We start from the raw sequence: 119,402 nt of genomic DNA, 5'->3' as shown, positions 1-119,402 counted from the left end.
ACATAGTGTTCATCTGTATTAATAAGAAGGTCGGCAGAGTTCAGGGTACAAATACCAGTAGGTGTGCTTGCGTGGGGATGTAGAGTTTCTCTTTTGATGGCTTTTATTTTCTTAGTAAATTTAGAAGTACGGTCATTGACGAGAGGGAGGATGGGAAGGAGGTATTGGCTATTGGGGAAGAGAAAAAATATGAAGCAGAAGAGCATAAAAGCAAAGGGACTACAAAATATAACTGACTGTCTTAAGGATCCACTTGGGGTAATGAATTTAAGTGAGACAAGATAGCATGACGATGTGTTTTTACCCTATCATGTTCATCTGCCTGGTATAGGTAGGGAAAAGGAAAGAGTCTAATTTAAGCCATGGTTGTGGTTTTGCCAAGCAAATATAGAAAGGGTCAAGGGAAGTGAGGGTTCATGCAAGGGAATGATAATGATTGACCACAGACTTTAAACCAAGGAGGAAGGTACTTGAATTGTTGAGGGAAGTGAGGGTGAATGAAAGGTAAATAGGCTCTGTGGATTATCGTTCTGAGTGGGAACCAGTAGATCGTTATAATCACATTACTAGAAGAAGTGATCTGGAAAGAGGGAGGACATTGAAATATTTGAAATTGCATTTGACCTTATTCATAATGCATTTTCCACTTGGAATCCTTCCCTGATTCTGCAAGTCCAAGCCTTGGTCAAGCCCTTAGACTATGAAACCATGAAATTTTCCCTGATTCTCCCAAGCTAAAAGAAATCCTGCCTTTCTTGGTACATCTATAGGATTGCCTACTAAACCTGACTTATAGAAAATTTCTATCTTCTGTGTATTCTTAGTTACCCCAAAAGCCTCTAGGTAACTTAATGTTTCATTCTGGTCTCCTACATACCTAAGCCCACAGTCAAGCACATAAAATAATAATTATGTCATAATGATCATCTGATAAATGGGTGCTCTGGGACCAAATCTCCTTCACGATGAAGTCATGTATGATAAAGAAAAGGATGTCTTAAATGGCAGCAGTAATGGTGACAATGTTCCCTCTTAACTATACTTTTATTTTCTGTGTTGGAGAAAAGTCCTCAATGTACAGTCTTTATTTGTAAATTACTGAGACAATCAGAGCTGGGTTTTGGAAAAATTATGGTCTGTGAAGTCAGTCCTTTGTTACCTCCCTCTCTGTTCGTGGCATGAAGAGCCTTCTCCTCAGTGCTCTTGTGTATCCTGTTTGTTCACTCTCCAGGTCTCTGCCCCAAAGGGAAAAATCTGATACTTTCACTGATGTCAGATTAAAAAATGCCTGGCCTTCGGAAAATGTGTTACCTTAAACAGGAAAATGAATTTTAAATACTTAAATCTGTGGAATTCTGCCCACTTTCAAAATGCTTTAAGAATTCAGTAAGTAGACTAAGGAGGTCCTCTGGATCAGGGAGCCCAGGAGTACAAGCATTCAGTATTTACTGAGGAGGCCCTCGAAGAAGGCAGGCATCGCTTTTTCCTTTAGATTAGCAGAGGCGTGAGTGAATAAAGAAGAAGGAAAGGGATGTTTGGCTACTTTTTCCCTTTCTTGGGATTATTCTGCTTTTCTGGAGGGAATAAAGACTGTTTTCCCTCTGGCTACTGAAGTCTTTCCTTGGTAGTGATAGGGAGCAGATGAGAAACAGATGGCATCATCAAAACCACGGAGTTGGCCCTTCTAGTTTTCAGGTCCAGCTGACCAGTATCAGGGATTCCTCTAATTGTCAATCCTCTCTACCTTGCTCAGCACCGACTGGGTCTTCTCTTCTTAAATCCTAATTTGAACTTGCTCCCTCTATCCTAGAACATCTACATATATAATTCATGGATGGTGTTTTCTATTCAATTTAACTTTTGTCCTAAAACATTTTTTCAGATGTTCTTATTTTCATACATCTTCTACTTATATATCTGATTATAAAGTTCATGATAAAACGTATATTACTGGAGAATTATATATCCTTATGAGTAATAAAGCAATTACTGTAAACATATTGCACTTAACTATGTCTTAGTATGTCTATACCTATGCATATACCTTATGTGATAGCTGCATATTTCTCTAAGGAAATACCTAATAATATATTGATAAGTAAAGAGTTCTTTGTTTCAAGGTAGGTTAATGTTTAAAATTCATTTTCTTGTTAAGGGAGAGAAATTACAATATTTAATCACAGTATTTGAGTTTCTTTAGGTATTAAGACTTTTGCAATGATCAATAGAGTACAGATAAATATATATCACTGGCATATTTGGTTTTTAATCCTGGGGCTTTTAGTTCCTGCCTCTGCTGTTTGCCTAGGGTGGCAAGAAGGCATGGTCTGTGTTTGGTGTGAGCTGGACTTGATTCAAGATAGAAGAGGTCACAGAAATGACACTAAACTGACTTGAGATGGATTTCATTTGGGGCATGCTATGATATTTACTTTTGCCCTGTCATCACTAACTTTACCACACCTAGCCCATGATGAAAGACGGTGGTATGTGTGGGTATAAAAACTCCAGTTACAGGAACCCTTGCAGATCTGATTCTCCACCATGACTGTTCTTCATTTCTAGGTCCCAAATCACCACCATGAAGTTGATATTTTTGTATTTGGTTGTGGTACTTTGCATCTTCTGCAAAGGTAAGGGACTAATTTAAAGAATCCTTCCATACCTTGATAGATCCATGCATATATTTGTTTAAATGTTTAGTGTTCTGTATTTCAAATATTTTTCCTCCTGGGAAATCTTTCCTACACCAAGAGTAGGATAATAAGTAAGAAAATTGGATTTGCATTTTATTAGGTATTATTTCAGCTTTTACAAACCTGTCTTAAGGCAATATGTATATCTGTATCTATATGCTTAGAAATATTAGTGAACAGGTTTTTGATGACTCTATCTTGAACTTGCATCTACCTTAAGACTAAAGACCCACACTGGTAATTTCAGTTTTCACAAATCATAAAGTTTCACCAATTAAAAGGCTGGTTCATCATCAAAAGAAAATTTTGTAGGGAGAATATTTCTTAAACAACTTTCATGGACATTTTAGAAAGTCAATTAATTAATTTCTAGAATTAATTGAAAGATAAGATCATTAATGAATTTTAATTAAAAATTGAGCAAAATGAAAAAAATCTTTAGAAACAAATGTATTTCTTGCCCTTTAGGTTTGTTTCTGAAAAGGATAGGAAAACAATAATATCCAAACATAAGGAGAAAGGTGTGCAAAAGACAGGAAATTCATAGTATATCTAAACTTAAAATCTATTTTCTAAATTCGGAAGTAGGAAACATTTTGCTTCTCTGTGAGAAACCAGAATAAAGAGGACTACAATTATTTGTTTTGATTAAGAGAAAACATTCCTATCCTTAATCCAGCTACCTGGGGAATTGATAGGCCATTAGAAAATGATTATTTCAAGTAATGGTGACTTTTGTAATCTTATACAGCACTTTGCTGTAATCTTTGCTTCTATTTTATATAAATATAAATATTCTTTGCCTATACTTTGCATAAATGTATTTCTTATGTCTTAAGTAACAGTTCACAAAACTCATTTCAAAGCATTTATTAAATGATATATCACAACAAAATGTGTTTGTATTTGCTAAAGTATGCTAAATTCCCCAGAGAACTGAAGAATATTTCTAAAGTAAATTCCTAGATATCCATGATAATTCTGGTAAATGATTACAAATATTTCAATAGGATTTCCATAGGCTGGTTACTTACTGACAAAATTCAGGTATTTTATGTATTTACTTATAAGTTCATAGTCAGAAGTAAGGAATATACCTGGAAAACTGCTCTTTGCAGAAATTCCAAGTGCCTTAGTTGAAATGAATTTTTATTGCTCTTAGTCAATAAGATTTATGATCCAAACAGATTCCCTTCATTTTCAGTAGGTTACAGGATGGTAAAGAATTGATGACTGGAAGTTACAGAAGACAGATATTTAAAGGGCATACATAGAATCAGTCAGAAGAAATATTTGTATTGTTTAATCAACTGTAAATGTATAGAAAGAAAGAAAACTAATAAATAGTTCCCTGGCTAAGTGGAAAAAAGCTTCAGTGATACAAGAGGTAGATTTGGCACAAAATGGATATACAAAATCAGTTCTTATTTTATTCCCAGGCTATTTTATCCTCTCAGTAGAGTAAAATCTATACAATTGTCTTTTTTCCCTTTTTTGTCTAATTCCTTGCTTATGAACACATTAGCCAGAAAATGTTTAGGGAAAATAAAGTCAAGAGAAATATAGATCAGAAAATAAACTTCACATTGGCAGCTGTAAAAGCTTTGAAAAAGGTATAGGTATAAATAGTATAAATAGTATGAAAAAGGTATGAAGTATTGGTTAATATTAATTTGTGAGTCTAATTTATTTGGCTACATATATTCCCAAGAGTACATTGATGTTAAAAACTTTAAGTATGTTGATAGGTAAATGTATTACTTATATATATATGAATAAGATTTATTAAATAAGAAAGCTCCAAAATAATAAATTAACATTGAAATAACATAATGATTATATATAAAAAGTAGATTGCTTATAATGAATTTAAAAGAAGAATGGAAACAACAGAATTAATCTCATTCTCTTAAAAAATATGCTATAGAGAAGTATAAAATGATCTAACTGTTTTCACTTTTTTTTTATTTTTATAGATGGGGAAGCCCTATTTTATAGGCTAAACTCAGGTCAGTATCTTTCAGAAATTAATCTTCACTTTGATTATAACAAGGTGTATTCTGAGCCCACTTTTGGAACACAGAAATTTTTTCTACCTATATTGAGATATAATTGACATAAGTTTAAAATATACAATGTGATGGATGATTCAGTATGCATATATATTTAAAATGACTACCACAGTAAAGTTAGTTGACACCTCAATCACCTCACACAATTATTTTGTGTGTGTGTCTGTGTGTATGTGGTGAGAACAATGTAAGATCTACTCTCATAGCAACTTTTAAGTACCTGATACAAAATGGTTAACTGTAGTCACCATGCTGTACATTTGATCCCCCAAACTTATTCATCTTATAATTGGAAGTTTGTACTTTTGATCAAGCTCTTCCCATTTCTCCCATCTTCAATCTCCTGGACACCACCATTCTACTCTCTCTTTTTATGAATTAAATGTTTTTAGATTCCACATAAAAGGGAAATCGTATAGTATTTGTCTTTCTCTGACTTACTTCACTTAGCCTAATTGTTACCAAGTCCAAGCTCATACTGCTCGCTGCACAATAGGCCAGAAATTGAGAGATGAGTTGTTGGGGTAAGGAATAGAAACTTTATTCAGAAAGCCAGAAGACCAAGATGGTGGACTCATGCCCCAGAATACCATCTTGCCTGAGTTAGGATTCAGGCTTCTTTTATACTAAAAGGGGAAGGAGTAAAGTCAAACATTTCCTGGTTCCCATCAGCCTCCGGAGGGGATGTGTTAATTTCTTCCTCCCTGAAGTCATTCACAGGTGGGCCTGTTCAGGATGTTTCTGATGAGCTAAACAAGGATATTTTAGCTTAGTGCTCATTACCTGGGAGGCAGGGTTCCCAGAGACAGGCCATTATGTATAATTTAAGTTTATAGGCAACATCCCTTTAGTGATAAACTTGTAATAGAATACAAAATGTTCTTCCCTATTACATAATGCCCTTAAGATCCATCCATGTTGCCACAAATAGTAGGATTTTCTTTTTTATGGCTGAATAGTATTCCACTGTGCATGAGATATAGATATATACATATATCTATATCTCACACTTTCTTTAGCCATTCATCTGTTGATGGCCACTTAGGTGGTTTCCATGTCTTGGCTATTGTGAATAGTGCTGCAATGAATATGGGAGTGAAGATATCTCTTTGAGATAGTGATTTTATTTCCTTTGGATCTATACTCAAGAGTGGAATTGGTAGGTCATATGGTAGTTCTATTTTTAATCTTTTGAGGAACCTCCATACTGTTTTTCATAATAGCTGTACCAATTTACATTCCCACCAACATGGAATACAGAAAATTGATGTATTCAGTTTTTATACATACTTGATTTTGTGAATGAATTACCAGGATTCCTCACTCATTTATCGCACATGATTGTAAACTACTCAAGGGTAGGATTTTTGATCTATGGCTGCAATGACACTCAGTATATGTTTGTTTTGAATTAATAAAATAATTCAGGATCATTGATAAATGATTTGTTCTACATACAAAAATTTTCTATATGAAGGTAACCAAATCCTCTGCAAGGTAAACTTTCTGAAATGAACCACAGATGGCCTATCTTCAGACCCAGGGAGACATGGGACTTCTGAACACAGTTTAACCTTATTTTGAGGACGTAAAAATAAATACCAATTATATTATATACCATTCAATGATGCTCTTGGGATTTGCTGATATGCGTGTGACAGTTGGACCCTACTCTAGAGATAGTTTCTGAGTTTCTATGTTTCTTCTTAATTTGCCTTTCTTTCTCCTCACTTATGTTGAATATCTAGCTTTATATCTTTATAGGGTCGTATGTCTGCTTTTAGCACTCAGTTCCAATTCTTACTTACTGTCTTCAGTCTAGTGTGATGAGAACACCTTTGATCCCAGCTCATTAGCCTCATGTATGTTGTAAGGGTATGCACTCTGTGTGAGACCCCAAGGAATTTTTCCTGAAGGGAAAAGTTCATGCATGTGTTTTGTGACATCTTTATTTATTGCAAGGGGGTTTGGGGATGACTCCTGATTGCAACCTACATTTCAGATAGCTAGAATTTTCCAGGTATTTAACCTATATGGGGAATGTTATTGTATAATTTTTCTTTAGAGACAATATTAAGTGTCCCCAAACCCTGTATGTAAACCATTTCTTCTTATCTTTTGGCTAAATGTGTGTGTGTGTGTGTGTGTGTGTGTGTGTGTATAACTATGCACAATTTAGTTTTGGCAATGATTTATCAGACCACATAGGAAGCCCTTTGTCTTTTAACCAGCTCTATTTGCTGTGTGTTTTAATTTGCACCTATATCTCTCAGATAGATTTGCTGACCATAGTCTTGGATTTCCCAGAAGAGCTCCAATTTCTAAAACTTTATCTTAGTATCAGATCATATGCTTTAACTTTTTATTTGAATGATATAGTCAGTTTGTATTTAGGAAATTTGTGAATTTTAGAACATAGAGAAACACTAAAAAAGAAAAGAAACCTGCAATCCACTAAGTCCCAAAATAAAAATGTTACCCAAAATGATGTTTTTGAGGTTTCTTGAATCTATAATTGGCTGGTAAATTTATACAAAATTCTATTGCCATTGCTAAGTATTTTATTTCACATAGTTATTGAGAAAATTCTTTTGGAGACCAATGCTTTGATGTATTTGATAAAGATATTTTTATATCTCTAAATCTTACTTAATATGTGTGCTTGCATGTAAATCATGCCATTTGTTGTAAAGTACTCATTCTTATTGTGTGTTTTTGACTCTGCTATACTTACTATAGCTTGACAATCTTGCAAATTTACATGCTATTTATTTAAATATGAAGAAAATTCACCTTGATTCATAATAATAGCAATCCTGGAATCATCTGTAAGTTGTCTATACATGAATTTTGGTATCCAGATGTAAAATAGAAATTGTAGCCATTTAATTCACATTAATTAATTTTAGTTTATACAGTACTTTTGTCACATGAAAAACTCTTTTAACTAAATCTACATTTCACCAACAGAATAATAATTTATGCTTTGAAGCACCTTTTCAAGTCATCTAAGAATTATATTTTGCTGTGTTCTAATTCGTACATCTAGACTGACTCTATAAACTGGCAGGAGCATTGGTGCAGCCATTCTCCTTTATGGGGCTGGTCTGGAGGGGTATTAAGATACCATGGTCAATGGATAATTACTATATTCATGCCTGAGCATTGACTCAGTTAGCAGATGTATATGGGAACACCTCTCAAGACAAGAACTGGCTGCAATCAAGATTCACTTTCTATTGGCAAATCTATTAAAAAATCTATCAATGACAGCAGTTCTCCCTTTTTTTATTCAGATGATAAAACAGCTTAAAGCAAATCAGTTAAATTACTTTGTTTTCTTTTCTTATGCTATTTATGCTAAATAGCAATAGAGTGGCAGTGCTTTTCTTTGGAGACAGGACATTTAGTCCATGGAAAATCATTAAAACATCTAAAATGAAATATTCCTTATTAATACAAACGAACATACCATAGTGTGTTTTAACATAATCTGGGCCAGCCATTTAATATTTAATCAGCATTTATGAAGGTGGTGATCTTTGAAATAGGAAAGTGCTCTGGTTATGTGCTTTTTAAAAATTTCTTAAACCTATGAGAAAAATGTGAATGTAGATTTAAAGTTTTACTTTCCTATATTTTTATTGACAGATCATGCTTTTATTTTGTATTCTGTGATTAATTCCTTACAGATTTATTTTAATTAAAATTGATCTTAGTTCCAATAGTTTTACTACAGATTTCTTTGAGCAACTGAATAGCTATGATTATTACTCATTATTTTGGTACAGCTGGAAACTAGGCCGCTATTACCCATTATTTGTTTTCCGCCTCCACCAAATGAAAAATAAGCCACAGAAAATGAACACTACTTTTATGGAATTTTTCTTAAACCTAACGATAGGATTTTTGTCAATATCAATATAGATTCAATTTGATTCTGGTGTAATGTACACAGCAATCAAATAGCCCAAGATTACTTTTATATATTTTTTCGATCTCTCTTTCTACAACCTTAATACAATAAAATGTAATTGGCAAATACTTCCTTTGAGGTAAAACACAAACTGAAAATAAGCAGCAGGTCCGCTGTCTCACAAAGGAGTCACTTCCTCATAACTACAAACAGGACTCATTAAGTTCTGTCACAATGGCATAGCAAGAGCTTCTCTACTTCCTCATTCAGGAAGTTAGAATGAGGCAAGGGGACACTTGGAATTCCATAGCTCTCTGAAAATCCTCTGAAATTATGAGCAATTGGATTTATTCCTTTGTCACTCAGGGAACCTTCCAGGTCTCATTGAGGAGGGACCTGAGGGTCTCTAAAACTAGAGCTGCATTGGATGAATAAAAATGCCAAGCAAGGAAGCCTCAACCAACCACCCAACCAGCCAACATAAAATTGGACAAGCTCCAGAGCTATGTTAATCCCACAACCTTCATTCCTAAAAGGGACAAAGTCTCACATATTTGAGAAAAGGATCCATAGGCCACTGTAGTACTTTATACTTTTGATATTCATCAATTTTAGACAACATAACTCATTTATCACCATTACTTTTAAAATCCCCCCTTCCACACAGCTCACTCATATTCTCCTCTCTGATCTGGCAATTTTTCTCCATAGGGTGGGGGCGGAGGAGCAGAATTATGTCTATTTCTTTATTCTATTCCATTCTAAGATCCAAAGTATAAAGTAACTCTTCCAAAAATTTGTGCAAAATGTATGCAAAAAATGTATGCAAAGTATGACTTTACTCTGAAATAAGTAAATGTATTTTACCTACCTTTGAGCTATGAAGTATATGAACATATTTTATTTATCTCTAAGAATTGTATAAGCAATCTGTCTTTAAGCAAGGTGAAAGCCGTGTACCTCTTGCTTAAGAGAAAAGGGTTTCTTGGCAGATTTTACCACCTGATCTTGGGCAAGTTATTCAACCTTTTTAAAATATCAGTTTTCTCATTTACAAGTGAGGATTAATAATAGTACCTACCTCATAGGAGAACCGTGAGAGTTAAAGAGATAAGGCAAGTAAGATACTTTTACACACCTAAGATGTGGTATACAACTGGCCATTACTACTGGTGACCCCAGCGGCAATATTTATATATTGAACAAGTTTTATATAGTAAAATGTGAGAATGATAAAATAGTTAGTAGAAACAAATATGGCACACTGGCTAAGATACCAGGCTATTCATTTCAACAACAGAATGAAGAAATAAATTCAGAAGAAATGTTGGTCTAACAAAATGAAGGATCTAATATATCTGTGAGGTTAAACTCAGGAGAGATATGATGGATATAGTGAATACTTATCATGAATTAAATAAGTGAAATAAAATGAATCTGCATGAGTTTGATGTGACAAGCTTGGTGAAGAAAATGAAATATATTAAAAGATATGTGGCTTTTGACGGTTGACTATTTATGTGCCAGACACTGTGAGAGGTGTTTTCATCTCATTTAATTCTTTTACTTAATTAATAAATATATTATGAAGTAGATATTGTTTTATCCTCATTTATTATGTACTCTCAGTTTAATAGATAAGGAAACTTTGTTTCAGAAGTATTAAATAATTTATCCAAGGACAGGTCAAGGGCACAACCTGGGGCAAGAATAAAAATGAATGTCTACATAGCATATGCATAAATAAAAAGAAAAACATCTAATTAAAATGTGTTTTTTCTTCCACCTTGACAAAAATATATTTGTGACAACCTGGAAGGCCTGATTCCAATGCAGAATTTTCAGATCACTGGAATTCAACCCAAGAATGGGAGGCAGTACCCATGCCAATGTTCCTGTCCCATTGCTCTTTCCATCCCTTGCTTTGTCACACACATAGAGGGATACCCTAACCTGCATGTCTCAGTTCCATCTACTTTTCCTATAAACAGCCACCTCCTGGCCATCCCTGCAGGCCTAAGGCTTCTCATCCCTGTGATGTGGTCTAACCTTGGAAAGACTGTCTTGAGAAAGATGGTAACATGCTTGGGACTACAGGGCCCTAGGGCCTTAGTATGATCTACAATGGAGGAGGGAAGATGGCCCTGGCTCTGGGTTAGCATATCCACCTGACCCCATGTCTGTATTCTTTGCCCTCTAAGGAGGACCATGACTCAAGGAAGGCCAGAGTGAAACTTGTGTGGCTTACAGTAGGAACCCCTCTTGTCTGAGTTTAAGGGAGGTTCTATCAAAGGCCATTCTGATTGCAAGTTTGGAAGTTCAGATGAGTCTGACTCAAAAGCTCATATATTTCCCACTACTGAATATGGCCTTATTTCTTTCTGCTTTGCCATCAAACTAAGATATTTAGATTTCAAGGTGCAGTTATAAAAGTACATGGCAGTGAAGAAAGACAGTGAGAGAGAGAGGATAAAAGAGGAAAGGAGAAGAATGTGTAGTGCAGTAAGGCAGGTAGAGGGCAAGCTGAGACAAAGAAAAAAGCTCTATATGGAGAAGAGTTGTAAATGTAATAGTGGTTTGAGGATTACTTAATAACATAATAATACAAATTGGCTGTAATTTAAGCAGCACTTGAATTCCTCCTAAACCAAACACTAATAAGTAAATATTATAATTTCATGATGTCTTAAATATTGGGAACCTCTTCATCCAACTACGTAGTAGACTAACTCATTACTATTCTCAAAATCATTAATATTTTATTTCTGTATATTGTTTGCTATAGAAAAATAATTTTGCTCTAAACATGGAAAATGGCTAAGAAGTGCAAGAGTAGTTGTTGAGGAAAGGTAATTTAAAACAAAATCTCCTGTCACCACAGAAAACCTCTCCACAAAAGTAGAAGAGAAGGAAAACAGTTTTATTACTGAATAAGCATTAAACCAGAATGTGATGCACATCACAGGCAATCTGACGGAGAGATTGCAAGGATAGAAAGAAATCTCACCCTTTTATAGAGCCAGGCAGATAGAACTCACTACATACCTATCCTCAAGATGAATAATAACTAGTCCTCAAGTAAGAGCACTTGACATCACCAATTGTCACACATGGTTTGTCCTAAATTTGCTTGGTAGTCGGGGTAGCCACCTGTGTTTGCTAATTGCCTTTATAAGAAAAAATATACTTTCTTGTATCTTTAAAATCATAAAAGAGGTAGGTTTGTGTTTGGATACAGACACCATCTGAAGTTATGTTCATATCACCTAGGACATAGGGGAACTCTCTCCCTTGATGACAACATTTCAAAAAGATGGTCACCAGTCCCTCGAAGAAACATTCTTGGGTTGCTTATATAACCTTTAAAAAGATTTATAAACATTTTAAAGAGGTAGACAAAGAACTCACAAGTTTTCTAAAGTAAATGATCTAAAAAAGAGGAGAGTCTCTCTTCCCTTATTGTCAACAGAGAGAATTGTCTCTTATTTTTATTTGTATTGGCTCTTACATAGTCTTCAAGTTTTGCTTACAAATCACACATTTTATTTTATTGTCTAGTTAGTGACCAAAATGCATATCTTCCACAAATTTACAAGAATATCATAGTTATTAAGGCCTAATTCTAAAGTACTTTAATTTTATCATAGAGATTTAAAAAAACATAAATGGTATGACAGAAAGCACAAAATAACTCATGTAATTCAGTGTATATTACCTTAACAATAGGTCTTTGTTGATGAATGCATTTATTAAATAAATATTAATTGAGTGTCCTTTATGGTTCAGGCACATTTCAAGACATCTGGAATACCCCAGTGAATAAAACAGGCAAAAATCTTGAGTTTATAGAGCTTAAAATCTGGAAGAAGGAGACAGTTCATAAACAATAAACATTATAAGTAGCAAACATGGTATACTACAAGGTGACAATTTCTATGGAATAAGAGTAATATAATGATAATTGGGAGGATTAAAATGGGGGTTGCAACTTTACACTGTCAGAGTATGCCTCACTGAGATGACATTTAAGCTAAGACTTGGAGATGAGTAAATGTTAATTTACGAGTAAATGTTTTCATCTTTTTTCTTTGCAGAAATATGGAAAAGAGAATCAGGTGTGTTATTTTAATTTTATCAGCTGTTACTAAGCCAAAGACAGTGTGGATCCAACATGGTAGAATATTTTGATGAAAGGAGGTTGAACAATGGAACTTGGAGCTTAGTGATAGACAAGGAAGCAGATGGGGAGGTTTCTGCCCTGTCCATGAGAGGAAGAATTTCTACTACACATCAATTAAATCTTCACAACTCTATTCATCTCTTTCTTGAAGTCTTAGAACTATAACAAAAAGATATGGACATGGTGATTAAGTCAATAAAGGGTGCATGTTGTTCCAAGTGCCACCAGAATAAAGGCACTTACACAAAATAAAATATGGCTTTTTATAGTGTCACAATCCAATAACCCTTTATAGTGCTAGCAATACTGTTTTCAAATACAATCTTCTGTTATTCGCATTAGGTCCTTTTTTGCTCAGTAGTTTGTCCTTTTGTGACTCAAACAGGAGAAAGAAATCTCTTGTTGGTTCACTACTTAACACTGGATTTAGTGCTCAAGGAGAAGCTGAAGACAGGTCAAGAGAACCTCAGGATGCTAATAGTTTAGAGTTAAAAGACACCCCAGCAGGTACTGTTGGAGAAAAATACTGACCTAGAAGTGCTTTTTTTCATTTGGGATAAACTGATAATCTTTGTTTTATTTGCAGCACATGGCCTTAATAGTAATAGTGAAAAACTAAAGGCACTAATTCCAGTGCCAATGAGAGTGATGAATTCTGTTTTAAGAGAATTTTGGCAAAGCAGTTTACATTAAATTAAATTCTTCCTGATAATTTGTATTTTCTTATGCTATCTTTCTTACTATTATTGTGATGATCAATCATTTTTATAATTATAAAGTAATAATTTAAAATGCTTCCTGGACCCAGTTTTAGTGCAGAATCTCTCATGTTTCTGTCAGCAATCACAATCCGTTTTCTATGCCAAGATTCTCTCTTGAAATTGCATACTCAGTTTGCCAAGTAATATTATAAAGTAGGGTTTTTAGACAGTTTGTGGCCTTTAATTTTGTTTTGTTTGGAAAAAAATTTTAATTTTCATTAGGTGAGGCATGTCCTCTCTGATTCAACATGCTTCTACCTATTGGCTGATTCAAACTTTTCCTTTACTTGCCTGGTCCCTGAAGTTTCTGTATTTTGTACCTCTGCAAAAGTCGGAAAGAAGGAGATCCAGTGAAGAAAATAACTTCAATATTTTATATTAAAATTTAATATTTGAGTCCAGGTGGTGATAACTGAAAAGGGAGAAACAGTTTTAGGTGTAGGGATATGGTTGAAATCTCTTCAGGAAAGACACAAAGGTTTCCTATCTGTTCAGTCATCTGTTTTGGGATTGACAAGCTCAGTATGACTAATAAGTTAACACAGATATTTGCTCTTGTTTGCAACACTGAGGTGTGAATGGTTTGCTCATATTCTATAGGATATATTGAAACTTTATCTTAAATGAACCTAGTGCTTCACTTTTCTTATGGAATTCTCTCAAACTTCATGGTAAATTGGTTGCCATGCACACCCCTAGTTACACTGTGTGGAATCATATATGGAAAGATATGCGTAAGGGAGGGGACGATACTTTCAAAACTATAATGAAGGCCTAGTTCAAGCAATGTGTATAGATTAATTTCTTGTATAATATGAATGAATGCAACTGTTCTCTGATAATGATTATTTTTTGTATGGTAGAGAAAACCAATTTAGCAAGCGGTCTTGCCAACAGTGTCTCTGGTGGTACAGAACTTGCAGCACTGCTTCAAATAAAAATAAAATGGTTGGGGTCCGTCTGGCCAAAATGGATTTGCTGTGAATTCAGTAAATGGATTAGCCAGCTCTAATTCTGCTGCTAGTGAAACAAGTATTCTAAGTTGTTTCTTAGTTTCTGCTTTTGACAGAAAAAGCAATCAATTAGCAAAGGAGGAACTGATGGTTATTTTTTGACCAATACAGATTTAGTGTTGGAGGGACTCATGGGAAAGATTTTTAAACTATGTTTGATTCTTAAAGGATCTGTGTTATCTTCAACAGAAATCAATTTAAACATTTTAGTGAAGAGGCAAGTAGATTGAATGCCTTTATGAAGGGGCTTGGACCTGGAATGAAGAGATCCGGTTTCTATCCATTCTTTCCCACTAACCTTCTGTGGACTTTGGTAAAGCCACTTAAACTCTCTTGTTCCCAAGTTTTGTCATAAGAAACAGAAACTTTTTGGTCTCATGTTTCTGTATGACTTTGACTTTTTAAGTTCTATTACTCATATTTGAACTAGTTGTCTTGAAAAGGAATGCCAGAATGTTTGAAACTGTCAGATGTGTATATCTATGGTCAAGAATTAGGAGGTGATAAGCAAAACAAAAGTGCTAAAATTTGTTTTAGTGATTTTTATTTCAAAATGGTTTGCAATATTGTTTTATATTATATTTTCAATAAACAAAAAAGGTGTGGATAAATAGCTTTTTATATTTGGAAATTAAAGTCAGTGACAGAAGTGAGGGTCAATAAAGTACAGTAAATATAGGCATTTTTTGTGTCAGAGCAATTTATCTTAAAAGACGTGGAAATTGGTGGAAACAGGAAGAAGAGCAAGGAGTTTGTTCTCCCTGGGCTTTGGCTTTGGCTCTCACTTCAGAGGCTCAGGAATTCTGATCTAGACGCTATTAAGAAAAAGCACAAATGATTTACATCCTTTGTTTATTGCTCCTGATTACAGTTTAAGTTTCCATTTAATTTTCCATTTGTCTTTTGATTTTGGACTTAATGGTAAAAAGACAGGTTAATTTGGATTTGGCCTTGGTAATTCTGGCTCATGCGGAGTTGGTGTCAGTGGTCTTGAAAATAAAAGGCTTTGGTAAAAATAAAACAGGGAGCATTGGAAAATCAAGTTCCAGTGATCTAAGTATTACTCTTTAGGTTTTGTGCATGAAAAGTATTGACTCATAAGTTGTACCTAAATATTCCCTGGTGACAACCTTTTTTAATTTCAGCAGACAGCTGAACATAGGCACCAACATAGGCAGAGGGGCTGGATTTAGTAGCAGTGCCTCTGGAAATCTAGCATTTGGTTTGGGGACATCTGGTCAAAAGGGATTGGAAGTCAGTAGAGCTGATTGGAGTGAAATTAGCAGTAGAGGATCTGCTGGGGGTGAATCCATAGGTTTTAGACGCCTGTAGCTTAGTTATTCCAACTAAGATTCATTCCAGAAAAATTTTAAATTAATTAAATTAACTAATTAGTTAAAATACTTCTCTTTACATTTAACAACAAACTAATTAGTTAAAAAAGATTAATTTTTAATAACATCTTGATTTTTTCATCAGTTGGAACAGGGTGTTTTGGCTGGGAACTTGGAGCTAGAAGGGGCGATGCTGCATTTGGTTTTAGAGCTTCTGGTTTGAGTTCATATGGTGACAGAGGCTTTAGTAGCAGAACAGTTGAAGGAAATTGAGTGATTAGATCTGAAGGATCCATTTCCAATGATCTAGGTATTGATATCTCATTTTTGTGTATACAAACTTCTGAATCATAGAATGTTTTCAGTAGGCTCTGTGATGATCATTTTATATTCTTCAGGTGACACCAGTCTGAGAATTGGGAATACCTTTGTTGGTGATAGCTCTGGAAATTTGGAATCCAATTTAGGGGCTTTTGGTCAACAGGGATTTGGAATCAATGAACTTGGAGGGGATAGAATGAGTGGCAGTGCATCTGTTGGGGCTGGATTTAAAGGCCTTGGATCTGATGTCAGTAGCTCAGGTATTCCAATAAAGACTCATTCTGGCAAATTTTAAGTTAATTAAATTAAGTAGTGGAAACACTTTTCTCTAAATAACATTTCACAACAAACTAATTATTAAAGATTGAATTTTAATAACATCTTGATTTTTTTTCATCAGTTGGAACGGGGTCTTTGGTTGGGAACTTGGAGCAGGGAAGGGCAATGCTGCATTTGGTTTTGGAGCTTCAGGTTCGAGTTCATTTGGTGACGGTGACTTTAGTAGCAAAACAGTTGAAGGAAATTGAATGATTAGATCTGAAGGATCCATTTCCAATGATCTAGGTATTGATATCTCATATTTGTGCATACAAATTTCTGAATCATAAAATATTTTCAATATACTCTGTGACAGTCATTTTATATTCTGCAGATGATACCAATTTGAGAAATGGTAATACCTTTGTTGGTGATAGCTCTGGAAACTTAGAATCCAATTTAGGGGCTTTTGGTTAACAGGGATTTGGAATCAATGAACTTGGAGGGGATAGAATGAGTGGCAGTACATCTGTTGGGGATAGACACAAAGACTTTTGCTCTGATGCCAGTAGTTCAGATATCCTCTCAGTCTCTGTTCCTAAGGAACAGAGACATTAATGTCTCTTGATATTAGACATCTTGAGATTGAACATCTCAGTTCATCTAGATTAATAGTTTTAATAATTCCAGTTTCTGTGAATGCAGAATCCTTTATTCAGTTGACATCTTGAAATGGTACCTAGGTTTCCCAAATGTAAAACAATTCAAAGTGGGAGTAAGTTTGGTTGAAACTGAAATAACAGACTTGGAACCCTGTCTACACAACACTTTTCTCTTTCCCTGAACAAGTTTTAAGGCAATTTATCTGGAATAAAGTAATTTGGTGTCAGTTCATTTAGTAGCGAGGCTTACAATTTTGTTACTCCAGCAGGTTGTTGAGTTGATAATGTTTTTTTTCTTATACAGCTTCACGTGGTTCTAAGTCTGCTAGCATTACCATTGTTGAACTTGGATCTATGGTTTATACATCAGATCTAAAAATATTTTTTTCATATTTTACCAGATAAAATTATATGCATAAACAGCCTAATCATTTTGTATTAAATAGGTGTCACAAGCTCATCTGACTACAGTACTTCTGGACCACTCAGCACTCCAGGTAGTTTGATTTTTAATGTTCAGTGTTTATAATGTATATGTAAGATATTCTGTTGATTATTGATTTGCTAGGACTTGATATTATTATGTGTTTCTCATGTAGCATTGAACATCTAAGTGCTTCTCCTCTTCCAGTACTAAAATTTAGATGACCAATTGGATATTTGAAACAATTTTTGAATAAGAAAGATTAAATTATATCTTTATAGAACCTAAACAAAACAATGCAACTTCCCCTTTATCATTTTAGATATAGTATTTAAAGAATGATTTTATAAATAAATTAAGAATTTAATCTATTATCACTCAACCTGGGCAAAGAAAAGTGGCCTCAAGATATACATAAATGGCATTGTGAAAAATATTTTAAAATTCTATCAAAATGTTCACTTTTTAAAATTGTTGTTACTATTCTATTCTGCTTGCTTTTAAACCTTGCTCTAAGATTTCATGTGTTTACTTGGTTACATAAAAGGGTCAGTCCATTGGAAATAAATGATAATGGGAAACAAAGTTTCAAGGTTATGAATTTTTCCCTTTGATCAGGAGAACTGATTATTTTTATATATAGATGATTGAGTTATTAGTATTATACAGTAGACTGATTTAATAAAATCTATCTTGGGCCTGTTTGGGTAGTATTTCCCAATAAATTAGGCTACAAATATTCTATTTTTGAAGTTGAAAATATAGTTCTGTAAGGGATGCAGCATATGTTATTAATTGTACATGACCCAAAATGAATAAACTGTTAATGATTTCTGAACATATTGTGGCTGATTGCTACAAGAAAAAATATGGGCTTCAGAGATAATCATACATATGTCTTTGGCAAATCATAGCTGTCACAAAATCAAATTATATATGTAGGATTAAAAAAAAACCCATTGATGGCCTTCAATACCAACTTTTAAATTCCCATGTAAAGACCAAATATCCTGTATATTTAAAGTCAATATATATTTGAAATTTAAGTAATCTATGCATTGTGTTGAATAGGAAAAGGAACCCATATTCCAGAAGCAACCCCCAAATACTCAGAAACAAACACAACTATTGGTAAGTAAAAATGACTCTGATTTATATCCATATTTATATGACCAAGCCAACCAGTACCTAATGAGGTTTCAAAGTAACGAAAATTTGAAACTGGTTTAAAAAATTTTTCCATCATCTATCTGTTTTATACACACACACAGACACAGACATGCACCACACATACACATAAACATATATACACACACACATATATATGCACATACACATATATGTATAGAGAGAAATAATATAATTCTTTATACTTATTTAATATTAATAGTAACCCACTCAGACAACATTAGAAAAACTAGCTCTACAAAAAGCAAAACAAACGAGCAAACAGACCACGGCTTCCCTCCATATATCCTTTCCCATAGTAGAGACAATTTCCCTTTGGGAAACAAGATGTTTTTCTCTTTTGGTTTTAGACAACTTTGGGTATTTCCAAGTACTCAGGTATTAATTTTAGCACATTTTGCAGTATGTAAGAAAGAAAAATACAGACTTAAGGTGGATGTGAGAATAGTACCTTTCAGTGATTTTTTTTCTTGGTACATAAACACTTAAAAAAATGAAACTAGAAGCTACGTTAATTGTTCTAAATAATAATGAATATTCTACCCTAAATATTTTGTAGGTGAAGTTTCTACTTCGGGCAAAGGAGCATATAAAGCTTTCAATGGCCGTGTCTTTTCCTTTGAGTCTTCATGCACGTATACTTTCTGCCGTCACTGTGTTGAATCTGGAGGAGATTTCAATATTGAGATCAAACGAAACAATAATAGTGAGATTGAAAAAATAACAGTTATAGTAGACAGTAATGTCATCTCTATTGTTGGCCATATCATTTTAGTTAATGGAGAAAGGTAAATGTCACAGTGTTTTGAATAAATGCTATAGAATTACTTGAAGTAACCTGAGCAAAAAGAAAATAAAAGGTTGATTAGGGAGAGATAGTACTCTTTTCCTATTTTGATGCTCATATTGATATTTATAATAAATTTTTGTAAAATGTATAAGACTTTGCTATACGTGGGATTATAAGATATTATATTTATTCCTGTCACAAGGTGGGAAAAAAAGAGTAGTTCTGTCGTTTGACTATTTTGAGTATCTAGATTTGGGGCAACATGCATATTCAACAAAACTGTTAATAGAATATTTCAATTTTCATTTGCATGTTTAATGCTAAATAAAAATTTGAGGTTTTACAATACATTGAAACTTAGGCCATTGTTTTTAGAAGTAGCAATTTATATTTGGAAGGGATGACATATTTGAATATTTTTCAGGATAAGAAAATGAGGCATGATATTCTGCTTGTGAACATTTCAAATTATTTAATCATTTTATTCTTATAATGGACCAGTTTCTTCTTGTTCATTTCTCCAAAGCCCCAAAGATTTATTCATTGTTCCTTAAAAGTCTTTCCAAAATCAGAAGAAAGCCATTGTGTCTCTTCTTCTGAAATGATCAGAAAAAAAGTTACTATTTATTAGCAGTAATTATATTTATGATACTAAATATAGAAACACGAATTACCAGAAAAAAACATGATGTAATAATACTGGTCTTACACCTTTTATATGTACTTGTATTTTATACTTTTCAGTGTACAGATACCATATGACAATAAGATGATTCACATTAAAAAATATGGAGAACATAATGTTCTGAATAGCCGTAGAGGAATCCTGTCTTTAATGTGGGATGAAAGTAATAAACTCTCAGTAAGTCCATCTATGATCTTCTTATAGTTTGTGCTTTTTGTTCTTTACTTTCAGTTATAAAATAATACAATATAAAGAAAATAAGAGCTAAGGTTTATTGAGAAATCTCTATGTATCAGGCACTGTACTAAGCATTATCTAATATTTAAAATATGGTTATTAATCTTATTTTACAGATGATGGAACTCAGGAAATTCAGGCTAATAAAAGTTAAATAATCCACCCAAAGACACAGTTAGTAAGAGGTGAAGTCAGGATCTTTCCAAATTCTAAATCTAAATCCTTTAGAAAAGGCCCTGTAATACATTCCTAAGTAACCAGCTTAGGTAAAATTGAACATGAAGAGGGCCTGTCTTTTGGTTTGGTTAAAGTTTGTCTTGAGATATTTTCAATATTTTATAAACATACACATAATTTTTTTTTAAAGCTCACTCTTCACAAGCAGTATCCAACTTGTGGTCTTTGTGGTAACTTCAACAGCATTCCAGGTAAGATTTCAATGCATTTTGTCTAAGAAAATTGCCTCCCAAAAGGAAATTATAAAGTAATTCTTCATATTTGGATAAATCTAACAATTAACAATTTGCATTTGTCTATAGAATGAGAAATTGTTAAAATAAAAAAATATATTTATATTGTCAAGTCCATATTTATCTTGAAAATAATGTGTATATATATATATATATATATATATATATATATATAATGAATATCTTGAAGTTAACATTGTTTTCTTTTTAAGGAGACGATATTAATGAGCACATTGACAATAGTAAAATTCCTGGTAATTGTCCCAAAGCTGTTACCAAAAGCTATCAAGTTTGTGAAGATGGAGTGCATGTAAGAAATATATATTTCATTTAATATCAGATTTCAACAATATTCCCTTTGGTTTCAATTTGGATAGCCAATATCCTCTTCTAACACTCAGACCTTATTGGAATTTTGCCATTGCTTCCTCTCCAATGTCCCTGTGGTCTGTTTCTCTGCTTTAGTCTAGCTGTAGATGCTAAAATAAGTGTTTTTTTTAAATGATATTTACTGTATATGAGTGTAACAATTCTAATTTCCTTTGAACAGTGTTTTAGTTGGTCTGTAAACTGACATGCTTCACCTCTCCATGATTATTTGTTAATAAGGACTGACTTGACTCTTACAGTTTAGAAATCCCTGTAGTGCATTCCTAAGAACTACTTTCTGCTCTCACTCCCTTACTTTTGCCCCAGATAACCAGTCTGAATTGTCATCTCCAGTATACTTTACCTTCTTTCTGAAAAAGTTACAGATAATCTTTTTGACTACACCACTTGAAAATAGTCATCATTTATTCTGAATTTTCTGCACTTGCAGAAACTCTTAATGTTGAATTTGGTAGATTGCACTCATTTGGTGACTGAAGGAATTTTCACATATTCTTATTTCAATCTAGAACAAAATTCTCAAGACCAAGGTATGTATGAATAGTATAGGTAGAAGAGACTTGTGTTTTAATTGACAATGGGTGTTGTATTTATAACCATCTTGTCATCTTTTAGCAAAGCAAACTAAGGTCATCTGCTATCTTCCTTGTGAAATGCTCCTTGATTTTTGCAGTTAGAATTGCTTTCTCTTTCCTCTGTTACCCTATGTCACTCATTGGTACTTATGATCTATAAAAATTCCTAATGTTTTTCTCACATGTTTCCTAAGAAATTATGAGCTCTGTGATGACAGGGATTAGGTTTTACTGTTGTGGTAGTTGCACAGTGTGTGAGAACTTATGCCTGGTTGCTCAAAAATGTTAGTTGAATGAGTATACAAATTTATATTAAAGCCAATGTGTATTTAGTAAGAACTTACTATGTACAAGACATTGTGTTAAGCCTAGAGATTATAAAGTTCTATTTCTTGCTCCAAAGAAACCTGTAATCTAGTGAGAAAGATACACAAAGAATAATACATTAATTTGCACCAATTAAGCCCCAGTTGTCCTGGGGCTTAATTGGTGCAAATTGTGTTATTTGCTTGCTAGTAGCTTTTATATTTCTCTGAAAACAAACATAGTTAAGATAGAAAAAAGCTATGTGGTAATTAAAATATGTTGAAATTTGAACTTTTTGTGCTTGACAATATATGTCTTTACTTCCTTAACCAACATGAGAACAGATATGTTTCCAGAGCTGACTCACATGGCCCCCACCAAGAAAGCACAGAATCAGTCCATTTTATTTTTTTGCTCATCAAATATAAGCAGACTGACAGTTAAAGGGCCAATATCCCTCTGTCTATTGTGGTATCAATCATTCACCATCCCAATCTCTGGCATTGACAACCTTTCCTTTTCTCACCCCTTCCATTTTCTCAAATTCTAAACTTCATGTCACTTTTAGAGAAATTTTGGATGAGTTTAGGTACAACAAATTTTGAAGTCCTTATATAGCAATCACAAGTATCAGAGGTGAAGTTTTCTTTTAGGAGTCACTGTACCAAATGTAATAATTCAAAACTCCCCATTTCAACCAGTGTTCAAGAACTTTTCCTGTCAAAGCTACAGGGTATTATGCAAAAAAAAATTTCTGAATTTATCTTTCCCAAAATACTCATTTGATTCTTCATTTTTCCTATGTTTTCTTAAAACTTCATGCTTCATTTCCTAGCACTGTAACAAAATTATTGGAACCTACTTTGAGAAATGTGGAAAGGTTGGCACTTTATCCAATGACTACAAAATGATCTGCATTGATGAGTACTGCCAAAGTAGAGACAAAAAATCCACCTGTGACACTTATGCAGAATTGTCCCGCCTCTGTTCATCAGATGGTCCCGGCACCTATGTATCCTGGAGAGACGATCCCGATGTGGTTTGTGGTAGGTTTTAAATATATTGCAGATTCCAAATCAGGAAGTTTCCATAGCACTTAAAGTTGGGCTATGTTTCAAAGTAATCTTCTCTAATGCCTGTAAGCCCTGGAAGAAACCTCAGAGACCATAATCTTGTCTCTGACATGTACCTGTGAGGAAACTGAGGTCCATTTTGTGGGGTTACTTGCCACAAGTGCTTTGTGTTAAGATCTTAATTGGGAACTTTATAATCAGTAAAAGTCACTGGGAAAAATGGGTAATTCTGTGAAATTCTGTAAAAACTGTAAAAAATAACTGAAAAAGTTATCAAAAGTATGTTGATGAGTAATTATTTTTTTCAGAAAATTAGAAAACCTAAATGAGTTTCATACAAATATGAATATACTTTTCATTTATACTTAGTTCAATCTTTACAAGTTAAAATACAAATAGAATATCAATTTCAAAGTAAGGTAAAATGATACTATATAATATACATTTCCTCCAAATCAAATATTGTATCATAAAATAATGCATGGGAAATTGGCATAATTTAGTTACTGAATATCTTTAAAAACTGACATTCTTGAAAAGTAGACTCAAAGAATCCCATTTGAAAAGATCCACATTAGAATATTATGTATTTATCACATTTATTTTCCTCTAATTTCCATGTATACATATTTCTATATTTCTCCAGAAAAACCTAGATGCCCAGAAAAACATATCTACAAAGAATGTGGTCCCTCAAATCCTGCAACTTGTTCTAATGTGGCTCCTTTTCAAGGCATCGAATGTGTGAGTGGCTGCACCTGCCCAGAAGGTAATAATATTTACACTAAAACAATTGAAAATGAAGTGACTCAGTTATAGTGGAATCTTGTTTCTAACAAGGTATTTAATGAATAAATTATTACCTATTTATAATCCATCCTTCTAACATACTGCAGGGGAGGGGTAGAGAGACTTTTAAAGTTAATGTGCATTTCTGTCTCTACAATAACTGAGGGCCATGGTACTACACAGATGATTCGCTAGCTCTGTATTAGGCCCAAAAGGACTGCTCTGTGGCTCTGAAAATTGTCTATACTCTTGCCAGTTCTCAAATTTCTTAAATAGAAATTATCATTTTAAGTGCATGTTTACACTTGTAAGAACAACCTCCAAAGTGATTTTGCAATACACTGCTTGAGAATTTACTGATGTTTATATAGTTTCGAGATTAACTTTATACAATTTACTCTAGGTTATCTATTGGATGATATTGGAGAGAAAGGGAGATGCGTGTTGAAGGCTGACTGTCCCTGTGAATCTAATGGAAAGGTGTATCAGTCAGGAGAAATCCGTGAAGGTCCTTGTGGTTCTCAGTGGTATGTGTGTGTGCTTTTTGTCTACATTTTATTGATAGTGAAATAATACTAATATTTTAATGTAATTTGAAGTAATTCCCTAAATCCACATGTAAAATAAACTTTTCAGAAAAAAAAGCAACCTTCTGGCATTTTCTGTGTTGATATTCTGTCTTTCAATTTTTGAGGAAAGTTTTGTGTTTTATGTAAAATGTATGAGCTTTCTTTGTATCTTTAAAAGACAATGTTTTTTTACTAACTAAAAGAGTGTTTTGAATAGTAAACCGATTGGTGGTTGCAAAACAGAGCAAAGAATAATACAAAAGTATGGTTACAATAATGAAACAATATGCTAATTGCCAAGAATATTTAAAAATATACAATTAGAAACAACCCAACACTTTTCAAATAATTTTTATACGAGGCTACATTGGTGAAGATACATTTAATCCAGATAGGATTTTAATGTGCCAAAAGTTAGTGTAGATTATTTCTCTTTTAGTTGAATAGCTTGATTCTTCCTTTTGCATTCAGGAACAATATTCTGACCAGAGAGATTTCCCTGTTCCTCATTATGCCTTTTCTCTGAAACGCCACATATCTGCTGGACTTCAGAGGACTTTCTAGAATGTACTGTGTCCTTGTGAGGAAATAAACTGACTCAATGAAAACTAATATATTATTTATACTGTAATATTTTCTCAATAAATAGGCAATGTTCTGTTAGCCTGGTAATAATATATTAATAATAATTATGAATAACAAGAGCTATGATTTTTTGAATGTGTATAGCTGTGCTGTCCAAGAGAAATATAATGTGAACCACAAATATGACCCACATATATAATTTAACACTTTTAGTTGATGCATTTGAAAAAGCAAAAAGAAACAAACAAGTGGAATTAATTATAATCATGTACTTTACATATCCAAAATATTATCATTTCGACATGAAATTAGTATAAAATGTTGAGAGATGATACAATCTTTTTTCATATTAAGTCTTAGAAGTCTGTATGTATTTTACATTTACAGCAGATCTCAATCTGGACTGACAAGCCGTATTTCGCATAATCAGTAGCTATGTCTCTAAACTATATTGGACAGTGCAGGTCTATAATGTGGCATGTAACAGGTGTTTTAATACTAATAGTGAAATGTGTTCCATTTAAACAAACTCCTGAAATCCAGTTTACAAGTTTTTATATGTTTAATGCAGGCAGAAGTTATTATTTTGGTCAATGGAATTAGAGTCTTTTAAAATACCAGGATACCACCGTCAATGAGACATTTTATCAAAGCTGAGATGTTGGGTGGGGAATGAAAATGGTGTAAGAAAACTTAACTAGATGTCGTAGTTTAAGTTGTGATTTTTTAATGTTGTGTTATTTATTTTCACCATAGAGAAAGCATAATTGATGATCTTTAACATAACCATTGTATTTTAACAGCACATGCCAAGAAGCAAAGTGGTCTTGCACTAAAATGTTATGTCCTGGAAGATGTAAGGTGGAAGGAAGTTTGATTACCACCTTTGATGGTGTTAAATACAATCATCCTGGAAACTGTCACTTTTTGGCTATCCATGTATGTAATAGTCTACAACACTTGAGAAAACTGATACATCAAACTACATCAAACTATTTCTCAGCCATTTTAAAACACAATCTTCATCTTTATTTACTATTAAAAATAACAAACAGCCCTTCAATCATTGGTTATGTGTTTCAATATCTGCTTTCGGTCACATATTGACATTGACAATCATTATTACCTGTGCTCCTTAGAAATTCTTGCTAAACAAAAACAATCAAAATCTCCTTCATTACTAATAATTTTCTAAATACACCGGGAAAAGATTTCCTTTTTCTACTTTTCTTTGTATGTGTTCACTAGTGCCTCAAATGAAACTATCTTTTACATTCCATAAAGCATCTTCCTCTTTCATCATTATTCTTTTACATTTATTTTTAGTTTTTATAATATAACAGTATGATAGAGGTTATCCTTACATTTAAACTCTTTTCAATATTAAAATTTTAAGTAATCTGAATTTCAATAAAAGGGGGATTCTATTTTGTAGCTTGTACCTTTAGCTAGCATGAGAACAGGCAATTTTACTTAACCTTCCTGGTCAGAAACAAAGATGAGCAGAATTTGTGCCTCCTGAAGCGGGAGATATGGGTCAATGACCAGTAATCTGAAAAATGTAGTTGCTGCTATTAAAAGTCAGTTTTTGAAATCTTCTTTCCTTTTTTGTAATACTCCTCACATAATCCATGAGGATAGGGGATGGGCAAAGTGAGAGGGAAATATGTCCAAATATATAGAATCTTTGCTTCTTATAGATTAGAGATTCCTAGATCTTGAAATGAGAACTGGAAGTCAATGTTTGGTATGACTTTTATTATGGGTTGACAAATTAAATACCTCTCTCATTGGATTTGTTAACATCATGGATTTTCCAGAGAATAAACAAGCTATGTTACCTCGAAGTCCTATTAGTCTCAATAATGCAGCGCAATTCTTGTGGAGAAGACAAAAAGTAAAGCTAGAAGAAAAAAAAATGATGCTATGAAAATCCACCAGTTATAGACTACTTAGATAGTCTATACCTTATGCAAGAAACTTGGACCATCTGTAAAGCTCTTGGCCAACCCTGGACTGTACCATTGACTGAACTAGGTTTCTAGTTTCAGAGCAGACTGATTAGATGTAAGCCTTTTGCATATTTAAAATGCAAACATGCATTGTGAATGAATCACATAGTAATAGCATATATTCAATGACATTTTAATAAACATTTACATGAAATGTGTTTTTTAACAGGATAAAGATTGGTCTATTAGTGTTGAGCTTCGTCCATGTCCAAGTGGTCAGTCAGGAACGTGCTTAAATAGTGTTACACTCCTCTTGAATTCGGTAAGTAATCAGATTCCTAAAGCAAAATCGAATCAATTGCTCCACAAATTCAGAATTTTCAGGTTGAAAAAGAGAGGTTTTACTGTGTAAATTAAAAGCATAATAAGATTGATAAAGTCTCTGGAAGAGTTGGATAGTTCCAAGGACCCTTAAGTATATCAAAATTACCATAGACACATAACTAATGTGCTAGTTACAGGTCAGCCTTATGTGCTTATTAGATTATTAAAATCTATGACCCATTTAAGAAGGCATTTATATTTGTTTAGAATTTCATGTATTTGGAACTATCATTTTAAGTGGAGATGACCTATATAGGGAGGGAGGTCACCTAGCTTGATCTTTGGTACTTACAAGTGGTTCAACCTTTGGAAATCCAAGTTACCTTCTTGGGTCTTGGTTTCCTCATCTACAAATCAGGGATGAAAAGTCCTTTATAATCCTCCTCAAAGAATTTTTATAAGAAATGCTTTAAAAATGTTCTATATTTTAGATATTTATAAATTAATCCATTACAATTAAACTTTTATGGGAAAAAATTTCAGGTTCATATATTACACTAAAATGAATTAATATTGTAAATTAATATGAACTAACAATGTGTTTTAAATATTAGTCTGTTCCAGTTGACAAATACATATTCAATAGAGATGGAACAGTCACAAATGACAAGATTAGAAATCAAGGTTATTATTATTCAGGTAAGTTTAATAATACTATTTTAAAATAAATGTAAAATGCATTAACTTATTCAATTTTTAAGGATATTAAATGTTTCTGTTTTTTAAAATCTATTAAAGTATAAAAGAATTTTAAGAAATCAAAAACTGTTTAATATGTCAACTGTTGCTATTAATATAAATTATTACTTTAACAGAAAAAATACAGATCTCCAATGCATCTTCCTCATACCTTCAAGCAGAAACATACTTTCATGGAAAACTGCAAATACAAATTGTTCCTGTGATGCAATTATATGTTTCCATGCCACCCAACCAATTCACAGACACTGTAGGTAAGTTGTCTAGATATGTTTTTATTTCCAAGGTGCTAATGTAACCATCTAGTGTAATTTTCAGTTGTCTCAAGTAATGACATTAGACCATAAGGCATTTTTACTTAATCTTTCCTTTCATATTGCAGTAAAATAATTCTAACATACAGTGAGGACAGCTTTATTTATTACAAAATCTATTTCCTAAAGGTTTTCAACAATTTAAAAATTTTAAGGTTTTTAAATTAAGGATTTATTAAGTGAGATTTGATAATTTTTGTTATTTCATTTTGCTAATATATGTTACTAAAGGTTTGACTTGTAGAAGAGTAAATGAAAATATTATACATATAAATCTTTTGAAAATCAAGTTTCAAATACAAGCTATTATAACTAGTCTTTCTGCTCATAGATTACATTTATTTTACTGAGTTTTTCTGTTATAGAAATCAGCTCTTACATACCGTCCAAATATCAAACAAAACAAAGAAATGATGGCAAATCCCACAGTTACTCATTTAAAACCGTCTAAATTTTTGCAATATACTTTTGCTTAAGAAGGTGACATTTATACACAGGAAAAAAATGTAACTCATGGGTCAGAAGGGTCCAGATAAGAAAGACAATACTCTCAGGTGGCTTATACATGTTCTGATTTGAGCAAAGAACTGAATATGAATCCAAAAAGAAGATGAGAAAATGCTAAAATTTGTTCTGTGCTCTATCCAGGACTCTGTGGTTCCTACAACAACAGAGCAGAGGATGATTTCATGTCAAGTCAGAATATATTAGAGAAGACATCTCAGGCATTTGCTGATTCTTGGGAAATGATGCCTTGTCCTAAAGGAAACACTGCTTCATGCGTCAGTATAGAAAAAGGTAATGTTAATTGAACGTCAAACTCTGTAATTAGATATTTGGTACTGGAATTATAAACTTATTCTGGTAATAATATGAGACTACCAGATAATCCTGGTTTCAGCTAGCTTTTGTTGTACTGTCCCAGTTTTAGAGGGAACAGTGGAGAAACAATTGGGCTGGTTGATGACACTCTTAGAAAACATGTCTCTCATTGGGGAATGGAGGGAGGAAAAGACACAGCTGTCTTTTTCTATACTCACTCTTTTCCTCCTTATACAGTTTTCTCCATGGTTATAGAATAATAGGGTTAGAGGAGACTTTACCTATCACTTAGTTTATTATTACTCCTATTTTATTTTGTTGTAGAAGTCATCATTTCTTTGAATAGCGAGACTCACTCTAACTGCTAAGACACTTAACGATGCAGCTATAGTTAGATCCAGGTCTCCTAACCACTGCCATCATGTATACCAAACCCCAAATATAGATCTTAATGGGAAAACTGTACACTTGTATGATTCAGCTCATGTTTTAGCTTACCAAAGACTTTCATACCTATTAGTTCAATTTATTTCCACAAATATTCATGAAGGACATGGATGAGGTTATTATCTCCATTAATGTAGATGGTGATAATGGAGTTTAGATAGGGTGTTCTTAATAAGGTGTAACCCAAGTGTTTTGAGTCCAAGTCTTTCTCTGATTGTTCCCCTAGTATTGCTGATTTTAATACATACTTCACTTTATGTTGCTTCTTTCATAAGTAATAGAATGCAATGGAAGGTAAGTTAAGATATATTATGATGATATGTTAATTAGTTATTTCTAAATTAATCTGCATATTTGAAACAAATGTCTGATCAGTTTTTAATAATATTTAAAAATTACTAAAGCGATTCCTTTTGAAAGTTTCATCTATTTGTTTTGATTTAAAAGATGAGCTGATAAATGCATTAACATCTACATGGTAATACATATTTCATGGTTTTAATTGTTGTTATTTTGTTTTGTGGGTGTTGCAATGAAAAAATGAGCATAGGTAAAAAACATATATATCTCATAGAAACCAAGCCAATTTATGTTAAGCAGACTATATGTTAACACTTTTGAGAGATACGTAAATGACTCAATTTTCAGTGTTTTATATATAACTTAATAAAATAAAATACAGAAAATTAAACTATAATAAGATATTAATAATGTTTACAAAAAAACAGTGATACCTGGTTACAAGTTTGGCCTCATAATTGACCTCAATGTCCTTTAAATAGGTTCAGTCATCTTCCTTTATTGCTTCCTGGTGACAGTAACTTTTAAAGGCCAATCAACAAGTAGTTAAAAAAAAATTTTAGTAATGTTTGTCCTAGTCATGGTCATCATCGTTAAGAATCTGCAAATCACTGAGCAAAACATTTTCTACTCAGATGCTATTTTTGTGAATTTTCTCTTGTGTTAATTTAATCTGAGACTAGTTATTTATAAACCAACCAAATATCAATTAAGCAGTTAAAAATAAAATTAGCGTATCTGAATTATTGATACTGGTTGTCCTAATGTATGACCTTCAGAAACACTGATCTGACCTACTTGGATGACAGTACCAACCTTTCATATTTTGACATAAATATGTATTTTAAATTAAAAGGTACATAAATAAATACTCTGGTTCCCTTATTCATATTTTTATATAGAAACTGCACTTCAGAAAATGTTAACTGACTTAATATAAAAGTCCAAAGCTAATAAAGATTTGCCTCTAAGTTTAAATAGTTTCTGATTATATCATGCTATTTTTGTATATAGTGATAACAAATTATAACAAAACACTTTAAAAACACAATTGTTTTAATAAAGACAAAAGTCAAAAATTTACACTTTCTCTTTTAATCAAAAAATTATGACATTATTGATCTAATATGTGGTGCATTAATTTTCTTCCAGAAAGATTTGCTGAAAGGCACTGTGGAATTCTTCTTGATTTGAGTGGGCCTTTTGCTTCCTGCCATTCAGTTGTGGACCCTAAACCATATCAAGAGGTATGTGAGGGTCTAATATTAACAGCTTTTTTTGAGATATATTTGGATAATATTAAAAGAAGCATGAGATATTAAAAATGTTCAAATAGCAGCCATTGTCAGTAGATTAAGATATATGTTTAAATTTAACATTGGATTATACTAATTTATTCAATTGTTAGATATACCAACTCAAAACAAAAAGAGGTACTGCAAAATAGCCCCAAATGAGAAAAGTCTTGAATAAGTTTCTCTTTCTGTCTTTTCTAAGTTCTTGGAAAACTCATTTAACAATTGATTTGCTTACTCATAGCACCTGGTTCTTTAACAAATAATTCCTTTGACAGCCTGTAAGTTAATATTTCAGAGGAAAAGAGGAAAAACGCTGAGGCAAAATAAATTTTCGGCTTTTTCTAAACTATAAAAAAGTAATAAATACCAAAATTAAAAAAAAAAAAAATTGATTTGCTATTTTGTATATTTTTGAACGGAAGTAATTCCAGAAGTTTCAAGGACAAAAGTTTTTCAGGGAAGAGGAGTGGTTATGAACTGATTTGTTATACACAGTTTTCCTGTTCTGAATATTTTCATAATGTAATATAAATTTGTTTCTTATTTTAAAGGAATGCAAAAAATACACTTGTACTTGTGAAAATAGTCAAGACTGCCTGTGTACGATTTTAGGCAACTATGTGAAAGCGTGTGCTGAGAAGGAAACTTACATGATAGGATGGAGAGCTGGGCTTTGTGGTAAGCAGGATAGAGGCTTTAGATAACTCTACTTGCTTCTCAATTTTACAACAGTTGTGTGTGAGTGTGTGTGTCTAGGTGTACTTTAAGCATGTGTATTTACAAGTTTGTACTTTGTTCTTTCAAAGATGATTTTATGTTTTTTCAAAAAATGTTTTTTGTAATCCTTGCATACTTACTTCTTGGTTTATTTCTTCTATCTTGATTAAATACATTCATATTTTAACAAGAACATAATATATACGTATTTATATATAAATATATGTTTCTGTTCAATTTTTGTATGCTGAAATTTAAATAATGTTCTGACATGCATTTTTAACTGATAGTCAAATATTAATAACTTATTTTGAAAAAATAAATTAGTAAACTAAGGGCTCAACTACTATGTTTACAAAATCTTACTTTGGGGACTTCCCTGGCAGTCCAGTGGTTAAGACTCTGCACTTCCATTGCAGGGGGCACAGGTTGGATCCTTGGTCAGGGAACAAAGATCCCCTTGCCACGTGGCCAGAAAAAAAAATCTTATTTTGTTTTAAAATATTTATTACACTAAAGTCAGAAAGAGAAGGAAAAATACTGTATGCTATCACTTTTATGTGGAATCTGAAAAATAAAACAAACTAGTGAATATAACAAAAAAGAAATACACTCACAGGTATAGAGAACAAACTAGTGGTTACCAGTGGGGAAAGGGGAGGGAAAATATAGGGGTAGAGGATTAAGAGGTACAAATTTACTATGTATAAAATAAATAAGCTACAGGTATATATTGTATAGCACAGGGAATGCATCAAGTATTTTGTGGTAAATATAAAATAGAGTATAATCTATAAAAATTTTGAATCACTGTGTTGTACACTGAAACTAATACAATATTGTAAATCAACTGTACTCAGTAAAGAAAAAGTGAAAAAAATCTTATTAGAAGGCTGATAAATCCTTCATTTAATGGAAAAAAATGTTTATTGCACTATTCAAATACGACTTCAGAGAAGTACTTTGTTTACAAAAGAGAAAAACTTTTGTAGAAACACATCTCTATAGATAAAGCTTAATACTACATAGCCAATATCCAGTCAATCAGTAAGGTCTGTCAAGTTCACCTCCAAAATTTCTTTAAAATCCATTCATATCTTTCCATCTCTTTTGCCACCAACCTTGTTCAAAAGCCGTCACTTTTCCCCCTGGGTGATTGCAATAACCTCCTTCAATATCCAGTCTTGGTTCCCTCTAATCCAATTTCTGCAGAGAAATCAGTATAATCTTTAAAGTAAAACCAAATAAAACTAACCTGATCATGTGACATTCCAGTCTAAAACAAGTCAATGGCAATTCATTGCTTTTAGGCTAAAGACCAAGCTGCTTACATGGGCCGTGCAAGTTCTAAAGGCTACTTGTCTCTGGGCTTATAGTTTCTATTCTTCTACTTGCTTTTTGAAAGAATTTCCTTCTCTTGTAATTTAGACATAGAATTACCAGACATAGAATTACCTTTTTCCAGGCTGTCTTCATGCTGTCCATCTACCCCCTCCTTTTCACTAAGTGCAGGTTCCCAGCTGTACACACTTAGAGCTTCCTATCTTGCTTTTTTAGCATGCACCACAATTGTCCTTTCCCCAGGAATATAAGCTACAGGAAAGCAGTGTACTGCCTATCTTGTTTATGGGCTTCATTCTCAGCAGAATGTGTAAACATTAGAGTAATGTCTCAATAATGACAGAAAAAAAGAATGAAAAAAAGGACAAGTAGCTTTTCCTTTATTATTCATAATCTCAATTATGATTAATTCACTATAATACCTATAAACATCAAGTTGAGGTAAGATTATTAATTTTCCTGCTTATTTACATGTTGACTATTTTTCCCTATACCAACAGATCAATCTTGTCCAAGTGGCCTAGTTTTCAGGTACAATGTAAAAACCTGCAATAGTTCCTGCCGATCATTGTCAGAGAAAGATAGGAGCTGCGATATGGAAGATGTTCTAGTTGATGGATGCACTTGCCCTGATGGAATGTACCAGACTAATGAAGGAAATTGTGTTCCAAAATCTCAGTGTGACTGCTACATAAATGACGAGGTCCTGCAACCAGGCAAACTCATCCATATTGATGACAATAAATGGTATGGAAATTACAAATATACTTGTTATGACTTTGAAATCAAGGGACTGTGTTTTTCAGAGAAATAGTCTTTGCTAGTATGAAGTCCTTTTTAGACCTATCATATTTAAAATTTTGTATTTCTTATTAAAGTTTGATATTACCTCTTTTACCTGGAGTGTTCACTACACTGTAATGGCCATCACTGATTTATCCCACTCTTGTTTGGTTTTAAATGACAGTAGAAAAAATATTCTAGCAGCTACTACATACAGACAATGCAAAATGATTTTATATTCAGACAATGTTTCCTAGTTGTCTCTCAGCATTTGTCATTCAACAAAGAGTTATTCAATAAATATCTACTGTGTGCCATTCTTTGTGTTGAGCCCTGGAGTTACAAAGATGAGTGAGCATTGTCTTGGACTCAGATATTGCAAGGAAGTTTGTATACTATCATATGGTACCAAAAAGGGCCAGTTGCTACTGCAGGAGATAAAACTTCTCAGAGGAGACCAGCATTTCAGTTTTCCTAAGGGATGAATCTTTTTCCCGACAAAATTAGGGTGTGAAGAGTGACTTCTAGTGGAGTAAACAGAATGAACTGATGTAGGAAATGTTTGAAAAAGTATTGCACATGCAGGTTGTTGTTGCACAGGATTACCCTGGAAAAGAAGGCAGTGACCAGGCCATACTCAAGAGTTTGAACTTTGTTCCTGGGCAGTAGGAAGTGCTGAAGAATTGTAACTTTTTGTAATGGATAAGAAGGTTGTGATTTCTGCAGTCTGGGCAAAGTAGTCTATCCACATTTCTAATTCAATACACATAAATAGCAATTCTTAAAAACATAACTGCAAAATTGAAGCAGCTATTCCAAAAAAACTTTGGATGCACCTTCTCTCTTTTCTTTAGTTCCATAAAGATATCACTTAGCAATGAATAATTTTTCTTGGTCATTTTAAAGGAAAGCATGTGTATCAACTCTTTTTCATCAAATATGTAAAACATTTGGTTGGGGTTTGGTAATGATACTTTCCCTGTAGATGCTGGGGAATCTGTAGATTACCTTTTTAATAAAACTTAGGCCAGCAACTCCAAATTATGGTTACCTTCATCATTATCCTGTTTCAGACCTCTAAGACCTCTTATTGGCACTACTGTGAGAGCTAACTTGGCTGTTCTTTGCCCTGTCTCTCTCTGTCTCTGTCTCATGTTTCCTGTACTACCACTAGAATATCAAATCTAAAGTACTATTCTGATTGTGCCTCTTAGCTGCTCAAACACTTTTGTTATGGTGACAGTTGCCTAAAGAATAGAAACAAACTTGCATGTCATTTGAGACTATCTGAAATCTGTCTGTAACTTACTTCTAGTACTTCTCCCTGTAATGTATCCTGCCTTCTATCAAACAAGTCATTGGAACATACCTTGTTCTTTCCTTTGTCACACTTTGCATCTTATCAGCAATATCTGTTGAATCTTACTCATCCATCAAGATCAAGCCATCTTTTCCATGAAGTTTTCTGTATGTCCATAAGAACCTTGTTTGTACATTTCTATAATACATACAGGATTATATCTTATAATTTGGTACATTTTATGCATCTTCTGGGAGACTGTGTCTCATTGGTCTTATTATTTGTGATAAAACTGGTGGTTTATGAATGAGAGGTTAAAGTTGCTGTAACAGTGTATTAAGAAGCTGTCATTGGAATTTTATTTAAACGTATCATTTCCAGGACTTCCCTGGTGGTCCAGTGGTTAAGACTCTGTTCTCTCAATGCAGGGAGCACGGGTTTGATCCCTGGTTGGGGAACTAAGATTCCTCATGCTGCACAGCACAGCCTAAAAAAAAAAAAAGTATCATTTTCTTTTATTTCCAGCGTATGTCGAGATGGAATTCTTCTTTGCCAGACTCCCATTGATTTAACGCTACGTAAGTTTTGAAATCATGATGCTTAAGATATCTACCTTGGTTAAAATAAGCAGATCAAGAGGCCCTTGATTAACAACTTCCCTTGTTCCACAGAAAATTGTTCTAAAGGGGCTGAATATGTTGACTGTAGGAATCCTAAGGCACAGAGAAGAGTTGACAGTACCTGTAGCACTCGGAACATACCTAGTTTTGAAGTAAGTAACATGGCATTAGAGTTCAGTTTTTTAAAACTTTTGTTTCAGTGAAGAAGGAAATTAAAACATCAATGAAAAGTAATTAGAAGATCATATTATTTTTTGTGTGTCATTTTGATTTGTCAAATGTTGACTCTAAATGTATACTTGGTATATTTCTGCATTGTCAATTAAAACTGATAATGTGATGTATTTAGACTAGTGCCTCATGGTGTATATTTTATATTTATTCCTGTAGGAGAACTTGCCTTGCAAGCGTGGATGCTACTGTCCTGTAGGAATGGTTCGAAATTCTAAAGGGAACTGTGTCTTCCCTGACGACTGCCCATGTTCTTTTGGTGGACGAGAGTATGACCAAGGAAGTGTCACCTCAGTTGGCTGCAACAAATGGTGCATAATAAAAGATTACTACTTTATTTGTTTTGGATATTAGAAAGTGTACAATCTACTCTGATTTTTATGGGAAAGAAGTCATACTTTGGGATATTTTGAAAAATAATGGTCAAATGTAGTTAGAAAAAATGCTATCTTTAAAATAGAAATTTTACATAGCATTATGTAAGATGAACATCAGATAATGAAGAAACTGCAAAATTTAAACCAATATGAAACATTGTTTTGTGCTTCTTTACAAAAACAATATGAGTATATGAATCTTGACGTAATAAAATTGCCACACTGTATCATTGCTTTCTTTTAGTACTTGCATAAAAGGATCTTGGAACTGTACACAAAATGAGTGTCAAACCACCTGCCATATCTATGGGGAAGGTCATGTTAGATCTTTTGATGGAAAAAGTTACAGCTTTGATGGTCTCTGCCAGTATTCATTTATCGAGGTAATTGCAAGTGTGTTTTATCACAATTTTTCTTTACTTCTTATTATTTATTTGTAGATGAAGTCTGGAGTATTTTATTCTCAAAAAGTGAGATTAAAAAAAAATGGCCCCTTATATGTTTCTCAAAGGCAGTAAAATGTAACATAATGTAAAGGTGAGTCTGGAGGCAGTAGACCTAGATTTCACTCCTGGCTCTGCCATTTCTCAGATGTATGACTTACTTTGGGCACATTCCTTAATCTCTCTGTGTCTTAGTTTCCTTAGCTATAAAATGGGGATAGAAATAGCCCCTACTTGAAACCGAAGTAGAGAAAATATTGGCGCACATACTAAATGCTCAATAAATGTTAGGTGTCATTATTTTAACAACAGCACTATCAGCAATGACAGTTACATTTTTTTGAGTGCTTTTGCCAAGCGAATTTATATATTTTATTACATTCAATCATTTACAATATAAAAGGCTTATATTATTATTCCTATGATGGAGATGAAGAAATTGAGGATTAGAGAGGTTAAGCAACATGAACTACTAAGCAGAAAATGCGATATTCAACCTAGATCTGTCTGATTCTGGAGTTCATGCTTGTTCCATACACCTAAACTGCTTCCTAAGTAACATGTAATGGGTGAAATTTGGATTATTTTGCATTAGTTTTGATTGAATATCAAATTTCACATAAATCACTGAGGAAAATAACCCCACATCTTATCTAGCTATTTGCAGAGCCTAGAAATAAATCTAAGACTATAAACTTACACAATTTAAATATATATACATCTATGGTATAATTCTAAACTTGTATAGAGGTAATGGGAAAAGGACTCAGTCAAAACAAGTTAACTAGTTTGGACTCAGCCAAGGCTACAGACCCATAACACAGTTACACCATTGTCTTTTGGAAATTCCATAACAAAACATATGGAAATTTATTGATTACAAGGTGTCACTGTCTAAGAAATGTTTGTCTGATACAAATATTGTAATTGAGTTCCATGTCCCTGATATAAATAAACTATTATTAACATTTAATTTTTAAAGGATTATTGTGGTCATGAAAATGGCACATTCCGTATTTTAAGTGAAAGCATCCCGTGTTGCGAAGATGGGCTTACATGCTCAAGAAAAATTATAGTTGCTTTTCAGGTACAGTACTGTTTCTCTTTATTTTCTTTTTCTCTCAGATTATGCACTGCCAAATAAAACATGTTTTTGTAAGTCTATCTTTTAATTTACAGGATCAGAATATTGTCTTGCAAGATGGTAAAGTCACAGCAGTCAAAACTACAGAAAGTAAGGAATGTGAACTCAGTGGAAATTCATACTCTGTTCATACCGTTGGCCTGTACTTGATTTTGAAAATTTTAAGTGGAATAACCATAATTTGGGACAAAAATACAAGAATTTCTGTGTTATTGGATCCACGCTGGAATGTATGTATATCACATTCATATATGTAATAATATAACAGAAGCAAATAACAATAGAAGCAAAATCATTTTTGCTGCTGAAGATTAGAGACATATTCAAATGTGGGAAGTGGGAGAATGGCAGTCTTTGTTATAGAACAAGGCTCCACATCTATTAAACCTCACGTGAAATATTAAATGTAATCAAAGATGATAGAATTTGGTGAAAAATAAATGCAATAAACCTGAAGCATTCTAGTTTAGCCATATGTGGTTGCTTGGTGTATAGATAGAATTAATGTAATCCTTGGAACAAATATTCTAAGAACCTAAGAGTATACTCCTGTATGATTTGAAGCTGATGAATATAATTATTTTTAAATTCTTAAGGCATTTATCTTGGTCAATACTGCAATATAGGATATCTTGGATTAAATGGGAGCAGAATCTTATCCACAGATTCTGGTTTCCATCCAAAATTTGGAATTTAAAATAGATTTATAATATACACAATCTTAATATCTCTATCATATATCTATCTATCCATATCTATCTATCTCTCTATATGTCTCTAGCATAACTCACTTTTAAAGTTCCCTTTCTGATCTATATAGGGCAAAGTGTGTGGTCTTTGTGGAAATAACAATGGCGATCTTAAGGATGATTTCACAACGAGATACTCATCAGTAGCTGCTGGAGCACTGGAATTTGGAAATAGCTGGAAAACAAGTCAAGAATGTTCAGACACAGTAGCTCAAACCTTCCCATGTGACTCAAACCCATACTGTAAAGCTTGGGCTGCGCGGAAATGTGAGATCATCCGGGACAGCACCTTCAGAGACTGCCACAATAAGGTAGTGGGGCTCTGAGAGCAATGGCAGGCACAGGTTTTGCTCTCAGGTACTCAGGTGCTGTGCTTGATGCCAAAAATCTTGGCTTTCTGTGCACCAATGGTGAAAAGAAATATGGCGACAGAGTTTTGGAGCAATGAGAAAAATGGCTTTAATCTTTGCCTGGCAAAGGGGAAAACACAGCAGGCTAGTGCCTCAAGAACTGTGCCCCCCTTCCCTGGGGAACAGGGAAAGTTTATATAGCCTGGGGCTCATGGTCTGGGGTAGGTGATAAGGCTCAAAGTAATTAAGGTCTTGCACGTCTTTTTTTCTGCAAATTCATGACCAAAGCTGGCGTCAGGCAGCTCAGCAACTGGGTCTGGTGTCCCTGAAGTTACTGCTGTGACCTTCTTTCTGAAATGAAGAGTGCTACAAGGGAGTATAGGGGAGAAGAAATGCCAGGTGCAAAGGGTAATTCATATGGAGTCAGAGAGTAACTAGCTTTGTGAAGGACAAGTCTAGCTACAAGTGTTTGTTAGTAGTAACAGCTAAAGAATAACCAAGATTGCTTAACTCTTTCAGGTGCGGTTATATTGTTTCCCCAGTCTGTTCATTGTTTTCTTATTTTCCTTGTTTATAAGAAAAGAAAATCTCATTTCTATTTTTGCTGCAACATGGTCTTCATAGGTGGACCCCAGTACGTACTATGATGCATGTGTTGAAGAAGCTTGTGCATGTGACATGGAGGGGAAGTACCTGGGATTCTGCACAGCTGTGGCGATGTACGCAGAAGCATGCAGTGCGGTTGGAGTCTGTGTTACATGGAGAAAACCAGATCTCTGTCGTAAGTCCATATGTTGTTGTTCTTCAAAATGTAATCAGACAGAATTGTTTTGTTAGACAACCATTTGTCTCCTCATATTTTCTATAAAATACATATTCTTGTGCATAGACAGGTTTAAACACATGTTAATGTGTGTTTATGATTGGGAAAATTGAATATTGATGGAAAATATTTCTTATTCATACTTAAATGAACAATGAACTGTTTACCTATCTTGGTATAGTTATATATTCTTAAATATTTACATCATATATCACTTTTGGTTGAAGTCCTCACACATCATCTTGAAAACTTCTACAGAGTTCTAGTCAAGATAAACTGTAAAATGAATATAAACTGAACTTTGTTATGTGTGGAATGTGGTAACTTTAGTAGAAATTAGTCAACACATTTCCTTCCAAAGGAAGGTATGATAAGAGAAAATGTGCCAAATGAGAAATGTTGAAATTGAATCCTCATTTTATTTAGTTTATTATGTACACCTTTATATATTATATTGAAATCTTTAGTTGCCTCATTTGAGAACTGTTATTTACATATTAAAGAAGGTTGATTTTCCTGGAGATTTATTTTTCTCATTTAAGCTTAGACATTAAAACCATGAATATAGACTATGACCTAAAATAGCTAAAAAAATGGGAAAATTAATATTTACTCTTCCACCTCAAACCAATCTTATTGTAAGATGTCAAAGAAAAGTGCTATTTTGATTCTATATGCTTTTCCTCTTTTTTTTGTAAGCTGTTTTTGCTCATATGGCAATTTAGATAAAGCCAAAGGGACTTGATAAGACAGAATGATATACTTTAGTTCTGTTTACTGTTAGTATCATTCAAAAACTCTTATAAAAATGCTTTGGAAAATGAAAGTTGAAAATTGTCATATAATGAATGCAAGTAATTTGATATAATTCAATCATAGCTATCTACTGTGATTATTATAATGCACCTGGGGAATGCAGCTGGCACTATGAACCTTGTGGTACAGTGACTGCAAAAACATGCAAAGATAGAGTAATTGGCCAGAAGTTTTCTGTACTTTTAGAAGGTAAGACATATTTTAATAATTTCCATGAAGAAGTGCAAATTATACTGATATCTTAAAACTGGAAAATGTTTTAAGATACTGACAATTCAGTATCTTACATTTTGTAATTTAATGAATAGTTGTTTATCTTTATTATGACATTAATATTTCTACATTTGAAACATTTTGTCTAGACATAAATTATCTATTTAACGAGAGAGGGAGAGAGAGATAGAGAGGGATAGGGAGAACATAGCGATCTGATCCCATTGGCAATCTTTATACATTTCATTAGACAAGGTAGTTTGTTGAGAATGTAGTTTCAGAATGCAACATATAATATAGTCTCACTTGAATGGAGGCCAATTAACTATATCCCACAGTTAAAAATTACCTTATTCCTAGCATTACATATCTTAGAGAAAAAGAAAGAAGTGGCAAGAAAACAAGATGATACAAAAACTTTCCAAAAGTCACATCTGTGTTAAATCCCAGGCTTTGAGATATTTTCAGCCCATTTTATTATGATTTCTGTTATCTTCGTCTACCCTTGTGAAAGTAGATATTTAGAACTGGCATTGACATTTCCAGACCCATATTTATCCAAGTCTTGCATTATGTTCAACATCGTGGCTGTCATTAAAGTAGTAAATCATTTAAAATATTTTAGGAAACATTTTAGAAAAAAATTAAATCAGCCAAAATTTCTAAATTCTCAGGTTTATATTCATTGCAAGAGGGTCTGAATACTGTTCAAGTTTTTTTTCTTAACAAAACATCTTTATTTATTTATTTATTTATTTAACATCTTTATTGGAGTATAATTACTTTACAATGGTGTGTTAGTTTCTGCTTTATAACAAAGTGAATCAGCTCTACATATACATATATCCCCATATCCCCTCCCTCTTGTGTCTCCCTCCCATCCTCCCTATCCCACCCCTCTAGGTGGTCACATAGCACTGAGCTGATCTTCCTGTGCTATGCAAATGCTTCCCACTAGCTATCTATGTTACAACTGGTAGTGTATATATGTCCATGCCACTCTCTCACTTTGTCCTAGCTTACCCTTCACCCTTCGCGTGTCCTCAAGTCCATTCTCTACATCTGCGTCTTTGCTTCTGTCCTGCCCCTAGGTTCTTCAGAACCATTTTATTTTATTTTTTTAGATTCCATATATATGTGTTAGCATATGGTATTTGTTTTTCTCTTTCTGACTTACTTCACTCTGTATGACAGAATCTAACTCCATCCACCTCACTACAAATAACTCAATTTCATTTCTTTTTATGGCTGAGTAATATTCCATTATATATAAGTACCACATCTCCTTTATCCATTCATCTGTCAATGGATACTTAGGTTGCTTCCATGTCCTGGCTATTGTAAATAGAGCTGCAACGAACATTGTGGTACATGACTCTTTTTGAATTATGGTTTTCTCAGGGTATATGCCCAGTAGTGGGATTTCTGGGTCGTATCGTAGTTCTATTATTAGTTTTTTAAGGAACTTCCATACTGTTCTCCATAGTGGCTGTTTCAATTTTATATATTTTCGCTAAGAGTATGCTGTTGTTTTGCTATTATCTACTTTGGTTCATGGAACCATTAAAGTAAGTTTACAAAGGTACAATGCAGTTTCAGCAAATAGAGATGAACTGCGGGTCATTTTTACACACAGGTTGTTATGCTAAGTGCCCAGACAGTGCTCCCTTCCTGGATGAGAACACCATGAAATGCGTCAGTTTGTCTGAGTGCAGCTGCTTCTATAATGACATCATACCTGCTGGTGGAGTGATCCAAGATAACTGTGGGAGAACATGGTAAATTCTCTAACTGTCCAGTATTTCTGTTTCTTCCATTTTTATTTAGAAAACAATTAAGAAATAAATCAGTGAATATATTTTTTAACTGTTATTTCTAAATGGGAAGGTCAGCTTTAGGTTCAGTTTTATATCACTTATGTTGGTTATTTTGTGTTTTCAGTAAATCCACATATCAACAAATGGTTTGTTAAATCTTATACTTTGTGCAGAAGACAGAACAGAAAATGTCACTATGTACTTTTGGGTAAAAAGAAAGTTTTCATTCCATAAATGTACGATCATGTTTATAGGCTTTCAGACAGTGACATGGAAGTGAAGAGGGGAGGTCTGTACTAGAGCGGCATGGCCATCAAAAAAAGTCATGTTTGAAACTTAAAATCTAAGAACTAACTTTACAGCTTGACTCCAAACGTTCCTTTAGGTCCCAAGAACTCCTCAGTGAAAAGATTAGGAAACAGTACATGAAAAATACAAAAAAACAAACAAACAAAAAAACAGTTTGAATCCACAGCATGCTCTTGGGGAAACAGTTATTTACTGTTCTCTTATTTGGTTCTGTTTTGATTTTCACTGTTAGACAATTTGTTATTTTAAATTTGGGAGATGTATGTAATTGGGAGCTAAAAATTTCAACCTCATTCTTGTTTTTTATTTTGATTGTTTCTTTTTTGTTTATAATTTAACTTTCAGCTATTGCATCGCAGGAGAGTTGGAGTGCAGTGGTGAGTCACTATGTTTTAGTCTAATCGATTTAGGAAAGATGAGGTAAAGGGTTTGGAATCTTTTCAGACCATCAACAGCAGAGTAGTAAATACTTAATGCTTTAGACTGCTCCTCAGTGGATTGAGACAATTCCATTTCATGGTGTTTGTTCATATTGGGTCAGTTCAAAACCAATGTTGTCAAGGCACTTCGAACCACTGGTAGATGGGGCAGTTCTCCTGCCACACTCCTACCTGTCTGTAGGTTCTGGGAATTAAGGGAGTGAGACATCAACTAAAATAGTTTAATAAAGGGATGGAGTGGAAGGTGAGGATTATATAGATAGAATTCAATACTTGAAGGATTACTCATGTGCAACATATATCTTAGAAAGAAATTTCAATAAGCTTCCAAAGAATATATAAACGACTCCTTTTTTGCATTTGAAATTGCAAGAAGTGAAATAAAAAAAGCCAGATAACTCATAGGCAACTTGAGTTTTAGAATTTTTTTTCACAATTTTTCATTCCTGTCAATAATAGTAATTTATAATTATTTCAGAAACTGCTCCTACAAATTCAACATTTACAGGTAAAATCATCATTGTGGTTTAAATGTGTATTTCTGATGTCTTTTTATGGATAATCATTTATAGTTTCACATGAATCTGTGCCAGTAAAAGATATGCTGGTAAGTACGCTGATATAAAATTTCAAATTAAAAGTTACTAGAAAATATGTAAAAATATTATTTCATTATACTCCTGTGAATTAGGTTAGAAATATGATTAGAACGTACAATAGGTATTGTATGCTTATTAGTTAAATATAATCATCCAAAGCTTGACATTTTTAGATGATAATTGGAACAAGTGGAATGAAAAATAAGTAAATGTGATCTCCTGTGAAGTAAATATTTTGAAATCATGATTATACTGGGAGATGACTTAAAAACATAGAAATAAATGTTAATTTATTTTTCTTAACTCATGTATTTGTTGCAAGCTATAATGTTATCTCAGTTATGTCCATTCAAGAGAGTATTGGGCAAAATGCAGTTTAACTTTGGGTTTGGAACTTGTAATACATTGGTGATATAAGTGTACTTAGAGTTGCTACAGTACACTTACACATTCCTGTCTTGTATGATTCAGGGATAGAATTTATTTCCTGTTGATCAATATTTGGAGGTGGTGTCAATTAAGAGATAGTATAGTAAATTGGAAACCTTAGGTTTTGGTAATGTATTTAGTATGTGGTCATCAGTGAAGTGTTATTTCTTTTAGTTATCATTGGTTATTTTCCTAAAGCTAAGGTATCACAAGTCAGGGTTCATTTTGGGCCTGTCTTATAAAGTTCCTGTGAGATTTTGGTTAAGTGGTAATAACAGAAAATAATTAGTTATTTTTGTTGGGCATACAGTAAGTATATAGTGTTATTCATATTGATTTAATGAAAGATTGTTTTGTTAATTAACCTCTGCATACAACTTCAGAAACTTTTATTGAGTTTATGGCAACTGGTTTCTTGAACTAAATTTTCCAGCAAAATTATTTAAGTAATTTATTTTCATAAATATTGTCTTCCCTAAACAGTTTCTACTACAACAGCTACCTCCATGCTAAGCGCTGAAGCAGGTAAAAAAAATGCTTATTTGTTTTTTTCTTCTAAATAAGCATCAAAGTGAATTTGCAACTCAGGCATTTGGCCCTTTTCTCAAATTTGTCGTTCTCTATTTATTTATTTCCTACATGCCAAATAGCAGGGTCTACATCCCAACTGTGATATTGGTGAAGAATCTCGTCCCTATTCAGGGATCATGTGTCCTCAAAAGAACATTCTACATATTACTAATTTGGAAGAAAGTGACTACAGAAGAAAATTCTATGCTAAATTCTTTGAAAATAATTTATATTTTCTTTTCAACTGACACCAAGGAATTTTAACTTTAATTGAATCATTTGTAATTAAAGCAGTGGTCAGAGAAGTACAGGAGTACTTCTGGTAAATGAATTTAGCTGTTACATTTCATTATTTATTTGAATTTTAGAGATATACTTCATAATCTTGCCTTTCAACACCATTTTAACAGACATTTCCAAATATTTGTCTCCTCTTTTGCACAGCAATTATACTGGTGACCAGTAGTTCAGGCACAGGCAAGCCATAATCATCAACCGCAACTTAATCAAGAGGGCATTTAAAAAAATTCCAAAACTTCCTTTTTCAGTATTATACCTTTGCAGTTACACTTTTCAGGGAAGACTTTTTTATTTAACATCTTTATTGGAGTATAATTGCTTTACAATGGTGTGTTAGTTTCTTCTTTATAACAAAGTGAATCAGCTATACATATACATATAACCCCATATCTCTTCCCTCTTACGTCTCCCTCCCATCCTCCCTATCCCACCCCTCTAGGTGGTCACAAAGCACAGAGCTGATCTCCCTGTGCTATGTGGCTGCTTCCCACTAGCTATCAGTTTTACGTTTGGTAGTGTATATATGTCCATGCCACTCTCTCACTTTGTCCCAGTTTACCCTTCCCCCTCCCCGTGTCCTCAATTTCATTCTCTAGTAGGTCTGTGTCTTTATTCCCGTCTTGCCCCTAGGTTCTTCATGACTTTTTTTTTTTTTTTTTTTTTAGATTCCATATATATGTGTTAGCATACGGTATTTGTTTTTCTCTTTCTGACTTACTTCACTCTGTATGACAGACTCAAGGTCCATCCACCTCACTACAAATAACTCAATTTCATTTCTTTTTATGGCTGAGTAATATTCCATTGTATATATGTGCCACATCTTCTTTACTCATTCATCTGTTGATGGACACTTAGGTTGCTTCCACGTTTCGGCTATTGTAAACAGAGCTGCAATGAACATTGTGGTACATGGCTCTTTTTAAATTATGGTTTTCTCAGGGTATATGCCCAGTAGTGGGATTGCTGGGTCATATGGTAGTTCTAATTTTAGTGTTTTGAGGAACCTCCATACTGTTCCCCATAGTGGCTGTATCAATTTACATTCCCACCAACAGTGAAAGAGGGTTCCCTTTTCTTCACACACTCTCCAGCATTTACTGTTTGTAGATTTTTTGATGATGGCCATTCTGACCGGTGTGAGATGATACCTCATTGTAGTTTTGATTTACGTTTCTCTAATGATTAGTGATTTTGAGCATCCTTTCATGTGTTTGTTGGCAATCTGTATATCTTCTTTGGAGAAATGTCTATTTAGGTCTTCTGCTCATTTTTGGATTGGGTTGTTTGTTTTTTTGATATTGAGCTGTATGAGCTGCTTGTATATTTTGGAGATTAATCCTTTGTCAGTTGCTTCATTTGCAAATATTTTCTCCCATTCTGAGGGTTGTCTTTTCATCTTGTTTATGGTTTCCTTTGCTGTGCAAAAGCTTTTAAGTTTCATTAGGTCGCATTTGTTTATTTTTGTTTTTATTTCCATTTCTCTAGGATGTGGGTCAAAAAGGATCTTGCTGTGATTTATGTCATAGAGTGTTCTGCCTATGTTTTCTTCTAAGAGTTTGATAGTGTCTGGCCTTACATTTAGGTCTTTAACCCATTTTGAGCATTTTTCACAGAACTGGAACAAAAAATTTCACAATTTGTATGGAAACACCAAAGACCCCGAATAGTCAAAGCAATCTTGAGAAAGAAAAACGGAGCTGGAGGAATCAGGCTCCTGGACTTCAGACTATACTACAAAGCTACAGTAATCAAGACAGTATAGTACTGGCACAAAAACAGAAATATAGATCAATGGAACAGGATAGAAAGCCCAGAGATAAACCCATGCACATATGGTCACCTTATCTTTGATAAAGGAGACAAGAATACACAATTCAGAAAAGACAGCCTCTTCAATAAGTGGTGCTGGGAAAACTGAACAGCTACATGTAAAAGAATGAAATTAGAACACTCCCTAACACCATACACAAAAATAAACTCAGGGAAGATTTTTTTTTCTACTTTTGTTTTGTTTGTTTTTAACATTTTAGAAGAAAACTTTGGGAAAAAATGTTATACAAACTGTTAAGAATCTTTGACTTTTTACTTGTGGTCTATAGAGTTTAAACTTTAATTTTACATTTTGACAACTATTTACCTATTTAATCAAATTTCTCTGAAACATTAATTTCAAGTTGATCCATTTTATATATTGCCATAGATGTTATCAGTAACACAATTTTCCTTCCACATGAAACTTATTTTTTTCCATTATGTTCTCCAATTCAGCAGCTTCCATTCCAGGGATTACTACATCAAGCAGTGAAATAATAGGTAGGTGAATCGACAAGCCTATAAACTGACAAATATAGGCTTTTACATATATTAAAATTGTTTTTTACATATTAGAATCAACAGACCCACTCTCCTATACTTAGGACCCTTTTCTTCCCCTCAATTAACATTATTTTTTTTTCTCCTGTTATTTATTACCTTCTCCAATCTGTCTGTCTCTGTATATACATATATATTTTAAAACATAATATTTTATTGAGGTATAATTGGCATGTTAACATTATATTAGTTTCAGGTGTTCAACATAATGATTTGATATTTATATATTTTGCAAAATGATCACCACAAGAAGTCTAGGTAACATCCTTGAAGTCACAGATAATGGTTTGCCATCCTTGTATTCCCAATTGCACTTAGTCCCAAGCTATATAATAGTTAGTATTCAATAAATATTTGTAGAATGAATGGATGATTCTTCTTTTCCCTGTCCCAAATTTGTAATTCAGGTTTTTTCTTTTGGCACAGAATTTCTAGTGAAGATTAGACTATTGATTAGATATTATTTATACTGATGAATCTTATAGTTCATACATTTCATTCATTGGAGCTAATATTTCTTCTGTAGAATACAAAGAGAGTGTAAAATCAAGACTACTTTTTGATTATAATTTTATATCATGATATAGAATTATGACTAATTTGGGGTACTTTTGTAATTTTTAGTGTTGTCTGATTTATTTGGTGATTAATACATGTTGCTTATATTCAAAGGGCAAACATGTAACTTTGTCACCATCATAGTGTGGAATATCATTAAAATGCCCAACTGACATGTTTAATTTCTATCAAACTTTCTCTTATGTTGAATATCATTAGCAGGTCTGGCTCTTTCAATGTAATTTTAGAAGGACTGACATGTTTCAGAAATATTTTTCTGTATTCTATAATTGTAAATTTATTTCTGAAGGCTTAGTAACAATTTCATCCCAATAGTTGTTTAATATACACTGCATAATGATATTCTATCTATGTATTATCTCAGCCATAAACAATGGACTGAATTCCTAATTCTCAGCCTTTTTCTCTTTCTAAGATAAGTAATTTGGTTCAGTTATATAGGTCTCTTTCAGTTAAAATAAAATCATTCACTCAGCTACTAAAATTTTTGAATCTTGAGGCCATTTAAAGTATTCTTGACTGTTGATTTGATGAATTGTGTAGTCATGCATGAGTCATAAGCAATTTGGATAACTATTTCAATATGATGCTGATATCTGCATCTTGCATTAAAAGTAGGCAATCAGAACTAAGAAGACTGGTTTGATTTTTTCCAGTTTATACATATATTTTCTTTTATTGCCTTTTCTTCCCCAAGCATTCGGTTTTGAACATAATATTCTGGCAATTTAATTTTGTCAACATTCTGTATTGTAGCAAGCAAACTTTTCATATAAAACAGAAGGCCATGAGTAGATTACCTAGAGTTTTTGTTACTTCATCATTAGCAACTGATGAGGTTTTAGATGTAAAATTAACCTTAAAACACTACAGAAATCTCATCAATTGCTTCCACCATAGCATTTAAAAAATTATAAATCTAATGTAGAGTTTAATTATAGGGAAGATTAGCTAGGTGATTTTTTCCTGAATTCAGTTGGTATTATTTATGACTTTTAATGCTTAACCTTACCAAATCTTACCAAATCCTAATGTTTTATTTAATTTCACTGAAACTCCAACAGACATTTCATGCTCTGTTAGTATAATATTATTTTACTAAAACATCTTAGTACTGTATTACAATATATAGCAAATAATAACTGTTAATGAGTGCTTACTATATTTTAGTCATTATATCAAGAACTTTTTATTCAATTTCTCATTAAATCTCAAAAATCCCCTGATTCCACAATCCTCCACAACACACTTGCCCTCATATTTTACAAGAGAGAGGATACAAAGAGCTTAAATATTTTTTCCAGCATTACAAAGATCAGAAGAAAAAGGGATTTTCTGGTATGATGTAGAGAGAAAAAAGGGTTGTCTTTTCCTTTTTATCCGTGAAAGCAAGAAATTATAGTCAGAAGTTATAATTTCACAGATGTGAATCATTAAGGCTTGCCCCAACGTTAATCTGAAATCAGGAGAAAAAAGTAGTTTTTAGAAGTTCATTTTTTTCATGTTAAAATTCTGTAAATGTGCCACAAATCAAATAAATTTTAAATAGATTTAGTCAAATAATCCCAATAGAGAGAAAACATTGATTATCAAGTTATGGAATCAGTAGTAACTTTCCAGAATTTTTGGATAATGTAGATGTAGCTTTATATTGATGCTGGAATAAATTAGTAATTGCTTATTTCCCAGATGAATTGAGGCACCTAAAATTTTGTATATTAATTAAATTTCAATTCTAAAATAATTATTAGTGGTTTAATGTTTAGCTCCTCATTGACTATTCCACAACATCTTTTCTGAGAATATGCCCGTATCATACATAACAGGTAGGAACTTAGAAATTATTCAAATAATCATGGATTTAGTTTCATCAAAAACCTGTAACTTGGGGGCTCAGATAGTACCACTTGGTTATCTTTGTTCATTCAATTAACTGCATAACCATATATTTTATTTTATTTAATTAATTTATTTTTAAAACATCCTTATTGAAGTATAATTGCTTTACAATGTCCTGTTACTTTCTGCTGCATAACAAAATGAATCAGCTATATGTATACATATATCCTCATAGCCCCTCCTCTTGCATCTTCCTCCCACCCTCCCTATCCCACCCTTCTAGGTGGTCACAAAGAACTGAGCTGATCTCCCTGTTCTATGTGGCTGCCTCCCACTAGCTATCTATTTTACATCTGGTAGTATATATATGTCAGTGCTACTCTCTCACTTCTTCCCAGCTTACCCTTCCCTCTCCCCATGTCCTCAAGTCCATTCTCTATGTCTGTGTCTTTATTCCTGTCCTGCCCCTAGGTTCATCAGAACCTTTTTTTTTTTTATTCCATATATTGTGTTAGCATATGGTATTTGTTTTTTTCTTTCTGACTTATTTCACTCTGTATGACAGACTCTAGGTCCATCCACCTCACTACAAATAACTCAATTTCGTTTCTTTTTATGGCTGAGTAATATTCCACTGTATATATGTGCCTCATCATCTTTATCCATTCATCTGTCCATAGACACTTAGGTTGCTTCCATGTCCTGGCTATTGTAACTAGTGCTGCAATGAACATTGTGGTACATGACTCTTTTTGAATTATGGTTCTCTCTGGGTATATGCCCAGTAGTGGGAATGCTGGGTCATATGTAGTTCAATTTTTAGCTTTCTAAGCAACCTCCATACTGTTCTCCATAGTGGCTGTATCAATTAACATTCCCACTAACAGTGCAAGAGGGTTCCCATTTCTCCACACCCTCTCCAGCATTTATTGTTTGTAGATTTTTTGATGATGGCCATTCTGACCAGTGTGAGGTGATACCTCATTGTAGTTTTGATTTACATTTCTCTAATTATTAGTGATTTTGAGCATCCTTTCATGTGTTTGTTGGCAATCTGTATATCTTCTTTGGAGAAATGTCTATTAAGTCTTCTGTCCATTTTTGGATTGGGTTGTTCGGTTTGTTTGTTTTTTTTGATATTGAGCTGAATGAGCTGCTTGTATATTTTGGAGATTAATCCTTTGTCAGTTGCTTCATTTACAAATATTTTCTCCCATTCTGAGGGTTGTCTTTTTGTCTTGTTTATGGTTTCCTTTGCTGTGCAAAAGCTTTTAAGTTTCATTAGGTTCCATTTGTTTATTATTGTTTTTATTTCCATTTCTCTAGGAGGTGGGTCAAAAAGGATCTTGCTGCGATTTATGTCAGAAAGTGTTCTGCCTGTGTTTTCCTCTAAGAGTTTTATAGTATCTGGCCATACATTTAGGTCTTTAATCCATTTTGAGTTTATTTTTGTGTATGGTGTTAGGAAGTGTTCTAATTTCATTCTTTTACATGTAGCTGTCCAGTTCTCCCAGCCCCACTTATTGAAGAGGCTGTCTTTTCTCCATTGTATATTCTTGCCTCCTTTATCAAAGATAACATGACCATATGTGTGTGGGTTTAGCTCTGGGCTTTCTATTCTGTTCCATTGATTTTTATTTCTGTTTTTGTGCCAGTACCATACTGTCTTGATTACTGTAGCTTTGTAGTATAGTCTAAAGTCAGGGAACCTGCTTCATCCAGCTTTGTTGTTCTTATTCAAGATTGCTTTGTCTATTTGGGGTCTTTTGTGTTTCCATACAAATTGTGAAATTTTTTGCTCTAGTTCTGTGAAAAAAGTCATTGGTAGTTTGATAGGCATTGCATTGAATCTCTACATTGCTTTGGGTATTATAGTCTTTTTCATAATATTGATTCTTCCAATCCAAGAACATGGTATATCTCTCTATCTGTTTGTATTGTCTTTAATTTCTTTCATCACTGTCTTATAGTTTTCTGCACTCAGGTGTTTTCTCTCCTTAGGTACGTTTTTTCCTAGGTATTTTATTCTTTTTGTTGCAATGGTAAATGGGAGTGTTTCCTTAATTTCACTTTCAGATTTTTCATCGTTAGTGTATAGGAATGCAAGAGATTTCTGTGCATTAATTTTGTATCCTGCTACTTTACTAAATTCATTGATTAGCTCTAGTTGTTTTCTGGTAGCATCTTTAGGATTCTCTATGTATAGTATCATGTCATCTGCAAACAGTGACAGTGTTACTTCTTCTTTTCCGATTTGGATTCCTTTTATTTCTTTTTCTTCTCTGATTGCTGTGCCTAAAACTTCCAAAAATATGTTGAACAAAAGTGGTGAGAGTGGACAAACTTGTCTTGTTCCTGATCTTAGAGGAAAAGGTTTCAGTTTTTCACCATTGAGAATGATGTTGGCTGTGAGTTTGTCATATATGACCTTTATTATGTTGAGGTAAGTTCGCTCTATGCCTACTTTCTGGAGGGTTTTTATCCTAAATGGGTGTTGAATTTTGTCGAAAGCTTTTTCTGCATCTATTGAGATGATCATATGGTTTTTCTCCTTCAATTTGTTAATATGGTGTATCACATTGATTGATTTGCACATATTGAAGAATCCTTGCATTCCTGGTATAAACCCCACTTGATCATGGTGTATGATCCTTTTAATGTACTGGTGGATTCTGTTTGCTAGAATTTTGTTGAGGATTTTTGCATCTATGTTCGTCAGTGATATTGGTCTTCAGTTTTCTTTTTTTTGTGGCATCTTTGTCTGGTTTTGGTATCAGGGTGATGGTGGCCTTGTAGAATGAGTTGGGGAGTGTTCCTCCCTCTGCTATATTTTGGAAGACTTTGAGAAGGATAGGTGTTAGCTCTTCTCTAAATGTTTGGTAAAATTCGCCTGTAAAGCCATCTGGTCTTGGGCTTTTGTTTGTTGGAAGATTTTTAATCACAGTTTAAATTTCAGTGCTTGTGATTGGTCTGTTTATATTTTCTATTTCTTCCTGGTTCAGTTTTGGAAAGTTGTGCTTTTCTAAGAATTTGTCCATTTCTTCCAGGTTGTCCATTTTATTGGCATATAGTTGCTTGTAGTAATCTCTCATGATCCTTTTTATTTCTGCAGTGTCAGTTGTTACTTCTCCTTTTTCATTTCTAATTCTGTTGATTTGAGTCTTCTCCGTTTTTTTCTTGATGAGTCTGGCTAATGGTTTATCAATTTTGTTTATCTTCTCAAAGAACCAGCTTTTAGTTTTAATGATCTTTGCTATCACATCCTTCCTTTCTTTTTCATTTATTTCTGATCTGATCTTCATGATTTCTTTCCTTCTGCTAAATTTGTTTTTTTTTGTTTGTTTGTTTTTCTTTCTCTAATTGCTTTATGTGTAAGGTTAGGTTGTTTATTTGAGATTTTTCTTGTTTCTTGAGGTAGGATTGTATTGCTATAAACTTCCCTCTTAGAACTGCGTTTGCTGCATCACATAGGTTTTGGGCCATCATGTTTTCATTGTCATTTATTTCTAGGTATTTTTTGATTTCCTCTTTGATATCTTCAGTGATCTCTTGGTTATTTAGTAGTGTATTGTTTAGCCTCCATGTATTTGTATTTTTCACAGTTCTTTTCTTGTAATTGATATCTAGTCTCATAGCATTGTGGTCAGGAAAGATACTTGATATGATTTCAATTTTCTTAAATTAAGTGAGGCTTGATTTGTGACCCAAGATATGATCTATCCTGGAGAATGTTCCATGAGCAATTGAGAAGAAAGTGCATTCTGTTGTTTTGGGATGGAATGTCCTATAAATATCAATTAAGTCCATCTTGTCTAATGTGTCATTTAAAGCTTATGTTTTCTTATTTATTTTCAATTTGGATGAGCTGTCCATTGATGAAAGTGGGGTGTTAAAATCCCCTACTGTGATTGTGTTACTGTTGATTTCCCCTTTCACTGTAGTTAGCATTTGCCTTATGTATTGAGGTCTCCTATGTTGGGTGTATAAATATTTACAATTGTTATATCTTCTTCTTGGATTGATCCCTTGATCATTATGTAGTGTCCTTCTTTGTCTCTTGGAATAGACTTTATTTTAAAGTCTATTTTGTCTGATATGAGAATTGCTACTCCAGCTTTCTTTTGATTTCCATTTGCATGGAATATCTTTTTCCATCCCCTCACTTTCAGTCTATATGTGACCCTAGGTCTGAAGTGGGTCTCTTGTAGACAGCATATATGCAGGTGTTGTTTTTTTTATCCATTCAGCTGGTCTATGTTTTTTGGTTGGAGCATTTAATCTATTTACATTTAAGGTAATTATCGATATTCATGTTCCTGTTACCATTTTCTTAATTGTTTTGGGTTTGTTTTTGTAGGTTTTTTCTTTCTCTTGTGTTTCCTACCTAGAGAAGTTCCGTTAGCATTTGTAAAGCTGGTTTGGTGGTGCCGAATTCTCTTAACTTTTTCTTGTCTGTAAACGTTTTAATTTCTCTGTCGAATCTGAATGAGATCCTTGCTGGATAGAGCCATCTTGGTTGTAGGTTTTCCCCTTTCATCACTTTAAATATGTCCTGCCACTCCCTTCTGGCTTGAAGAGTTTCTGCTGAAAGATCAGCTGTTAACCTTATGGGGATTCCCTTCTATGTTACTTGTTGTTTTCCCCTTGCTGCTTTTAATATTTTTTCTTTGTGTTTAATTTTTGATAGTTTGTTTAATATGTGTCTTGGTGTGTTTCTCCTTGGATTTATCCTGTATGGGACTCTCTGTGTTTCCTGGACTTGATTGACTATTTCCTTTCCCATGTTAAGGAAGTTTTCAACTATAATCTTTTCAAATATTTTCTCAGTCCCTTTCTTTTTCTCTTCTTCTTCTGGGACCCGTATAATTAGAATGTTGGTGCGTTTAATGTTGTCCCAGAGGTCTCTGAGACTGTCCTCCATTCTTTTCATTCTTTTTTCTTTATTCTGCTTTGCGATAGTTATTTCCACTATTTTATCTTCCAGGTCATTTATCCGTTCTTCTGCCTCTGCTATTCTGCTATTGATTCCTTCTAGAGAATTTTTATTTTCATTTATTTTGTTGTTCATCATTGTTTGTTTACTCTTTAGTTCTTCTAGGTCCTTGTTAAATGTTTCTTGTTTTTTCTCCAATCTATTTCCAAGATTTTGGATCATCTTTACTATCATTATTCTGAATTGTTTTTCAGGTAGACTGCCTATTTCCTCTTCATTTGTTTGGTCTGGTGTGTTTTTCCCTTGCTCATTCATCTGCTGTGTGTTTCTCTGTCTTCTCATTTTGCTTAACTTACTGTGTTTGGGGTCTCCTTTTTGCAGGCTGCAGGCTTGTAGTTCCTGTTATTCCTGGTGTCTGCCCCAGTGAGTGAGGTTTGTTCAGTGTCTTGTGTAGGCTTCCTGGTGGAGGGGATTGGTGCCTGTGTTCTGGTGGGTGGGGCTGGATCTTGTCTTTCTGGAGGGCAGGGCCGCGTCCGGTGGTGTGTTTTTTGGTGTCTGTGAACTTAGTATGAATTTAGGCAACCTCTCTGCTAATGATTGAGGTTGTGCTCCTGTCTTGCTAATTGTTTTGCATGGGACGTCCAGCACTGGAGGTTGCTTGCCATTGGGTGGAGCTGGGTCTTAGTGTTGAGAGGGAGATCTCTGGGAGAGCTCTCGCCAACTGATATTACATGGAGTTGGGAGGTCTCTGGTGGTCCAATGTCCTGAACTCAGCTCTGCCACCTCAGAGGCTCAGGCCTGACATCAGGCCAGAGCACCAAGACCCTGTAAGCCACACAGCTCAAGAGAAAAGGGAGAAAAAAGAAAAAAAAAATTTTTTTTAATTATTAGAATAAAAAAATAAGAAGAAAGAAAAAAAAGAATATAACAACCAAACCAATAAACAAATCCACTAATGATAACAACTGCTAAAAACTAAACTAAGATAAATATAAAAATCAGAAACAAGTCAGTCACAGACAGCAAACCCCAAGTCTACAATTGTTCCCAAAGTCCACCGCCTCAGTTTTGGGATGATTCGTTGTCTATTTAGGTATTCCACAGATGCCGGGTAAATCAATTTGATTGTGGGGATTTAATCCACTGTTCCTGAGGCTACACAGAGAAATTTCCCTTTCTCTTCTTTTTTCACACAGCTCTGGGGTTCAGCTTTGGTTTTGGCCCCACCTCTGCAAGTAGTTCACCCTCAGGCATCTGTTCCCTGCCCAGATAGGAGGGGGTTAAGCAGTGGATGATTAGGGGGCTCTTGCTCACTCAGGCCAGGGTGAGTGAGGGGTACAGTACTCATAACTGGAATGCGGGGTGAGCCTGCAGTGGCAGAGACTGACTTGACGATGTAACAGCCTGAGGCATGCCATGCCATGTGTTCTCCTGAGGAAGTTGTCCCTGGGTCATGGGACCCTGGCAGTGGCAGGTTTCACAGGCTCCCAGGGGAGCAGGGGGTGGTGTGGATAGTGACCTGTGCTTGCACAAAGGATTCTTGGTCGTTGCAGCAGCAGCCTTAGTGTTTCATGCCCATCTCTGGGGTTCGCGCTGATAGACACGACTCACACCCTTCTCTGGAGTTCATTTAGGCAGTGCTCTGCCTTCTGTGGGCAGACAGGGAAGGAGTTCCCTCTCCTGTGCACCCTGAAACAATGGTCTCTTGCCTCTTAGGCAGGTCCAGATTTTTTTCCAGACTCCCTCCCAGCTAGCTATGGTGCACTAGCCCCCTCAGGCTGTCTTCACGCAGCCAACCCCAGTCCTCTCCCTGGGATCCGACCTCTGAAGCCCAAGCCTCAGCTCCCAGTGCCCACCCACCCTGATGGGTGAGCAGACAAGCCTCTCGGGCTGGTGAGTGCTAGTCAGCACTGATCCTCTGTGATGGAATCTCTCCTCTTTGCCCTATGCACCCCTGTTGCTGCACTCTCCTCCATGGCTCTAAAGCTTTCCCCCTGCCCACCCCCCATTTCCACCAGTGAAGGGACTTCCTAGTGTGTGGAAACTTTTCCTTCTTTGCAGCTCCTTCCCTGAGGTGCAGGTCCCATCCCTATTCTTTTGTCTCTGTTTTTTCTTTTTTTCTTTTGCCCTACCCCAGTACTTGGGGATTTTCTTGCCTTTTGGGAAGTCTGAGGTCTTCTGCCAGCGTTCAGTAGGTGTTCTGTAAGAGTTGTTCCATATGTAGATGTATTTTGATGTATTTGTGGGCAGGAAGGTGATATCCACGTCTCACTCCTCTGCCGTCTTGAAGGTCCCCCCTCTGGAACCACACCAACCATAAATTTTATACTTCAACTTGTGCTATAGATTCCTGGACTGGGTATAAAATGTTGAGAATTAAATGTAACATTTTTGAATTTTAACAATCATAAGAGATAACATGTCCATTTGCTGGTGACTGAAGTATCATAAGAATCTACTTAAAGTGAGGATGGCAATCAGTAAAATCTCAGAAGTATGAGTATGTTTATTGATAGTCTTATTTTGAAGCTCTTAAAAAAACCAAGTTTAATGTTCTATTGATCTTCATTTTTCATGTAAGAATAAAACATTTCATTTTAAGGCACATCAACATAATTTTTTAAAAAACTGGTTTTATAAATTCATCCAATAAGCATCATGCCATAGTAAAAATAAAACAGTTTAAAGTGTTTGCTTTTAGAACACTTTTTTCCTTTTTTTCTTTTTAATTTTTATTGGAATATAGTTACTTTACAACACTGTGTTAGTTTCTACTGTATAGCAAAATGAATCAGCTATACACACACACACACACACACATATATATATATATCTCCCCTCTTTTTTGGATTTCCTTCCCATTTAGGTCACCACAGTGCATTGAGTAAAGTTCCCTGTGCTATACAGTATGTTCTCATTAGTTGTCTATTTTATACATAGCTTCAATTGTGTATATGTGTCAATCTCATTCTCCCCATTCCTCCCACTCTACCCTTTCCCCCTTGGTATCCATACATTTGTTCTCTATGTCTGTGTCTCTATTTCTGCTTTGCAAATCAGATTATCTATAACATTTTTTAAAGGAAGTAAGGATCCTTTTTGTGGAGAAATTGCCTTGCACAAATTGTAGGCTTGAAAATCATATCCCATCTCTTTTACTGACATCAGTGATTTAAAAGTTGAGCAGCATTTGATAAGTTGTGATGAATTCATAACTACATAATGATTTTTGGTTTTTAACTTTCTAGTGGTGAAGCTCTCTTGATCAGTGATGAGAAAAATGGATCCCAAAATAAGAGTTTAGTCATCATCACTACCAAGTTTCTTGTTTCTTTCTAAATATAGTATGTCTCAACTAAAAATATTTAAATAGACACTGAAAAACAAAATGTAATATTTTCAGATATAATATAGCTAGGAAGACACATCATTTTGAACATGTGTTGCCTCCCCATGAACTGTCTACATTAGATGGAAGGATTTCTTTCTTAGACATGAGAACCCATTTTACCCAGAAATTTAGTTTATAGTCTCAATGTTCTAAATGTACTTTCATTTTGGATAATATATTTGTCCTTTCGAATTGAACCAATATGATTAATGGGTTAATTTAATTTAGCCAAAACTCTTCTATTTTTATTTTCTGCATTGTCTTAAGATATCAATGTGGTATGTAAAGAAACCTATGATTCTTGAATAGGTAAGATTTATTTCAAAAAGAGACTGTGCAGAAGGGCACCTTTTTTCCATTATCTTGTTCCCTGGGTGAAGTACTTTTGATCAAGTACTAGATCAAATACTTCCCTGTATCAAGTACTTTTCACTGGCCATTAGTTACTTTTTTGTTTTTGTTTCTCACCTATAACTTGAAAGGATTGTACAAGTTATTTTAAAGTTCCTTCCATAAATTTAAATGACCTTTTCAGATAGATCAAAGGCGTTCCTGCCAGATAGAAGGAGAAAGACCTGGGTGCTCAGAAGAGGATTGATGATGTATTTGACTTTAAAACTTTAAAAGCACAAAGGAAGCAATATGCAAAGCTTAAGCTTTTTCCCATGCCTTATATATCTATTTTCTTTTCTATACAGCAAAGGCTTTCAAAGTGTTAAAATGCCCTGAGAGATGCTTAGCCAACCATTGCAATAAGTATGTTATTTTTAGAAGAAAAATTGTGCAATTATGTTTTTTTCCTGTTTAGTTTGACAAATCTTGACACAGAGCTAATATTTACTGAGCACTATTATAATTATTTGACACATATTACCTCATTTGATATAGAATTCTATGAAGTGGGCACCATTATTTTCCTCAATTTACAAATGAGGAAATGGAAGCACAAAAGGTTAAGTTGTGTGTTGAAGGTCACTTGGTAATAAGTAACAGAGAGAGGATTAAAATCCAGGACATGGTTTTCTAGATTCTAGTCTTAAGGCTTTTGTGTTTTGATATTTTTAAAAAAGTTAAATTTAATTTAAATCAGTTATTGAAGTAGTAGCATATAATTGCAGATTCCAGTTTCAAATTGGGACTTGTGTTAAAACTTATAATAACTTATTTAATAAGTTTCTAATAAATTTATAACTTATTTAATAAGTTTAATAAATTTATAACTTAATTAGTAAGTTTCTATTAAAACTAAAAATAGCTCATTGACTAAATGGGATACTAATTCATATAATTAAAATGTTGGTTACTGTTACATAACAATTTGATATCTTAAAATGCATTTTTCTTTTCTCAAAAAATTAAATTTTATCAGAATTTATATAAGTTGTATATAAATTTTATTTGTTTGTATAATGTGCTTATTCTAAAATTGCATCAATCATAGAAAGAAGATAATTGTACCAGGATATTACAGAGAGCCAGCTGAGTGTAGTGGGAAGCAGAAGCAGATAAATAAGAACGAGAATCTCTTCTCTTTTCTTACTAGCTGTATGACCCTAGTTTTAGTCTGTCAAACACTCTGAAGATTAGTTTTCTTACTTTTTAAGTAGGAAAAATATAATATATACATTACAGGACTTGAGTAGATGTGATAGTGCAGCTTCGTGTAATACATAATAAATACTCAGTAAAGTCAAATTTATTACTAGCTACAATTTTTTAAAGAATAATTCATTATGTAAATAAACTTAAATTTTAACAGAGGAGTTTAGTATTTTTAATAATTAATCACAAACATACTGCTTCCTTAATTAAAACCAATTTTATGAATTTTAAACTTTTTTCAGAAATAAGATATTTTGCAAAAAATAAACTTTGCAGTACTGAATTTTTTGTTTATTATGGCAAATGTTATAGATACTCCTTAAGATTATCTTTCAAATTTATATTAAGTAAAATAGAATCCATTGAAGAAAAAATGCAAATTAATCATTTATAAACGATTTTATAAAAATGTAAATGGTTCTTAGAAGTAAACAAAAAACTTAACAGTAGCTGGGAAATTAATTTCAAGATTTTATTTTAATTATTAAGTTTTTTGAGAGGTGAAAAATAAATGAGGTTAAAATAATAAAATAAATTATCAATTTTATCATGAGGTAAAAATAAATGGACACAGTCACTTTGAAAATTGTTAGGGTGGATTACTACTTTGTAATACACAGAGCTATCAATATTTTGGTAAAGGCAGCTCTTTCTATTATCATTTATGTCTTGGCAACAAAGAATCTGTTACACAGTAATTCATAACATCAAGTACTTTAGCGTGTATGTTCATCTGCAAGTAATGGAAAAATCAACTGAAATTGTAATGGTTATGGATGTCAAAATTAATGAGAACAGAAATGCTTTATCTATCAGTTTTGGTAATTAAACCATGAAGACAAGTGGATGTGGATTCTCATATTCCGGTTAGTAGAAGCTTATCCATACCTTTTATTGCTGTATCAACAATTTCAGACCTACCTCTTCCCAAGTTCTTTTGTGGGAAAAGATAACATGACTTTGTTAAAAAACATATGGCAAGAACTAAACCAAAATCTTAGTAGGAAAGTAATAATGGAACAAAAATCTTAGGAACTCTTTGCAGAAAGTCACTGGATTCATGATTCTATTTTCTATAGTAGGAATTGACTGAACAGTTAAATCACCTATTGGTATTAGAGGCCAAGTAAACTTGAGAGGAGAAGTTCACTTTATGTTTTTCTCAGGTATTACTAGAACTCCAGTGCCTATCACCTCCACAGCTGGAGAAGGCGGACTCATGTCCCAGAACCAATTCCAAAGATTCTACTCGGCCATGACAGTTTTTAAAGGGAAAACGGGGAAAGCATCTCAGTGAATCATTGAGGCAAAATGTTAGGTTCTGTATCATTTTCCATTGCTTGCAGAATGCCTAATTCCTCATGATTTTTCTTCAGATGTTTTCTTGCTTGCATTGTCTACCTGCAGAATTGCTAAGGGGGAGTCTGGGGGTAGAAAGCTAGTCACTCTTTAACTACTTAATTCTTCATTCCTACTGCTTTTAATCTAGGGAAAGAATCAACAGGTTAGGCAAGGTATTGTGTGCATTCATTAGGGCATAAGTCAGGAGTTAAGTTAAATGTTGCCTAGTGATCTCATTTCTATAAGGTTTGAGAGGAACAGAAACAAGCAACAGAAAAGGGGAAAGGAGCTTCTTACAAATCCCCACTGTCAGACATCATTCTATTTCTCTGGGATTAGGGGTGAAGGTCCATGTTCTGTAACTTCTTCATGTTGACATATGGCACCATATTCTTAGAGTGGAAGATGTTGACATGGGTCTGTAGCATCTCTTTGCTGATAATTTTAGTTGCCTGCTTACATTTGTAGGCAGAGCAAGTTATAATTATTTTGATGCCAACAAAGATATAGATTATTATGAGCAATAATGTTAATCCCATTCTCTTGAGGCCAGTTCTTGGAATTGTGCTAGCTATAGATGGCTGACATAGGCCAGCCTATGTCATGGGTACATTCTGGTCATCATGAAGTTAGCTTTTTCCCTCTGGTGGCAGTCATAGTTATCTGTAAAACAACTCAGGAATGCGCACCGGACAATGAAAGATTCTATGACTCTATTCCCTAATCATTAACTGCTTGAACTTGCTCTTTTGTGACTCAGGGAGGCCTGGGAGATTTAAGATTTTCTACAAACAAGAGGCAGGGGACATGGAAGGGCCTTTGTACTTGGGGGAGCCATCTGGGTTCTGCTCAGTTTCAAAAACATAACATTAATACAAACTTAAAAAAGAAACAACTGAAGATATAAAGAGACATCAAAACTATAAACTAAAAAACTCAGGGTAAAAACAGATAAATAATAGGAAGATGTTAAATTGGAATTGGATTGGAATTGAGGAAATTCCAATTGGATGGAATTGAGGAAAACTAAGGAGAGATATTGAAATAAAAAGAAAAATTTTCTTGAAAGTAAAGACCAAATAACAAGGTACCCAACAGAGAATAAATGACTGAAAGTATGGGAAAGGGATTAGAGGGTAGAATTGGAAAGATCACCACCACCCCCCAAAAATTGCAGACACTTTTAAAAAAGGTAAAGTGGATCAGAGTAGGACATAGTTATAGGAAACAGACAAAAATATTATATATATATGTATATATGTGTGTGTGTATATATATATATATATATATATATATATATATATATATATATATATAAAATTGCAGTTTCTGGAGAAGAAAAGGCAATGAAATAGAACTAATGTTTAAAATTATAAATCAGATTAAGTTTCCTGTAATAAAAAAAGAAATTCAAATCTACACGTTGAAAGGAACTACCTGGAAGAATCATCCCTGAACAGTCAATTCTGTGGCTTATTTTAGAAAAATGTTAGGCTTGAAAGATAAAGAAATTTTCTGGATGTTGAGGAAAAAGACAGTTATTAAAAAAGAAAGAAAATCAGGTTAGCATTAGACAAGAGTAGAATAGCATTTAGATCTCCAAGGAAAGAGAATGTGGGCCAAGGTTTTCATAGCTAACTAAATGTAATTCAAGTATTAAAGCTATAGGAACATGAAAGAATTCAGGGAATTAGGTAGCCATGAGCCCTTCATAATGAAATCACTGGAGGAGTGTTAAGCAGCAAAAAGATGCTTTGAAAACAAACAAAAAGATTGTAACACTATTTTTAACTGTAGCTCTAAAACTATAACAAAGGTTGAAAGAAAGGTGGAAGATAAGTGTTACGTATTTGACCAAGTAAAAACGTCCAAGTATAAATGACCAAGTAAAAACATGAGCATTAAGAAAGAAAATGGTATTTACTTAAATTGGAAACTACAGAAGAGAAAGAGAACAAGGAAAGAAGAAATTATGAGTTAATTTTATTGCTGCCCACAGGGGACAACCAATAGACACTATCTGAAAGAAAATTGGGAGGATGCTAATGGGATTATATAAAAATATCACTATAAAATATAACCTTTCTAACTATCAAAAGAGAAATAAAAAAGCAAAAAGCAAAAAAAAGAAAAAGAAAAAAAGAGCATCTAAAGAGTTTGCATAGCAAAAGACAAATGGCTAAAATTAGAGTCCAAAAGTGTATTAAAATAATGTTTAATAATAATTCCTATTAACTTTCAATGAAAGCTTTTCAAAATTACAAAATCCATTAAAATGGTTCATCGTACTAATAGCTCTAAGAGAAATAAAAACAAGTAGTTTTCTACATAGAGGCTAAAAAAACCATTTGATAAACATTCAATAACCATTTCTGATGTGAAAAGAAAAATAAAATAAACAACTTGCCCAAGCAGTGCCCATATGCAAACACTACTCCTAGAATCAATATCATGTAATTAAGTGAGTGAATCATTTAACCTCTATTACCTTAGTTTTCTTATCTGTAAAAACTGAATAATGTAATCTATTGAGTAGCATTGTGATGAGGATCAAATGAAATAATGAATAAATGTATGTCAAAGCACATTTATTGAACTGTATAAAGGGTAATAATTATTACTGATATGGAAAAGTAGACACTTCTGTAATCTTTAGTTGGAAGTTAATTTAAATCAGAACTGGTTATCTCATAGTTTAAGAAATTCTGTGAATGAGACTTTTCCATTTTTTTCCCTTTATAACAGTTACACCTGGAGCGTCAGGTGATACAACTAGTGTCACAGAGTGTGACAGTGATCTGACAGTTCAGGTGTTCTCCATTACTAAACAAGACTAATGTGGCATTTAAAATCCGATATTCTTATATGGCCAATTTAGATATCACTGGAATGTTACTTGATACAATCATAGTGGATTTAAGTAAAAAAGTAATGGTGACCATCTTCTATTTGGTCCTTAAATGTTGTCTTTGAGTTAGGGACTTCTTAGGATGTATTTCCCATGCAGTTAGTTCCAATTCTTTATCTAAGATCTGCATTGCACTACACAAAATCACTTCAACAACAAGCAAAAATAAATATAGATTGAAAGTACTAAATAATTACAAAACAATGTTAGTTATTTTTGCATTTTATTGATTGTTAATATAATTTTCCCATTATAGAAATATTTGAGTTCAATAAATTCATTTCTTTCTTGAATAATAGACTGTTGGATATTAAAAGGTTATCAGGCATTAACAAGGATATTCAGATTTAAAGTTAGAGTCTTTTTGCAGTCTTTTGCAAAAATCCACTATCTTTAGTATTAGAAAAATTTCATGGTTCACTAATATTAGAAAGTGTTGTAGTTCAAAATATTAACATATTTTCCCACAAGTTCTTTATTGAACAGATAAGTGATCTAGAACCATGATGAACAGCTTTCCCAATTTCTGAGAGTAATTTAATAAATAACATTGCCTTCTGAATTGTCTAAAAATTCAGAAAACAATTTGCTCCCTAAAATCTCTACACATTGGTTTATAAAAATGTCTTATTTTCTAGAATTTGCAAATGGGACATGACAATACCTCATTTGCTCAAAGCTCAACCCATATTAAACAATGTTTGTGCTTCATAATGCTTAACATGTTTCGAAGGACTAAAGATAGAGACTAAAGACAAATAAATAAATAGGATTGATGAATATTTCTCATGAAATAGGCAAAAAAAAGTGTTTGAGAAATATAATGGTAGAATAAAATAATACTGTTTTTATACCTTGATTTTTACCCAATATATTGATACAACTTAATGGATAAAAATAAAGATATGAGGCAATCATTAACCATTGTATAATATCATTTGTGAGTCATCTTATTCTGTTTTAGCAAAAATAAAAAATGATGAGCAGAAAAAATACACTAAGTGTAAAATGGACAAAATGTTGTCACATACAATTACTTACTTGAATTATACAACCGCCCTGAGCAATTGACAGTATATTCGGAATTATTTACATTTTATTTATGAAAAAAGTAATGTGTTTACTTCAGTCACAGAATGAGTATGTTGTGAGGCCCAAACAGGGCCAACACTGTTGATTCTTCATCCAGTTATTCACCATTACTACATAGGCCACCAACATGGTGAACTTCTGTCAAAAGTATAGAAAGATCTTGTCAACTTGCCTGTTCTTATTTTCAGCTGTGTTCCCAGTACCTAGCTGAATGACTGACTAATAAATATCTGGTGGATATCTGGTGAATAAGTAAATAAATGAATAGGAACTCCCAGTCTGGTAAAGGATTAAGAGCTTTATTCTTATAAATGAGGCAAAAATAACAGGTTATGTGAAAGATAATCTTCCAGAAGAATTGGAGATGTGGGAGGGAGTAGGCTACTTGTTGCTATACTCAAGTAGTGGAGCTTTGCATCCACACACGCACACCACTGTGTAGATCCATATCTCTACAAATCCAAGGCCTCCATCCTCATTTGGTCCTTTAGAATTCTTCAGATAAAGATTTGGAGCATTCTGAGTTATGCCGGGTTCTTGCAGAATTAGTTCCATTAGGTTAAGCCCAGGAGGAGGTAGAAGCACTTTGTAAAACAGTTAAGCATATAGAAGAGTTTTTAAAATCATTGACTGTGGATTCCAGAGGACAGGGTAAAAGTAATTGTGATAGAGAACAGGTTGTGGAAGAAGTAAGGGTTTAGAATAAAAGAGACAAAGCCCAGCATGACTTTAGAATGCCACAGATGATAGAAGAAACTGAAATGTAGGCTTTACTCAGTGTCAAAGAATGACAGGATATGAAGTATGGTGGAATTAATTGCTTCAAGACCTCAAACAGAATACTAATTCAAAGTTGCATGAATGAGAATAAAGTTAAGTTTTCAGAGGCAATCACAGTGTTAGCTGGTAGATAGCAAACTAGTCTGTAGAAAAAGGCAAGAGCATGACTTGGCGGGTGGGAAGTTCCCTTAAATTGAGCTCAGAAGGAAGCTTCCGGTAGTCAGAGACAAGACAGGCCTAGCGGGCATTGTTGCATAATCCCTAGGAAGTCAGGTATAAAAAATTTCGAAGACATTTTAGATGTAGATATCTAAATATATATCCTCAGTCTTGGCTTCTCTGTATCTCTAGATTAGCACTTAATCGATAACTTGACATTTCCACTTTTATGTCTAATAGAAATCGCAGATTTAGCATGAGCTAAACAGAATTCTTGATTTTCTTTCAAACCCACACCTGTTCTATCAGTCTTTCCCATATCAATAAATGGTACCATCACTGATTCGTTTTACTCAGGAAAAAATCTTAAAGTTTTCCTTGATGCCTCTCTTTTAATCAGCTCTTTTAACATCAGCTGGAGGATCAAGGACAATTGGACAATCAACTGAAGGATCAGGGACAATTGAACCATCATCTGGAGGATCAAGGACAACTGGACCATCTATTGTAGGATCAGGGACAATTGGATCATTATCTGGAGTGACAGAGACAACTGGACCATCAACAGAAGAATCAGGAACCACTAAACGATCAAATGAAGTCTCAGGAAAAACTGTACCGTTAACTGAAGGATCAAGGACAACTGTGCAGTCAATTGGAGTTACAGGGACTACTGGATCATCAACTGAAGAATCAGGGACAACAGTACCATCAACTGGAGTGGCAGGGACTACTGAAACATCAACTGGAGGATCAGGAACAACTGGATCATCAATTGGAGTATCAGGGGCTACTGGACCATCAACTGGTGATTCTGGGGCAACTGCATCACCAGCTTTAGGTTCAAAGACAAGTGAACGATCAGTTAGAGGATCAAGAACCACTGAGACATCAGATGCAGTGACAGGAACATATGAACCATCAATGAGAAGATCAGGGACAACTGGAAAATCTAGGTCAACTGGACCATCTGTTGTAGGGTCAGAGACAACTGCTCCATTATTTGGAGCAATAGGGACTACTATTATTGGAAAAAGAACCAGTTTATGGTCATCTGGAGGATCAGGGATCCCTGGATCAACACCTGGAAATTCAATAGCAACTGGACCAAATATTGTAGGTTCAGAGACAAGTGCACGATTATCTGGGGCAATAGGGACCACTGTTATAAGATCAGGAACCAGATTACCCTCATTTGGAGCATCTTGGACACCAGAACCATCAACTGGAGGATCAGCAACAACAGGACAATCTGGTGTAGGTTCAGAGACAAATGTACCATTATCTAGAGCAACAGGAACCACTGTTATAGGATCACGAACAAGTTTACCCTCTTTTGGAGCATCAGGGACCCCTGGATCATCACCTGGAGGATCAGCAGCAACTGGACCAAAGGTTGTAGGTTCATGGACAACTACACCATTATCTGGAGCAAGAGGGACAACTGTTATAGGATCAGGGAAAAATGGATCATCCCTTGAAGGATCAATGACAAGTGGATCAACAGCTGCACTGACAGGAACAACTAAAATCTCTGTTGTAGGGTTGGGGACAACTGGACCATCATCTGGAACATCAGGAGCAACTGGAACAGCAAGTGACAGTTCAGGAGCAACTCGATCATTAGCTGAGGTGACAGGAACAACTGGAATCTCTGTTGTAGGTTCAGGGACAACTGGATCATCACCTGGAGGATCAGGAGCAAGTGGACCACCTGTTGTAGTTTCAGAGACAACTGCACCATTATCTGGAGCAACACGGACCACTGTTACAGGGACAGGAGTCAGTTTACCATCAGTTGAAAGAACAGCCATGACTAGTTCAATACCTCGAGGATCAGGGACAACTGGACAATCTGTTGTAGGTTCAGAGACAACTGCATCTTTATCTGGAACAACAGAGACCACTGTTATAGGAACAGGAAGTAGTTTACCCTCATCTGGAGCATCAGGGACCCCTGGACCATCACCTAGCAAATCAGCAGCAACTGGATCACCTGGTATAGCTTCAGAGACAAATACACCATTATCTGGAGCAACAGGAAACATAGTTACAGAATCAGGAACGGGTTTACCCTTATCTGGAGCATCAGGGAAACCTGGATCATCACCTGGAGGATCAGCAGTAAGTGGACCACCTGGTATTGGTTCAGAGACAACTGCAGCATTATCTGGAACAACAGGAACTGCAGCTATAGCATCAGGAACAAGTTTACCATCGGTTGAGGAATCAGGGACCACTAGATCAGTACCTGGAAGATCAGGGACAAGTGGACCAACTGGTCTAAATTCAGAGATATCTGTGCCATTATCTGCAACAACAGGGATTAATGTTATAGGATCAGGAACAGGTTTAGCCTCATCTGGAGCATCAGGGACCCCAGGATCATCACCTGCAGGATCGGCAGCAACTGGACCACATGGTGTTGGTTCAGAGACAATGGCACCATTATCTGGAGCAACAGGGACTGCTGCTATAAGATCAGGAACCGGTTTGACATCGGTTTTAAAATCAGGGACCACTAGATCAATACCAGGAAGATCAGGGACAACTGGACCACCTGCTGTAAGTTCAGAGACAACTGCACCAATATTTGGAACAAGAGGAACTGCAACTATAGGATCAGGTACAAGTTTACCATCGGTTGAGGGATCAGGGAGCACTAGATCACTACCTGGAGAATCAGGGACAAGTGGACCACCTAGTGTAAGTTCAGATATAACTGCCCCATTATCTGGAACAACAGGGTCTAATGTTATAGGATCAGGAAGCAATTTACCATCATCTGGATCATCAGGGAACCCTGGATCATCACCTGGAGGATCAGCAGGAACTGGAACACCTGGTGTTGGTTCAGAGACAACAGCACCATTTTCCGGAGCAACAGAGACCACTGCTATAGGATCAGGAACAAGTTTACCCTCATCTGGAGCATCAGGGAACCCTGGATCATCACTTGGAGGATCAGCAGCAACTGGACCACCTGGTATTGTTTCAGATACAACTGCCCTATTATCTGGTGCAACAGGGACTGCTGCTTTAGGATCAGGAACCAGTTCACCATTGGTTGAAGGATCAGGGACCACTAGATTAATACCTGGAGGAATAGGGACAACTGGACCACGTGCTGTAGGTTCCGAGACAACTGCATCATTATCTGGAGGAAGAGGAACTGCAGGTACAGGATCAGGAACAAGTTTACCATCACTTGAGGGGTCAGGGACAATTAGATCACTACCTGGAGGATCAGGAGCAAGTGGAACACCTGGTGTAAATTCAGAGATTACTGTGCCATTATCTGGAGAAACAGGGACAAATGTTATAGGAGCAGGAAGCAGTTCACCCTCATCTGGAGCATCAGGGATCCCTGGCTCATCACCTGGAGTATCAGTGACAAGTGGACCACCCGCTATAGGTTCAAAGACAAATGCACCATTTTCTAGAGCAACAGGGACTACCGTTAGAGGATCGGAAATCAGTTCACCCTCATCTGGAATATCAGGGACACCTGGAACAAAACCTGGAAAATCAGTAGCAAGTGGACCAAATACTGTAGGTTCAGAAACAAGTGCACCATTATCTAGAGCAACAGGAACCACTGATAAAGGATCAGGAACGAGTTTACCCTCATCTGGAGCATCAGTGACACCTAGATCATCACCTGGAAGATCAGCAGCAACTGGACCACCTGGTATTGGTTCAGAGACAACTCCACCATTATCTGGAGCAACAGGAACTGCAGCTATAGCATCAGGAACAAGTTTACCATCGGTTGAGGAATCAGGGACCACTAGATCAGTACCTGGAAGATCAGGGACAAGTGGACCAACTGGTCTAAATTCAGAGATATCTGTGCCATTATCTGCAACAACAGGGATTAATGTTATAGGATCAGGAACAGGTTTAGCCTCATCTGGAGCATCAGGGACCCCAGGATCATCACCTGCAGGATCAGCAGCAACTGGGCCATATGGTGTTGGTTCAGAGACAATGGCACCATTATCTGGAGCAACAGGGACTGCTGCTATAAGATCAGAAACCGGTTTAACATCGGTTTTAAAATCAGGGACCACTAGATCAATACCAGGAAAATCAGGGACAACTGGACCACCTGCTGTAAGTTCAGAGACAACTGCACCAGTATCTGGAACAAGAGGAACTGCAACTATAGGATCAGGTACAAGTTTACCATCGGTTGAGGGATCAGGGAGCACTAGATCACTACCTGGAGGATCAGGGACAAGTGGACCACCTAGTGTAAGTTCAGATATAATTGCGCCATTATCTGGAGCAACAGGGACTAGTGTTACAGGATCAGGAACCAGTTTACCAATATCTAGAGCATCAGGGACTCTTCGATCATCAACTGGAGGATCAGCAGCAACTTCATCACCTGGTGTTGGTTTGGAGACAACAGCAACACTATCTGGAGCAACAGGGACTGCTGCTATGGGGGCAGGAATCAGTTTACTCTCAGCTGAAGAAACAGGGACCACTAGATCAATTTCTCAAGAATCAGGGACAACTGCACTACCTGGTGTAGGTTCACAGACAACTGCAGCATTATCTGGAGCAACAATAACTGCAGCTATAGGATCAGCAACCAGTTTACCATCAGTTGAGGGATCAAGGACCACTAGATCACTACCTGGAAGATCAGGGACAACTGAACCACCTGGTGTAAGTTCAGAGATAACTGCACAGTTATCTGGAGCAACAGTGACTAATGTTATAGGATCAGGAACCAGTTTACCCTTGTCCGGATCATCAGGAACCCCTGGATCATCAACTGGAGTATCAGCAGTACGTGCACCACCTGGTGTTGGTTTGCAGACAACTGCACCATTATCTGGAGCAACAAGGACCAGTGCTTTAGGATCAGGAACCAGTTTACCATCAGTTGAAGGACCAGGGACCACTAGATTAATACCTGGAAGATCAGGGACAACTGGACCACCTGCTGTAGGTACAGAGAAAACTGCACCATTACCTGGAGCAAGAGGAACTGCAGGTTTAGGATCAGGAACAAGTTTACCATTGATTGAGGGATCAAGGACCACTAGATCACCACCTGGAGGATTAAGGACAAGTGGACGACCTGGTGTAAGTTCAGATATAACTGCGCCATTATCTGGAGCAAGAAGAACTGCTGCTATAAGTCCAGGAGCACGTTTACCCTCATCTGGAGCATCAGGAACCCCTGGATCATCCCCTGGAGGATCAGCAGCAACTGGACTACCTGGTATTGGTTCAGAGACAACTGCAGCATTATCTGTAGCAACAGGAACTGCAGCTATAGGATCAGGTACCAGTTTACCATCAGTGAAGGGATCAGGGACCACCAGATCACTATCTGGAGGATCAGGGACAAGTGGACAACCTGGTGTAAGTTCAGGTATAACTGTGCCATTATCTGGAGAATCAGGGAGTAATATTATAGGATCAGGAACAAGTTTACCCTCATCTGGAGAATCAGGAAACCCTGGATCATCACCTGGAGGATCGGCAGCAACTGGAACACCTAGTGTTGGTTCAGAGACAACGGCACCATTATCTGGAGCAACAGGGACTGCTGCTATAGAATCAGCAAACGGTTTACCATCAGTTGAAAGATTAGGGACCACTAGATCAATACCCGGAGGATCAGGGACAACTTTATCAGGTGCTGTAAATTCAGAGACAACTGCATCTTTATTTGGAGCAACAGGGACTCATGTTATAGGATCAGGAACAATAGGGACCCCTGGGTCATCACCTGGAGGATCAGCAGCAACTGGACCACCTGGTATTGTTTCAGAGATAACTCCACCGTTATCTGTAGCAACAGGAACTGCAGCTATAGGATCCGGAACTAGTTTACCATCAGTTGAGGGATCAGGGACCACTAGATCACTACCTGGAGGATCAGAGACAAGTGGACCACCTGGGGTAAGTTCAGATATAACTGCACCATTATCTGGAACAATAGGGACTAATGTTATAGGATCAGAGACCAGTTTAACCTCATCCGGAACATCAGGGACACCTGGATCGTCAACTGGAGGATCAGCAGCAAGTGAACCACCTGGTATTGGCTTGCAGACAACAGCACCATTTTCTGGAGCAACAGAGACCACTCCTATAGGATCAGTAACCAGTTTATCCTCATCTGGAACATCAGAGACACCTGGATCATCTACAGGAGGATCAGCAACTGGACCACCTGGTATTGTTTCAGACACAACTGCCTTATTATCTGGAGCAGCAGGGACTGCTGCTATAGGATTAGGAACCAGTTTACCTTCATCTGGAGTATCAGAAACCCCTGGATCATCACCTGGAGGATCATCAGCTGCTGGACCACCTGGTCTTGGTTCAGAGACAACTGCACCATTATCTGGAGCAACAGAAACCACTGCTTTAGGATCAGGAACCAGTTTACCATCAGTTGAAGGACCAGGGACCACTAGATTAACACCTGGAGGCATAGGGACAACTGAACTACCTGTTGTAGTTACAGAGACAACTGCACCATTATCTGGAGAAAGAGGAGCTTCAGGTTTAGGATCAGGAACAGGTTTACCTTCAGTTGAGGGATCAGGGAGCACTAGATCACTACCTGGAGGATCAGGGACAAGTGGACGACCTCGTGTAAGTTCAGAGATAACTGCGCCATTATCTGGAGCAACAGGGACTAATGTTATAGGATCAGGAAGCAGTTTACCATCATTTGGGGCATCAGGAACCCCTGGATTATCACCTGGAGGATCAGCAGCAAGTGCACCACCTGGTGTTGTTTTGCAAACAGCTGCACCATTATCTGCAGCAACAGGGTCTGCTGCTATAGGACCAAGAAGCAGTTTACCTTCATTTGGGGCATCAGGAACCCCTGGATTATCGCCTGGAGGATCAGCAGCAAGTGCACCACCTGGTGTTGTTTTGCAAACAACTGCACCATTATCTGCTGCAACAGGGTCTGCTGCTATAGGATCAGGAATCGGTTTACCGTTAGTTGAAGGATCTGGGACCACTAGATCAATAACTGGTGGATCAGACACAACTGTACCAGCTGCTGTACGTTCAGAGCCAACTGCACCATTATCTGGAAAACCAGGGACTAATTTTATACGATTGGGATCAAGTTTACCCACATCAGGAGCCTCAGGAAACCCTGGATCATCACCTGGAGGATCGGCAGCAACTGGAACACATGGTGTTGGTTCAGAGACAAGTGCACAATTAGCTGGAGCAATAGAGACCGCTGCTCTAGGATCAGCAAACAGTTTACCAACAGTTGAAAGATTAAGGACCACTAGATCAATACCTGGAGGATCAGGGACAACTGGACCACTTGCTGTAAGTTCAGAGACAACTGCATCTTTATTTGGAACAACAGGGCCTCATGTTATAAGATCAGGAGCAGTAAGGACCCCTGCATCATCACCTGGAGGATCAGCAGCAACTGGATCACCTGGTATTGTTTCAGACACAACTGCCCTATTATCTGGAGAAACAGGGACCATTGCTATCGGATCAGGAACCGGTTTAGCCTCATCTGGAGCATCAGGGACCCCTGGATTGTCACCTGGAGGATCATCAGCAAGTGGATCACCTGTTATTGTTTCAGAGACAACTGCACCATTATCTGGAGCAACAGGAATTGCCACTATAAGACCAGGAACCGGTTTACACTCATCTGGAACATCAGGGACCCCTTTATCATCTCCTGGAGGATCAGCAACAAGTGGACCACTTGGTATTGGTTCAGAGACAACTGCACCATTATCTGGAGCAACAGGAGCTGCAACTATAGGATCAGGAACCAGTTTACCATCAGTTGAGGGATCAGGGACCACTAGATCACTACTTGGAGGATCACGGACAAGTGGACAACCTGGTGTAAGTTCAGACATAACTGCGTCATTGTCTGGAACAACAGGGTCTAATGTTATAGGATCAGGAAGCACTTTACCCTCATCTGGAGCATCAGTGAACCCTGGATCATCACCCGGAGGATCAGCAGCAACTGGACCACCTGGTGTTGTTTCAGAGACAACGGCACCATTTTCTGGAGCATCAGAGACTGCTGCTTTAGGATCAGGAACCAGTTTACTCTCATCTGGAGCATCAGGGAACCCTGGATCATCACCCAGAGGATCAGCAGCAACTGGACCACGTGGTGTTGTTTCAGACACAACTGCCCTATTATTTGGAGCAAAAGGGACCGCTGCCTTAGTATCAGGAACAAGTTTACTCTCATCTGGAGCGTCAGGGACTGCTGGACCATCACCTGGAGGATCAGCAGCAACTGGATCACCTGTTATTGTTTTGGAGACAAATGCGGTATTATCTGGAGCAACAGGAACTGCAGTTATAGGTTCAGGAACAAGTTTACCATCAGTTGAGGGATCAGGGGCCACTAGATCACTACCTGGAGGATCAGAGACAAGTGGACCAACTGGTTTAAGTTCAGAGATAACTGAGCAATTATCTGGAACAACAGGGACTAATGTTATAAGATCAGGAACTAGTTTACCCTCATCTGGAGCATCAGGAAAGCCTGCAATATCACCTGGAAGATCAGCAGCGACTGGACCACCTGTTGTAGGTTCAGAGACATTTAGACCAGTATCTGGAGCAATAGGCACCACTCTTACAGGATCTGGAGACAGTTTAACATCATTTGAAAGAACAGCCTCTACTAGATCAATTCCTGGAGGATCAAGGAGAACTGGACTATCAGTTGTAGGTTCAGAGACAACTGTGTCTCTATTTGGAGCAACAGGGACCACTGTTATTGCATCAAGAACCAGCTTGCCATCAGCTGAAAGATCTGCCACCAGTAGTTCAATGCATGTAGGGTCAGGGACAAGCGGACCATATGTTGTAGGTTCAGACACAAGTGCACCATTATCTAGAGTGACAGGGACCACTGTTATAGGATCAGGAACAGGTTTACCATCAATTGAAGGATCAGGGACCACTAGATCGGTACCTGGAGGATCAAGGACAACTGGACCACCTGGTGTAAGCTCAAAGACAATTTCATCTTTATCTGGAGCAACAGGTACTAATGTTATAGAATCAGGAACCAGTTTACCCTCGTCTGGAGCATCAGGGACCCCTGGATCATCGCCTGGAGAATCAGTAGCACCTGCACCACCTGATGTAGGTTCAGAGACAACTGCACCATTATCTGTAGGAACAAGGACTACTATTTATGGATTAGGAACCAGTTTACCATCATCGGTAACATTGGCAAACCCTGGATCATTACCTGGTGGATCACCGACCCCTGGATCACCTGGTTCAAGTTCAGAGACAACTGCACCATCATCTGGAGCAACAGCAACCACTGTTATAGGATTAGTAACCAGTTTACCATTAGTTGAAGGATCAGCGACCACTAGATCAATACTTGGAGGATCAGAGACAAGTGGACCATCTGTTGTAGGTTCAGAGACAACTGCACCATTATCTGGAGCTACTGGGACCACTGTTATTGTGACAAGAACCAGTTTGTCATCAGTTGAAGCATCAGCCACCACTAGTTCAACATCTGGGGGGTCAGGGACAAGTCGACCATATGTTGTAGGTTCAGAGACAAGTACACCATTATCTGCAACAACAGTTACCACTGTTATAGGATCAGGAAACAGTATACCCTCATCTGGAGCATCAGGGACTCCTGGATCATTGCCTGTAGGATCAGCACCAACTGAACCACCTGGTGTAAGTTCAGAGACAACTGCACCATTATCTGGAGCAACAAGGACCACAGTTATAGGAAGAGGAACTAGTTTACCATCAGTTGAAGGATCAGTCACCACTAGATCAATACCTGGAGGATCAGGAACAGCTGGATCATCTTTTGTAGGTTCAGAGACAACTACACCATTATCTGGAGAAATAGGGACGACTGTTATGGGATCAGGGACAAGTTTACAATCAGTTGTAGGATCAGGGATAACTGGCTCCACAGTTGTACTGCTAGGAACAACTAGAATCTCTATTGTAAGTTCAGGGACAACTGGATCATTATCTGGACCATCAGAGACAACTGGAACATCAATTGAAAGATTAGGAACAACTCGTTCATTATCTGGAGTGACAGGAACCAATAGAATCTCTGTTGTAAATTCAGGTATAACTACACTATCATCTAGAGCAACACTGACCCCTGAATCATCACCTGGAGGATCTGTATCAACTGAATCACCTGATATAGGTTTAGGGACAACTGGATCATTAGCTGAAGCATCATGGACAACTGAAACATCAGCTGAAGAATCAGGCAAAACTGGAACTTTTGTTTCAGGTACCAGGACAACTGGATTATCAGCTGGAAGTTCAGGGACAACTCGATCATCTATTATAGGATCAGGAACAACAGGACCAGCAGTTGAAGTATCAGGGACAGCTGGACCATCATCTGGAGGATCAAGGACAACTAGAACATCAATTAAAGGATTTGGAACAACTGGTTCATTAGCTGGAGTTACAGGAACAACTATAATCTATGCTGAAATTTCAGGGACAGCTGCACCATTATCTGGGGTGACTAGGACTCCTGTATTATCACCAGGAGGATCAGCATCAACTGGAACAAGTGTTGTAGGGTCAAGGACAATGGGATCATCAGGTGGAGATTTATGGAGAACTGGACCATCAACTGGGGAAACAGGAACCACTGGATCATCACCTGGAGAAACAGTGTCAGGTGGTACTTCTGCTGTAGGTTCAGGGACAAGTGTACCATCTCCTGGAGTCACAAGGACAGCAGGAGTTTCAGAGACCATTCAATCATCTGTTATAGGATCTGAGACAACCACACCTGCAGTTGAAGGATCAGGGACTACTGGATCAACAGCTGGACTGACTATAACCACTAGGACATCTGTTGTAGGTTCAGGGACAACTGGACCATCATCTGAAGTGACAAGAACAACAATAACATCTGGTGTAGTTTCAGGGACAATGGGACCACCATCTGGAGAAAGAAGGATCACTGTTATAGGATCAGGGTCAAGTGGATCATCAGCTGAAGGATCAGAGACAACTGGATCAACTGCTGGACTGACTATAACCACTAGGACATCTGTTGTAGGTTCACGGACAACTGGACCATCATCTGGAGTGACAGGGACAAAAATAACATCTGTTGTAGGTTCAGGGACAACTGGACCACCATCTGGAGAAAGAAGGACCACTGTTATTGAATCAGGAGCAAGTGGATCATCAGCTGAAGCATCACGGACAACTAGATCAGCAGGTGGACTAACAATAACCACTAGAACATCTGGTAGGGGTTCAGGGGCAAGTGCACTATCATCTGGAATGACAAGGACAACAATAACATCCGGTGTAGGTTTAGGGACAACTGGATCATCATCTGGAGAAACAGCGACCACTGTTGTTGAATCAGGAACAAGTGGACCCTTAGGTGAAGGATCAGGGACAACTGCATCACCAGATGGATTGACAAGAACCACTAAAATCTCTGTTGTAAGTTTAGGGACTACTGGACCATCATCTGGAGTGATGTGGACAACACGAACATCTATTGTAGGTTCAGGGACAACTGGATCATCAACTGGAGTATTAGAGACACTTGATACATCAGCTGAAGGATCGAAGACAACTAGACCATCAATTGGAAGATCATGGACAACTGGGACATCAGTTGAAGGATCTGGAACAACTGGATCATCAACTTTCACAGCCACAGGGGCCAGGAGGACAACTTGGGGGCCAGGAAGTGAGGTTACCACATATGAAGGCAAGTCAAGTTAGCTATATTTAGACAATAATATAAATAATTTTAATTTGATAGAGATCTAATTTTGAACTATATTACTTTATCAGAATTATACTATTTAGAACTAATTGTTGAATAAAGATGGGAACTTTGTAGAATATAATTATTTTAAATTGATTCCTCAGACCCCTTAAGAAGGTTATGTTTTCATCCCTGCTACTTCTTTTGTGACCAGGTGGAATCAGTAGATCAGTGGGAGCTACCAGAGGTGCTGGTAGTGGAGGCCCAGTCGGAGCATCAAGCTTTGGAGCCACTTCTGCTGGGAGCCAAGCAGGCAAGACTCACCAGGGTGCTCCTTTGGTGGTCCAACATGAGCATGGCTTAGGCCCAAATTACAATAATGATTTAAGTTAATTTAAGCAAGGACCACATTTTTGGAGAAATGATTAAGAGGTGTTCTAAGTTTATTATTAGCATCTAAATTTGAAATTTACTTAAATGGCAGTAAGTTTATAATTTTTACAAAATGAACCATGTGAAGATAATAGTCAGTTATCCTTTTAACCAGACACAACTGAAGAACCATATGGAGAAACTACTGAAGTGGGTGAAAGCATGACCAGATCAACTACACCCAGAAAATCAGGCGGGTGGGAAGGGAAGCTATTGGCCCCAGTTACAACCCAACATAAGTTTTTTTGATAAATCTGATAAATATCCATATTGGATATTAGTGTATTATAAGTTTAGAAATCAGAAAATCTGATCCAAATTATCTGGTATTGAGGACCTTGGATATTTTGTTAGGTGTTTTCAGACCAGTACTGCAACTGCAATACCTGGACTCAAAGTAGTTACATTGTTAAATGTCCAGGTAGTGTCCTAATAAAATAAGAACATTGCTCATGACTTTCTACTTTTAATCTCACATTCCATAGGAGCCACCCCTAGCTCAACAATTGCACCAGAAAGATCCACTACTACTGGTAAGTAAGCAGGGGATGTGAGATGTATTTTTTGACTTGTTTTCATGCTCACTGGTTAATTAAAAATGGCATAATAATTAATAACAATTCCAGTTAAATAATACAATGCCCTAAAATCTATTATGTCATTTAAATATTTAAATAAGTATTGTTATCTCATTTTACTCATGAAGAACTTAGAAAAGATATTACATAAGTTGGTTCAGGTTCTACAGCAAATCAAATAGTGGAGACAATATATATTTTTTAACATCTTTATTGGAGTATAATTGCTTTACAATGGTGTGTTAGTTTCTGCTTTATAACAAAGTGAATCAGCTATACATATACATATATCCCCATATCTCTTCCCTCTTGGGTCTCCCTCCCACCTTCCCTATCCCACCCCTCTAGGTGGACACAAAGCACCGAGCTGATCTCCCTGTGCTATGCGGCTGCTTCCCATTAGCTATCTATTTTACATTTGGTAGGGTATATATGTCAATGCTACTCTCTCACTTCGTCCCAGATTACCCTTCCCCCTCCCTGTGTCCTCAAGTCCATTCTTTACATCTGTGTCTTTATTCCTGTCCTGCCCCTAGGTTCTTCAGAACCATTTTTTTTTTTTTAAGATTCCATATATATGTGTTAGCATACGGTATTTGTTTTTCTCTTTCTGACTTACTTCACTCTGTATGACAGACCCTAGGTCCATCCACCTCACTACAAATAACTCAATTTCGTTTCTTTTTATGACTGAGTAATATTCCATTGTATATATGTGCCACATCTTCTTTATCCATTCATCTGTCGATGGACACTTAGGTTGCTTCCATGTCCCGGCTATTGTAAATAGAGCTGCAATGAATATTGTGGTACATGACTCTTTTTGAATTATGGTTTTCTCAGGGTATATGCCCAGTAGTGGGATTGCTCGGTCATATGGTAGTTCTATTTTTAGTTTTTTAAGGAACCTCCATACTCTTCTCCATAGTGGCTGCATCAATTTACATGTGGAGACAATATTTTAATCCATTGTTTACTGACTCCACAGTCTGCTCTTTACCACAAAGGCATCCTCCACTAAGGCAAATATACAATGATCTTTAGTGACCCATTAATAAAAGCTTGCATTTAATATTTACATAGCTTAAATTTTCCCCATTTCTAACTATAAAAACTACAGCAGCAGATAATAAAAAAAACTATAACATTTTTAATATGTTGAGAAACTTTGGCATTTTGCCATTCTGAAATCACAAGATTTGGGGCATTTTAGTTATGAAAATTATAATACTATTGTTTTGCAAATCAAAATTTTCTCTCTTCATTTCTTTTTACAATTATTACAACATGACGTAAAATTCACAAATACTTATAAGACAATTTTTTCTTAACAATAAATGGACTATTTATTCAAGCCTATAATATATTATCAAGTTTCTAGATTAGTAACACTGGGTCGGCCAAAAAGTTCGTTTGGGTTTTCCTGTAGCATCGTATGGAAAAACCCGAATGAACTTTTTGGCCAAGCCAATATACTCATATTGAGTATATTGGGAAAAACTTCATTTCTCAATTTGCAGGTTATCTAATAGAACCTAGGTTTTAGTGAATAAATTGTCCAATATTTAAAGAATAGATTGCTTATTCTTTCTTTTCCTGGTAAAGATTTACCCTATGTTTATTCTAACTACTCTTATAAACTCCCCTTATATAAAATTATTTTACAAACTAATCACTAGAAAATAATTAATTTGATAATTTGATGCAGACTAAATGTATAATATTATCTATTCAATCTATGGTTATGCTAACCTAAATGAATTGCCATGCTTCATATTATATATTGAACGTCATAATTGTAAATTAATTCCGTAGTTACTAATATGTGACTCCTGGGCACAGTATGTATTTTATCTTTTTTTTTTTTTTTTTTGCATTTTCCAAGTTCAAGACTTTAGTCTTTAAGTGGAACCAAAGAAGAATTACATATGTGTAAACATTTTATTTGGGAAAAGGGCAATGCTTTTGTTTATAGTTTGATAATTTGTAACTCATAGATGATTTCTTAAAAGAGCACTTTGCAATTTCTCTCCCAAGAGATCTCTCACCCTGAATAGAATTTCTAAGATGAGCCTCTGTGGAAATGACATATTTCTGTTTTTTAATAAAAAATTTTATATATCATAGCAGTTGAAGCATTGTGGTGAATTTTAAAAATAAAATTCAAGTATATTATTTAATTGAAACATGAATTTAATTTTTCTTTATTAGGCTCAGATAATACAATTCCACCAGAACCTGTTGTAGGTAAGTTGGTATTAAAATGACAAAATTATGCTTTTTCACAATGTGCCTTGAAATAATATTTCTATTTTTTCTACTTGAGCTCTGAAAAATATCTAAGGGACTGTGATATTCTTCTCAAATTTTAACCTAATACAAATTAATCTGTATGAATTGAGATAAATAAAAATGTACATTTATAAATATATTTGTATTTTTAAATTTTAGTGCCACTGAAGCAACCTGAGTAACAGATGAAAAAATGTCACATTGTAAATGTGGATTTGAAAAAAAATGGTGTTACAGTAACTAGAATCAAAAATATGATAGCAGAAGTCTTAATTTATCAGATTAATAAAACATAAACTTCAAATTAGATTTTGGTAGCACAGGGCTCTTGCTTTTTCTATTTTTATACCTTCTTACATCATATCAAAGACATATTGAATCTCGTATATAATTATTAAATTCTACACTGGTTGTGTACAAACTTACAGAACCAATCAACTAAACAAAAATGACTCTAGAAGTACCCTCTTTATTAAATAAAAAGGCAGTTCCATATTTCTCAGCATATTATTTGTCACCTACCATTTCCATTAAATTTTTTATCTTTTATTGCATCCTGGTGTCTCTTTTAAATTTAACAGTTTTAAAAGATATGCAAAAGGAATTTATTTTTTAGAATGTTCCACTTTTTCTTAATTGTTCCCCCTCTGCATTCTTTTAGCATTTACATCTGAGTGTAACCTCCATGAGGACAGACATTTTTTTCTTATTTTGTTCACTGATATAAAATCCCTTTCTGGTCCTTATCTGATGAGGTGTTTGATTTTGATACTTGCCCCCCTGATCCACTAGATTCTACCTTTGTGGAATGGGGACCATTCAATATGCATCACTCTGTTGTCACTCATTGCCTACTATCAGAAACCTGAGAGATCCTTTAAGACAGGCATTTCCAACACAGGTATGGTTGAAATAATAATAAGAACACCGCTATAGGCACTCAGGACATGAAGCTTTTTGTAGGGCTGCTGTGAAAAAATAATACTAAATGCCTCTTCCCCATATCCCAAATGCCCAGAATTTACTGTTCTCCTATTTTCTACCTCAGAGGCTACAACTTCCAGAGAAGGTATTGGTACTGCTGGAATTGGATTCCAGACAGGTGAGAAGGAGCAACTCCTGTCTTGTTATTACCACTAATTATGACACAGGAGGTCCTAGAGAGAATTTCTGGAGAACAGTTCATATTTACTCTACCAATACTGCATTTTAGGCAAATTAATTATTTTTCAGTTTTGAATTTTTTTTCTGAAAAGTTGCTAATAACAGAATCTAGAGTCGTAGATGTAATCCCTGAAGTTGGGATTGTAGTAATTGTTATGAATAACTTCTCCTGTGGACTTACATGTACCATAAGCTTTGATGAGGGAAGAGTGAGAAAACTTTGTATTCCTGAGAAACTGAGAAGAGTTACAGGAACCTAGGAAACATATCTGTCCCACGTAGATGTATGCTTTTCACAAGGAAGCAATGAAGAGCATAGTATTTTCCCAGTGTCTCAAGTTCTCAGCACACTCATGGCTTCTGTTTTGAATCCAGAGCAGGTACCAGTGTAGCATCAGAAAGCCAAGTCATAGGGAGTAAGACAGGAGAGGGTGGGAGAAACCCACCCTGTTTCCTCGATGTAGAATGCCAGGAGGCATATCTCTGGTTGAGAACATTGTCTCTATGATTGCTTTGGTAATAAAATGGTTAATGAAAACTACACAGGGCTCATCATCAGAGAAGAGTCAGTGAGCAGTCCAGTTAGATACTATGAAGATATACCTAGGTTCTTTCTAGAGGCATGCTTTTAGGAAAGAAACATGAGCACCATGGTGACTACATTTCATTTTGTGTTTCAGGCGCCACTGAGGTAGCCCCTGGCACAACTGTTGCCCCTGGCAGTTTCAACACAGGTGAGTCAACAAGGTGACATAGAATCTTCCACAGTCCTCCCACAAATTAGATGTCTCCTCTGTTACTATCTTTTGCAGACCTACTGCCATATCCTTTCCATGATCCTTAAATATTCTCCAGTTAACTCTTTCCTCCTTCTCTCCTGCAGAAGGAGAAAGTGAAACAACCAGAGTTGGAATAGCTAAAGGTGAGCCCTGCTAAGGTAATACCTGAACTTTATGATAACTTCTCAAAAACAATCTTCTGAAAATATATCTGCACTCTTTATATGTGTTATATTGAGCAAATTCAGAAAAACAAGACAAGACAGTTTCCTTATTTCCTGAGCTTATAAGAGCCTTCACTAGACTATTGTGAAGTCAAACTAGGGACAGATAAACTCGTAATGTGGAGAGAAATTTCCTATCTCCCCTCCAAAGAAAGGGACCTGATAATTGAGCACCTTCTCAGTAAAATTGTAGAAAGACATATTACAAGGGGCATATATGGATCACTTACTGGTACTAAAAGTCTCAGGGTTATAGTTTGCTGCTGCACAGAGACTTTAGATTCCTATTTAAATCACGTGGTGAACAGCAATTGAGCTAGTGACCACTGACCCTTTCTTGTTTTAGGTACTACTGGTATAGTCTCTGGAAAAACTCTGGAACCTGGAAGTTACAACACAGGCAAGTATGAAAATACATGCAAAATCTGGACAGTGGCACCTTGGGTGATATATTCTGACAAAAGCACAGTGTGTACTTTCCCACACCCTAGTCTTTACTCCTTTCTTTCTTTTCTCTGTCAGAGGTCACCAATTCCACGAGAAGAAGTGGGACCACCCAACCAGAACTTCCAGGAGGTGAGCTCTTTTAGTCTGAGGCTTTGGGACTTTCATCAAATCTCTGTTTGTGTGAATACAGTGAACACATTAGTTGAAAGTGGGCAAAGGAAAGGGGCCTGAATTTCCTCTGGGAACACAATATGCCAGAGTCACAAACCTGGGTCTGCCTAAGAATTCCATGAACTCAGATGTCTCCACCTGGATTTCCAGAGGCCTGGGCTTGCAGAGCTAGTTGTTGAATGGCAGGAATGAGGGTGACCTGCTAGCCAGCCCCTGCCTAGCTAGTCCCCTATCCTTTTATATGGTTTGCCATGTTCTCATAGCACTTACTAACATCTATCACATCGACTTATTTATTATGTTTATTGTTCACTGTTGGTCTCCAGTTGCTAGAATGTAACTTGCATTAGGGGAGGGATCTTTGAATATTCTGCTCGCTGATATATGCAAGGGCCTAAAACAATACTGCACTAGTATTAATAAATACTAGTGGAATGATGAAATGTATACTTATTTTGAAGCTTCACTCTATTTGCTTTAATAGGTATCACCATGCTTTTACCTGGATCCAGCAGCAGTTCACAGAGTTCCATGTCAGGTAAGAGGGACTAAATAAGTTAACCTTCTCAGAGTATTAGAGTCAAGGAGATCTATTTTAAATATCTGAATAACAAATTAGCTCAAGTAATTGATGAGTAAAACTTAGAAAAAGGAACCCATCATCTGCCTTTTTCCTCCTTCAGGCAGCTCTGTCACCACTCCAGGGATCCCAGGGTCTGGAAGTGAAACAGGTGAGGGTGACATAAGGTCTCCTTTCACTTTCAGTGGACCCTATGGAAAGGGAACTCTAATAACAATAATGATCAATAGGTGAGTCAGGAAAGGAAATTGTGGGAGTAATTGATGGTTCATTTCCTACAGAATCAAAGGTCTGCAGGAAAGATCTCCAGTGGTTCAAGGATGCATAGCTACTTCAGTATTCATTGGGGAGTTAATGCTGTGTTGATCCCTTTATTTTTCTCACTTTAGGTACTTCAGGAGAATTCTCTAAGACAGCCATATCTGGAAGTTCCCTCACAGGTAGGTTAACAAGAAGGAAATCTTGTTATTTAACCTCATAATGTAGTTAGTAGACCTGTTCTGATAAAATATCAACATAATTCTTTTCTTAATATTCCAAATCCTCAGGCCTCATCATTCATCACTTTATTTCCTCAGAGACCACAAGATTAATAGGAGGCAGCGACACACCTGGAACTGGACTCAGACCTGATACAAATGGGTTGCTCATAGTTTGAGGTTTAGCATGAATTATGACTCTCCATAGGTTTGCCTGTTGGGAGGTGTGATCTCCTGCAGAGTAGTTTTCATTGGCTTTTAGGATTTTCTTAGATTTAACATGTTATGGAAGAACTTTCAATACTAACATCTAGCCTCACAGCTGTAACTTTCTAAAGATGGGCTGCTGTGTAATCCATGTGAGGGGTTTCTCCTTGGAATGGCATATGCATCAGGGGGACCAAGGAATATTACACACCTAGGAAGAAGAGAAAGCAATGTGAACAGGCCTACCTATATAAAGTTTTTCTCGCTCAAATAATCAATAATGATATTCAGTATTTTCCTTGGCACATTCAAATGTTTTTCTGGTTTTCGTCCCACAGTAGATAGCACTGCAGTACCAGGAGGTCAAGTAACTGGGAGTGTGACAGGTGAACCTGGGAGAAAACCACCTTTTTTTCCTGTCTTGGAATAAATGGGTTGTCTGAGAAATTTGCTTCAACTTGGGAACATTTTGATTGCTTTTTTAATGGCATGAGTCATAGAAAAGGCTTATGACTCTCACCTCACCAGGAAGCAGTGAAAGGACCCTTTGATATAGCACATTTCTTCTAGAGGCAGGTCTTTAGGAGACAAACACAAGTCACTGTGAAGACTTTAGACCTTTTGTGTTTCAGGCACCACTGGGGTAATTCCTGGCACAACTGTTGCCCTTGGCAGTTCCAACACAGGTGAGTCGACAAAATGGCAGGGAATCTTCCATGGATCCAGCTATGATGAGTTTACTCCAGTGCTATCCTGTGTAGGAGAACTACCACATATTTTCCATGGTCCTTGCATGGTTTCCAATCATCTCTCTTCTGTTTTCCCCTCTCTCAGAGGCCACAACTTCTGTAGAAGAAAGTGGAACAGCAAGAGTTGGAATAATCATGGGTGAGCACTGCTGAGTCACTACTTGTACTTTTTAATATCTTCCCAATAAAAAGTCTTGTCTGAAATATATCAAAACTCTTTGAATTTCCATATTCAGCATATTGGGCAAAATTTTAGCAGATGTTCAATATTTGACATCAATAAATTCAGTTCAGACACTTCAACTTTTCTTGCTTGTGTTCTAACGAGCCTTCATCAGGGCATCACGGGGCCCATTCCTGATAGTTATACAGGTGATTTGCCCTCAAATCTATCTTGCTTTAACTAGACCCTAAAAGGGGGTCTCAGTGGTGGAGGACTTTCTCCATAAATTTGCGAAGGGAATGACATGTTTTGAAGGAAATACCTGGAGGATCTCTTGAAACTAAGAAGTCCAGAGAAATATAGATTCACTGGTATATGGGAGAAACAGTTTTTTTTTAAGCCTATGCCCATTTCACGATGTGCAACAAGTTGACCACAATCCTTTTTTTTTTCTTTTCTTTTTTTTCTTTCAGGCACAATTGAGAGCATCTCTGGCAAAACTCTGGGACCTGGAAGTGCCAACACAGGTCAGGAGTCCTAAACGTGGACCTTCAGGAGATATAGACTGTGGAAGCCCAGAATGTCCTGTCCACACCCCAAGTCTTTACTCCTTTTTTTTTTTTTTTCTTCTCTCAGAAGCCACAAGTTCCACAAGAGGCAGTAAGACCACCCAAGGAGGACTACCAGGAGGTGAGTTTTTCAGTCCAAGGCCTAGGTTCTCATTATTTCTCTATTTGGGTCGCTTCAGTGAGCAAATGAATGGGAAGGAGTATGAGGGAAGGACCTGCAATATTTGTTGGTTCAAAAACTCAGGAGCTTCCTGGGTGAAATATGAAACTTGGCTCCATCCACAAAGGGCAAGGTGAGACTGAAGAAAGAGGCAAACCACTCCAGGTTGGTGGGTAGCAGGTTTAATAAGCAAGGGAACTTACATACAAAGCTTGTCTTAGGCAGCCATAAGACAAGTAGATCTCTGCATCTGCCTGCCAGAATCTTAAAAGTTTATACAGAGGCCTTAACTGGGTTCAGTCACGTATACCATCCTGAAGGTTTCAACGACACATTGCTCTCTCCAGGCTGCATCCTTGAAAATGGCTCCCACTAAGGGAACTGTGGTCAGAACGTAAGTTCCAAGGCCAGGGCAGGGGGCGAGGTGTCACTGATTGCCTGGGTCTAGCTTTAGGGTCAACTAGTTGTACATCCTCTCCATGACAATCCTCTTCTTCAACAATATTGTACCATATGAACCCGGGTAATTATTCTTCTTGGGAATTCCAAGACCTCAGATGTCTCAATCAAGCTGTCCTCAGTGTTCTGGCTTACAAAGATTTTTTTTTTCCTGTAAAAAGGTATGCATACATATTGCGTATATCCCAACCCCCTCACCCAGTACTTCCAATCCTCCTTACCCAGCTTGCCTTCCTGCCATAGCCTGCTGTGTATCATCATCTCTCTCATACTTATGCATGATGTTTATTATTTATTTTCTATCTCCCCTCGATGGAAAACTTCATGAAGGCAACTGATTATCAAAATGTTCCAAGTTATATCAAAGATTCCTTCTTACAAAGATTAAACCATACTTTATTCCCTCACTTAGGCACCTCTGGCACACCAGGTGGATATGTCCCTGGAAGTAAAACAGGTAAGGGTGATTTTTACTGCTGCTTCCTCTTACTCCATAGTAAAAGGGAACCCCAGGAGCACCACATCCATCCAAAGCTGACTTGGGAAATGAAATGCTGTAAAGTTTTTTATTTTCCATTGTTTTCATAGACAGTCTTCAGAAAAGGATACCAGTGCTTTAGGGCCACACTGATGATTCCAAGATGAACTGAGGAGGAAATGCTGTATTGCAACATTTACTTTTTGCATTTTAGGTATCACTGGAGAATTGTCTGGAACAACCATTGCATCTGAAAGTTCTAACACAGGTAGGTTAACAAGAAGGAAATTCCCCATATTTAATCTCAGATGTCATGATCCCTCTTTTAGGGCTTCTATAATAAAAAATACCCCAATATCTCTTCCCAGTATTCCAAATTCCCAGACTCCATCATTATCCTATTTCTTCCCTCAGAGGCCACAACTTCCACAGAAGAGACTAGAACTGGAGCTCAAACAGGTGAACAAAAAAGAGTCTGTGATTTGAGGCCATCAGTTTTAGGACTCTCTAGGCTTTCCTTGAGAAAGTTTGTGTGTAATTTAGGGACACTGCAAGTGAGTCAAAATAGGTTTGCTATTAGAAATAAAATCTTTTTGAAAATCCATTAAATACAGAATTGAGCTTCACTGCTTCAAGTCTAAAGAAGGGATGGGATTTCTCCATTGATATTACAAATATCACCAGCATATTAGCTAGAATCCAAAAAGAATTCTCTTTTTTTGTCAATTCCTTCTGGCTGAAATAATACAGAGTGCAGAGTGATTCCTGCCCTATGGAAATCTTTGTCTGAGCTTCCAAATTCCAGAGTGTTAATATTTTCCCAAATCCTTGAATTCATATACAACAAAATACTCTCTCTCTCTCTCTAAATCTCTCTCTGTCTCTCACTCAATCCCTTTGTCTTGTCTTCTCTTCAGACCACTGTACCAGGGAGCCAGGTCTCTGACAGTCAAACAGGTGAACATGAGAAAATATAAATATGTCCCTGATATTTACCAATATTCAGAATAAGAGGACTCCTAATGTGAAAATATAGTTTTACTTAATTTTTTTCCAAAAGAAATATACTTGTGGAAAGATATGTGAGGAATCCTAGAATAGGACCTCAATGACTGAAAAGAAACATAATGATTTTCTTCTTAGCTCTTCTTTGAACGTAAAGGAAATGACATATAATCCCTTTTCCTTGGTGATTTTAGGTACCAGTGGTGTAGTCTCCAGCCCAGCTATTGCATCTGGAAGTTCCAGCACTGGTAATGGAATAGATACAAAGGCAATCATCCCTTGTCTAACCTCAGGGAGAAATATGTATCCCCAAACATACTTTCCACTTTCCTCATTTCTTTTTTCCAGAGTCTAAAACTTCCTTAGAAAGCCTCAGAGTCATTGTGATGAAATCTGTGAGAACTAGGATTCCCAGATGTTAGCATTGCCGTTGAGAACCATCATGAGTTTGCCTCTGGATCAGAGAGATTGTACAGGAAGGGCAGGCCCTCCAGCTGATATGCAGGGCCCAAAATACTGTTGATTCACAACCCCCAGCTGGTTTCTGGACCAGCCTTTTCCCATGCCTGGCACTGTGGTGTGGATTTCTGAAGAGGGCAGTAGGAGTAGTAATTCCCTGGAAGATTAACCCACTGGATATTATAGGCATTACTGTAGGAGTCAACACTATCCCAGAAGGTTCTGTCTCAGGTAAGAAGATGACTAAAATGAACTTAGAAAACTTTGTTTCCCATTTGACTTGTGTCTTGAGCTTTAAATTCTAAATTGCCTAATGGTTGGTTGCCTCCATGTATGATTAAAGGTCATAACATACACAGAGTCTTTTTCCTGCTTTCAACCATTAGGAACTATCCCTGGAACATCAGACAATCAAGTCACTGAAAGTAAAACAAGTAAATGTGGGAAAAATTCCTCTGTTCTTAGCTGAAGATTTTGTGTTATATTTGCTAAGTAGGCCGACTAGAAAATAGGCTTCTTGAGTAAAAAGTCTTCATTTATTTATTCACTGATGAATCTCTAGTATTCAACAGAGCTCAATAAATATTTGTTGAATGAATGAAATAATTGATATATGAGAAAAACCCACGTGATTCAATCCAAGAGTAGAAAGGCCAGTGAAATGGCATGCTTACAGGTCTGTCATCTGGACAAAACGGTCTCTGTGAACAGTGCCTCTGGAAGCTGCCATGCACAATGTAACACTGAATGATATGGCCCTGGAAATATACATTTATTTTTATACATTGATTTGATACTCAGATTGCCTCGATGTGGAAGATTCTGCATGATAATCCCATGTCCTTCTCATTTCAGATGCCAAGGGTATGGCCTCAGGTACCACTGTTGAACCTAGAAGTTCCAATACTGGTAGGTTAACAAGCTGGAAAGAAAGCATCCTTTCTAGAAATAAGGTGGCAAAAATGTCTTTCACACTGATCTTCTCATGTAAGAACATCATAGCCTATTTTCCCTTCTTCCTAAATCTTTTATCCATTTCTTCTTTTTTTTATTTACAGAAACCACAACTTCCACTGGAGTCATTAGAACTACTGTAGTGGAATGGAAAATAGATGAGAATTATTGTGTACGTGTGTGTTTGGTGGTGTGTGTGAGAATTTTGGTTGATAAATTACAGTTGACCCTGAACAGCATGGGTTTGAATTGCACAGGTCCATTTATATGTGGGTTATTTTCAATAGTAAATATTATTGTTACCACACAATCTGTGGTTGGTTGAATCCACGGATGTGGAATCATGGATATGGAATATCTGTGGATACAGAGGGGCAACTGTAAATTATGCATGGATTTTTTGACTATGGAGGGAGTCGGCACTCCTAACCCCCACCTTGTTCAATGGTCAACCGTGCTTTTTGTTTCTTGCAGGACAGTTTCTTGTGGAGGAACTCTTTAGGAACTCTCATCTCAGATCAACAATGTTTTCTTTTGTTACTTGATTTTGAATCAATTTGGGCAGATTTTTGAAGTCCCTCTCTTTCCGTGGTCCAGCCTCATACATGTAGATCCCTGCAAATGAAAGTAGAAGTGATAAATGTCTAGAAAGTTTTTTCTGTTTACCATTTTAGGTAATGATGGAAAGACAGTCCCAGAGGGTTCTATTTCAGGTAAACAGAAGGCTACAATGAACATAAAAAATTGACCTCTGTTCATTAGATTCTTCCTTGAGTACAAAAGTGACTGAAATGTGCAGCACTTATCCCAATAACTGTCTATGTTTACATTAAAAAGTTTTCCTATTTTCATCCTCTTAGGACCTACCACTGGAGTATCAATAAATGAAGGAACTGGAAACACATTAGGTGACTATGGTAGGAAGGGGCCCAGAAGAACAAGAAGGCAGAGCATGAATAACCCCTATCTTACTACCATTAAGTTCCAGAAGAGGGGCCTCCTATGCTGAGGAATTTGCATCTTTGTTTGATTTGGGAATAAAACTATGCATAAGAGAACACAAATAATTCACAAGCAGTTGAAAAAACCCAAAAGATGATCAGATTCCCCCCATGGGAGGAAAAGTCACCACTTCTCTTTTTGTTGCAGGTACCACAAGGGTAGCTTCTGGCACTACACTTGAACCTGGGAGTTCAAACACAGGTGAGCCAACCAACTGGAGAGAATCTTCCACAGGAAAATCTCTACTAGTAAATTATCTTTCATGGTGCTGTTATCAAGAAAACTTTTCTTGGAATGCTTAACTTTCCTGAATGCTTAACTTTTCTCAGAATGCTAAATCCTCTTCATCTTACTTTTTTTTTTTTTTTTTTTTTTACTTTTCTTCTCTCTTAGAAGCTAGTACACCCTCTGGAGGCAGTGGGACCACAGAAACTGGAATAAATACATGTGAGCACACAAGCTTCATAACCTCTCCACTTTTCACTTACAATAGCAATAATAGCTAACTCTTTTGAACACTAACTATGTGCCAGGAACTATTCTAAAACTTATTATTATTTCTTTTCCTTCACACCAAACTGTGAGGTAACTACTACTGTGTTCACAAATAAGGAAACCTATGGCAGAGAGATATTAACTAACGTGTGCAAGGTCACACAGCAAATAAACAGCAGATTTCAACTAGGGCCGTCTGGCTTCAAGGTCCATCCACTTAGCTATGCTCCTCTGCTAATACTACCACACTATTTCACTAGATTTCTTTGTCACATGTCTAAACTTTTCTTGCACATTAAAATTTCAGTAACATCAATACTTTACCCAGATGAAAATTCAATGGGCAATCAACCCTTCACTGTTTATTCTTCTAGTGGGATCTAGTAACCAAGTCACTGGCATTCAAACAGGTAAGAAAAGGAAACTACCTTTGTTTCACTGACATTGATCGCAGAGAAAGGAATGTTATCATTGAGACTCCCACAACCACCCGACATTGCACCTTCCCCCCACCAAAGTTTTATTGGGATGAAATATTACATTAGAAAAAAATATAAAAATCTCTGGAAAATCTATCCCTGAAAACAACATTTTAACGCAATAAAGAATTCTGTAGTTTCCCCATCCTATTCTAGAATATGCTCTTCTTATTGTAGGAATAAAATTCACATAATGATACCATTCAACTTTCTAAAAAACATCTTTATTGGAGTATAATTGCTTTACAATATTGTGTTAGTTTCTGCTGTATAACAAAGTGAATCAGCTATATGTATACATATATCCCTATATCCCCTCCCTCTTGTGTCTCCCTCCCACACTCCTTATCCCACCACTCTAGGTGGTCACAAAGCACTGAGCTGATCTCCCTGTGCTATGCGGCTGCTTCCCACTAGCTATCTATTTTACATTTGGTAGTGTATATATGTCCATGCCACTCTCTCACTTCACCCCAGCTTACCCTTCCCCATCCCTGTGTCCTCAAGTCCATTCTCTGCATCTGCGTCTTTATTCCTGTCCTGCCCCTACGATCTTCAGAACCTTTATATATATATATATATATATATATATATTCCATATATATGTGTTAGCATATGGTAATTGTTTTTCTCTTTCTGACTTACTTCACTCTGTATGACAGACTCTAGGTCCATCCACTTCATTACAAATAACTCAGTTTCACTTCTTTTTTATGGTTGAGTAATATTCCATTGTATATCTGTGCCACATCTTCTTTATCCATCATCTGTCGATGGACACTTAGGTTGCTTCCATGTCCCGGCTATTGTAAATAGAGCTGCAATGAACATTGTGGTACATGACTCTTTTTGAATTATGGTTTTCTCAGGGTATATGCCCAGTAGTGGGATTGCTGGGTCGTATGGTAGTTCTATTTTTAGTTTTTTCAGGAACCTCCATACTGTTCTCCATAGTGGCTGTATCAATTTACATTCTCACCAACAGTGCAAGAGGGTTCCTTTTTCTCCACACCCTCTCCAGCATTTGTTGTATGTAGATTTTCTGATGATGCCCATTCTAACTGGTGTGAGGTGATACCTCATTGTAGTTTTGATTAACATTTCTCTAATAATTAGTGATGTTGAGCAGCTTTTCGTGTACCTCTTGGCCATCTGTATGTCTTCTTTGGAGGAATGTCTATTTAGGTCTTCTGCCCATTTTTGATTGGGTTGTTTGTTTTTTTGATATTGAGCTGCATGAGCTGTTTATATATTTTGGAGATTAATCCTTTGTCAGTTGCTCCATTTGCAAATATTTTCTCCCATTCTGAGGGTTGTCTTTTGGTCTTGTTTATGGTTTCCTTTGCTGTGCAAAAGCTTTGAAGTTTCATTAGGTCCCACTTGTTTCTTTTTGTTTTTATTTCCATTTCTCTAGGAGGTGGGTCAAAAAGGATCTTGCTGTGATTTATGTCATAGAGTGTTCTGCCTATGTTTTCCTCTAAGAGTTTGATAGTTTCCAGCCTTACATTTAGATCTTTAATCCATTTTGAGTTTATTTTTGTTTATGGTGTTAGGGAGTATTCTAATTTCATTCTTTTACATGTAGCTGTCCAGTTTTCCCAGCACCACTTATTGAAGACACTGTCTTTTCTGAATTGTGTGTTCTTGCCTCCTTTATCAAAGATAAGGTGACCATATGTGCGTGGGTTTATCTCTGGGCTTTCTATCCTGTTCCTTTGATCTATATGTCTGGTTTTGTGCCAGTACCATACTGTCTTGATTACTGTAGCTTTGTAGTATATTCTGAAGTCAGGGAGTCTGATTCCTCCACCTCCTTTTTACTTTCTCAAGATTGCTTTGGTTCTTCAGGGTATTTTGTGTTTCCGTACAAACCGTGCAATTTTTTGTCCTAGTTCTGTGAAAAATGTCATTGGTAGTTTGATAGGGATTGCATTGAATCTGTAGATTGCTTTGGGCAGAATGGTCTTTTTCACAATGTTGAGTCTTCCAATCCAAGAACATGGTATATGTCTCCATCTGTTTGTATCATCTTTAATTTCTTTCACCAGTGTCTTATAGTTCTCTGCATGCAGGTCTTTTGTCTCCTTAGGTAGGCTTATTTCTAGGTATTTTATTCTTTATGTTGCAATGGTAAAGGGCAGTGTTTCCTTAATTTCTCTTTCAGATTTTTCATGATTAATGTATAGGAATGCAAGAGATTTCTGTGCATTAATTTTGTATCCTGCTGCTTTACCAAATTCATTGATTAGCTCTAGTAGTTTTCTGGTAGCATCTTTAGGATTCTCTATGTATAGTATCATGTCATCTGCAAACAGTGACAGCTTTACTTCTTCTTTTCTGATTTGGATTCCTTTTACTTCTTTTACTTCTCTGATTGCTGTTGCTAAAACTTCCAAAACTATGTTGAATAATAGTGGTGAGAGTGGGCAACCTTGTCTTGTTCCTTATCTTAGTGGAAATGGTTTCAGTTTTTCACCATTGAGAACGATGTTGGCTGTGGATTTGTCATATATGGCCTGTATTATATTGAGGTAAGTTCCCTCTATGCCTGCTTTCTGGAAAGTTTTTATCATAAATGGGTGTTGAATTTTGTCCAAAGCTTTTTCTGCATATATTGAGAAGATTATATGGTTTTTGTCCTTCAGTGTGTTAATATGGTGTATCACATTGATTGATTTGCATATATTGGAGAATCCTTGCATTCCTGGGAAAAACCCCATTTGATCATGGTGTATGATCCTTAATGTGCTGTTGGATTCTCTTTGCTAGTATTTTGTTGAGGAATTTTGCATCTATGTTCATCAGTAATGTTGGCCTGTAGTTTTCTTTCTTTGTGACATCTTTGTCTGGTTTTATTATCAGGGTGATGGTGGCCTCGTAGAATGAATTTGTGAGTGTTCCTCCCTCTGCTATATTTTGGAAGAGTTTGATAAGTATAGGTGTTAGCTCTTCTCTAAATGTTTGATAGAATTCCCCTGTGAAGCCATCTGGTCGTTGCCTTTTGTTTGTTGGAAGATTCTTAATCACAGTTTAAATTTCAGTGCTTGTGATTGTTCTGTTTATATTTTCTATTTCTTCCTGGTTCAGTCTTGGAAGGTTGTGCTTTTGTAAGAATTTGTCAATTTCTTCCAGGTTGTCCATTTTATTGGCATATAGTTGCTTGTAGTAATCTCTCAAATACCATTCAATTTTGTTTTCAGGTACTACTGGAGTGGATCGTGGTAGTACCATCTCACATTGGAGTTCCAACACAGGTGAATCAATGAGGAAACAGGTGCTATAATTTCTTTCTTGGGGCAAATTCTGGAGCAATAGCACATGATACCTTTTTATGACTTTCTATTAGCCTTCATTACTCTCTACCTTTTCACTCTTAGAAGCTACAACTTCCAGAGAAGGAAACATAACCGAAGAAAAGGAGGAAGCTTGTATTTATGAAAATTATATCATTTCTTCTGGGATAAACCTTATACTGTAATTCTTAAGAGGGAAGTCCAGAAAGGATTCCCTTTGGACATTCAAGCTATTACCTTGGTGTGAGATGGAGGCAATATATGTCCATATAGTTATAAGTAGGGAAGCAGAGATGATGGAAGTAACTCTGGAAGTTTAGGTCTATTAAATTTTGGATTTCGGATGTTATGAATTTATTCACTTTATATAATTAAATGCATTTAGACAAATATTGTTTTTATTTCTTGTCATTAGGAGCCACCACTGGCACATCTGAGAGGCCAAGCCCTGGAAGTGAAACAGGTAAATATGGGAGAGGCCCAGCGACGTCTGATATTTAACCTTAAGAAGCAAATCATCAAGGCCGGGACACGAGCCAATGTTTTTATTGTGGCCCTGAATTTAAAAATGGAGAATGCACCTCATTTTGACAGGATATCCCCAAGAAGAGTCTTCTACTTTCATGTCCCAGAGAGTCTTGTTGGCCATGCTCTTCTCGGGATGGTAAATGCATCACTATTGGGATTCTCTGTTTCTCTCTTCTACTTCAGGTACCACTAGTGTAGTCTCTGGCACAACAGTTGCATCTGGAAACTCTAACACAGGTAAAGCAATAACCTAATGGGGAGTATAAAGAACTTCAGTAATGAGATAGCCTCCTCCCTTCAACTCCTTCACCCAAAAACACACATTCCCTACCATACCCAGTGGATACCACCCAACTTTTCTGAGTACACGAGTCTTCCAAATTTAGTATTCTTCTCCTTTCTTCCTTTCACTTAGGGGCCACAACTTCTTTGGGAAGTGGTGAAACCACCCAGGGTAGAATTAAAATAGGTGAGCAATAGCAGTCAAATAATTATTTTTCTCTTCATCTTAAAGTAAATCACGTTGGCTATAATAAAATTAGGGGGAATTCTATTCTACCTGAATCTCTCTTTGGGTACAAATTGTTAGGATGTTAACTGCCCTATATTTTACCCCGTGTGAATTGCCTTTTTTGTATATTTGTAATAAAATGGCATAATAGAAGCCACACTTAAGGCAAGAAGGTTCCTGATATAATTTGTGCTAAACCAAATCCTACTTCAAAACCCTAGTAAAAGGGAATCATAAACTGATTCTCTCCTCTTGTGATTTCAGTTACCACGAGGGTGACTATTGGCACAACTATCACACCTGGGAATATACGGGAGGAAGGAAAAAAATTATAACTGATAGAAGATATAGTGAGGTCAAATGTTGACAGTTTGAGTTTAAAATGCTCTGAGGTGTCCAGTTAGTATGCTCAGCAGGAGTGATAAGTGCAACCAGAACACAGAAGAGAGGCTTGCATTGGAGATAGAGATTTGTCAAGTCATTCACTTACAAATGATATTTGAAACTGTGGATGTTGGTGGGTTTCCTTATGATGGTCGTATAGAGTGAGAAGAGAAGACAAATAAACGGAAACATGATTCCTTGGGCTATATAGGTGGGCAAAGGCAAAGGAGCCTGAAAAAGGGAGGAGTTGGGGCTCAACAATTGCCAGTATGGTTAAGTCAAATCCATAAGGCAAAGTTTTGGTGTGCTGGAGACTAGATTGCTTCTAATTTTGGGGTTCAGAATGTCAAATCAAACAGGATCAACCAGAATTTGCAGGGGACATGTATGTTTTTAATATTTTGTTTTTCGGAGAGCCTAGCCTTACAATTATAAAACTTTGAAATTAAAAGGGAGAACTGTCTTGAAATAATTAATTAAAATTTCAAGATTCTTGATCCTTTCCATTTTTTAACCTTCAGGAGTCACTAGCATAATTTCAGGGAGCCAATCTACTAGAAGTAAAACAGGTGAAGTTGGGGAAGTTAAAAAGTTGAAGATGGGAGAGGGACCCAACTCCATGATACTAGTTCCAGAAAAGAAGGATCCCAGAAGACTGGAGTTTACCACAAGAAATGAAACAGATCAATAAAAAAGAATGTTTATTTCACCTTTTGGAACAAGGAATCCTAGAGAAGGAATGCATTCTTTTACAGAAACACATGATTTGTCCTAAACCATGATCTCCATCTAATAAGAAAGACATCCCTGCACATTTCCTCCTCTTTATATTCTCTCCCATCCCAGGTACCACTGGGAAAGGCTCTGGGACATCCTCACCTGGAGGTTTCAAAACAGGTAAGTCAAATAGTAAAAGGAATTCTCCTTTAAGTGGCTGTAGGGAGAAGATCATACACTGCTATATCATTTTCATATTTTCAACCTCTCAAGCTTCTCAATTTTTCCTCCTTTGCTCTTACAGAAGCAACAACTTTCTTTTTTTTTTAACATCTTTATTGGAGTATAATTGCTTTACAATGGTGTGTTAGTTTCTGCTTTATAACAAAGTGAATCAGTTATACATATACATATGTTCCCATATCTCTTCCCTCTTGCATCTCCCTCCCTCCCACCCTCCCTATCCCACCCTTCTAGGTGGTCACAAAGCACAGAGCTGATCTCCCTGTGCTATGCGGTTGCTTCCCACTAGCTATTTATTTTACATTTGGTAGCGTATATGTGTCCATGCCACTCTCTCACTTTGTCACATCTTACCCTTCCCCCTCCCCATATCCTCAAGTCCATTCTCTAGTAGGTCTGTGTCTTTATTCCCGTCTTGCCACTAGGTTCTTCATGGCCTTTTTTTTTTTTCCCTTAGATTCCATATATACGTGTTAGCATACTGTATTTGTTTTTCTCTTTCTGACTTACTTCACTCTGTATGACAGACTCTAGGTCCATCCACCTCACTACAAATAACTTCATTTCGTTTCTTTTTATGGCTGAGTAATATTCCATTGTATATATGTGCCACATCTTCTTTATCCATTCATCTGATGATGGACACTTAGGTTGCTTCCATGTCCTGGCTATTGTAAATAGTGCTGCAATGAACATTTTGGTACATGACTCTTTTTGAATTATGGTTTTCTCAGGGTATATGCCCAGTAGTGGGATTGCTGGGTCGTATGGTAGTTCTATTTTTAGTTTTTTAAGGAACTTCCATACTGTTCTCCATAGTGTCTGTATCAATTTACATTCCCACCAACAGTGCAAGAGTGTTCTCTTTTCTCCACACCCTCTCCAGCATTTATTGTTTGTAGATTTTTTGATGATGGCCATTCTGACCCATGTGAGATGATATCTCATTGTAGTTTTGATTTGCATTTCTCTAATGATTAATGATGTTGAGCATTCTTTCATGTGTTTGCTTTAGGTGCAAGGTTAGGTTGTTTATTCGAGGTGTTTCCTGTTTCTTGAGGTAGGCTTGTATTGCTCTAAACTTCCCTCTTAGAACTGCTTTTGCTGTATCCCATAGGTTTTGGGTCATCGTGTCTCCATTGTCATTTGTGTCTATGTATCTTTTTATTTCCCCTTTGATTTCTTCAGTGATCACTTCGTTATTAAGTAGTGTATTGTGTAGCCTCCATGTGTTTGTATTTTTTACAGATCTTTTCCTGTAATTGATATCTAGTCTCATAGCGTTGTGGTCAGAAAAGATACTTGATATGATTTCAATTTTCTTAAATTTACCAAGGCTTGATTTGTGACGCAAGATATGATCTATCCTGGAGAATGTTCCATGGGCACTTGAGAAAAATGTGTATTCTGTTGTTTTTGGGTGGAATGTCCTATAAATATCAATTAAGTCCATCTTGTTTAATGTATCATTTAAAGCTTGTTTTTCCTTCTTTATTTTCATTTTGGATGATCTGTCCATTGGTGAAAGTGGGGTGTTAAAGTCCCCTACTATGATTGTGTTGCTGTCGATTTCCCCTTTTATGGCTGTTAGTATTTGCCTTATGTATTGAGGTGCTCCTATGTCGGGTGCATAAATATTTACAATTGCTATACTTTCCTCTTGGATCGATCCCTTGATCATTATATAGTGTCCTTCTTTGTCTCTTGTAATAGTCTTTATTTTAAAGTTTATTTTGTCTGATATGAGAATTGCTACTCCAGCTTTCTTTTGATTTCCATTTGCATGGAGTATCTTTTTCCATCCCCTCACTTTCAATTTGTATGTGTCCCTAGGTCTGAAGTGGGTCTCTTGTAGATAGCATATATATGGGTTGTGGTTTTTTTATCCATTCAGCCAGTCTGTGTCGTTTGGTGGGAGCATTTAATCCATTTACATTTAAGGTAATTATCAATATGTATGTTCTTATTCCCATTTTCTTAAATGTCTTGGGTTTGTTATTGTAGGTGTTTTCCTTCTCTTGTGTTTCTTGCCTAAAGAAGTTCCTTTAGCATTTGTTGTAAAGCTGGTTTGGTGGTGCTGAACTCTTTCAGCTTTTGCTTGTCTTTAAAGGTTTTAATTTCTCCAACCAATCTGAATGAGATCCTTGTTGGGTAGAGTAATCTTGGTTGCAGGTTTTTCTCCTTCATCACTTTAAATATGTCCTGCCACTCCCTTCTGGCTTGCAGAGTTTCTGCTGAAAGATCAGATGTTAACCTTATGGGGATTCCCTTGTGTGTTATTTGTTGTTTTTCCCTTGCTGCTTTTAATATGTTTTCTTTATATTTAATTTTGGATAGTTTGATTAATATGTGTCTTGGCGTGTTTCTCCTTGGATTTATCCTGTATGGGACTCTCTGTGCTTCCAGGACCTGATTAACTATTTCCTTTTCCATATTAGGGAAGTTTTCAACTATAATCTCTTCAAATATTTTCTCAGTCCCTTTCTTTTTCTCTTCTTCTTCTGGGACCCCTATAATTTGAATGTTGGTGTGTGTAATGTTGTCCCAGAGGTCTCTGAGACTGTCCTCAGTTCTTTTCATTCTTTTTTCTTTATTCTGCTCTGCAGTAGTTATTTCCACTATTTTATCTTCCAGGTCACTTATCTGTTCTTCTGCCTCAGTTTTTCTGCTATTGATTCCTTCTAGAGTAGTTTTAATTTCATTTATTGTGTTGTTCATCATTGCTTGGTTCCTCTTTAGTTCTTCTAGGTCCTTGTTAAATGTTTCTTGCATTTTGTCTATTCTATTTCCAAGATTTTGGATCATCTTTACTATCATTATTCTGAATTCTTTTTCAGGTAGACTGCCTATTTCCTCTTCATTTGTTAGGTCATGTGTATTTTTACCTTGCTCCTTCATCTGCTGTGTGTTTTTCTGTCTTCTCACTTTGCTTATCTTACTTTGTTTGGGGTCTCCTTTTCACAGGCTGCAGGTTCGTAGTTCCTGTTGATTTTGGTATCTGTCCCCAGCGGCTAAGGTTGGTTCAGTGGGTTGTGTAGGCTTCTTGGTGGAGGGGACTAGTGCCTGTGTTCTGGTGGATGAGGCTGGATCTTGTCTTTCTGGTGGGCACGTCCACGTCTGGTGGTGTGTTTTGGGGTGTCTGTGGCCTTACTATGATTTTAGGCAGCCTCTCTGCTAATGGATGGGGCTGTGTTCCTGTCTTGCTAGCTGTTTGGCATAGGGTGTCCAGCACTGTAGCTTGCTGGTCGTTGAGTGAAGCTGGGTCTTGGTGTTGAGATGGAGATCTCTGAGAGATTTTTGCTGTTTGGTAGTACATGGAGCTGGGAGGTCTCTTGTGGACCAGTGTCCTGAAGTTGGCTCTCCCACCTCAGAGGCACAGCCCTGATGCCTGGCTGGAGCACCAAGAGCCTTTCATCCACACAGCTCAGAATAAAAGGGAGAAAAAATAGAAAGAAAAAAAGAAAGAGGATAAAATAAAATAAAATAAAGTTATTAAAATAAAAAAATAAAAGATAATTATTAAGAAAAAAAGAAAAAATAATTTTAAAGTAAAAAAAAAAAAAAAAACCCGACCGACAGAACCCTAGGACAAATAGTGAAAGCAAAGCTATACAGACAAAATCTCACACAGAAGCATACATCTACACACTCACAAAAAGAGGAAAAGGGGAAAAAATAATATATATTGCTCCCAAAGTCCACCTCCTCAATTTGGGATGATTCGTTGTCTATTCAAGTATTCCACAGATGCAGGTACATCAAGTTGATTGTGGAGCTTTAATCCACTGCTTCTGAGGCTGCTGGGAGAAATTTCCCTTTCCCTTCTTTGTTCACACAGCTCCCGGGGTTCAGCTTTGGATTTGGACCTGCCTCTGCGTGTAGGTCGCCTGAGGGTGTCTGTTCTTCGCTCACACAGGACGGGGTTAAAGGAGCTGCTGATTCGGGGGCTCTGGCTCACTCAGGCCGGGGAGAGGGAGGGGTACGGATGCAGGGCGAGCCTGCGGCGGCAGATGCCGCATGACGTTGCACCAGCCTGAGGCACCGTGCGTTCTCCCGGGGAAGTTGTCCCTGGATCACGGGACCCTGGCAGTGGTGGGCTGCCCAGTCTCTGGGAGGGAGAGGTGTGGATAGTGACCTGTGCTTGCACACAGGCTTCTTGGTGGCAGCAGCAGCAGCGTTAGCGTTTCATGCCCGTCTCTGGGGTCCGCGCTGATAGCCACGGCTCGCGCCCATCTCTGGAGCTCGTTTAGGCGGTGCTCTGAATCCCCTCTCCTCGCGTACCATGAAACAAAGAGGCAAGAAAAAGTCTCTTGCCTGTTCGGCAGCTCCAGACCTTTTCCCGGACTCCCTCCCGGCTAGCTGTGGTGCGCTAACCCCTTCAGGCTGTGTTCATGCCGCCAGCCCCAGTCCTCTCCCTGCAATCTGACCGAAGCCGGAGCCTCAGCTCCCATCCTCGCCCGCCCCGGCGGGTGATCAGACAAGCCTCTCGGGCTGGCGAGTGCTGGTCGGCACCGATCCTCTGTGCGGGAATCTCCCCGCTTTGCCCTCTGCACCCCTGTGGCTGCGCTCTCCTCTGTGGCTCCGAAGCTTCCCCCCTCTGCCACCCGCAGTCTCCGCCGCGAAGGGGCTTCCTAGTGCGTGGAAATCTTTCCTCCTTCACAGCTCCCTCCCACTGGTGCAGGTCCCGTCCCTATTCTTTTGTCTCTGTTGTTTCTTTTTTCTTTTGCCCTACCCAGGTAGGTGGGGAGTTTCTTGCCTTTTGGGAGGTCTGACGTTTTCTGCCAGCGTTCAGTGGGTGTTCTATAGGAGCAGTTCCACGTGTAGACATATTTCTGATGTATCTGTGGGGAGGAAGGTGATCTCCGCATCTTACTCTTCCGCCATCTTCTCCTCTCTCCCGACAAATATATTTTTTAACACTTTTATTGGAGTATAATTGCTTTACAATGGTGTGTTAGTTTCTGCTTTATAACAAAGTGAATCAGCTATACCGAAGCAACAACTTTTAAAGAACATGTTGGAAACACTGAAGCAGGAATTTCATCAGGTGTGTTTTGGCAGATTTTGGGTTCTCAATGATTTTTCCATTTGAATTTACTACATACAGGTTGTGAATGAAAATTAGCATGACTTAAAACTGGTTTCTTTTAATTTAATAGCAGATCATAAGGCCAGCCTAGATTAGCTCCCTGGTTTTTCCTAGAGAACATACTACAGATGTAATTTAATTCTCTAGACACATTCTTTATTTGAAATTTCACTGCTTTTGTTTTGCCAGGCAATAACCCGGAATCAGTAGGAGTCACCAGTAGCCAAGAAGGTGAGTGGAGATCACTATAATAGACACAAGTAAATTTGTTAATTAAGGCTTTGATTGAGATGCCTAACCCTTGATCACAAGTTCAGACAATTTTTTTCAGCTTTTTTTTTTTTTTTTTTTTTGATGCTGGAAAACCAGGGAGTTAAGTCACTAGAAGTAAATCATGTAAATATAGGACAGACATTCTCTCATTTAATATCAGATTCTAGGTGATTCTAGATCTAGAGAAATAAGATCTATGGAGCAAGTATGACTTTTCCTCTTATATTTTATTTGAACAAGCAGTTATGAGAAAGTGCACAGAAAAATATGCTAGGCTTAACATTTTGTGCAAGAAAAAATTTTAAACAGTTTTCTACTGCTTCAGAGAAACAGGAACACTTGTCAATACCATGCTCTTCTTAGGGTGAGAAAGGCTTTGTGAGGCTCATCCTTCACTCTTACTACAGGTACCACTGGGATAGCCTCTGGCACAACAGGTATTCCTGGAAGTTCCAACACAGGCAAGTAAATATTTAATATGTGGCTCTAAGTAGCTAAGCCTAGAAAAATAAGAGCCTTTCTCTGGAATTTACTGACTGTTGTAGCATCTACACAGCAGTCCTGACTTTAGTCTTCTTTGCCTTTCTTAGGAACTAGCACTGGATTTGGAACACAAAAAAGTAAGTGTCAGTGGTTCAAATCTGTTGCATTCTCAGTTAATGACTCTTATGCCTTTGCTTCAACCTAGGGGAATGTTCAAGGTAAAGATAAAGGGCCAGGAAATAGGGCAGAATCTCATTAGAGAATGTCCTCTTCCAGCCATCTAAAGTTGTCTTCTTGCTCTGAATTTCTGGGCTCCAACCAGAGCCCCCAGGTAAGTGTGTAAAAGTACACAAAGGCACACTACTAAAGGGAGGAGTAGAGGCTGAAATCCAGCCAGCATTTCTTCAACACGTTATAAATCCATGAGGTTTCATCTGCCCAGAGGGCTTTTTTTTCTGTCGTTGTTTTTTGTTAGTTTGTTTTTACTTCATAAAGTTGCTCTATGGGCTAGCTGCAGCATTGTCCTAGACTTTCATCTGATTTACTTTCTCTTCCTGCTTTTGATCTTTGGGGCTACCTATAGAAGGTATGTCTGATGTGAATTGTCCTTCATTTGACTTTGCAGGCACTGCTGTGATGTCAAGCAAAATTACTGGTGTCTCAGAAAGTTCCAGCCAAGGTAATGGAAATGACTGACTCAGTGAAGTTAACATGTTCAGTATTCTTCTTCCCTTTAACACCCAGTTGTTTCAGAAAATGGCTATTTATCTCTATGAATATTAAAGTTGAACTGTAAAAGAAAAGTTGTACCAAATGGAGTTAAATGGGCAAAAAAGACTTTAAGATTATTAAATAGGAGTCAAGAACATTGCAATAGGGTTGAGATTTTGAACTCAACTGTGCTGAAATAAAAGGTGGGAGAGTGTTTAAGTGCTGGGGTGAACTAGTGGAAAAGTACTAGAGGACGTTAGGGGAGAGGTTGGTTTCTGTGATTTGGCCATCTGTGTTTGCTAATTGGTGCTTATAGAATGAAGTTAGGCTCCTACCTTCCCACAGTGACAGGGAGATAGGGGCACTATTTTTCTTTTCTTTCTTTATTGAAGTATAGCTGATTTACAATATTATATTAGTTTCAGGTGTACAGCATAGTGCTTCAGTATTTTCATAGATTATACTCCATTTAAAATTATTACAAAATAATGACTATATTCCCTGAAAGTATAATATATACTTGTTGCTTATCTATTTTATATACAGTAGTTTGTATCTCTTAATCCCTACCCCATCTTGCCCTTTCCTTCTTCCCTCTCCCCACTACTATCCACTAGTTTGTTCTCTATATCTGTGAATCTGTTTCTATTTTGCTATATACATTTGTTTGTTTTATTTTTTAGGTTCCACATGTAAGTGATAACATACAGTTTCTGTCTTTGTATGACTTATTTCACCAAGCATAATACTCTCTAGGTCCATCCACATTGTTGCAAATGGCAGAATTTCATTCTTTTTTATGGCAGAGTAATATTTCATTATATACACACACACATATATACATACTACATCTTCTTTATCCATTCATCTGTTGATGGACACTTGGGTTGCTTCCCTATGTTGGCTATTGTAAATAGTACTGCTTTGTACATTAGGGTGCATGTATCTTTTTGAATTTATGTTTTTATTTTTGTTTGAATATATATCCAGGAGCGGAATTGTGGGGCCATATGGTAGTTCTAATAGATTAAAGACCTAAATGTAAGACCTAAAACCATAAAATTCCTTTACGAGAACATAGGCAGAACACTCTTTGACATAAATTGTAACAAGATTTTTTTGGATCTGTCTCCTAAAGAAAAAGAAATAAAAACAAAAATAGGCAAATGATTTCCTCCAGAAGCATTCCCGGTTATGAATTACCTCCCTCCTATCCCCTCAGGCTGTCTCCTTGCAGCCAACATCAGTCCTCCTCCCAGGTTTGCTCTCCAATCCCCACGTTCCAGCTCTTAGCCCCCATGTGCACTGGCAGACACACGTCCCAGATTGGGGCATGCAGGACTATGGCACGGATTGTCTGTGTAGGTGTCACTCTGTCCTGTCTGCCACACACCCTCCTTCAACAGCCTCAGATGCTTCCCTTCTGTCCCAACTGATTTCCCTGTCAGTGAGGGGTCTTCCCCAGATGTGGGAGTCTTTCCTGTACTTCAGCTCCTCCCCAGGGGCACAGATCCCGTCCTGTTTCCTCTCCTCTTCTTTTTCCCTTCTTTCTTTCATCCTAACCTGTTATGCGGGATCTTTGCTGTCCTTTTCCGGTGTCCAAGGTCTTCTGCTAGTGTCCAGCTGGTGTTCTGTGAGAATTGTTCCATCTGTAGATGTACTATTGATGCATTTGTGGAGAGAGATGAACTCTACGTCCTCCTATTCCCCCCACCATCTTGGTCAGAATGGCCATCATCAAAAAATCTACAAACAATAAATGCTGGGGAGGGTGTGGAGAAAAGGGCACCCTCATGCATTGTTGGTGGGAATGTAAATTGATACAGCCACTATGGAGAACAGTATGGAGGTTGCTTAAAAAGCTAAAAATAGAACTACCATATGACCCAGCAATCCCACTACTGGGCATATACCCAGAGAAAACCATAATTCAAAAAGACTCATGCACCCCAATGTTCACTGCAGCACTATTTACAATAGCCAGGACATGGGAACAACCTAAGTGTCCATCGACAGATGAATGGATAAAGATGTGGTACATATACACAATGGAATATTGCTCGGCCATAAAAAGGAACAAAATTGGGTCATTTGTAGAGACATGGATGGACCATGAAAGAGTCAGAAAGAGAAAAACATATATCGTATATTAACGCGTATATGTGGAATCTGAAAAAAATCGGTATAGACGATCTTATTTACAAAGCAGAAATAGAGACACAGTTGTAGAGAACAAAAGTATGGATACCAGGGGGGAAAGGGGGGGTGATGGGATGAACTGGGAGATTGGGATTGACATATATACACTATTGATACTATGTATAAAATAGATAACTAATGAGAACCTACTGTATAGCACAGGGAACTCTACTCAATGCTCTGTGGTGACCTAAATGAGAAGGAAATCCAAAAAAGAGGGGATATATATATATATATATCACTTTGCTTTGATTCACTTTGCTGTACAGTGTAAACTAACACAATATTGTGAAGCAACTACACACCAATAAAAAGAAATAAGCAAATGAGACCTAATTAATTTAAAAGCTTTGGCACAGCAAAGGAAACCATCAACAAAACAAAAGACAACCTCCTGAATAAGAGACAATATTTACAAATGATATAACTGACAAGGGGTTAATATCCAAAATATATAAACAACTCATACAACTCTCCCCAAAAAACTAATATGTGAGAACCAGGAAACCAGGATATAGGAAGCAAAATAGTTAAGTGTGAAAAAAGTTTTTGTCATTAAGAGAAGGGGGCCCTTAAGTGATAAGGCTACCAGGGTCATAGGAAGATACTCAATTCTTCTTTGAGCAAGGAGTTGCTATGTTAGGGCCTGTTCTGTTTCAATGGCAGGAGCATGAACTAGCATTAGTAGGTGTACTAGTACACTCCAGGTGCTTTGAGACTCTTATTCTTTGTGAAGATGTCTTCAGACACACTCTTCTGAGACCAGAAAAAGTTCACTGCTCTTTCCCTATTCATTTTAGATACCTCCAAGGAAGCATCTGAAACAACCACTGCTCCTGTAATTTCTACCACAGGTAGGTCAAATAATAATAAATGAACCTTGCTTGGTGGCATCTCAGAAGACAGGGCAGCTTACCTGAAGTTAAACTCTAGCTTTTTTAGTCCCTCTACTCACCACGTTTGTGCCTCTCTTAGCAGTCACTGCTTCCACAGGAGTCAAGGAAACCTCTGGAACTGGAATGCAAACAGATGAATGCTAGCAATACAGACTCTTCAATGATCAGTGTGCCTATGATTATATATGAGGAGTTGAGTTTGGAGGAGAGGAGTGGTGGGAAAGAAACAGGAAAGAAAGACCAGGAAGATTATCCTACATTTCCTTTTGGAATATGACTTTGAAGTTCAACTAGAGATTTTTTTTTCCTCCAGGATTTTTTGCGTTAGGCTTTTATCAGAACCCCTCACTGGAAGACTTAGTTATGACCTTGAAATCTCTGAGAATGGGATTATGAAATGTGCTATTCCTGAAATTTTAAATATTTCCTTCTGCAGGCTCCACCTCAGTGTCAAATGGAATCACAACAAGCCCCAAAGTGTCCTACCCAGGTAAAATGAAATGACCCAAATGCACTGGATGAATTGTCTCTTCCACACGAAGCTTTCCTTAATCGTGAATGTGTGTGATCATTTGTGCATGCATACACACAGAAACTTGATATGTGTACATGCTATCTAATAAATAAAATGACAGCATTATCCTTTTACAGAAACCACTGTAGTAGCAACGGGAGATCAAGAAAATGAAAATAAAACAGGCGAGTATGGGAAAAGTACTAATTTCTTTGTTACTTATTCAACTAACACTTCTTTAATACCTTATATGTGCTAGACTCTGTAGCAGCCCTTGCCATTTTATTACTTTGTGTGTGGGGGGGGGGGAGAGAGATTATTTTTTTAATATAAATTTATTTTTTTATTTGTTTTTATTTTTGTCTGTCTTGGGTCTTCATTGCTGCGTGCAGGCTTTCTCTAGTTGCGGCGAGCGGGGCCTACTCTGTGTTGCAGTGCATGGGTGTCTCATTGCGGTGGCTTCTCTTGTTGCAGAGCATGGGCTCTAGGTGCGTGGGCTTCAGTAGTTGCAGCATGCAGGCTCAGTAGTTGTGGCTTGCGGGCTTAGTTGCTCTGCAGCATGTGGGATCTTCCCAGACCAGGGCTCAAACCCCTGTCCCCTTCATTGGCAGGCGGGTTCTTAACCACTGCACCACCAGGGAAGCCTGGAAGAGATTATTATGGGCACAGATATTATCGTTATAGTGTATTTAATGCTACTCAAACACGTGCACAACAATTATGGTCCTGGGAGTGCACTGAGACTGTTAATTTCTGTTTATTAGTTGGTAAGGTTGAGTGAAGGCATTAGGGAAGAGATCATTGACTTCAATATTGGCTAGGCTGAGTAGGGAATTTCTGCCAAATGGCACTTAAAAAGACAGAGACTTGAGACAGCATGAGTGACTTCAGGAATCAACCAGGTATTGGTAATATTTGTATGAGGTTCAGGGAAGAAATGAGATTAGAAAGGTAAGCAAAGGAATGTTTAAGAAGGACCTTATTTCCAAACTTAAATGAGACTTTATCCTTATAATAAATGGGGTCTCCTTAAAGATTTTGTTAAGAGAATGATATGATCAGATAGGTCTTAGAAAAATTGCTCTGAATGCAATGTGGAGAGTATGAGATTGTATCTTATTCCTCCCGTTACAAATTTTTTCAATGAACTGGGAATTCTGGGTAGGGAACATTTTCTGCTATATTTATGCCTAAACACAATTTCTCTCTGCTGTTGCTGGTTTCTGGTAATCTGTTAAGCATTTATAATTGGGAATTAGTCTAGTGTCCCTTAGTAAAGAGAAATATTTTATGCCCCAAACTTGCACATCTTTAATTAATTTATTTTCTGTTTTTCTGTACCTATTAGTTGTTGGGGTCCTTTTACTCAAACATAAAGAAACTTCAAGTTCTTCTCAAATATTCTGTTACTCCTAGTTCAGCCTTCTGCTTGGTAGAGAGAATAAAAATATTAATCTGAATTTTAGCAGTTTGGAAATAGAATTTGAAATTTGAGTGGATTGTTAGGTTGACCGAACTTTGTGATAAGTGAAACCTCAATAAAAAAAAAGTAAGCAGTTTAAAGCATTTTGTGGGAGTGGAGACAGAACAAGATTAAAATATTGTAAGACAAAAAGAGGATAAAAATTCTTAAAGGATTAAAACCAGGCAACTAATAATACTTATATCTTTTCTATATCTGAGTTATCCTTTTCCTTGTTTGATTATATATTTTATTGTCCTATTTATCAGAACTGTCTTCTGAGAAATTTTGAAGAGACGTTTACCTTGATTCTCATTCCTCCTTTTGATTCTCATATTTTCCTCCCATTAAAATTTGAAATCTAAAGGAAACACTTTCTAATGGCGGAATATCAAATGCCATGAGGAGTAGAAAGGGAAGATTGATGGGAATATGTCTGTTTGTAAAACTAGCAATGTGGCCATGTATTTTCAGTGATTAGAAAACTATATTCATTCCAAACCTATTCCAGTAACTTTAGAGATTAATGTGAGGTGTCTGTTTTTACACAGGATGTCCAGTATCACTTCCACCACCTCCAGGTAAGCTTACCTCCACTTGAAAATCAATCATCCTACATTAATGGTTTTTCTTGTAAATCAAATTTCAGAGGTCATGCCAATGAAACTCACTAGCTATGGAAGTGTGATAGAATAGGAAAACTTGAAGTGTATGAATTTAGCTTTTATTCACCAAATAAATAGTGAATGATAGTTTGTTTTGTCACACACAATAATAAAACCAAATAAATAATAAAGCCAATAATAATAAATAAATAATAAAGCCAAATAAATAATAAAGCCAAACCAAACAAATGCATCTTGTCACTTAGTCAAAATAGAGTTTACTAAATAAATTGTTTCATGTAACTATATGATACTGTGATCAAAATATTGCTGCTCGATAGTATTTTTTAAGCTAAATAATTCCAGCTTTTTTTGAGGACTGAATTTTAGCAAGAAAAATTAGGTGTAACCAGAGTTCAATACTTTTAGAGGACTTTGAGTTCCTCTAAAATTATCAAGCCAATGTGATGTTCTTTGTACAAAGTGGCAAAAGTTACCAAAAAAATCATTCTCTGATCTTAGGATAGAGTGGGAGTAGGGAGATTTTCAAAGAAACATAGGCAATTTTCATATAAGGCTGAAAATAAATTTCACAGTGAAATATGTGACCTATGTATTATATAGCAAGCACATGTTATGTGTCACACATGTTACATATATTGTATACTTTGGAAGGATTCTCGGGTATTTCATTAGAGAATTGGAATTTGACAACAATAAGTAGTCTAATTCAGGGTATGTAAATCAAAGAAGTGAGACAAGGTCGAGATGGTAGATTGGAGACATGTTATGGCAACCTCAGAAGGCAGAACGCTAAAATAAGGTATTTAGTTTACAAGACTGTAAGGGGTATCAGAAGTTCTTGATCGAAGCAATGATGAAATGAAAAGTAGGCTTTAGGAAAACTATTCTACCTATGACACAGACAAGTGACTGGATTAGAAAGAAGACTGAGTCAAACTTCCCCAAAAAAACCAGATTCTGCTAGGTCAAAGATACTAAGGTCCTGCTTAAGGATACGGGGAGGGGGAAGGGTAAGCTGGGACAAGGTGAGAGAGTGGCATGGACATATATACACTATCAAACGTAAAATAGAGAGCTAGTGGGAAGCAGTCGTATAGCACAGGGAGATCAGCTCGGTGCTTTGTGACCACCTAGAGTGGTGGGATAGGGAAGGTGGGAGGGAGGGAGATGCAAGAGGGAAGAGATATGGGGACATATGTATATGTATAACTGATTCACTTTGTTATAAAGCAGAAACTAACACACCATTGTAAAGCAATTATACTCCAATAAAGATGTTAAAAAAAAAAAAAAGATACTAAGGTCCTGGAGTAGTATTGTAACAAGTAAAATCAGGAAAGGAAGGGATTCAAGTGAGGATAAGGATACAAGATTTTGCAATTGGTTCAATGCCAAATGATGGAAAGGAAATAATCAAGATGACTTCTAAGTTTTAAGCTTAAGTATTTGAAAGCATAGTTCAGTCCTTAACAGGAGGTGGCCAGCTTAGATGAAAAACTGGTTTTAGGGGAAAAATGATTCAATCTATTTTGTGCACATTTTGTGCACGTGTCTGAGGTTCTTTTAAATCCGCCAAGGTGCTGTTTATTAGGCCAAGGGAGATCTGGGTCCGTAGCTCACAAGAGATGTTTATACAGGAACTAGAAGTTTGAGAGTCATCCACTTGATGTTACAGTGGATACTGTAAAGATGGAGGAAGGTACCAGTGAGAAGAATAGAGACAAAATGAGAGGGAGGAGGAAGAGCTGCTAACAGGAATTTCAGAGTGTTCAATCTGAAGGAAGAACGTTTTCAAGAAGGTGAGAGGTTAAAAAAATGTCAGCTATTGTAGGGAACTTGAAAAGCTGAGAAAGAGCGCTTGGGACTGGTAATTATGAGGTCTTGGTGACTTTTAGGATTGTGGAGACAGAAGTCAGAAAGTGAAACAATAAGTAAAACGGTAGCCATAAGATTTGTTGACCACTGACAGGAGAGGTCAAGAATTATCCTTTCTGAGGATTGTAAAAATAGGAAATATATATATGCTTGCTAAAGACAGTTTGCTCAAAGTAGGGGGAGGTGATTTATCCACCTTAAAGCACCTTACAATCCTTCATAATTCTGTATCTCTGAAATACTAGTGCCAATTCAGTATTGGTCAACCTGGTGGTTATCTACAGATAATTGACTGTTATATTTTGCCGAATTTAATTAACATTTGTCATTTCATGTTAACAGTTTGTCATGGTCCACTGGGAGAAAAGAAGTCTGTAAGTACACAGTTTGTCTCTACTTTAATCCAAATTTGCTGTCATTCCTGTATTCAAATAGAAGTCTAAACTTGGTTTGTTTTTGTAGCCTGGAGACATATGGACTGCCAATTGCCACAGATGCACCTGTACCAATGCAAAGACCGTAGACTGTAAACCCAAGGAGTGTCCTTCTCCACCCACATGCAAAACTGAAGAGAGGCTTGTAAAGTTCAAAGCTAATGATACCTGCTGTGAAATCGGGTACTGTGGTATGTATTCATAATACATTATTTGAATTGAATTGAATAGTTGTTTACTTATTCACACATTCAAGAGATATTTATTGAGCTACTAATATGAGTCACATGCTTGATGGGTGTGATAAATAAAGCAGAATCAATACTTGCCCTCTTAAAACTTACTATCTTTGGAGCAGGGGAAACCCAGTTATGAATGTAATCAGTAGGTTAAAAGGAGATCATGGTGTTATGGGAAGAAACATTATAATGTTTCCTTATTGGTTGGTAAATATGATCTCATATACAATGTCTGTTTTGTAAATAAAAAAATTATAATATTTATCTTAGGGTAAAATATGTACTTATTTTTCAGAACCAAGAACATGTTCATTTAACAATACTGACTATGAGGTAAGGTCATTTCTACTTTAAAATACTTTTATTAATATAATTATGAATAAATGCAGGCTCTTTCAGCTAATATGAAAAACTCATAGATAATGGTGGAGTGGAATTTGTTTATTTTTTTCCCATATTCATTACAAAAGAAAGGTCAAATGCAATATCCACCATAACTTGCTTCCAAGGGGGCAATATACTTGATCATTAACCTAGCAATGGAGCTTCTGAACAAAATTTCCCATGGGTCTCATGAAATGGAGAAGACATACAATGTTCAAATCAATGAACAGAGTGAAACTGTAATTATAATTAGAAAGATCAGATGGCCGAACTGTCAGAGATCAAATAAGAAAACCCAAAAGACTAGAGCTCTACTATAGGGATATAGCAACACAGTATATTCAGGGCTGGATTTGACAACTGATTTGACATATTGGAAAGTAATTTAACTTTCTAGGAAAAGTATCACAAAGCCATAAAAACCAGATGATTCTCAAACTGATATTAATAAATTTGAACTGGTGATACTAAATATTACAACAATCTAAATATAAAATAAAATATGTGGTATGTTAGGAAATACATAAAACAGAGCCTATAATTTAATAATAATTTAATTTGATATAACTCATTTATTACACTCATATTTCTACCTGGGCTTCTTAAATTTTAGTTTCCAAAGGTTATCTGACTTGAGAACCTATGACAGTTTTGAAATGTAAAATGCGACGATGTTTAAAGAACAAAGAAAAGTTTTACCTCTAATAATTTATATGCAAAATAGTTGAAATAATAAAATTTCAGTTTACCAGAAAGTTCAATTGTGGTTTGAGGGCCTGATATAAATGGAATTTCCCAAACTGATGTTTGAATTTTAAACATAAAGTAATTATAAAGCAATCTAGAGAGCTTTAAAAGCACAGGAACACACAGAAAGATAGAAGATATCTTGTGGGACTTTTCTTTAAAATCCTTGAAAAATATAATAGAGCTACTATAGATGAATCTTAATTTGAGGATTGAGACTCTTGACACATTCTGTGCTCTCAGTGAAGACATTTGATTTATTCATGGAAGTAGAAGACTTTAATCCACCTTTTCTTCAATATTCATCTAATAGCTGAAAGTGCCTCTGGAAATTCACTAAACATTATAAATTTGAAAAAAGAATTACAGATTTTATTGTCAACCTGAAAAAGAAATCAAGATGAATACTCATTTGTTCTTTCCCCCTCCCTCCCTCCCAGGTTGGTGCTTCATTTGGTGACCCCAGCAACCCATGTGTCTCCTACTTCTGCCACAGCACAGGTTTCGTTGCGGTGGTACAAGACTGCCCAAAGCAGACTTGGTGTGCAGAAGTAAGTCATCTTCTTAAGCAGTGATCAACAAAGTTCACTTCTCATGTTAAATATAAACGCAACCTGTCTTCTTCCTTATTTGGAAAAGTTTGTGCCTGGACAATAGTTATACATCTCTTGTAGATTCCATTACAGTTATGTCATACACCTTTTATTGCCAAGTATATTTTTCATATCAAATATATATTTGCAGGTTCTATAAAACTTAATCTAGTGCTAGTCTAGAAGTAAGTTACTGTAGAAAGCATGTTACTGTTTTTTAAAGAAACAAAAAACTATTTTTTTCAAGGTTCATGGATTCAGCTTAATCATTCTCTGTAAAAGAACATATTTTTTAACATAATCACATAAATGTGTACTGTTCAGATCTCTCTTTGTGCCACAATTTTTATCCCCCGAAAATATGGTGAGGGTTTTGTATTAATGAATGCTTAAGTTTAAATTACTAAGGAAGGTTTAAATTTAACTATTTTTTCTTTCTGAAGCTATAATTGATAATATAGTTTAAAGTTTTATTTTAGAACTCCAGTGTTGGCTTTCAACATTTACTGAGTTTTTACTTTGAGACATTGATAAGTTTGAGGGTATGATAATTTACAAGGCGAAAATCCTGCCCGTGAGAAACTTAGTGTCAAGTAGTAATGTTATTATTAAAGTATTTTTTTTCAATTCAAATAGGGAGGAGTAATTTTTTATTTTTTGGTATTTTATTTTAAAGAAGAATTTAATTTAAACATTGTTTTTCCCTTTCTAACTACTGTTGAAAAAATTTGGTGTCAATAGTCTCATTTTTATTGCTATACTCTCCCGTCTGTGCTGACTGGATCTGAGATCAACGTGTCTATCTGTTCCATTTCCCGCTTTGTGATGCTATTTCAATAAGTTAACAAATGTTATATTATTTATAGAAAAATACGGAGGTTTTTCAGTCTGTTTCTTTTTCTCTTACCCCTATAGGAAGACAGAGTCTATGATTCAAATAACTGTTGCTATACATGTAAGTAAAATCAAGTTCCACATACGGAGGAAATGTAAACTGTTGACAAAAATTTAGTGTTTCTTTAAAACAAAATGGCAGATCATTAATAGAAAGTCTCCTGTGTTTTTAACACAATAGGTAATCTAACCCATATGCATAAACTAACAATTAATACAAAGTATTATATTTTCTCACGCATGTTGGTTGCAGCATTCTTCCCAGTAAAAACCAGTGATGTTTACAAGGGAGAACATTTAATTTTCATGGAAAAAAATTAGTTTGCTCTCCTAACATCAGTAGGTTATGTTGTAAATTGTTGTATTAGATAATAAGGATGATCAGCAATGAGAAAATGGATATCAGAAAAAACCATCTCTCTGCCTTTTCTTCCTTCCCTCCTCTTTCTTCCTTCCTCCTTCTACCTGCTTCCCTTCCTCCTCCTTCTTTTATTTCTTCTTCTCCTATGATAGCAATAATAGAATAATAATAACATTTATTGAGTATTAACCAGGTACCTTGTTCTGGGTGTTGAGACAGTTAATCCCTTTCAATAACATTGTGAAGTATTTGTTGTTATTATTCTCTATTTCATGGTTAAGAAAACTGAGACTTAGCAATTGTTAATGTTGAACCTCATTTTTGACTCTGTTATCCTAGGTAAAACTAATTGCAGATCTTCACCCGTGAATGTGACTGTTAACTACAATGGTTGCAAGAAAAAATTTGAGATGGCAAGATGCATAGGGGAATGCAAAAAGACTCTCAGGTAAGTTTTTCCTTGAATGTATACTGTGCATTAATTTTGGAACACTGTGGAGAAAATTAAGCGTTTAAAACATTACATGGACAAATGTTTACATGAGAGCTAATGATCAGGACCTGGTTAAAATGAAAATATTAATACCTGCAAATCAAAATAAACATTTAAAATAATAATTAATTATTTTGAAGTAGTTTCTAAATAAGTCAAACATAATACATTTATGACAAATGTATTTATTTTCATATAGTGATTACAGAGATTACTTAAGCAAATACTCTTGCTTAAAAGTGATTTTTTTAAAAGTTGCTTACATTTTAGACATAACATATATTACATATTTTTCCTTTTGTACACTTTTACATGTAGATTAATATATGGAGAATAATAATTTGGTATTAAGTTGTATATTTAAAAAATGTTTTGTTTATATTTTTTGCACCATAATGCTCTAATTATGAAACGGTAAATCTCTCCATTTTGGACTTTTTTCATTTTCTTTTGTTTTTTTTTTTTGGTCTTACATACCAATTGTAATGAATCCACACCAGAAGTTTACAGTAAAGGGGGAAATGCAAGGTGTAGGGAAAGAATAAATTTGTTAGAAGACTTGCTAAATCACTTAGACAATTAGAATTTGAACATTGATGTCAATTTATTTCAGAAGACATTCTGAAAATATTTATTACCTAATTTTCTTTTTTTAAGGTATGATTATGATAACTTTCAGTTGAAAAATTCATGCCTTTGCTGCCAAGAAGAAAACTATGAGTTCAGAAAAATTGTTCTTGACTGTCCTGATGGCGGTACAATACCTTACAGATACAGGCACATCACGACGTGTTCCTGCTTAGACATGTGCCAACAATCTACGACCTCAACAGTCAGTTAATAGTAAATAGCATTACCTTTCCAGTTGTAACAGACCAGGTATTTATTTTGTAAGTGAACAAAAATAATGACTTAAATAATGAGAATAACTAAACATTTGTATGTCACTCAAAATGTGAGTTGCCATTATGAGTCTTTTTGTTCTTTTGTTGACTGAATCTGAAAAATAAATACAACTTTGCAAGCAATTAGTGAACATATGTATTTATTTGGTAGCAATGAGAATTCTAGAAGTCAAGGAGAAACTGAGTCATATCATGGCTCTCCAGTGTACTCGCTTTCTAGTCTTCATCTGGATGAAGCCATTTTCCTGTTTTGTTCCTTCCCTTCACAGCTAAACTTATGAAAATGTAAATTTTGTTCATCACCCCTTTCATTCTAAGACAACTCCCTCTGCTGAGGACACCCATGGCCTTCTTATGATTTTTTTCTGTAGGGTCTGATATCATTTTCACTCTTCCTTTCTTGAAACATTTTTCTTGCTGTTTCTGTGACATCATTTTAAATTAGTACTCCTACATTCTGTGGACACCTTCACTTTTGCCAGTCTTTTAAATCTCAGTTCTCCAAAGTTGTATACTGTTCCTCTTCTCATTTTACTGAGGCTCCTTGGACAATTTCACTAACATAGGCAGATGTGTTTATACATGGAGGATCTCCAATCTATATCTCCAGCCCCAAACTCTTCTTGAATTACACTGATAGAATTACATTGATAGAACTCTGAATTTACATCTCTAACTGGACATTCTGTAGGTACCACAAATTAAGCAAGACCAAAACTAAATTAATGTCACTCCCCCAACCCACTCCTCTACTTGTATTTTGCATATCATTGAGGTAGTTAGCTAGAAGAAGTTGAGGTTCAATAATATCATGACTGTCATCTTCAGTACATTCTACACTTTGCTACCTCACACTCATACCCTTCTTCCTATAGGTATATTTCCGAATGTGTCTTGCACAACATTGTTTACATATGCAAAACATGCAGTTACTAGCACTCTTATTCCCTTCCCAAACCCAATTTATCATAATCCACTTCTGTACTACTCACCTTTTTATATGACTTGGACTATTGGTACATTTAACTATCATCAAACACTGTATGTCCAGTGGTGGGTGAAGAAACTTGGTTTCTTGGTAACTAGGATTTTGGTAACTGCCAACAAAAGGTGAATAATAACTAAATACAGGTGGATATTACAAGTACTTTTAAATTTGGTCCCAAGGCCTTTGGCTTTCCTCCATGTCTTATCACTGGTTCCAGGTTTTTCTTCCTCTCAGTCTATATCTGAGTTGGTCAGTTGGCAAAATATTGCAAATTTGAGCCTTTAAAAATCCAAATGGATGAATTTGTAAGAGTTTTTCAATACATTTTACCTCAGGGAATGATAAACACCGAATCAACTATACACCTACATCTCAGCCTTTACTGCATGACAGTAACTCTATTCTCCTTTGGTAGTCAGAATTGATCATCCCAGACAATATAATGACAGAGACAGATTATCTGCTTAGAAGGGCTGTTCTAGAGTCACAAAAGACCCAAAATGGCTAGCAGGGACTTTGAACAAATGGGAGATAATGTAAATCTTGATTTCTGGTTCATCTAATATGTCACATAGTGCAATCAGCATATCAAC

General features: G+C 36.2%; 2 protein-coding genes across 2 annotated transcripts; both read left to right on the top strand.

Moving 5' to 3' along the window:
• Nucleotides 1-12,855: 12,855 nt before the first annotated feature.
• LOC130709286 (mucin-19-like) lies at nucleotides 12,856-19,617 on the top strand. Its single transcript, XM_057557550.1, is given in 8 exon segments — nucleotides 12,856-12,881; nucleotides 13,250-13,371; nucleotides 14,807-14,855; nucleotides 15,784-15,953; nucleotides 16,106-16,282; nucleotides 16,371-16,553; nucleotides 18,709-18,768; nucleotides 19,385-19,617. Coding segments are annotated over 8 exon segments (1,020 nt in total).
• Nucleotides 19,618-20,369: 752 nt separating this feature from the next.
• On the top strand, nucleotides 20,370-117,757 carry MUC19 (mucin 19, oligomeric). The gene is made up of 68 exons (XM_057557549.1): nucleotides 20,370-20,477; nucleotides 20,905-20,965; nucleotides 21,220-21,317; nucleotides 23,114-23,324; nucleotides 23,998-24,120; nucleotides 24,544-24,667; nucleotides 26,098-26,233; nucleotides 27,476-27,568; nucleotides 28,185-28,269; nucleotides 28,446-28,583; nucleotides 29,292-29,441; nucleotides 31,365-31,459; nucleotides 32,062-32,188; nucleotides 34,069-34,315; nucleotides 36,177-36,229; nucleotides 36,323-36,423; nucleotides 36,662-36,813; nucleotides 37,124-37,262; nucleotides 38,305-38,409; nucleotides 38,502-38,696; nucleotides 39,287-39,526; nucleotides 40,190-40,346; nucleotides 41,268-41,393; nucleotides 43,054-43,195; nucleotides 43,889-43,920; nucleotides 44,462-44,491; nucleotides 45,495-45,536; nucleotides 67,282-78,639; nucleotides 79,557-79,604; nucleotides 81,861-81,896; nucleotides 82,990-83,043; nucleotides 83,786-83,839; nucleotides 84,455-84,508; nucleotides 84,631-84,684; nucleotides 85,211-85,264; nucleotides 85,696-85,746; nucleotides 86,331-86,378; nucleotides 86,625-86,678; nucleotides 86,827-86,880; nucleotides 87,378-87,431; nucleotides 87,541-87,594; nucleotides 88,505-88,549; nucleotides 88,785-88,838; nucleotides 89,770-89,823; nucleotides 90,890-90,943; nucleotides 91,663-91,701; nucleotides 92,138-92,191; nucleotides 96,165-96,218; nucleotides 96,673-96,720; nucleotides 96,969-97,022; nucleotides 97,201-97,254; nucleotides 97,561-97,620; nucleotides 98,202-98,249; nucleotides 98,527-98,577; nucleotides 103,919-103,960; nucleotides 105,111-105,164; nucleotides 108,196-108,249; nucleotides 108,374-108,421; nucleotides 108,725-108,781; nucleotides 108,943-108,990; nucleotides 110,819-110,848; nucleotides 113,114-113,145; nucleotides 113,234-113,396; nucleotides 113,740-113,777; nucleotides 115,016-115,130; nucleotides 116,088-116,123; nucleotides 116,763-116,871; nucleotides 117,574-117,757. The coding sequence occupies exons 1-68, from the start codon at nucleotides 20,385-20,387 to the stop codon at nucleotides 117,755-117,757; spliced, it is 17,001 nt and encodes a 5,666-aa protein (XP_057413532.1). The 5' UTR covers nucleotides 20,370-20,384.
• The last annotated feature ends 1,645 nt before the right edge of the window (nucleotides 117,758-119,402 follow it).

This window comes from Balaenoptera acutorostrata, chromosome 11, assembly GCF_949987535.1.
Source record: "Balaenoptera acutorostrata chromosome 11, mBalAcu1.1, whole genome shotgun sequence".
NCBI classification, from domain to species: Eukaryota; Metazoa; Chordata; class Mammalia; order Artiodactyla; family Balaenopteridae; genus Balaenoptera; species Balaenoptera acutorostrata.
The sequence above is the reverse complement of the archived record's forward strand: the minus strand, read 5'-3'. Positions and strand labels throughout refer to the sequence as shown.

Excerpts from the sequence above, each read along its gene's own strand:
- MUC19 (XM_057557549.1), top strand. The coding sequence starts at position 20,385 with ATGATTCACATTAAAAAATATGGAGAACATAATGTTCTGAATAGCCGT. Across the intron at positions 87,595-88,504 it reads CCAAGGAGGACTACCAGGAG|GCACCTCTGGCACACCAGGT; the intron begins GTGAGTTTTTCA and ends TCCCTCACTTAG. Across the intron at positions 105,165-108,195 it reads CTCAGAAAGTTCCAGCCAAG|ATACCTCCAAGGAAGCATCT; the intron begins GTAATGGAAATG and ends TATTCATTTTAG.